This window comes from Benincasa hispida, chromosome 11 (assembly GCF_027475165.1).
Source record: "Benincasa hispida cultivar pf3 chromosome 11, pf3_genome.v1.1, whole genome shotgun sequence".
Taxonomy (NCBI): Eukaryota; Viridiplantae; Streptophyta; class Magnoliopsida; order Cucurbitales; family Cucurbitaceae; genus Benincasa; species Benincasa hispida.
Window position 1 is genome coordinate 24,481,860 of NC_143488.1, and position 131,399 is coordinate 24,613,258.

Consider the following 131,399-nt stretch of genomic DNA (forward strand, 5'->3'; position numbering starts at 1 on the left):
AGCACAAACTGAAAATTAAACTCAACTTTAGAACACTAACTATACTTTACATAACTATACGTTTATGTTGTTATCATAACTGCATGATAACAACATACACAAACTTCTAATTAGTTTACTATGAAAGTCAAAGAGTCCATATCTAGTTCGATTTATCTCTCATGAGCTATAAGAGCATAGCTGTCATATCATCCATCTCAAATTGTCTTTTTACTTTCAATTCGTCCAATCTAGCAAGTTTAGTCTTTAACTCTTCTATCTCTTGTTTTTGCTCCTCTATAACTCTTGATGAGGATGCACTGGAGGATGATTTACTTCTTTTTTTGTTTTTGTTTTTGCTCCTCTATAACTCCCATTTCTGTGCCTAACACCTGCTCGCATATTTCTTCTTCTGGTATTGGTTTAGACCCTTATTGGGTGGAGGCTTCTTTCAGCTCGATCATTTGACTCTACATCAATAATTAGAACTAATTATTGTATGACAATTGTATATAAATAAAGTTACAACGCGAAATAAAAACTTATATATGCATCATTAGCAGCTTGATTAACAAACGTCTGGTCACTCTTATAGTGTGTTTGCTTGAATAAGTCCACTAGGTTCATTGTTTGATCATCGGGTCCTTTCTGTAAAACAATTCACATAGAAGATATTAATAATACTTTCTTAGAAATCAAATATAGAAATACTTCTAATATTGCCATGGATTCTCATATGCGTATGAAAGTCTTAGAACCAGCTGTATGATGGTACTTTTGGGCTGACCAAGAAAATGAGAAATTAAGAGAAAATGAGTAATTGAAATGTAAATAAACATTAAAAAAAAAACACAAAAAGTTCTTACTTTCCAATCGATGGATTCAAACTTGTTGCATAAAAAGTGTCAATCTTCTATGTCGTCTTTAAGTCAATCATGTGGGTGTGCTCGTGCCTCTTTAGAACTTGCATATTTTTCTTTTTTGTAGTGTTTGTGTAGTTCCCCCCTATACTCTTTGAATGTCATCTGCTCATCGATGAAATTATTGACCAATTGGCTGGACAAGTCTAACACAAAATGGTTCTGAATTATGAAAGAAAAGAAAAACTAATTAGTATCTTTGCAGATGCAGACACATATATAAATATCAAATAACCATCTTACCAACAAGCAATTTTTAACTAGCTCTCTAGTTTCTATTGGTACCTCTCTCCATGATCCATAACGAATAGAAAAAGAATCCCGAGCGTTGATACAAATGGAATTGCTAAACCTTGTTGTATTGTTGCAAATTGGTTTCTCCCATACAGGGTCGATCTCGATAGGAATTCTCCAAAATTGTTGCACATATCTATCCAAATCAACATTTCGAGAGTATCCGCGTCTAGCCCTATTAGTCGCACAACCAAACTCTGAAGGAATTATACATCGTTAGTTTAATTAAACATTAGTTTATATACAAATTATCGATTATGGATCTAAAATAAAATGTGGATATAAACTAACTTGAATTATCTTCCACAGAGGATGATCCGCAAACATGCTCGGCCGTTAAATACTCCTAGACTGCCTCTTCATCAGTATGGCCTACCATTGTTCCTGCACAAACAACAATATATATGTTATACAACAATATGTAAGTTATGAAATGAAAAAGAAGATACATATTTACATGGTTATTCCATATTATTAAGATGTTCATCGAAACTCAAACTCCTATTAGAAGATGATTGTACATCCTCTTCCTCGTCATTTATGAAGTCATCATCAACTCGTTGAATTATCTGTTCTTCTACGACTATAGGATCAACATCAACTCTACATAAACTGATATCGTTCATTGATTTATCGATTGTACAAGTAATACTATTCACAACTTCTAATAACTCAGGTTGGTGATTTTCACGTTGGTGATTCTCATGTTCTTCTACTTCTGGCATGTCCCACACACGCTTGTTTTGGACTACTTGCACCACTTATCAATTATTACCATATTTGGGATGGTTGATGTAAAACACTTGTTTGGCTTGACTGGTAAATTCATAAGGCTCATTCACAAACCAATGACAAGTTGTATTAATTGATAAATACCCCAAATCCATGTGTACTCTATTAGTCTTTTTAGGGTCTGTATCGAACCAAGTGCACTTAAACATAATTACACGCCTTCTCTTGGCATACTGGAAGTCTAATAATTTATTGGCAATTTTGTAGAAATTATGGAGATCTCCTCCACCTTCACTTTCTGAAGGCACCATGATCTCGCTATTTTGTGTACTCCGACAATTATCACACTTAACACTATGATAGCGTACTCCATTAGCAATGCATCAACTATATGAGCGTACTTCTGAACTTGACCCCATCGTTAGTGAATATATATCATCAGATATATCTCTATTTTCACCCAATGAAAGAACCAGTTAATTCAGTACAACATAATAGATCTTAAAAACTAATGTCGATAGGAATTAATTCTATTGAAATTTTACTTTTCATTTAAACCCATACTTACATGAGATTTGAACCAACCAGAAAACCTCGTTGGTGCCTTATGCATAAATCATCCCGACTTTGAGCTTCATGTCGATTAGTCTCAAATATTTCCTATAAGTAAGAGACGTATTCTAAATTTTATATTTCACACTTTGTATCAAAATCATCAATTACAATAGAATGTTCAAAACATACATTCGATAAGATTTTATTTCCATGCAATTTTTCAAGATGTACCAATGTGCACTACATTTCTCTTCTCTCAATACTGTCCTTACTCTTGGTGCTCCTAATGATCATGCATTTTGTCTGAACATTGAAAATTCACCACATATCTCATCCTCTGGAAGTCTATCATCATTTCTTTCATCTCTATTGAACCTCGTCTTAATTCCAATTATGTACAAAGAACAAAATACAAATGATTCATCCATTATATGTGCTACTGCTATAGAACCCTCAGAACATGTTTTGTTTCTTACATATTGTTTCAATGTCCGTAAGCTTCTTTCGATAGGGTACATCCAACTAGAACTAACTGGACCTGCAACTTTTGTTTCATAGGGCAAATGGACTGCTAGGTATACCATTACATCAAAAAATGCCGGTGAAAATATTTTTTCTAACTTACAAAGTATGATTATAATATCTCTTTGTAATTGATCCAAATCCCCTATAGATATTGTTTTTGCATATAGATCACAATTTTTTTTTTGCATAACTCAATGACAACAATGGACACGTCTTTTTTTAAGTATGCCCAAACACCAATTGGAAGAAGCCTTTGAAGTAGAACATGCGAGTCGTGAGTTTTTAGCCCCAATAGCTTTCCATCTTTCTCACTCACACATCTAGATATATTTGATACTAACCCATCAGAAAATTTGACTGAATTCATCAACTTACAAAATTCAACCTTGTCATTAGTAGTCAATGTGTATGCAGCGTGTGGCTTGACAACTTTATATCCTACCTTTTGCAGGTGTAGTTCTTTTCGTATATTTAGATCTTCTAAATTCAAACGAGCATTAGTTGTATCCTATTCTTTCCCTCAATATTTAACAACGTGCCTACCAAGTTATTACAAATATTCCTTTCAATATACATAACATCCAACGTATGTCTCAATAAAAGTTTCGACCAATGTGGAAGTTGGAAAAATATACTTTTTTATTCCAATTTAAACTTTGTTTCCATTTTTTATCACGTTTCTCTGGATGTTTGTTAAACACAGAAAGTTTAACAAGTTCACTTCTTGTAAGATATCTTCCCCATCCATGAAATCTGGAGGAGGTCAACGTTCCACTTTTCCATCATATTGTTTGCTCTTGTGCCAACTGTGATTATCTGGAAGATAACGTCAATGCCCAATAAAACATTGTTTTCCTCTTAGCCTTAATGATGATGTAACCTCTTTACAAACAGGGCATGCTTGGTAACCTTTGGTACTCCATCCAGATAGGCCCCCATACGCAGAGAAGTCATTAATAGTCTATATAAGCGCGCACGTAGTTGAAAGTATTCGCTGCTAACACAATCGTAAGTGTACACACCATCATTTCATAACTCCTTTAACTCTTCATTAATGGCTATATGTAAATATCAATTTCTTTTCCAAGAGATTTTGGATCGGATATAAGAAGGAGACAATGAAATTTGACTATTTCATGTATCTTCAAGATGGCAAATTGTAAGGAATGAGCACTACTGGCCACATACTATACGAAGTACTCATAATCCCAAATGGATTGAAGTCATTTGAAGCTAGTCCTATTGAGGGTCTAAAGCAAACTTAGGAAAATCACGATTAAAATGCTTCCACCCTTTAGCATCAGTTGGATGTCGCAATACTCCATTAGTGTGAAACCCAGATTTCCATTTTTCCTACTTATGCAGGTGATAAAAGGAATTAACTAAGTAAATGTTAAATCATATGTTGAAGAGAAGGAAATTTCTAAGTGTTGAATAGATTTTCCTTGAGTATTTTTGAGTTAAGCCTTAATTGGTGAAATTTGGCTAAGTGTAAAGTAAAAAAGAAGTCATGCGTTGAGTGTTAGGAGACCTTAATGCATAAGATAAGAAGAAAGGCAACCATGTGTTTGTAAGGTTGGATGCATGTTGGCCGAAGCGTTGGTAAGAGACGTTGCCAAGAATTGCTCATGTGTTGACTATACGTGAGCAAGAGCAGAGAAAGCGAGATGTTGAGCACAAGTCGCTAAGTAGAAGATCGTGTAGCAAATGAGCAGTGCTACATGATGAGGTACACAATTGTCTAGTAAGTGAGCGGCAATACACGATGAGGTAGGCGATCGTGTAGGCGGGTGCTGGATGATCGTGTAGCAATGTGGAGAGCTACACGATGAGGTAGGCGATCGTATAGGCGAGCGATGGACGATCATGTAACAATGTGAGCAGCTAAACGATGAGGTAGGTGATGGTATAGTAAATGCGCGGAGCCATGCAATGAGTTAAACGATCGTGTACATGTGCACGACGTTAAACGATCGTGTAGAAATGGCGCGCTAGACGATCGAGCTATACGATAGGCAAAGTACTGTACGATCAATGTAAGGCTAGACGATAAGCGTGGAAGCTAGGCTATAGCACTAAACGATAGCACTATATGATAGCGTTAAGTGTTAAGCGATGTGCGAGTGCTAAGTGATGGACTACACGATGGTGCTACGCGATGGGTATGAATGGTAGACGATAGTTGTGCTGCGTTAAACGATCAGCAGACATGCTACACAATAGGCGGAATACTAAGCGATAGGCACTACGCGATATACGCAGATGTAGGGCGATAACGCTAAGCGATGAGTGGATGCGTTGGGTGATAAGGCGTCAATGCTAAACAATGGAGGTAAACGATGGGTGCGATAGCTAAATGATCGGCTATGCGCGAGATCGTTGAGAACGAGATCGTTTACTGAAAAATTGAGCTACACGATAGGCCGTTGGAGCTAAGTGATAGATGCAGGAACTAAATGATGAAGCTGTGCTGAGGATTACGTTAAGCAAGTTTGATGAACTCATCTTGACAAATGGCTATGCTGAGAGAAAGTATGGCTTGAGTTAGTAGGAGCTTGATGAATTAATTTGCATGCAAAGGAAGTCTTATGCATGAGAAAGACAACTCAAGTAGATGTATGGCATAAGAGTAGGTGAATGTCAAGGGAGTATGTGGTGGTAAAACATGGTGCAAACACCCCAAAGGAGGTGTCATGCATTGGAGGCTATGTAAAGATGATAAGGATCGTTTCCTTTGGCCTATAAATTTCTTTACAAGATGTCTCTTCCATTCATAAGCTAAATCCTCTTCAAAGAACGTAAGGAAGAGTGTTAGAAGATGAAGAGACCATGCGTTGGTGAGATCATGCGTTGATCATGAAGTTCTAAGAGGAGGAGATGTCGTCGGACAGTCAAGTCTAGAAGTAGCATCAAATTGGGACGAGGATATCTCCCAGAATACTCGTGCGTTTGGAGTGATTTCAAAGCCATCTGAAAGCTCTAAGAGTCTAGTTTTCAGAATAGAGGTTCTGGAGAAGAATCTCCAAAGAATTGGGCTGGAGAGTTAGGAAAGAACAGAAGGGTTGAGTTCTCGGGTAAGCTTGGGCCAGTCTTAATGATTTGATGATTTCGGCCAAACAACGAAAATTTCTGAGCTAAGATTTTAAGGTAAGCTTCCTAAGATATTTTAGAGCATGTTGGTAGAAGGAAGTATCTCGAGATAAGGCCTAAAACTATGAGTAATCTGATCTTTAAATTGAATCTGGATCTTAGGGTTCAAAAGGGAGCTCGAGGTGATCAAGGAACTTCTAGAGAGAAAGGTTCCTAAAACGATCAAGGTGAGTGACTAAATATGTGACTAAATCTTTACAATGTTATAAAGAAACCAAAAGATCTTTCAGATAAAGACATGTTTTCTATGCTTTTTAAAGAAAGTCGTTGTATGACTAGTTTTGCTTCAAACTCGATACCGAATAACATTTGAGAAGGTATCCGAGCAGCTCGATACTGAAGGACATTTGAGAAGGTATCTGGGCAAAAGTACCTAAGGCATGAGGTACTTCTTTTGCATAAGACTCAGTTTTCTTGTTTTCAAGTCACTCACTGGGCTAGTAAGCTCACCCCGTTTTCAAATGTTTTTCTTCCCAGGTAGCAAAAGGTGAGAAGTTCCAGGGTGCTGCTAAGGTTAAGGTCTACCACAAGTCACAGTCACACTTTTGGGGTTTTAAGAGTTGTTGATTTAAACTTTATAGTTAAGTCTTAGAGTTGTATAAACATTACATTGTTGAAATAAAATGAACCTACTTATTAGTTGTTGTTATCTCCTTGACTTAAAATTTACTGAGTGTAGTAAAAAGGTTCAGTTGGACAGTAGGTATCAAAAAAGGGCGGTATCTACAGTCCCTCACGCCTCTCCTCGGGCTCAGGGCGGGGTGTGACAATTAGTTTCAACACATTTATCTATTTGTCACCTCATTTCAGGTGCAATATGGGTAGATACAAATAATTGTTTCAATCTTGGTATCAAAGGAAAATGTCGTAAAATTTTATGTGGGATCTTTTTACTTTTTCCATATTCAATTTTATACCGAGATTCACCACATATTGGACATTGTTGTAAATTGAAAAATTCTTTCCAATATAGGATGCAATCGTATTTTCAATCATGAATAAACTCATTACCTAGTCCTAAGTCACGTAATTTTCTTTTAGCTTCATAAAATGAACTAGGTATAGATGCTCCAACGGAAAATGCTTCTTTTAACAATTCAAGTAACAAATCAAACGACTTGTTAGTTCAACCGCTAAGAACCTTAACATGCATCAACTTCACCAAGAACAACAATGAAGAGAAATTTGTACAACCAGGGTACAACTGGTTGCATGCTTCATTTATTAAGTCTTTAAATAAGCTTAAATTGTTATCTCTTTCTTGGGCATTGGTGTGCATCTCATCCTCGTTTTCTTCTTCATTTACATTGGCGTTCTGACATTGTAGATCATTTATAATATTCAAAAATTCATTTTCTTCATCTATAACATTCATCCGTGTCGTACTTAATCATCATCATGTGTCGATTGAGATGTGTGACTCTCGTATCCCCTAAACAAGTCGACTAGATCTCCATGATATACCTACTGATGATACGATGGGGAAATTCCATTAATGAATAAATATTGCAACTCCATCTATTCCCTTACACCTTGCATTCATACATTTTTTGCATGGACATCTTGTTTTTCCCGGAGTTATTAACATGAAGTTTTGCAACTTCAAGGAATCAATAAACTCCTTCTGCATACTCAGTTGATAACTTGTTTTTAATCTTAATCCACTCTTCATCTATTCTTAATAATATATACGATAAGTTGAACCTGTATGATTTAGATAATTAGTTATATTAGAACACATAGTTTCAATTTCTAACTTTTAATTTCATTTCATTTATTTCTTGCTCGTGTTTTTTTCGGGTGAATTTCCCAAATCATCCTTGAAAATAAAGTTTTCTTTTAAGGGATTGACAATCCTTTGTAATCCAATCGAACACTCTATTGAATTTAGTGGTGACACAAGCTAGAGATTAGACTCTATCATACATTTTCACCCCTCAATTCCACTTCAAATTCTGTAAAATAATTGACATAAACTATTCAAATTCAAAGTCATTCACATAAACCACCACTCGATTGTGTTAGTCATATAACCAAATTTGAATGTGAATGAATTTGAATGGTTTATGTGAAGTTATGTCGCCGGTTATAACCAAATTTGTACTTTAACCACTTTAGAAACAACACTAAATAAAATAGAAAATGTTACAAAAAATTTATGCATGAGTGATTTAGTGTGAGAGGAAGTTGATGATGAGTGATATCATGAGGCTTTTTTAGCTTCAAAATTCGTCAAAAGTATTAATTTTGTGGGACTTTGTATTTAGTATATGAGAGGTTATATATGAGTCTAATAGATTTGGATTTTGTTTCATTGATTCAACCAGAGGTAAAAATACTAACTACTAAATAATAAGCTTGAACTTGATTAAAATAGAACAACTCTAAAAAAATTTGGGATCAAGATGTAATAAAATGAGATTTGAACTAAATTTATTATTAGTTATCAAAGTATTTTTATTTTGAAAAAAAAATCAATTCATATTCTGATAGTTTTAATTAATTAAATCACTAAACTATCATATTAGTTGATCAATTTAAACCATTTATTAAGATTTTATTTCAAATTATCGATACATAATTTTAAAGTAGATATAAGACTTCTTTAAATGAAGAAATAATTATCATAATACTCGAGAAAAATGTTGCAATTAAATGATTATAATAAATGGCTATGCTGAGAGAAAGTTGTGGCTTGAGTTAGTAGGAGCTGGACGAATTAATTTTCATGCAAAGGAAGTCTTATGCATGAGGAAGACAACTCAAGTAGGTATATGGCATGAGAGTAGGTGAATGTCAAGGGAGCAGGTGGTGGCAAAACATGGTGCAAACACCCCAAAGGAGGTGTCACAAGCAAGAGGCTTGGTAAAGATGATTAGGGTCGTTTCCTTTGGCCTATAAATACCACCACAAGATGTCTCTTCCATTCATAAGCTAAATCCTCTTCAAAGAACGTAAAAGAGACCATGCATTGGGAGTGAGATCATGCGTCGATCATGAAGTTTCAAGAGGAGGAGATGTCGTCGGACAGTCGTCTAGAAGTAACATCAAATTGGGACGAGGATATCTCCCAGAATACTCGTGCGTTTGGAGTGATTTCAAACCCAACAATGAGTCCTCAACAATTTTGCTTATATGATTGAATCCATTGATGTGTCACTTGGTCGATTAGGACATGCTAATACTGCATCGATTAAAAGGGTTAAAAATTTGCATCTTATTAATGTTTCTGATTCACATGAAATAAATAGATGCCCAATATGTGTAGAAGCAAAATTTGCTAAAAAGCCTTTTAAATCAATAACGACACGTAGTACAAAATTACTTGAGTTAATTCACATAGATCTAGTTGATTCTAGAAACACCATGAGATAGAGGTGGTAAAAACTATTATATATCCTTTGTTGATGATTATTCTAGATATACAAAAAAATATTTTCTAAAATCAAAGGATGAAGCTAGTAGTATGTTTGTGAAATTCAAGGTTGAAGTAGAAATCAATTAGATAGGAAAATAAAAAGAATTAGATATGATAGAGGAGGTGAACATAATGACACTTTCCTTAAGGAATTCTATGAATTAAACTATATCATTGGTGAAGTAACTGCTCCCTATCCACTTCAAACAAAGTGGCATAGCAGAACGTAAGAATAGAACTTTAAAAGAAATGATGAATTTTATGTTTTTGAGCTCTGGATTATCTGATAACATGTGGGAGAGAAGTTATGCTTTTTGCTTGTTTTATTCTTAACAAGGTTCCTCACAAAAATCTGGATAAGACCCCCTCCGAGCCGTCAAAGGGCTCCCACCTAGCCTAGATTACTTGAGAGTGTGGGGGGTGCTTAGCCAAGGTAGCATATCTAGAATTCAAGAAATGCATGGTTCGTTCTAAAACTTTTGACTGCATTTTTATCGATTATGCTAATAATAGTGCTACGTATAGGTTTATGTGTTGAGGTAATAATTCATTGTGTGAATATAGAGTTGTGTTTTTTTAGCATGTTTTTGTCATGACTAAAACTATTAATCAATTAGTAGATAATTCACTTCATAATCAAATTGCTAGTACTTCAAGCATCGATCAAATGTCTGAATACCCTTGTCATACATCTGATAGCACGCATGAATTAGAGCATAGAAGAAATAAAAGACAAAGGGTTAGTAAGAATTTTGGACTTGATTTTGTAACTACCTTCCTAGTTGAAAATTCAAATAAAATAGACAATATAAAAAAACTTATAAAAAAATATATATATATATATTATTTTGTGAACTTATTATGTTTTCATTTCTTAAAAAAGAAAGATAAAACAAAAATAGTTATCATAAATATCCATCCTTTAATTCTTAAAAAACAAAAAACGTAAAACATATCAAATAGAAATTACTAAGCGGATATGTTTTCAAAAATGGTATAAGATGTAGAATGAATTAAGTTAATTAAGGGTTAAGAACAAATGGACAACAAGTGGCGGGGATAGCTCAGTTGGGAGAGCGTCAGACTGAAGATCTGAAGGTCGAGTGTTCGATCCACGCTCACCGCATTTTTATTTTTGTTTTTAACCAACAGATTTTATTCATACGACGTCGTAGGGGTAGCCATGGCCCATAAAACTCGAGGACGAATTACGGTTCTGGGCCAGGATAATGGTCGCTTCCAGCCCATGAGCCCCATTTCAATTTCATTATAATTTACACAACATTAAAAACTGTTTTTATAATTAGATCCAATTTTAATTTTATCAGTAAAATTTACATGGAAATTAATTTTTAAAATTAAAGTAGTCAAAAGTATTATGTTATATATTTAATTTTTATAGTATTTATGAAGAATTTTATTAGAAAAAAATTGTAATAAGTTTTTCTTTTTAATTTATGTTTTTTTCTTTCTAAGAATGGATAAATTATTGTTTTAATTTTCTTTACAACATGTGGGATGGGCGAATCGAACCTTTGACTTCATGGTCGATAGTACAAAACTCATGTTTGTTGAGTTATATTTGGTTAACGGATAAATTATTGTTTATTGTTTAAAAATATATTACTAATAACTATATATATATACACACAAAGGTTACTTTTTTTTTTTTTTTTAAACAATAACATAAAATATATACACACAAAGACTATTTTTCTTTTAAAACAATAATATAAATGTAACCTTCCGTTCTTTGAAAGTGTGTTGGGAGCCAAACCACAAAAAGACTGTCAAACCATTTATCTCTTATTATTATTATTTTTTTAAAATAGATGATATTATTATACAAAAACAAGGGGATCCACAGCCCGGGATCAAGACATCAAAGTAATTAAGCACAAGCAAAGACAGGGCAATAATATGCAAATAAAGCCAACAAGATAAAACTAGAACATAACCAAACATAAACGTAAAAAAAAAAAAAAAAACCCTAAAACACTAGAGAGAAAACCAGAGAAGAGAAACCAAAACACCACAACTAAGGGCAACAGAAAAACAGAGAGCAACAACAAGTTTAAAAAAAAAAAAAAAAGTACCCATAAACACGCTAGAGAAGACCAAGAAGATCAACCAATCAGGAAGCAGCTCAAGCAGTCGGGCGGATCGTGGGCAAAGCGGTATCGTAGGGAAAAACAGTTATCTCCACGGATGGAGAATGAGGCTTTTATGCCGACCCTAAATAACACCGTTGGGATAATTTGTAAACCCCGATGGTCGTAATTTATTAAGACCGGATAAAAAAAATTCGCCCGACGATGAGAAACCACCGTTGGGATGAATAATTATATCCCGACGGTGACAAATTAGTGTCACCGTCAGGAGATATTCAATTATCCCGACGGTGACCTTGCGCTGTTGGGATTTTGTATCTTTCTCCGACCATATGAACCATCGGGGGTTTGTTCATTAGCGTCGAGAGAAGATAAAAAAAACACATTAAATTATGGTTTTTTTCGGCTCCCTGTATCGTTAAGATTGTGTATTTAGTCATCGGAATTAGTTCTTTTTCCTTTATTTAAATCTTTTTTTTTTCAAATGTCAGTGTTTGAATTTTACAAATATCATTCAAACTAATATAAAAAAAATTGCCAAAATCAAGTAAATGTCTATATAGTAAATAATATATAGAAAACATGTTTGAATTTCAAGTCTTAAAAATACTATTTGTCTCAAATTAAAACAATACATCCACAATTCTTTAATTCAAAATAATATTACATGACAGCGTCGGGTCCTATCGGGATATGCATCTAAAACCTTAATCCACAGTTCCTAAATCGAAAATAACATTAACATCTACAACCTAAATACGTTGTCGGGAGATGCATCTGCAACATAAACCTTGAGGTACCTACAAAATACAAATTTAAATAAGTTTATGCTCAATACCATATACCAATCTCAAAATGAATATAGAATTTAAAATTCAACTAAGAACATTAATGAATTAAAACAAACTAACTCAAACTTGCATATTTCAATCTCAAACTCAATAGAGAACTTAAAATCAATATAAGAACATTAACAAATAAAACCCACTTTAACTTCAAACCTAATATAAAACTTAAAACCCAACGCACTCATAACTATACATTTCAATCTCAAACTTAATGTAGGACTTAAAACCCAACTTAAACCCAACCAACTCAGAAGAATTGAAACAAACCAAGACGTATCTACATTTACTTAAAGAAACCAACTTACACCCCCTCCCAACTTAGTTTTTCATAAATGAAGTTTATTGAATCCCCACCCCCCAAAATTATTCTCAATCCCAATATACAAAATAACATAATTAATAATTGAAACAAACGAACACATATCTGCATTTTCTTAAACAAACCAACTTAAAATTAAAAAACAATTGATGGAACGAACATATGCGTAGTGGAAGAAAAATGGATCTAAAGAACTCTAATTAGATTAATTAGAAAGATAAGCATGCATGAAATTAAATAAGTAAAACGGGAAAAGAATACAACCTTTGTAGTCTTTGAATCTTCTCCAAATTAATTCCAATCTCCTCACGAACGGTTCATAGACCACCACGAGAGTCTTTCCAACTATTCTCCGACCTTAGAATGGGATGGTGAAATCTGGTGAGTGACTAATTTGGAGAGGAAAAAGCTAAAGCTGTGAGAGAAAAAGGACGAGATTATCACATAATCTCATCTAAGCCCACTATGGCCAAGAAGCCTTCAAAAGCATTAAACACACCTTTTAAAGACTGACATGCAAACATGCAACTTTAAGTTTGATGAGAATTTGACACTCAAAATTCCACTAACTCAAAATGTGGGATTTAGTGGGACAAGTGTCTTCAAATGAAGGCAACACTTAGCCATGCAAAAGTTGACATTTTCCATTCACAAATGTTGGATCTTTCCACTAACTTGGTCAAAGTTTGAATCCCAAAGTCCAAAGTCAACAAATTTGACTTTTTGACTTTCAAAAATCAAAAGTCAACAATTTGACTTTCATTGTATTTTTGTCGTAGTCAACAAATTGACTTATAATGCAATTTTGATTAAATCCATTTAATTTCAAAACTAATTCTAATAATCAATTTTAAAAATTAAATTAATATTAAATAATTAATTAAACAATTTAATTAATTTAATTTAATATTAAATCTAACACTTATCCTAATTTATATGAATCACTATTCATAATCTTGATATTTAAATCTTATTTAAATATCTTATATTTTCTCTCTCTTTATGTTTAATTCACAAATAAACATTAGGTTAAATATATCATATATATTTAATGCTTTGCTCCAAAAATCGAATTTGAACACTTCAAATTCGTTCGTTTGTCACACTATTCTAAGGTTTAGTCTGATATGAGCTAGTAGGGAGACCTACAGATCATGGGCTCCAACAATCCGTGATTAACCGGCTAAACTCTTTAACCTAATTAACCACCATTCGCTAACTACCGGGTCACTCCACTAAAGTCCAGTAGTTGCATTCCCCTCACTGTAGATATATTATGTCCATTTGATATAACCATGATTAGTAAGTCAACCATTCACAGGTTGTTTGTAATAACGGCTGGGTCAAAAGCTATTTTACCCTCGAGATTACATCTTGCTCCTTAAGTCCCACTGATCCTCTAATGAATAATTGGTTTGTGATTCAATCATTAAACTGAGTCTCTCTCGGGCCAATGAGAGGGTGTGGTCCCTTGTTCAAGACCCAGAGTCAGCACTTAAGGGAACAACCTCTCTACTATCCTTAAAAGCGGGTAGGAGTGAATTCCGTCTTACTCCCTATGTCTCCAACTATCTACCCAGTCTTACCCCTGAAATTGGAGGTTTATTGAGCCAGTTTTGTTAAGCCAACCCTCACCCATACAAATCTAAGGGTAATCCTGAATAAACAGAAATCCTGAATAAACAGAAGTTCATAGTTAGCTCAGGATTAAGGTCAAGTTGCCTAGGTCATCGCTTTGAAATAGTCAACAGTAAACAATGTTATAAAGTAAGAGTGACTTAATTTTTGGTCCAATCTTATGCAAACTCTTTGCATAGGACGCCCCCACTCCTCATGTTAATACATGAACGAAACAGGATCACGTCGTTTGTAGCACGTTGCAACAAATTGTAACAACTACAGAGTGGACCACATTCGATAGTGTTACCAGAATAAGATACCCAATCTTATTCGTATACTATAGACCATTTTGGCTATTTATTGAACTTGACCCACTCTTATGTCTCCACATAAAGTTCAAGTATTCATATAATAGCCATGGATCTTTAATTTATTTGGACTTTACAAGTGCAATTCACATATTCAATAATAGTTTTATTGAATAAACATCAATAACATCTTTATTGATAATAGAATATGTTTAACATTACAAACTGCGAGTTTTAGAATCTACAACTCAATAAACTCCCATTTGGACTAAAACTCCAGTAGATGATATACAAGGTTGAATAATGAATGAATAAATACAATAAAATAGTTTTTCTTAAATGAAGTTTATTGAATCCCCACCCCCCAAAATTATTCTCAATCCTAATATACAAACCAACATAATTCAGAATTGAAACAAACCAACACATATCTACATTTACTTAAACTTATATCTACAACACATACCTCCACTTAGTTTTACTTAAATGAAGTTTATTGAATCCCCCTTCCCCCAAAATTATTCTCAATCCTAATATAAAAACTAACATAATTTAGCACAAACTGAAATTCAAAGTCAACTTTAGAACACTAACTATACTTTACATAACTATACGTTTATGTTGTTATCATAACTGCATGATAACAACATACACAAACTTTTAATTAGTTTACTATGAAAGTCAAAGAGTCCATACCTAGTTTGATTTATCTCTCATGAGCTATAAGAGCATAGCTTTCATATCATCCATCTTAGATTATCTTTTTACTTTCAATTCGTCCAATCTAACAAGTTTAGCCTTTAACTCTTCCATCTCTTGTTTTTCCTCCTCTATAACTCTTGATGAGGATGCACTGGACGATGATTTACTTCTTCGTCATTTTTTTTTCATTTTTTTACCCTTTGGTGTCCTACCAAGGCCCATTTCTGTGCCCAACACCTGCTCGCATATTTCTTCTTCTGATATTGGTTTAGACCCTTCTTGAGTGGAGGCTTCTCTTAGCTCGATCATTTGACTCTACATCAATAATTAGAACTAATTATTGTATGACAATTGTATATAAATAAAGTTACAACGCGAAATAAAAACTTATATATACATCATTAGCGGCTTGATTAACAAACGTCTGGTCACTCTTATAGTGTGTTTGCTTGAATAAGTCCACTAGGTCCATTGTTTGATCATCGGGTCCTTTCTGTAAAACAATTCACATAGAAGATATTAATAATACTTTCTTAGAAATCAAATATAGAAATACTTCTAATATTGCCATGGATTCTCATATGCGTATGAAAGTCATAGAACCAGCTGTATAAGGGTACTTTTGGGCTGACCAAGAAAATGAGAAATTAAGAGAAAATGAGTAATTGAAATGTAAGTAAACATAAAAAAAAAAAAAAAAAACACAAAAAGTTCTTACTTTCCAATCGATGGATTCATACTTGTTGCATAAAAAGTGTCAATCTTCTATGTCGTCTTTAAGTCAATCATGTGGGTGTGCTCGTGCCTCTTTAGAACTTGCATATTTTTCTTTTTTGTAGTGTTTGTGTAGTTCCCCCCTATACTCTTTGAATGTCATCTGTTCATCGATGAAATTATTGACCAATTGGCTGGACAAGTCTAACACAAAATGGTTCTGAATTATGAAAGAAAAGAAAAACTAATTAGTATCTTTGCAGATGCAGACACATATATAAATATCAAATAACCATCTTACCAACAAGCAATTTTTAACTAGCTCTCTAGTTTCTATTGGTACCTCTCTCCATGATCCATAACGAGTCGTGAGTTTTTAGCCCCAATAGCTTTCTATCTTTCTCACTCACACATCTAGATATATTTGACACAAACCCATCAGAAAATTTGACTGATTTCATCAACTTACAGAATGCAACCTTGTCATTAGTAGTCAATGTGTATGCAGCGTGTGGCTTGACAACTTTATCTCCTACCTTTTGTAGGTGTAGTTCTTTTCGTATATTTAGATCTTCTAAATTCAAACGAGCATTAGTTGTATCCTATTCTTTCCCTTAATATTTAACAACGCGCCTACCAAGTTATTACAAATATTCTTTTCAATATGCATAACATCCAACTTATATCTCAATAAAAGTTTCGACCAATATGGAAGTTGGAAAAATATACTTTTTTATTCCAATTTAAACTTTGTTTCCGTTTTTTATCAAGTTTCTCTGGATGTTTGTTAAACACAGAAAGTTTAACAAGTTCACTTCTTGTAAGATATCTTCCCCATCCATGAAATCTGGAGGAGGTCAACGTTCCACTTTTCCATCATATTGTTTGCTCTTGTGCCAACTGTGATTATCTGGAAGATAACGTCAATGCCCCATAAAACATTGTTTTCCTCTTAGCCTCAATGATGTTGTAACCTCTTTACAAATAGGGCATGCTTGGTAACCTTTGGTACTCCATCGAGATAGGTCACCATACGTAGAGAAGTCATTAATAGTCCACATAAGCACGCACATAGTTGAAAGTATTCGCTGCTAACACAATCGTAAGTGTGTACACCATCATTTCATAACTCTTTTAACTCTTCAATTAATAACTGTAAGTAAATATCAATTTATTTTCCAAGAGATTTTGGATCGGATATAAGAAGGCGACAATGAAATTTGTCTATTTCATGCATATTCAAGGTGGCAAATTGTAAGGAATGAGCACTACTGACCACATACTATACGAAGTAATCATATTCCCGAATGGATTGAAGTCATTTGAAGCTAGTACTAAACGAACATTTCGAGGGTCTAAAGCAAACTTAGGAAACTCACGATCAAAATGCTTCCTCCTATTAGCATCAAGTGGATGTCGCAATACTCCATTAGTGTGGAACCCGGATTTCCATTTTTCCTACTTAAGCAGGTGATAAAAGGAATTAACTAAGTAAATGTTAAATCATATGTTGAAGAGAAGGAAATTTCTAAGTGTTGAATAGATTTTCCTTGAGTAGTTTTGAGTTAAGCCTTAATTGATGAAATTTGGCTAAGTGTAAAGTCAAAAAGAAGCCATGCGTTGAGTGTTAGGAGACATTAATGCATAATATAAGAAGAAAGGCAACCATGCGTTTGTAAGGTTAGACGCATGTTGGCCGAAGTGTTGGCAAGAGGCATTGCCAAGAATTGCCCATGCGTTGACTATACGTGAGCAAGAGCAGAGAAAGCGAGATGTTGAGCGCAAGTCACTAAGCAGACGATCGTGTAGCAAATGAGCAGTGCTACACGATGAGGTAAACGATTGTCTAGTAAGTGAGTGGCATTACACGATGAGGTAGGCGATCGTGTAGGCGGGCGCTGGACGATCGTTTAGCAATGTGGAGAGCTACACGATGAGGTAGGCGATCGTATAGGCGAGCTATGGATGATCGTGTAGCAATAAGAGGAGCTAAACGATGAAGTAGGTGGTCATATAGTAAATGCGCAGAGCCAAGCAATGCGTTAGACGATCGTGTAGATGTGCGCGACGTTAAATGATCGTGTAGAAATGACGCGCTAGACGATCGAGCTATACGATAGGCAAAGTACTGCACGATCAGTGTAAGGCTAGACGATAAGCGTGGAAGCTAGGCGATAGCGCTAAACGATAGCACTATATGATAGCATTAAGCGTTAAGCGATGCGCGAGCGCTAAGCGATGGACTACACGATGGTGCTACGCGATGGGCGTGGACGCTAGACGATAGTCGTGCTGCGTTAAACGATGAGCAGACATGCTACACGATAGGCGGAATACTAAGCGATAGGCACTACGCGATAGACGCAGACACAAGGCGATAACGCTAAGCGATGAGTAGATGCATTGGGCGATAAGGCTTCAGCACTAAACGATGGGTGCGGTAGCTAAATAATAGGCTATGCGTGAGATCGTTGAGAACGAGATCAGTTACTAAATGATTTAGCTACACGATGGGCCGCTGGAGCTAAGCGATAGATGTAGGAACTAAACGATGGAGTGGTGCTGAGGCTTGCGTTAAGCAAGATTGATGAACTCATCTTGACAAATGGCTATGCGAGAGAAAGTTGTGGCTTGAGTTAATAGGAGCTGGACGAATTAATTTTCATGCAAAGGAAGTCTTATGCATGAGGAAGACAACTCAAGTAGGTGTATGGCATGAGAGTAGGTGAATGTTAAGGGAGAAGGTGGTGGCAAAACATGGATCAAACACACCAAATGAGGTGTCATGCATTGGAGGTTTGGTAAAGATGATAAGGATCGTTTCCTTTGGCCTATAAATACCACCACAAGATGTCTCTTCCATTCATAAGCTAAATCCTCTTCAAAGAATGTAAGGAAAAGTTTTAGAAGATGGATTTGAAAGAGACCATGCGTTGGGAGTGAGATCATGCGTCGATCATGAAGTTCCAAGAGGAGGAGATGTCGTCAGACAGTCAAGTCTAGAAGTAGCATCAAATTGGGACGAGGATATCTCCCATAATACTCGTGCATTTAGAGTGATTTTAAAGTCATCTGAAAGCTCTAAGAGTCTTGTTTTCAGGTTAGGGTTTCCGAAGAAGAAGCTCTAAAGAATTGGGCTGGAGAGTGAGAAAAAGCCAGAAGGGTCGAGCTCTCGGGTAAGCTTGGGTCAGTCTTAATGATTTGATGATTTCGGCCAAACAACAAGAATTTCTGAGCTAAGATTTTAAGGTAAGCTTTCTAAGATATTTTAGAGCATGTTGGTAGAAGGAAGTATCTCGAGACAAGGCCTAGAACTATGAGTAATCCGATCTTTAAATTGAATCTGGATCTTAGGGTTCAAAAGGGAGCCCGAGGTGATCAAAGAACTTCTAGAGAGAAAGGTTCTTAAATGATCAAGGTGAGTGACTAAATATGAGACTAAATCTTTACAATGTTTTAAAGAAACCATGGTCTAAAGAAAGATCATTCAGATAAAGACATGTTTTCTATGCTTTTGAAAGAAAGTCATTATATGACTAGTTTTGTTAGAAACTCGATACCGAAGGATATTTGAGAAGGTATTCCAGCAGCTCGATACTGAAGGACATTTGAGAAGGTATCTGAGCAAAAGTACCTAAGGCATGACGGTACTTCTTTTGCATAAGACTCAGTTTTCTTGTTTTCAAGTCACTCACTAGGCTAGCAAGCTCACCCCGTTTTCAAATATTTTTCTTCCCAGGTAGCGAAAGGTGAGGAGTTCCAGAGTGCTATTAAGATCAAGGTCTGCCATAAGTCACAGTCACACTTCTGGGGTTTTAAGAGTTGTTGATTTAAACTTGTAGTTAAGTCTTGAAGTTGTATAAACATTACATAGTTGAAATAAAATGGGCCTATTTAATCAGTTGTTGTTATCTCCTTGACTTAAAATTTACTGAGTGTAGTAAAGAGGTTCAGTTGGACAGTAGGTATCACAAAAGGGTGGTATCTGTGGTCCCTCACGCCTCTCCTCGAGCTCGGGGCGAGGTGTGACAATTAGTTTCAACACATTTATCTATTTGTCACCTCATTTCAGGTGCAATATGGGTATATGCAAATAATTGCTTCAATCTTCTTATCAAAGGAAAATGTCGTAAAATTTTATGTGGGATCTTTTTACTTTTTCCATATTCAACTTTGTACCGAGATTCACCACATCCTGGACACTGTTGTAAATCGACAAATTCTTTCCAATATAGGACGCAATCGTATTTTCAATCATGAATAAACTCATTATCTAGTCCTACGTCACGTAATTTTCTTTTAGCTTCATAAAATGAACTAGGTATAGATGCTCCAACGGAAAATGCTTCTTTTAACAATTAAAGTAACAAATCAAACGACTTGTTAGTTCAACCGCTAAGAACCTCATCATGCATCAACTTCATTAAGAACAACAATGAAGAGAAATTTGTACAACCAGGGTACAACTCGTTGCATGCTTCATTTATTAAGTCTTCAAATAAGCTTGAATTGTTATCTCTTTCTTGGGCATTGGTGTGCATTTCATCCTCGTTTTCTTCTTCATTTACATTGGCGTTCTGACATTGTAGATCATTTATAATATTCAAAAATTCATTTTCTTCATCTATAACATTCATTCGTGTCGTACTTAATCCATCATCATGTGTCGATTGAGATGTGTGACTCTCGTATCCCCTAAACAAGTCGACTAGGTCTCCATGATATACCCACTGATGATACGATGGGGAAATTCCGTTAATGAATAAATATCGCAACTCCATCTATTCGCTTACACCTTGCATTCATACATTTTTTGCATGGACATCTTGTTTTTCCCAAGTTATTAACGTGAAGTTTTGCAACTTCAAGGAATCAATAAACTCCTTTTGCATACTCAGTTGATAACTTGTTTTTAATCTTAATCCACTCTTTATCCATTCTTAATAATATATACGATAAGTTGAACCTGTATGATTTAGACAATTAGTTATATTAGAACACATAGTTCCAATTTCTAACTTTTAATTTCATTTCATTTATTTCTTGTTCGTGTTTTTTTTTTGGGTGAATTTTCCAAATCATCCTTGAAAATAAAGTTTTCTTTTAAGGGATTGACAATCCCTTGTAATCCAATCGAACACTCTATCGAATTTAGTGGTGACACAAGCTAGAGATTAGACTCTATCGTACATTTCCACCCTTCAATTACACTTCAAATTCTGTAAAATAATTAACATAAACTATTCAAATTCAAATTCATTCACATAAACCACCTCTCGGTTGTGTCAGTCATATAACCAAATTTGAATGTGAATGAATTTGAATGGTTTATGTGAAGTTATGTCGCCGGTTATAACCAAATTTGTACTTTAACCCCTTTAGAAACAACACTAAATAAAATAGAAAATGTTACCAAAAATTTATGCATGAGTGATTTAGTGTGAGAGGAAGTTGATAATGAGTGATATCATGGGGCTTTTTTTAGCTTCAAAATTAGTCAAAAGTATAAATTTTGTGGGACTTTGTATTTAGTATGTGAGAGGTTATATATGAGTCTAATAGATTTGGATTTTGTTTCATTGATTCAACCGAGGTAAAAGTACTAACTACTAAATAATAAGCTTGAACTTGATTAAAATAGAACAAATCTAAAAAAATTTAGGATCAAGATGTAATAAAATGAGATTTGAACTAAATTTATTATTAGTCATCAAAGTATTTTTATTTTGAAAACAATCAATTCATATTCTGGTAGTTTTAATTAATTAAATCACTAAACTATCATATCAGTTAATCAATTTAAACCATTTATTAAGATTTTATTTCAAATTATCCATACATAATTTTCAAGTATATATAAGACTTCTTTAAATGAAGAAATAATTATCATAATACTCGAGAAAAATGTTGCAATTAAATGATTATAATAATGACTCATTTATTGAATATTTTTCTTTCATCTTTCTTCTATCCACTATAATTTCTTAGGAAAGAATCATTTTATTTTTATTATTTTGAGTTGCAATTAAATGAATATAATAATGACTCATTTATGATTCTGCTGAAATATCAACTTAGAAATATACAATTCTTCAAAAAAAAGATAGAAATATATAATTACTTTTGATGATTTTTTTTTCATAATTAGGTTCAATTTTGAATTAATTCTTATCTTTTAAATTGATGTATTTCAGAAGTAAAATTTACATGAAAAATAAAAGTAAAAAATACATTGGTTCCTGAGCTTCAATAATCGGTAAATTTAGAAATGTACTTTTTTGGTTTCTAAATTTTGAGAAATAGGTTTAAAAAGTCCTTGAATTAGTTTGTCGTCCTTATGTGAAAGAAAAAAAGGTTGAAAAAGTGTCGTGAACTACACCTTTTGTCATCTCTCTCTCTTTTGTTATTCATTTATAATTTTTCGCTAACTCTAAACTTTAAATTTATTTCTTAATATGTATTTAAATTTGTTCACATAAGTAACACAAAAGCTTACCCAAATTTTTTCATCCACAAATTTAACAACATAAGTCTTCAAATGTTGTTATGAAAAAACAACATTTCAAACTTTAAGAGTTAATTGAAACTTTCCAAATTTCAAGAGTATAATTGAAACCAACCTAACTTTATTACTAAATTGTTTCATTCTCATATGATAACATTTAACTTTTATTTTAAGTTTGTGAAAATTGATTGATTTATTATCATTTTTAATTTTCAAAAAACATTTTAAACCAAGTTTTTAAAAAAAACAGCATTCATTATATTAATTCAAACGTAACTTTATAATATAATATATCCATATACATTATATTAATTGTATCATATATAATTATATTCCCTAAATAATTTGAACAACTCATATCCATCTAAAACTTTAACAATTCTATTTTTACCCTTAGTGAGTTAGCTGGGAGACCTAATAGACCGGAATATTAGAAGCTTCAATGATATGATATTAATTAATTAAATTCTTTAATTAAATTAATCAACATTCATTAATTGCGAGTTACTCCACTAAAAACTCATAGATATACTCTTCACACAGTAGATTTATTTCTTTGTCCATGGATATAATCGTTATTGGTAAGTCAATTCTTCACGAGTCGTTCATAATTACACCTGGGTCAAATTATCGTTTTACTCCTGTAATTACCTCTAGTTCCTTAAGTGCCACTGATTCTCTAATGAACAACTTGTTTATGGTTCTCCCACAAACAAAATCCTTCTCGAGCCAATGAGAGGGAAGATGCCTCATTGTTCAAGACCCATAGCCAACACTTAAAGGATTGCTTCTTTACTTTCCCTAAAGAAATGAAGGAGTAAATATCATCTCGTATAGTTATGTTTTCAGCTCCCCATTCGATCATGCTTCCAAAATGGTAGGCATATTAAGTCAGCGACTTGGATCACTCTCACCCATACAAATGAAAGAACAGTTCCTCATAGGCAAGAATTAATAACTCACCGAGGATTGAGATTGAGTTACCTACAATCGCCCTATGAAATATTAACCTTTTCAATCAATGGTGTTACAGTGAAAGATTAATTATTTTGTGATCTGGTCTTATATAAACTCTTTGTATAAGATACCCCATTCGCATGTCTATTACATGAACGACTTGAATCAATGTTTGTAACATTTATAGCACTTGTAATATTTACAAAGTGAGTCGTATCCGTAGTGTTACCAGGATGGGGTACCCAAGCTTATCCATATATTATAGACCTTTTAGGTTATTACTTGAACACGATCCAACTGTATGTCTACCACATATTGTTCAAGTTACATTAAATAACCATGGACCTCAGTTTATTAGATTAAGTTATGCAAGACTAATAAATGATTAAAATAATTTATTTTATTAATAAATAATAATGTTTACAAGTTTACAAACTACGAAATTTAGGACAAGAATATTGGAATACAGAAACAAGTAGCGGAAGAAAACAGAATCATTAATCATTCTAATTCCTTAAATTTGACATCAAAATAAACAACGTTCTAAAGTAAGAGTGACTTAATTCTTGGTCCAATCTTATTAAAACTCTTTACATAGGTTGCCTCCACTCCTCATGTCAATACATGAACGAATCAGGATCACTTCGTTTGTACCACTTTTCAACAAATTGTAATAACTACAGAGTGGACCGCATCCAATTGTGTTTCCAGAATAAGATACCCAACCTTATTCGTATACTATAGACCATTTTGGCTATTTATTGAACTTGATCCACTCTTATGTCTCCACATAAAGTTCAACTATTCATATAATAGCCATGGATCTTTAATTTATTTGATTTAGACTTTACAAGTACAATTCACATATTCAATAATAGTTTTATTGAATAAACGTCAATAACATCTTAATTGATAATAGAATACGTTTAATATTACAAACTGCGAGTTTTAGGATCTACAACTCAATAAACTCCCATTTGGACTAAAACTCTAGTAGATGATATACAAGGTTGAATAATGAAAGAATAGATACAATAAACTAGTTTTTCTTAAATGAAGTTTATTGAATCCCCACCCCCCAAAATTATTCTCAATCCTAATATACAAACCAACATAATTCAGAATTGAAACAAACCAACACATATCTACATTTACTTAAACTTATATCTACGATTACTTGAAGAAACCAACTTAAACTTAAACATACTTGTACTTAAGACCCAACTTAAACCCAACCAACTCATAACAATTGAAACAAACCAACACATATCTACATTTACTTAAACTTATATCTACAACACATACCTCCACTTAGTTTTACTTAAATGAAGTTTATTGAATCCCCTCTCCCCCAAAATTATTCTCAATCCCAATATAAAAACTAACATAATTTAGCACAAACTGAAATTCAAACTCAACTTCATAATCCTCCCCCCTCCCCTCCCTACTATTTAGCACAAACTGAAAATCAAACTCAACTTTAGAACACTAACTATACTTTACATAACTACACGTTTATGTTGTTATCATAACTGCATGATAACAACATACACAAACTTCTAATTAGTTTACTATGAAAGTCAAAGAGTTCATACCTAGTTCGATTTATCTCTCATGAGCTATAAGAGAATAGCTTTCATATCATCCATCTCAGATTGTCTTTTTACTTTCAGTTCGTCCAATCTAGCAAGTTTATCCTTTAACTCTTCTATCTCTTGTTTTTGCTCCTCTATAACTCTTGATGAGGATGCACTTCTTTTTGATTTACTTTTTTTTTTTTTTTTTTTTTTTTTTTTTACCCTTTGGTGTCCTACCAAGGCCCATTTCTATGCCTAACACCTGCTCGCATATTTCTTCTTCTGATATTGGTTTAGACCCTTATTGGGTGGAGGCTTCTTTCAGCTCGATCATTTGACTCTACATCAATAATTAGAACTAATTATTGTATCACAATTGTTTGATCATCGGGTCCTTTCTGTAAAACAATTCACATAGAAGATATTAATAATACTTTCTTAGAAATCAAATATAGAAATACTTCTAATATTGCCATGGATTCTCATATGCGTATGAAAGTCTTAGAACCAGCTGTATGATGGTGCTTTTGGGCTGACCAAGAAAATGAGAAATTAAGAGAAAATGAGTAATTGAAATGTAAGTAAACATAAAAAAAAAACACAAAAAGTTCTTACTTTCCAATCGATGGATTCAAACTTGTTGCATAAAAAGTGTCAATCTTCTATGTCGTCTTTAAGTCAATCATGTGGGTGTGCTCGTGCCTCTTTAGAACTTGCATATTTTTCTATTTTATAGTGTTTGTGTAGTTCCCCCCTATACTCTTTGAATGAACTTAGTGTTTGTGTAGTTCCCCCCTATACTCTTTGAATGTCATCTGTTCATCGATGAAATTATTGACCAGATGGCTGGATAAGTCTAACACAAAAGGGTTTTGAATTAAGAAAGAAAAGAAAAACTAATTAGTATCTCTGCAGATGCAGACACATATAAATATCAAATAACCATCTTACCAACAAGCAACTTTTAACTAGCTCTCTAGTTTCTATTGGTACCTCTCTCCATGATCCATAACGAACAGAAAAAGAATCTCGAGCGTTGATACAAATGGCATTGCTAAACCTTGTTGCATTGTTGCAAATTGGTTTCTCCCATACAGGGTTGATCTCGATAGGAACTCCCTCAAATTGTTGCACATATCTATCCAAATCAACGTTTCAAGAGTATCCGCATCTAGCCCTATTAGTCACACAACAAGACTCTGAAGAAATTATACATCGTTAGTTTAATTAAACATTAGTTTATATACAAATTATCGATTATGGATCTAAAATAAAATGTGGATATAAAATAACTTGAATTATCTTCCATAGAGGATGATCTGCCAACATGCTCGATCGCTAAATACTCCAAGACTACTTCCTCATCAGTGTGGCCTACCATTGTTCCTACGCAAACAACAATATATATGTTATACAACAATATGTAAGTTATGAAATAAAAAAGAAGATACATATTTACATGGTTATTCCATATCATTAAGATGTTCATCGAAACTCAAACTCCTATTAGAAGATGATTGTACATCCTCTTCCTCGTCATTTATGAAGTCATCATCAACTCGTTGAATTATCTGTTCTTCTACGACTATAGGATCAACATCAACTCTACATAAACTGATATCGTTCATTGATTCATCGTTTGTACAAGTAATACTATTCACAACTTCTAATAACTCAGGTTGGTGATTCTCACGTTCTTCTTCTTCTGGCATGTCCCACACACGCTTGTTTTGGACTACTTGCACCACTTATCAATTATTACCATATTTGGGATGGTTGATGTAAAACACTTGTTTGGCTTGACTGGTAAATACAAAAGGCTCGTTAACAAACCAATGACAAGTTGTATTAATTGATATATACCCCAAATTCATGTGTACTCTATTAGTCTTTTTAGGGTCTGTATCGAACCAAGTGCACTTAAACATAATTACACACCTTCTCTTGGCATACTGGAAGTCCAATACTTTATTGGCAACGTTGTAGAAATTATGGAGATCTCCTCCACCTTCACTTTCTGAAGGCACCATGATCTCGCTATTTTGTGTACTCCGACAATTATCACACTTAATACTATGATAGCGTACTCCATTAACAATGCATCTACTATATGAGCTCACTTCTGAACTTGGCCTTATCGCTAGTGAATATATATCATAAGATATATCTCTATTTCACGCAATGAAAGAAGTTGTTAATTCAGTACAACATAATAGATCTTAAAAACTAATGTCGATAGGAATTAATTCTATTGAATTTTTACTTTTCTTTTAAACCCATACTTACATGAGATTTGAACCAACCAGAAAACCTCGTTGGTGCCTTATACATAAATCATCCCAACTTTGAGCTTCATGTCGATTAGTCTCAAATATTTCCTATAAGTAAGAGACGTATTCTCAATTTTATATTTCACACTTTGTATCAAAATCATCAATTACAATAGAATGTTCAAAACATACTTTTGATAAGATTTTATTTCCATGCAATTTTTCAAGACGTACTAATGTGTACTGCATTTCTCTTCTCTCAATACTGTCCTTACTCTTGGTGCTCCTAATGATCGTGCATTCTGTCTGAACATTGAAAATTCACCACATATCTCATCCTCTGGAAGTCTATCATCATTTCTTTCATCTCTATTGAACCTCGTCTCAATTCCAGTTATGTACAAAGAATAAAATACAAATGATTCATCCATTATATATGCTACTGCTATAGAACCCTCAGAACATGCTTTGTTTCTTACATAATATTTCAATGTCCGTAAGCTTCTTTCGATAGGGTACATCCAACTAGAACTAATTGGACCTGCAACTTTTGTTTCATAGGGCAAATGGACTGCTAGGTGTACCATTACATCAAAAAATGTCGGTGGAAATATTTTTTCTAACTTACAAAGTATGATTATAATATCTCTTTGTAATTGATCCAAATCGCCTATAGATATTGTTTTTGCATATAGATCTCAAAAAAAATTTGCATAACTTAATGATAACAATGGACACGTCTTTTTTTAAGTATGCCCAAACACCAATTGGAAGAAGCCTTTGAAGTGGAACATGCAAGTCGTGAGTTTTTAGCCCCAATAGCTTTCCATCTTTCTCACTCACACATCTAGATATATTTGATACAAACCCATCAGGAAATTTGACTGATTTCATCAACTTACAGAATGCAACCTTGTCATTAGTAGTCAATGTGTATGCAGCGTGTGGCTTGACAACTTTATCTCCTACCTTTTGCAGGTGTAGTTCTTTTCGTATATTTAGATCTTCTAAATTCAAACGAGCATTAGTTGTATCCTATTCTTTCCCTCAATATTTAACAACGCGCCTACCAAGTTATTACAAATATTCTTTTCAATATGCATAACATCCAACTTATATCTCAATAAAAGTTTCGACCAATATGGAAGTTGGAAAAATATACTTTTTTATTCCAATTTAAACTTTGTTTCCGTTTTTTATCAAGTTTCTCTGGATGTTTGTTAAACACAGAAAGTTTAACAAGTTCACTTCTTGTAAGATATCTTCCCCATCCATGAAATCTGGAGGAGGTTAACGTTCCACTTTTCCATCATATTGTTTGCTCTTGTGCCAACTGTGATTATCTGGAAGATAACATCAATGCCCCATAAAACATTGTTTTCCTCTTAGCCTCAATGATGATGTAACCTCTTTACAAACAGGGCATGCTTGGTAACCTTTGGTACTCCATCCAGATAGGTCACCATACGCAGAGAAGTCATTAATAGTCCACATAAGCACGCACGTAGTTGAAAGTATTCGCTGCTAACACAATCGTAAGTGTGCACACCATCATTTCATAACTCCTTTAACTTTTCAATTAATGGCTGTATGAAAATATCAATTTCTTTTCCAAGAGATTTTGGATCGGATATAAGAAGGAGAATGAAATTTGTCTATTTCATGTATCTTCAAGGTGGAAAATTGTAAGGAATGAGCACTACTGGCCACATACTATACGAAGTACTCATAATCCCGAATGGATTGAAGTCATTTGAAGCTAGTCCTATTGAGGGTCTAAAGCAAACTTAGGAAACTCACGATCAAAATGCTTCCACCTTTTAGCATCAGTTGGATGTCGCAATACTCCATTAGTGTGAAACCCAGATTTCCATTTTTCCTACTTATGCAGGTGATAAAAGGAATTAACTAAGTAAATGTTAAATCATATGTTGAAGAGAAGGAAATTTCTAAGTGTTGAATAGATTTTCCTTGAGTAGTTTTGAGTTAAGCCTTAATTGGTGAAATTTGGCTAAGTGTAAAGTAAAAAAGAAGTCATGCAGTGTTAGGAGACCTTAATGCATAAGATAAGAAGAAAGGCAACCATGTGTTTGTAAGGTTGGACGCATGTTGGCCGAAGCGTTGGCAAGAGGCATTGCCAAGAATTGCTCATGCATTGACTATACGTGAGCAAGAGCAGAGAAAGAGAGATGTTGAGCGCAAGTCGTTAAGCAGACGATCGTGTAGCAAATGAGCAATGTTACACGATGAAGTAGACGATTGTCTAGTAAATGAGCGGCATTACACGATGAGGTAGGCGATTGTGTAAGCGGACACTGGACGATCGTGTAGCAATATGGAGAGCTACACGATGAGGTAGACGATCGTATAGGCGAGTGATGGACGATCGTGTAGCAATGTGAGGAGCTAAACGATGAGGTAGGTGATCGTATAGTAAATGCGGGGAGCCAAGCAATGCATTAGACAATCGTGTAGATGTGCGCGACGTTAAACGATAGTGTAAAAATGTCGCGCTAGACGATCGAGCTATACGATAGGCAAAGTATTGCACGATTAGTGTAAGGCTAGACGATAAGCGTGGAAGCTAGGCGATAGCGCTAAACGATAGCACTATATGATAGCATTAAGCGTTGAGCGATGTGTGAGCGCTAAGCGATGGACTACACGATGGTGCTATTCGATTGGCGTGGATGCTAGATGATAGCCGTGTTGCATTAAACGATGAGCAGACGTGCTACACAATAGGCGGAATACTAAGTGATAGGCACTACGCGATAGACGCAGACACAGGGTGATAACGCTAAGTGATGAGTGGATGCGTTAGGCGATAAGGCGTCAGTGCTAAACGATGGAGGTAAACGATGGGTGTAATAGCTAAATGATAGGCTATGCGCAAGATCGTTTACTAAACAATTGAGCTACACGATGGGCTACTGAAGCTAAGCAATAAATGCAGGAACTAAACGATGGAGTGGTGCTAAGGCTTGCGTTAAGCAAGATTGATGAACTCATCTTGACAAATGGCTATGCTGAGAGAAAGTTGTGGCTTGAGTTAGTAGAAGCTGGACGAATTAATTTTCATGCAAAGGAAGTCTTATGCATGAGGAAGACAACTCAAGTAGGTGTATGGCATGAGAGTAGGTGAATGTCAAGGGAGCAGGTGGTGGCAAAACATGGTGCAAACACCTCAAAAGAGGTGTCACGCGTAGGAGGCTCGGTAAAGATGATAAGGGTCGTTTCCTTTGGCCTATAAATACCACCACAAGATGTCTCTTCCATTCATATGCTAAATCCTCTTCAAACAACGTAAGGAAGAGTGTTAGAAGATGGATTTGAAAGAGACCATGCATTGGGAGTGAGATCATGCGTCGATCATGAAGTTCCAAGAGGAGGAGATGTCATCGAACAGTCGTTTAGAAGTAGCATCAAATTGGGATGAGGATATCTCCCAGAATACTCGTGTGTTTAGAGTGATTTCAAAGCCATCTGAAAGTTCTAAGAGTCTAGTTTTCAAGGTAGGGTTGCATGAGAAGAAGCTCTAAAGAATTGGGCTGGAGAGTGTGGAAAGGACAGAAGGGTCGAGCTGTCGAGTAAGGTTGAACCAGCCTTAATGATTTGATGATTCTGGCCAAACAACGAGGAGTTCTTAGCTAAGAATTTAAGTTAAGCTTCCTAAGATATTTTATAGCATGTTGGTAGAAGGAAGTATCACGAGATAAGACCTATAACTATGAGTAATCTGAGCTTTAAATTGAATCTGGATCTTAGGGTTCAAAAGGGAGCCCGAGGTGATCAAGAAACTTCTAGAAAGAAAGGTTCCTAAACGATCCAGGTGAGTGACTAAATATGTGACAAAATCTTTACAATGTTTTATAGAAACCATGGTCTAAAGAAATATCTTTCAGATAAAGACATGTTTTCTATGCTTTTTAAAGAAAGTCATTGTATGACTAGTTTTGCTTGAAACTCGATACCGAAGGACACTTGAGAAGGTATCCGAGCAGCTCGATACTGAAGGACATTTGAGAAGGTATCTGAGCAAAAGTACTTAAGGCATGACGATACTTCTTTTGTATAAGACTCAGTTTTCTTGTTTCCAAGTCACTCACTGGGCTGGCAAGCTCACCTCGTTTTCAAATGTCTTTCTTCCCAGGTAGCGAAAAGTGAGGAGTTCCAAGGTTCTGCTAAGGTCAAGGTCTGCCACAAGCCACTGTAACACTTCTGGGGTTTTAAGAGTTGTTGATTTAAACTTTGTAGTTAAGTCTTGGAGTTTTATAAACATTACATTGTTGAAATAAAATGGGTCTACTTAATCAGTTGTTGTTATCTGCTTGACTTAAAATTTACTGAGTGTAGTAAAGAGGTTCAGTTGGACAGTAGGTATCACAAAAGGGTGGTATCTGCGGTCCTTCACGCGTCTCCTCAAGCTCGGGACCGAGTGTGACAATTAGTTTCAACACATTTATCTATTTGTCACCTCATTTCAGGTGCAATATGGGTATATGCAAATAATTGCTTCAATCTTGGTATCAAAGGAAAATGTCACAAAATTTTATGTGGGATCTTTTTACTTTTTCCATATTTAACTTTGTACCGAGATTCACCACATACTAGACACTGTTGTAAATCGACAAATTCTTTCCAATATAGGATGCAATCGTATTTTCAATCATGAATAAACTCATTACCTAGTCCTAAGTCACGTAATTTTCTTTTAGCTTCATAAAATGAACTAGGTATAGATGCTCCAACGGAAAATGCTTCTTTCAAACGACTTGTTAGTTCAACCGCTAAGAACCTTAACATGCATCAACTTCACCAAGAACAACAATGAAGAGAAATTTGTACAACCAGGGTACAACTGGTTGCATGCTTCATTTATTAAGTCTTCAAATAAGCTTGAATTGTTATCTTTTTCTTGGGCATTTGTGTGCATCTCAACCTCGTTTTCTTCTTCATTTACATCAGCGTTCTGACATTGTAGATCATTTATAATATTCAGAAATTCATTTTCTTCATCTATAACATTCATTCGTGTCGTATTTAATCCATCATCATGTGTCGATTAAGTTGTGTGACTCTCGTATCCCCTAAACAAGTCGACTACGTCTCCATGATATACCCACTGATGATACGATGGGAAAATTCCATTAATGAATAAATATCGCAACTCCATCTATTCGTTTACACCTTCCATTCATACATTTTTTGCATGGACATCTTGTTTTTCCCGAGTTATTAAAATGAAGTTTTGCAACTTCAAGGAATCAATAAACTCCTTCTGCATACTCAGTTGATAACTTGTTTTTAATATTAATCCACTCTTTATTCCTTCTTAATAATATATACGATAAGTTGAACCTGTATGATTTAGACAATTAGTTATATTAGAACACATAGTTCCAATTTCTAACTTTTAATTTCATTTCATTTATTTCTTGTTCGTGTTTTTTTTTGGGGTGAATTTCCCAAATCATCCTTGAAAATAAAGTTTTCTTTTAAGGGATTGACAATCCCTTGTAATCTAATCGAATACTCTATTGAATTTAGTGGTGGCACAAGCTTGAGATTAGACTCTATCATACATTTTCACCCCTCAATTACACTTCAAATTCTGTAAAATAATTTGTCAAAAGTATAAAGTTTGTGGGACTTTGTATTTAGTATGCGAGAGGTTATATATGAGTCTAATAGATTTGGATTTTGTTTCATTGATTCAACCAGAGGTAAAAATACTAACTACTAAATAATAAGCTTGAACTTAATTAAAATAGAACAAATCTAAAAAAATTTGGGATCAAGATGTAATAAAATGAGATTTGAACTAAATTTATTATTAGTCATCAAAGTATTTTTATTTTGAAAAAAATCAATTCATATTCTGGTAGTTTTAATTAATTAAATCACTAAACTATCATATCAGTTGATCAATTTAAACCATTTATTAAGATTTTATTTCAAATTATCCATACATAATTTTCAAGTATATATAAGACTTCTTTAAATGAAGAAATAATTATCATAATACTCGAGAAAAATGTTGCAATTAAATGATTATAATAATGACTCATTTATTGAATATTTTTCTTTCATCTTTCTTCTACCCACTATAATTTCTTAGGAAAGAATCATTTTATTTTTATGATTTTGAGTTGCAATTAAATGAATATAATAATGACTCATTTATGATTCTTCTGAAATATCAACTTAGAAATATACAATTCTTCAAAAAAAAGATAGAAATATATAATTACTTTTGATGATTTTTTTTTTTCATAATTAGATTCAATTTTGAATTAATTCTTACCTTTTAAATTGATGTATTTCAAAAGTAAAATTTACATGAAAAATAAAAGTAAAAAATACATTGGTTCCTGAGCTTCAATAATCGGTACATTTAGAAATGTACTTTTTTGGTTTCTAAATTTTGAGAAATAGGTTTAAAAAGTCCTTGAATTAGTTTGTCGTCCTTACGTGAAAGAAAAAAAGGTTGAAAAAGCATCGTGAACTACACCTTTTGTCATCTCTCTCTCTTTTGTTATTCATTTATAATTTTTCGCTAACTCTAAACTTTAAATTTATTTCTTAATATGTATTTAAATTTGTTCACATAAGTAACACAAAAGCTTACCCAAATTTTTTCGTCCACAAATTTAACAACATAAGTCTTCAAATGTTGTTATGAAAAAACAACATTTCAAACTTTAAGAGTTAATTGAAACTTTCCAAATTTCAAGAGTATAATTGAAACCAACCTAACTTTATTACTAAATTGCTTCATTCTCATATGATAACATTTAACTTTTATTTTAAGTTTGTGAAAATTGATTGATTTCTTATCATTTTTAATTTTCAAAAAACATTTTAAACCAAGTTTTAAAAAAAAGAACATTCATTATATTAATTCAAAAGTAACTTTATAATATAATATATCCATATACATTATATTAATTGTATCATATATAATTATATTTCCTAAATAATTTGAACAACTCATATTCATCTAAAACTTTAACAATTCTATTTTTACCTTAGTGAGCTAGCTGAGAGACCTAATAGACCTGCATGTTAGAAGCTTCAATGATATGATATTAATTAATTAAACTCTTTAATTAAATTAATCGACATTCATTAATTGCGAGTTACTCAACTAAAAACTCATAGATATACTCTACACACTGTAGATTTATTTCTTTATCCATAGATATAATTGGTATTGGTAAGTCAATTCTTCACGAGTCGTTCATAATTACAGCTGGGTCAAATTATCGTTTTTCTCCTATAATTACTTCTAGTTCCTTAAGTGCCACTAATTTTCTAATGAACAACTTGTTTATGGTTCTCCCACAAACAAAATCCCTCTCGAGCCAATGAGAGGGAAGGTGCCTCATTGTTCAAGACCCAGAACCAACACTTAAGGGATTGCTTCTTTATTTTCCCTAAAGACACGAAGGAGTAAATTTCATCTCGTATAGTTATGTGTTCAGCACCCCATTCGATCATGCTCCCAAAATGGTAGGCATATTAAATTAGCGACTTGGATCACTCTCACCCATACAAATGAAAGAACAGTCCCTCATAGGCAAGAATTCATAACTCACTGAGGATTGAGATTGAGTTACCTACAATTGTTCTATGGAACTATTCAAATTCAAACCCTAAATTCATTTTGAATATTTCAAATTGAAAACTTCAAATTGATATCATTCTAAATTCATTCAATTTACTAATTCAAGATGTTCATGTTTTACGAGCTAGTAGAGGGACCTTATGGACATACAGATCACAAGCTCCAACGATTTGAGATTAATTGGCTAAAACTCTTTAGACCGAATTAATCAATATTCGTTAACTATCGAGTCACACCACTATAGCTCGATAGTTGCACTCTCCTCACTGTAGATATATTTGTGTCCACTTGATTTAACCATAATCAGTAAGTCGATCCTTCATAGGTTGTTCGGAATAACCTCTAGGTCAAATGTTTTTTTACACCCGAAATAACGTCTTGCTCCTTAAGTTCTATTGATTCTCTAATGAACAATTGATTTGTGATCCAATCACTAAACCAGATCCCTCTCGGGGCAATGAGAGGGTGGGGCCCCTTGTTCAAGACCTGAATTTAACACTTAAGAGAATAATCTTCTTCCTATCCTTTAAATTAGGTAGGCGTGAATTCCATCTTGTAGAACTATGTCTCTAGCTATCTATTCGATCTTATCCCCAAAATGGGAGACTTATTAAGCAGTGATATTGTACTACTCTCACCTATGCAGATCAAAGGATAATCCCGAATAAATAGGAGTTCATAGTTAGCTTATGATTAAGATCGAGTTACCTAGGTTATCTAAGCAAAATAGCCAGTCTTAAATAGTAAACAACGTTATAAAGTAAGACTGACTTATTTCTTGGTTCGATCTTATGAAAACTCATTGCATAGGATGCTCCCACTCCTCATGTCAATACATGAATGAACCAGGTTCACTTTGTTTGTAGCACCTTACAAAAAATTGTAACAACTACAGAGTGGGCCACATCTGATAATGTTACCAGAATAAGGCACCCAACCATATTTGTATACTATAGATCATTTGGACTATTTACTCGAACTGATCTACTTTTATAAGTCCACATAAAGTTCAAGTATTCATATAATAGCCATGGATTTTAGTTTATTGGATTTAGTCTTTACAAGTGCAATTTACAAATTCAATAACAACTTTATTGAAGAAATGTTAAATAACGTTTTTATTGATAATAAAAAATGTTTACTCTACAAACTGTGAGTTTTAGGACATACAACCCAACAATGAGTCCTCAACAATTTTTCTTATATGATTGAATCCATTGATGTGTCACTTGGTCGATTAGGACACGCTAATACTGCATCGATTAAAAGGGTTAAAAATTTGCATCTTATTAATGTTTCTGATTCACATGAAATAAATAGATGCCCAATATGTGTAGAAGCAAAATTTGCTAAAAAGCCTTTTAAATCAATAACGACACGTAGTACAAAATTACTTGAGTTAATTCACAAAGATCTAGTTGATTCTAGAAACACCATGAGATAGAGGTGGTAAAAACTATTATATATCCTTTGTTGATGATTATTCTAGATATACAAAAAATTATTTTCTAAAATCAAAGGATGAAGCTAGTAGTATGTTTGTGAAATTCAAGGTTGAAGTAGAAATCAATTAGATAGGAAAATAAAAAGAATTAGATATGATAGAGGAGGTGAACATAATGACACTTTCCTTAAGGAATTCTATGAATTAAACTATATCATTGGTGAAGTAACTGCTCCCTATCCACTTCAAACAAAGTGGCATAGCAGAACGTAAGAATAGAACTTTAAAAGAAATGATGAATTTTATGTTATTGAGCTCTGGATTATCTGATAACATGTGGGAGAGAAGTTATGCTTTTTGCTTGTTTTATTCTTAACAAGGTTCCTCACAAAAATCTGGATAAGACCCCCTCCGAGCCGTCGAAGGGCTCCCACCTAACCTAGATTACTTGAGAGTGTGGGGGGTGCTTAGCCAAGGTAGCATATCTAGAATTCAAGAAATGCATGGTTCGTTCTAAAACTTTTGACTGCATTTTTATCGATTATGCTAATAATAGTGCTACGTATAGGTTTATGTGTTGAGGTAATAATTCATTGTGTGAATATAGAGTTGTGTTTTTTTAGCATGTTTTTGTCATGACTAAAACTATTAATCAATTAGTAGATAATTCACTTCATAATCAAATTGCTAGTACTTCAAGCATCGATCAAATGTCTGAATACCCTTGTCATACATCTGATAGCACGCATGAATTAGAGCATAGAAGAAATAAAAGACAAAGGGTTAGTAAGAATTTTGGACTTGATTTTGTAACTACCTTCCTAGTTGAAAATTCAAATAAAATAGACAATATAAAAAAACTTATAAAAAATATATATATATATATATTATTTTGTGAACTTATTATGTTTTCATTTCTTAAAAAAGAAAGATAAAACAAAAATAGTTATCATAAATATCCATCCTTTAATTCTTAAAAAACAAAAAACGTAAAACATATCAAATAGAAATTACTAAGCGGATATGTTTTCAAAAATGGTATAAGATGTAGAATGAATTAATTAAGGTTTAAGAACAAATGGACAACAAGTGGCGGGGATAGCTCAGTTGGGAGAGCGTCAGACTGAAGATCTGAAGGTCGCGTGTTCGATCCACGCTCACCGCATTTTTATTTTTGTTTTTAACCAACAGATTTTATTCATACGACGTCGTAGGGGTAGCCATGGCCCATAAAACTCGAGGACGAATTACGGTTCTGGGCCAGGATAATGGTCGCTTCCAGCCCATGAGCCCCATTTCAATTTCATTATAATTTACACAACATTAAAAACTGTTTTTATAATTAGATCCAATTTTAATTTTATCAGTAAAATTTACATGGAAATTAATTTTTAAAATTAAAGTAGTCAAAAGTATTATGTTATATATTTAATTTTTATAGTATTTATGAAGAATTTTATTAGAAAAAAATTGTAATAAGTTTTTCTTTTTAATTTATGTTTTTTTCTTTCTAAGAATGGATAAATTATTGTTTTAATTTTCTTTACAACATGTGGGATGGGCGAATCGAACCTTTGACTTCATGGTCGATAGTACAAAACTCATGTTTGTTGAGTTATATTTGGTTAACGGATAAATTATTGTTTATTGTTTAAAAATATATTACTAATAACTATATATACACACACACAAAGGCTACTTTTTTTTTTTTTTTTTTAAACAATAACATAAAATATATACACACCAAGGCTATTTTTCTTTTAAAACAATAACATAAATGTAACCTTCCATTCTTTGAAAGTGTGTTGTGAGCCAAACCACAAAAAGACTGTCAAACCATTTATCTCTTATTATTATTATTTTTTTAGAATAGATGATATTATTATACAACAACAAGGGGATCCCACAGCCCGGGATCAAGACATCAAAGTAATAAAGCACAAGCAAAAACAGGGCAACAATACGCAAATAAAGCCAACAAGATAAAACTAGAACATAGCCAAACGTAAACGTAAAAAAAACCCTAAAACACTAGAGAGAAAGCCAGAGAAGAGAAACCAAAACCCCACAGCTAAGGGCAACAGCAAAACAGAGAGAAACAGTAAGTTAAAAAAAAAAAAAAAGAAAAAGAAAAGCACCCGTAAACACGCTAGAGAAGACCAAGAAGATCAACCCGCCAGGAAGCAGCTCGAGCACGAACCGTAGAAACCATAAGGTGAAACAAAGCAGACTCTGACCTCGTTCGATCTCCATGCAGCCGCTGATTATGCTCCTGCCAGATGTAGTAGATGGAAGCATACCAGAATACACAGAATAGCTTACTATGCAATCCTTTACCCGACCTCTCTCGGCACAACCAACTCAACTCGACATCCCAACCCGCCACTCGAACTGAACTGATGCAACACACCAGACCACACCTCTCTCCCAAACCCACACTTGAAAGTTCAATAATCCCGCGATTTTATACCTCCCCCACACAGAAGACATCCTCCTCCCCCCCTGACAACACACCCAGTTCCTCGACCAATCCCGCTACCCAACCTATCCCTCATAGCTAACGACCCTCAAAAGAAGTGATGCAGGATACCACCCCCTACCCACAAAATACTAGCCAAGACACCCTAGGACGAAGAGGACGCAAACTCTCCCACGCACCACCGATAGAAAACTGACCACTAGCACCCGGATCCCAAACCCAATAATTCTCCTCCCTCACCCTAGGCCCCACTGCCTGAATAAGACCTCTGATCTCAAGCACCACTCAAGTCACTGTAAGCCATTTCCAACCTCCTTCACCATCCAAGAACTCCAACAACCACGCCTCTAAACTACTCCCTGTATCATAAACCACCATAGAGAATCCAAAATTGCACCCCTGACAACCAAGGATCCCACCAAACCAAACAAGACCGTCCATCGCCGACCATCAAACGAACCAGATGCTTGAATATATCTCTACAACGCAAGATAGCCCTCAAGCACCAAGACCTCCCAACCTCACTCTGAACAGCCCACAAAGACCGACCATGAAAAATATACGCCTCCACCCACGCCACCCATAATGAACCCGATTTAATTAAGAGAAGCCAGAGCAGCTTCATAATAGCAGGCTGATTCTATGAAGCCACATGTTTCACACCCAACCCCCTCCTAACGGCAAGCACACCTCATCCCACGCTACCCGCACACCACCCCGACTCACCGCACTTCCCTTCCATAAATAACTACATAACAGACGATCAACCTCATGAGTTACACACGCATGCAACACGAAGATAATACACCAAAATGTTGGGGTTGATGCCCTAAAGTCTCGTGTCCTGTAGTTTGTAAACAGTTTGTACGAACGCTTGTGTTATTAATATATGATATTTACTTCACATCTTGTATTTTACTCAGTTACTTGTTTTATTTTCTTTACCACAAACCAATAAACATAAAATCCCTGGTTATCTGTATGTGACTCAAGCATGTATGTGGTAACATACAAGTAGATCATGTCTTGAGTTATAACCAAAATGGTTTGTAGTATATGGATATAGGAGGGAAACCTTATCCTGGTAACGCTACGGATGTGGCCCGTTTTGTGGAATGGTTACAAGTATTGTGACTTGTCACAGATGATCTGATCCAAATCATTCGTGTTGGGGACATACGAGCGGGGGCATCCTATACAAAGAGTTTGTATAAGACCTGACCACGAAGTGTTAACGTCTCGTTATAGAACACCATTCATGACAGAGACTTCACTTCACTAGGATGATTATAGGTAACATGACCTCAATCCTGAGTGAGTTGGGAACTCTTGCCACTGAGGGCGGTCCTTTGATTTGTATGGGTGCGGGTGGCCAGGTCGTCGATTCAAACCTACCATTTTGGGGATTTGTCTGATTTGGGAGCTGAAAACTCAGCTACACAAGATGGAATTCACTCATTTCCCAAGGCAGAGGTAAGTAGATATATAGCTCCATTAAGGGCTGATTCCATGGCTTGAACAATGTGGTGTCACATACCTTCTCTTGGACCGCGAGGTGTTCACACATAGTTGGACTATGTTGTATTGTTCATTAGAGGAATCAGTGGTACTTAAGGAGTGAGATGTAACTACAGAGGCAAAACGATAATTTGGTCCAACTGTAGTTACGAGCATCTGTGAAGGGTCACCATACTCATGATTGGTTATATCTGATGGACACAAAAATATATCTGTGGTAAGAAGAGTTCAACTGTTGGTCTTTAGTGGAATGCTTGACAGTTAACGGATAGTGGATCTCGTGGCTAAAGAGTTTAGTCAGCTATTCACGGACCGTTGGAGCTTCGAGCCACAGGTCTATTACGTCCTCTGGGTAGCTTTGATAAAGTCGAGAACCAGTATTTGGGTTAATTTGAAATGTTCAAATTCATAAGAGGAAGTTTGATTATATATGATATAACTGAACTAGTTAATTATATATGATATAATTGGCTAAATGTATGAGATACATTATTTTGGAGGAAATTAGATATAAATATGATTTATATCAAGTAAAGGAGAAAATACTATAGTAGATATGTGATATCAAACTATAGGGTAAAAATATAATATGATTATATTAATTAATTAATTAATTGGTTAATTATATGATAATTAAGCCAAAATATCATGTTTGGACATGGGTTAGTGGGAATGAGTCGGTTATTGTAACCGATGAATTAAAATGAAAATAGTTTTCATTTTGATCAATCGCCCGAAGAAAAAGAAGAGAGCGCACATTAGTAGAAAGCAAAACGATCGCTTAGAGAATTGGGAGCCTATACGACAGTCGCCTCGTGCCTAAACGATCGTCCTCCTCGTGCCTAAACGATCGCACACTATTTCCTACACGATCGCATAGCTTCTCTAAACCATCGTATAGTGTGCCGATTTTGCTAAACGATCGTATACCTTTTCCTAAACAATCGTTTAGTAAAGCCTACATGATCGTGTAGCTTCTCCTAAATGATAAGCATTTTGCTATGCGATAGCGTCTTCTTCCCTCCCACTTGGTTATCGTCTACACGATCTGGGTTTCATCCTTCCTCTACAAAATTCACCAAAGACCATCCTTTGGATTTTCACTCCGAGAATACACGGGGTTCTTTACTGGTGGTGTCATCCCTGTTGCAGTCGTGAGTTTGTAGTTGTTCATGCATTGTCGCTGCTATTGGGCGTTGGTAGATCGCTTGGAGGGTTCCGCTGCGTTGAGCTCTAAAGTGTGAAGATTGTCTTCAACTGGTATGGAACTCTCTCCTTTGTTATTTATCTTATTCTTAGCATGCTGCTAATTAATGTTTGTTTGCATAACTGTTCGTATGAATGTATAATGTTGTATTTTGGTCACTGTGAGATTGGAGCGATCTGAACGCGCTCATGGAACTCTTCGATAGGAGATCCTTCACAAAACGCCTGAAAGGACTGTAAAACAGATCTAACAAGCTGCAACCTCCCAGCAAAAGAGAGGGACAATGTCACCCAGCTTCTAATACGAGCTGTAATCCTTTGTATCAGAGGCGCACAATCCACAGCTCTCAACCGACCAGCCAATAACGGTAACCCCAGATACCTAACAGGCAGTGAACCAAGAAAGAATCCCATAAACGCAGCTAGTTCCTTCGTCTCACCAGGCTCCACACCCGCAACAAACATGAAACTCTTCCCAACATTTGCAGCTAACCCAGACAACTCTGCAAAATCTGCCAGAACCTGCCTCACTAACTCCAAAGAATCTTTCTTAGCTGCACAGAAAATCATCAAGTCGCCTACAAAAACCAAATGAGTTAGACCGACACGCTCACACCGATCATGGAACCTAAACCACATAGGAGATTTATTCAACAACTTGGACAAGACCTCCATCACCATCACAAACAAGAAAGGAGACAATAGGTCCCCATGCCTCAACCCCTTCCTACCAGGAAAAACCCCTCAAGGGAACCATTAATCATCATAGAGAATGTAAGTGACGTAACACAAGCTCTCACCCAACTAATAAACTGAAGGGGTGTACCTATAGCTAGCAACACACCAAACAGAAAATCCCAACCCCTTATTAATGTGAACTATTTAAGGCCTCAAATTATATTATTCATATTTATTTAATAATTTTGATGTAATTTTCATATTTTTTTTTAATTTTATCCTTTTTATGACATATTAAGTAAGGGTATTTTTGTCATTTTCACTATGATAAAAAATGTGACATTAGAGTTTTAATTATCCTGACGGTGACCTTGCACTGTCGGGATTTTGTATCTTTTTCGACCCCATGAACCGTCGGGGGTTTGTTCATTAGTGTCGGAAGAAGATAAAAAATGCATTAAATTATGGTTTTTTCCAACCCCTTATATCGTTGGGATTGTAATTTAAACGTCAGAATTAGCTTTTCTTTTTTTATTCTTTATTTAAATTTGTTTTTTTTTCAAATGTCATACTTGTTTGAATTTTACAAATATCATTCAAACTAATATAAAAATTTCCAAAATCAAGTAAATGTCTACAATAGTAAATAATATATAGAAAACATGTTTGAATTTCAAGTCTTAAACATACTATTCGTCTCAAATTAAAACAATACATCCACAATTCCTTATCCAAAATAACATTACATGATAGCGTCGAGTCCTATCAGGAGATGCATCTACAACCTTGATCCACAATTCCTAAATCGAAAATAACATTAACATCTACAACCTAAATATGTTTGTCGGGAGATGCATCTACAACATAAACCTCGAGGTACCTACAAAATACAAATTTAAATAAGTTTAATGCTCAAGATACCATATACCAATCTCAAAATGAATATAGAATTTAAAATTCAACTAAGAGCATTAATGAATTGAAATAAACCAACTCAAATTTGCATATTTCAATCTCAAACTCAATATAGAACTTAAAACCAATATAAGGACATTAACAAATAAAACCCACTTTAACTTCAAACCTAATATAAAACTTAAAACCCAACACACTTATAACTACATATGTCAATCTGAAACCTAATATAGAACCAACTTAAACCCAACCAACTCATAAGAATTGAAACTAACCAAGATGTATCACATTTACTAGAAACAAACTTACACCCCCTCTCCCCCAACTTAGTTTTTCTTCAATGAAGTTTATTGAGTCCCCACCCCCCAAAATCATTCTCAATCCCAATATACAAAACAACATAATTAAGAATTAAAACAAACGAACACATATCTACATTTTCTTAAACAAACCAAATTAAAATTAAATATACTCGTACTTAAAACCCAACTTAAACCCAACCAACTCATAACAATTGAAACAACCCCCTCCCCCCTACTCTCAATCTAATATACAAACTAACATAATTTAGAATTGAAACAAACCAACACATATCTACATTTGTTTAAACAAACCAACTTAAACCTAAACATACTTGTACTTAAAGCCCAACTTAAACCCAACCAACTCATAACAATTGAAACAAACCAACACATATCTACATTTACTTAAACGTATATCTACAACACATACCTCCACTTAGTTTTACGTAAATGAAGTTTATTGAATCTCTCCTCCCTTCTCCCCTCCCCAAAATCACATACGCACACATACTATTTAGCACATATTGAAAATCAAACTCAACTTTAGAACACTAACTATACTTTACATAACTATACATTTATGCTGTTACCATAACTGCATGATAACAACATACACAAACTTCTAATTAGTTTACTATGAAAGTCGAAGAGTTCATGCCTAGTTCGATTTATCTCTCATGAGCTATAAGAGCATAACTTTCATATCATTCATCTCAGATTGTCTTTTTACTTTCAGTTCGTCCAATCTAGCAAGTCTAGCTTTTAACTCTTCTATCTCTTGTTTTTGCTCCTCTATAACTCTTGATGAGGATGCACTAGATGATGATTTACCTTTTTTCATTTTTTTTACCCTTTGATGTCCTACCAAGGCCCACTCTTGTGCCCAACACCTGCTCGCATATTTCTTCTTCCAATATTGGTTTAGACCCTTCTTGAGTGGAGGCTTCTCTCAGCTCGATCATTTAACTCTACATCAATAATTAGGACTAATTATTGTATGACAATTGTATATAAATAAAGTTACATTGCGAAATAAAAACTTATATATGCATCATTAGCGGCTTGATTAACAAACGACTGGTCACTCTTACAGTGTGCTTGCTTGAATAAGTTCACTAGGTCTATTGTTTGACCATCGGGTCCTTTCTGTAAAACAAATCACATAGAAGATATTAATAATACTTTCTTAGAAATCAAATATAGAAATACTTTTAATATTACCATGGATTCTTGTATGCGTATGAAAGTCTTAGAACCAGCTGTATGAGGGTACTTTTGGGCTAACTGATTCCTTTGATTAGTCTCTGCCACTTTCTAAGAAAATGAGAAATTAAGAGGAAATGAGTAATTGAAATGTAAGTAAACAAAACAAGAAAAAAACACGAAAAGTTCTTACTTTCCAGTTAGTGGATTCAAACTTGTTGCATAAAAAGTGTCAATCTTTTGTGTCGTCTTTAAGTCAATCATTTGGGTGTGCTTGTGCCTTTTCAGGACTTTCATATTTTTTTTATAGTGTTTCTGTAGTTCCCCCTATACTCTTTGAACGGACTTTTCATCTGTTCATCGATGAAATTATTGACCAGTTGGCTGGACAAGTCTAACACAAAATGGTTATGAATTAAGAAAGAAAAGAAAAAATAATTAGTATCTTTGCAGATACAGACACATATATTGTAGGAGTATATCAGCAAGTAGCGGAAGCAACAAGGATCAATAAGCACTCTAATTCATTAATTTTGGCAGTAACTAAAGCATGATCATACAATAACAAGTGGATTTCAAGCTATACCTTTGTAAAACTTCTTGAAATCTTGATACTCAGTTGCAATCTTCTCCAAATCTTGCTGTAGACCTCCTCAAGATCTTCTCCCCATTCTCTTAGAGCTTTAGATTGAGTTGTGGGGCTCAAAATAAGCTTGAATGAAAGGAACTTGGAGAAAAACTCATTGCAACAACCCACTTGAAGAACAACTTCTTCAACTCGAGTTTTTTTAGCAAAAACTCTATAGATGCATGCCTCAATTCCATTCCAATCTTCTCTACATATTGCAGGCTTTTCAAAGAAGATGGCTGTATGAGATGCAACTCATGTTTGGAGTTATTGAAGTCAAATTTAAGTGGGTTTTGTGTAAGCTAGTTGAAAGTGTGATTGGAAAAAATCATAATTTCATTTTGTGTTTTTCAATTTTTCCAAATGATTTCAAAAATTGAAAATATTATTAATTTTGCAAAATTAATTTTTCTAATAAAATTAATAAATAATTATTTAAACAATTTAATTAATTCTAATTAATTTAATATCAAATATTAAATTAATTTTACACAAATCCACCTTCATATATTTAAATCATATTTAAATATTAATTCTCCTATTCCGTTTAATTCTTAAAATTAAACGTGTAATTATATCTTATATAATTACTAATTCCTTTAGTTCTAATTTAAATGTTTCAAATTAACTTATCACGCTACTCTAAAGCTAATCTATCTACAAGCTAGTAAGAGGACCTCGTGGACCTACAGATCATGGGCTATAATGATCTGAGATTAATTGGCTAAACTCTTTACACCGAACTAATCCCCATTCGTTAACTAATGAGTCACTCCACTAAAGCCCATAGTTGAACTCCTCTCACTGTAGATATATTATGTCCACTCGATGTAACCATGATTAGTAAATTAACCCTTCACAGGTTGTTCCTAATAACGGTTGAGTCAAATGTCTATTTTACCCCCGAGATTACCTTTTGTTCCTTAAGTCTCACTGTTCCTCTAATGAATAATTGATCTGTGATCCAATCAACAAACCGAGTTCCTTTCGGACCAATGAGAGGTTGGGACCCCTTGTTCAAGACCCAAAATCAACACATAAGGGAACAACCTCTCTACTATCCCTAAAAGCAGGTAGGAGTGAATTTCTTCTTGCACCATATGTACCCATCTATCTACCCAATCTTACCCCTGAAATGGAGCCGGCACTGTTGAGCCAACCGTTACCTATGCAAATCTAAGGATAATCCCGAATAAACAGGAGTTCATAGTTAGCTCAAGATTAAGGTCAAGTTACCCAGGTCATCGCTTTGAAATAGTCAGCCTTAAACAATAAACAATGTTATAAAGTAAGAGTGACTGATTTCATGGTCCAATCTCATACAAACCCATTCGCACAGAGCACCTCCACTTCTCATGTCATAACATGTACGAATTAGGATCACTTCGTTTGTAGCACTTTACAACTCTTTGTAACAACTACAGAGTGAGCCACATCCAATAGTGTTACCAGAATAAGGCACTCAACCTTATTCATATACTATAGATCATTTGGACTATTTACTCGAACCTGATCGAACCCTTATATCTCTACATAAAGTTTAAGTACTCATATAATAGTCATGGGTCTTTTAGGTTTATTGGATTTCTAATAAGCATATATATTCAATAACAACTTATTGAATTTCCAGAATAAGTTTTATTATTTACAAACCACGAGTTTTAGGACATAAAACACAACATATATAAATATCAAATAACCATCTTACCAATAAGCAACTTTTAACTAGCTCTATATTTTCTATCGGTACCTTTCTCCATGATCCATAACGAACAGAAAAAGATTTCCGAGTGTTGATACCAATGGCATTGCTAAACCTTCTTGCATTGTTGCAATTTGGTTTCTCCCATACAGGGTCGACCTTGATAGGAATTCTCCCAAATTGTTGCACATATCTATCCAAATCAACGTTTCGAGAGTATCCGCGTCTAGCCCTATTAGTCGCACAACCAGACTCTGAAGAAATTATACATCATTAGTTTAATTAAACATTAGTTTATATACAAATTATCAATTATGGATCTAAAATAAATTGTGGATATAAAATAACTTGAATTATCTTCCACAGAGGATGATTCGCCAACATGCTCGGCCGCTAAATACTCCAAGACTGCCTCCTCATCAGTGTGGCCTACCATTGTTCCTGCGCAAACAATAGTATATATGTTATACAACAATATGTAAGTTATGAAATGAAAAAGACGATACATATTTACATGGTTATTCCATATCATTAAGATGTTCATCGAAACTCAAACTCCTATTAGAAGATGATTGTACATCATCTTCCTCGTCATTTATGAATCATCATCAACTCGCTGAATTATCTGTTCTTCTACGACTATAGGATCAACATCAACTCTACAAAAACTGATATCGTTCATTGATTCATCGATTGTACAAGTAATACTATTCACAACTTCTAATAACTCAGGTTGGTGATTCTCACGTTCTTCTGCTTCTGGCATGTTCCACACATGCTTGTTTTGGACTACTTGCATCACTTATCAATCATTACCATATTTGGGATCGTTGATGTAAAACACTTATTTGGCTTGACTAATAAATACAAAAGGCTCGTTAACAAACCAATGAAAAGTTGTATTAATTGATATATACCCCAAATCCATGTGTACTCTGTTAGTCTTTTTAGGGTCTATATCGAACCAAGTGCACTTAAACATAATTACACGCTTTCTCTTGGCATACTGGAAGTCCAATACTTTATTGGCAACATTGTAGAAATTATGGAGATCTCCTCCACCTTCACTTTCTGAAGGCACCATGATCCTGCTATTTTGTGTACTCTAAAAATTATCACACTTAATACTATGATAACATACTCCATTAACAATGCATCCACTGTATGAGCGCACTTCTGAACTTCGATCCATCGCTAGTGAATATATATCATCAGATATATCTCCATTTTCACGCAATGAAAGAACTTGTTAATTCTGTACAACATAATAAATCTTAAAAACTAATGTCGATAGGAATTAATTCTATTGAATTTTTACTTTTCTTTTAAACCTATCATTACATGAGATTTGAACCAACTAGGAAAACCTCGTTGGTACCTTATGCATAAATCTTCCTAACTTTGAGCTTCATGTCAAATTAGTCTCAAATATTTCCTATAAGTAAGAGACGTATTCTCAATTTTATATTTCACACTTTGTATCATAATCATCAATTACAATAGAGTCTTCAAAACATACTTTCGATAAGATTTTATTTCCATGTAATTTTTCAAGATGTATCAATGTGCATTGCATTTCTCTTCTCTCGATACTGTTCTTACTCTTGGTGCTCCTAATGATCGTGCATTTTGTCTGAACATTGAAAATTCACCACATATCTCATCCTCTGGAAGTCTATCATCATTTCTTTCATCTCTATTGAACCTCGTCTCAATTCCAGTTATGTACAAAGAATAAAATGCCAATGATTCATTCATTATATATGCTACTACTATAGAACCCTCAAAACGTGCTTTGTTTCTTACATATTGTTTCAATGTCCGTAAGCTTCTTTCGATAGGGTACATCCAATTAGAACTTACTGGACCTGTAACTTTTGTTTCATAGGGCAAATGGACTGCTAAGTGTACCATTACATCAAAAAATGCCAGTGGAAATTTTTTTTCTAACTTACAAAGTATGATTATAATGTCTCTTTGTAATCGATCCAAATCCCCTATAGATATTGGTTTTGCACATAGATCACAGAAAAATTTGCATAACTCAATGACAACAATGGACATGTCTTTTTTTAAGTATGCCCGAACATCAATTGGAAGAAGTCTCTGAAGCAAAACATGCGAGTCGTGAGTTTTTAGCCTCCATAGGTTTCCATTTTTCTCACTCACACATCTTGATATATTTGATACAAACCTATTAGGAAATTTGATTGATTTCATAACTTACAAAATGAAACCTTGTCATTAGTAGTCAATGTGTATGCAACGTGTGGTTTTACAACTTTATCTCCTACCTTTTGCAGGTATAGTTCTTTTCGTATATTTAGATCTTCTAAAACCAAACAAGCATTAGTTGTATCCTTATTCTTTCCCTCAATATTTAACAACGTGCCTACCAAATTATCACAAATATTCTTTTCAATATGAATAACATCCAACTTATGTCTCAATAAAAGTTTCAACCAATACGAAAGTTGGAAAAATATACTTTTTTTATTCCAATTTAAACTTCGTTTCTATTTTTTATCATGTTTCTCTGGATGTTTGCTAAGCACGGGAAAGTTTAACATCACCTCTTGTAAGATATTTTCTCCATCCATGAAAACTAGAGGGGGTCTACGTTCCACTTTTCCATCATATTGTTTGCTCTTGCACCAACTGTGATTATTTGGAAGATAACGTCGATGTTCCATAAAACATTGTTTTCATCTTAGCCTTAATGATGATGTATCCTCTTTACAAATAGAGCATGCTTGGTAACCTTTGGTACTCCATTCAGATAGGTCACCATACGCAGGGAAGTTATTAATAGTCCATAATAAGCACACACATAGTTGAAAGTATTCGTTGTTAATACAATCATAAGTGTGCACACCATCATTCTATATCTTCTTTAACTCTTCAATCAATGGTTGTAAGTAAATATCAATTTCTTTTCCAGGAGATTTTGGATCAGACATAAGAAGGGAGACATTGAAATTTGTCTCTTTCATGCATCTCCAAGGTGGCAAATTGTAAGGAATAAGCACCATTGGCTACATATTATACGAAGTACTCATATTCCCAAATGGATTGAAGCCATTTAAAGCTAGTCCTAAACGAACATTTTTGGGTCTGAAGCAAACTGAGGAAACTGACAATCAAAATGCTTCCACTCTTCAACATCAGCTGAATGTTGCAAGACTCCATTAGTTTCAACACGTTTATCTTTATGTCACCTCATTTTAGGTGCAATATGGGTAGATGCAAATAATCACTTCAATCTTGGTATCAAAGGAAAATGTCGTAAAATTTTATGTGGGATCTTTTTACTTTTTTCAGATTCAACTTTGTACCATGATTCACCACATACTGGACACTGTTGCAAACTGACAAATTCTTTTCAATATAGGATGCAATCGTATTTATAAGCATGAATAGACTCATAACCTAGTCTTAAGTTACATAATTTTATTTTAGCTTCATTGAACTAGGTATAGATGCTCCAACGGGAAAGGATTCTTTTAACAATCCAAGTAACAAATCAAACGATTTGTTAGTCCAACCGCTAAGAACCTTAATATGCATCAACTTCACCAAAAACAACATTGAAGAGAAATTTGTACAACCAGGATACAACTGGTTGCGTGCTTCATTTATTAAGTCTTCAAATAAACTTGAATTATTATATCTTTCTTGGGCATTGGTGTGCATCTCATTCTCGTTTTCTTCTTCATTTACATCGGCGGTCTGACACTATAGATAATTTATAATATTCAAAATTTCATCTTCTCTATCTATAACATTCATCTGTGTTGTACTTATATCCATCATCATGTGTCGATTGAGATGTGTGACACTCGTATCCCCTAAACAAGTTGACTGGCTCTCCATGATATACCCATTGATGATACGATGAGGAAATTCCATTAATGAATAAATGTCGTTCAACTCCATCTATTGGCTCACACCTTGCATTCATACATTTTCTGCATGAACATCTTATTTTTTCCGAGTTATTAACATGAAGTTTTGCAACTTCAAGGAATAGATAAACTCCTTCTGCATACTGAGTTGATAACTTGTTCCTAATCTTAATCCACTCTTTATCCATTCTTAATAATATATGCGATACGTTGAACCTGTATGATTTAGACAATTAGTTATATTAGAACACATAGTTCCAATTTCTAACTTTTAATTTCATTTAATTTATTTCTTGTTCGTGTTTTTTTGGGTGAATTTTCCAAATCATCCTTGAAAATAAAGTTTTCTTTTAAGGAATTGACAATCCCTTATAATCCGATCGAACACTCTATCGAATTTAGTGGTGACACAAGCTAGAGATTAGACTCTATCGCACATTTCCATCTCTCAATTACACTTCAAATTCTGTAAAATAATTGATATAAACCATTCACATTCAAAGTCATTCACATAAACCACCCCTCGGTTGTGTCAGTCATATAATCAAATTTGAATGTGAATGAATTTGAATGGTTTATGTGAAGTTATGTCACCGGTTATAACCAAATTTGCACTTTAATCCACTTTAGAAAAAAAAACATTAAATAAAATAGAAAATATTACAAAAAATTTATGCATGAGTGATTTAGTATATGAGAGGAAGTTGATGATGAGTGATATCATGGCTTTTTTTAGCTTCAAAATTCGTCAAAAGTATAGTTTTTGTGGGACTTTGTATTTAGTATGTGAGAGGTTATATATGAGTATAATACATTTGGATTCCGTTTCATTGATTCAACCAGAGGTAAAAATACTAACTACTAAATAATAAGCTTAAACTTGATTTAAATAGAACAAATCTAAAAAATTTGGGACCAAGATGTAATAAAATGAGATTTGAACTAAATTTATTATTAGTTATCAAAGTATTTTTATTTTTTTAAAAAAATCAATTCATACTCTGGTAGTTTTAATTAATTAAAACACTAAACTATCATATCAGTTGATCAATTTAAACCATTTATTAGATTTTATTTCAAATTATTGATACATAATTTTCAAGTACATATAAGACTTCTTTAAATGAAGAGATAATTATCATAATACTCATGAAAAATGTTGCAATTAAATGAATATAGTAATGACTCATTTTGTGAATATTTTTCTTTCATCTTTCTTCTACCCACTATAGTTTCTTAGGAAAGAATAATTTTATTTTTATGATTTTGAGTTGATTGTAAATGAAATAAGGTGAAGATATAGTTCTAAATTATTAACCAAATCTAGAGTTTTAAGAGATATAATTATTAATTTAGAATTTTAATTTATCCTTTATATCATTTTTGTGTATATAAAAATTATGATTCCTTTTTAAATTATATGTTTATGATCACTTATTTAAATAGGTGATATTAACATCTTAGCTAGATATTCACTAACTATAATTATGACAATTCACTATTAACTTAATTACATATCGATTAACCCAATTCTATAAATCCTTTTGTCAAAAAAAATAAAAATAAAAAAAAATCTATAAAGCCAATTATGGATCATCTATGTGTATCCTATGTATTCAAAAGGGATGAAAATAGATTTATAGTAAAATTAGGATATAATATGTTGACAAACTAACTAAACATAATGAAGTTACAAAACATAAACTCTAGATTAATCTGTATATAACAAAAATCAACTCTTTCACACTTCCATCTAGCAATATGTGGATCATTTTAATTTCTAAATAATTTCTACCTTTTAATTGGAACAATATTATCAATCTTTGCTTTGGCTTGATCCTTTAAATCTAATCTCTTTGTTGATCATTCTTCCTATTGTATCCTATTAAATTGGCAGACTTTCCTATACTACAAATTGATCAAACCTAAAATGCTACAAAAAATTAATGCATCTCAGACGAAAAAAATGTTACAAAAAAACAAAAAAAATCGAAAGGCTGGACATCGATTGCACGGGACTGAACGACGATCGGATGGGACGGTGACCAGATGGTGAGTGTATGAGAAAAATCAAAGGCCTACGTTTCAGAGATCGAAAGGAGAGAAAGAAAAATGGAGGAACAAGGAAAAAAAGAAGCTGCGACGAGGGTTTTAAATGAACTTCTCCCGACGGTCGACCGGTAGACCGTTGGGATAAATGCCAATATCGCAATGGTAAATCAAAAACCGTCGGGGAAATTACAAAATCTCGACAGTCATATGCAAACCGTCAAGCTAACACCAAGTTATGCCGATGGGGTTCTGACACAACCGTCGATATAGCTTCACAACTTCTCAAATAATTACAAAATCCCGACGGGCACATGCAAACCGTCGGGTTAGCATCAAGTTATGCAGACGGGGTTCTGATACAACTGTCGGCATAACTTCACAACTTTCCACGTAATTACAAAATCTCGACGGTCACATGTAAACCGTCGGGCTAACACCAAGTTATGCCGACAGGGTTCTGACACAACCTTCAGCAGAACTTCACAACTTCCCACCTAATTACAAAATCTCGATGGTCCCATACAACTGTCAGGCTAACACCAAGTTATGCCGACGGTCTTCTTACACCATCGTTGGCATAACTTCATAATTTTCCATAACTTTTTTTTATTGTAATAATGATTACCCGACGGTCTCTCCAAAACTGTTGGCCGAAATACAAATTTTCGACGGTCATTCAAATATCGTCGGGTAAACCAAATATTATCCCGGCGGTTGCTTCCATACCGTTGGTCAAAATATGCTCGAGCACCATTGGAAGAATTTAATAATTTCTCATAAATTTTCTCAATTTTCTATTTTGTTATATGCCAACGGTCCAGAATCGTCGGGCAAGGGACTTTACCCCGACGGTGTTGCTTTAACCGTCGAGGGAAAAGAAATATCACCCGACGATCATGATATCATTGAGATAGCTGAATAGCCTGACGGTTGGGTTTCAGACCATTGGGATAGATTCGTTATCTCAATGGTAGTAAACAATCCGTCGGGATTGGGTTTTCCCCTGATGCCGCCATTTCACCATCGGGGGAAGTTAGATACGCCGACAGTTTTTCCTGCATCGGGGAATGTTTCGTCGGGAATAATGAAAGTTCTTATAATGAATTATGTCTATTTCATCCACATTTCTTACAATGATTAGCATATTTCTTAGGTACAATGATTGAATTCTTATCCAAATTCAAAATTCAAAAAACAACTTTTTGAAAGCTATTTTTTTTAGTTCTCAAAATTTGGCTTGGTTTGTTAAACTATTGATGAAAAGTAGACAATAAAGGAAAAAATTTGAAGGTAAAAATAGTATCTATACGCTTAATTTTCAAAAAACAAAAATAAGATAGTTACCAAATGAGGCCTTATTAATCTATTTTGATTTTAATACATTAATATTGGATTAACGATTTTAATGTTTAAATGTAGGGTCTGTTTATTCCATTCTTCACCCATTATTAATTTATGCCTGAATATCATCAACCCTATAGACAAAATTTCATAGAATATCACATCCCATGGCACAATCGAAAGTATGTGCAATTTTTCTCTCACATAGCAGTTGTTTGATTGACCTTATTAAGTTAAGGTTTTTATTTATTTATTTTTATTTATTTTTTATTTTTTTGTTATATGTTTTAGTTTTGTCTTAGCATAAAAAACATCAAGTCTGTATTTTTTTCAATAAATCTTAATTTGCCAAAATGAGTAATGCTCGGGTTAAAGATTTGTAGGGTTAATTTTCATTTTAATTAGGTAAAAGGGGTACTTTTGAACTTATTTAGATATATGAGGTTATTTTTTTTGTCCTTATTCGAATGCGTCTCTTGAAGAGACACATTTTGGAATATTTTATTATTTTTTTCAATTCATTAAAAAAAGGGAATGTCTAAATACGTCGGTTGAACAAATGCATTCAGTGGGTCAGAAAAAGTGCAGTTGTCAAGTCAATTTGAATGCGTCTGTTGAACAAATGCATTCAAACGGGTCAGTTTGACCCTGATCGCCTCGTTGACCATTCCACCCTTTATTTTTTTTTTATCTTCTTCCCCTTCAATTCCAATTTAAAACCCCTAAACAAACCTTCATTTCTTCATCTTCTTGCTTTACAAACAACAAACACCCGATCATCCATCATCTTATCTTCTTCCCTTCATCTCTTCAACTTTTTCCTTTATTTTCAAACACTCGAGATCATCTTCTGCCTTCATTTTCAAACACCTAAGAATCAATCTTCCATCTTCATATTTTCTCCCCATATTAATTTGTTTCAATGCAATATTTTATTTAGTAAATTGATATATTTTTGTTATTTAACAAAAAATTAAGTTTTTGATAATCTTTACTATTTTTTTTAATATTTATTTTGTTTACAGTGGATATTATATTGAAGAAAAGTTCTACAAACTATCGTTCAAAGTTTTTTTTTTGGTAAGGTGTAATATTTTTCTTTTTAATAAGTTGATATATTTTTTATAGTGGGTTAATTTCTTTTGTATTGATTCTCATAATTTTTTTATATTGGTTTAATTTCATAGTTTTTCATAAGGGAGAATTACATGTGATTAACATTGTGTTATATATGTTCAGGTTAATTATTAAAAATAGGTTATTAGACTTCTATATTATTCTAAATTTTTTAAAAAATTCACCAAGTCAATGACCTAATAAATTCAAAACCAAATGTACTAACGGGTTAATTGGAAAAATAAAGTACTTTACAAAGATAATTAGACAAAAAGGAACTTTTAAAACTATTTAGATAAATAGGAAATTAATTTTTCCATATTGAAATGCTTAGCTTTGAAAGACGTATTCAACAAAATTTTACATTTGAAATCATTAATAATTTTTTTCTCTTATTTTTTAGCATCATACGTAAGAGAAAAAGATAATAAAAATCATATTTTCCATATCTTCTAGCATCACATGTAAAATGAGAGATTTTTTACAAGGAAAAAAAATCACATTTTCTCCTTACTTTTAGTAAAAATAATCTAACTCAAAATTTTAAAAATCAAAATTTATCTTTAATCCATGTTCAAAGAAAAAATCTAATGTTATCTAAAAATCTATCTTTCACATCAAATACCTATCTATATCTATCATACATAAAAGAAAAAAGTTTGCAATTAGGAGCATAATCAAACATTTTTTTACATTTTGCCAAAATTTTAAAATTTATTAGTAGTTTTAAATGTAAAATTAAGAATATGTTCTTAATAGAAAAAAAATAGTGATATTACTTTATTTTGTGGAGAAAAGAAAAAAAACTAAAACCAATGATATACCTTTTTTGTAAAAAGAATTAAAGAAAGAAAATGAAATCTAAAAAGAGATATTTAAATAAGAATATAAAGTTAATAGTGGTATTGGTGTATATTTTTATGTTAATTTTTTTTTAATAATGGATATTATTTCTTATTTTATAGTGGATTAATTGAAGAAACATTGACGTTTTTATTTTACAATAGATTAATTGGAGAATTTATTTTATAGTGGATTAATTGAAGAATTTATTTTATAGTCGGTTAATTGGACGTTTTATTTCTCAAAGGAAACAAAAATGTAAAATGTCCATAATTTTGTATTGATTTTTTTTTTTTATTTTGTTTACCGTGACTATTATTTCTGGGAAAAACTCTACAATTAAGTCCTTTAAAGGTTATGTATATAGTTATTTACTATTATTTGGAATGATGTATTGATTATTGAATATTAGATGTTTGAATGTTAATGTTAATGTTATTGTTAGTATTATGGTTGTTGTTGTTGTTATATTTACCGTTTATCTAGTCAATTTATTTTGGATTATTCATTTTAATATTGTAAATTTTATGATGATTAAAAAACAAAGATTCATGTCAATATAAAAGAATATTTATCATTGGTTTATGGTTAAATGATGATGCATGTCTTTAGTAACAATATTTATCATGATTTTATACCTATTTTTTTTATTATTATTTTGTTTGAAGGTGGATATTATTTTTAAAAAACATTCCTTAGTTTTTTTAAAAAAGATTCCTTTATAAAAATAGGAATAACACATACTTATTTATCATGATTTTGTACCCATTTTTTTAATTATTTTGTGTGAAGGTGGATATTATTATTATTTTTTTAAAAAAACATTCCTTTATAAAAATATGAATAACACATACTTATTTATCATGATTTTGTACCTATGTTTATTATATTTTGTACCTATTTTTTATATTATTACTTTCCATTTTCAACCATTGTTTGAAACGAATACAACTAAAAAGTTAAATATATATTTTTTTAATATAGTTGGCCTAATTAAACGAAAAAATGAAAACCTATTAAATGTTTTAAATGGTCAAATTAAAATTTCATTTTGAGTGTAATTTTTTTTTAATATAGTTGGCATAATATATACTTACATATATTATGATAAATATCAAATTGCATTGGCCAAACTACAATGGACGTTGTGGAATTTTTATGTTATATGCATGGAAACATTGTTGATGGGCCGGGATAGAATATGATAGGCAACCATCTCTTCGTATAAACATGCATCATCAAATTGACTTCAACATATTAATCGATTGATTATGTGATGCATTATCCATAAATAGAGATGATGGGGTAGAGGTAATATTTAGATATGGTAGTTATGTAGCGGGATCTACTTTCTATATCCCTATCTCATTATGAAGTGAAGCTGACGTACGGTTCATGATGAGCAACACTTCATACCCTCGAAATAGAGTTGAACTGTATATATCTTAACCCAGTGTCCCAAGTCCAACCTCAACGAGAGAAGAAGTTAAAACTACTATTGAGCTGGAAAGACATAATGTGGAGGATGAGCATTGTGATCCAACTATTACCACAAACGACGAAGAAGTTGAAATAGACGATGATGATATCGATCTAAATCAACTACCTGGTCAATTTCATGGTGTCCATTGAAACTTTTACTGAGATAGACCTGAACGAAATGAATATTGTACCCAATTCGACAATAAAGGAAGACAGTAATATGGGATTTGATTCATTGCTTAAGGGGATGATATTCAATTCCAAATTGGATTTAAAAATGCAGTGAAAAGCTATTCAATCATTCGACATCAAAATTTTGAAGTTATTGAGTCGAAGAAAACAGTATGAGATGTTAGGTGTAAAAGATATGGCAATGGGTGCATGTGGAGACTTCGCATTGTTTGCCGTAAAAAATTCGAAAAATTTGAAAATACCCAATATAATGGCCCTCATTCCTATGTGTATGTAAGACTGAGTCAGGATCACAATAAATTGGACTCAAATCTAATTGCGTCTGAGGTAAGCAACATAGTTAAAAAAAAATCCGTCAGTTGATGTCAAAACATTACAAGATACTATCGTGTGGGACGAAAGAAGAAAAGCAATTGCGAAGATATTCGGAGATTGGATCGGATCGTACAATTTGCTTCCTAGATGGATGAATATCTTACAAATCACGAATCCTAGTACAATTATCCATTGGAGGCTAAATGAGGTGGATTGTGATGAAAGGATTGTCATATTCAATAACGTGTTTTGGTCGTTTGGACATGTTATTGAGGATTTCAAGCATTACAGACCGCTATTTCAAATTGATGGAACCCATTTGTATTGAAAGTATGAAGGAACATTATTAATAGCTACCTCAGTCGATGCAAATGATCAAGTTTATCCAATTGCATACGCTATTGTACCGGAGGAAAGTGTTGATTCATGGAGCTGGTTTTTGAGAAATTTATGGGATCATGTGGTGCATGAAAGGGAGGGAATGTGTTTAATTTCAGATAGACATAAAGGCATTATATCTGTTGTAAAAAACCCTAACAACGGTTGGGTAGGAGTACACCACAGATTCTGCTTGCGACATGTGACGAGTAATTTTAACAAGTATAAAAATAGTCTATTGAAAAGTTTGGTGTATAGGGTAGGATCAAAATTTCAAGTTCGAAAGTTTAATGATTGTATAGCCAAACTTCAAACAGCAAACCATAATTGCTTACGATATTTTGCTTCCATAGATCCTAAGCAGTGGACACAGTCACATGATGGTGATCATTGTTATGGATGGCTAACCACAAATGTGGCCGAAAGTACAAAGGCTGTTCTGAAAGGAGCCATAAAACTACCCATCATTGCACTAGTCCAAGCAACATTCTATCGAACTATTGCTTATTTCGCTGTTCGTCGTGTAGAAATAAAAACTGCTCTTGAATCGGGAGAGTGTTTCACAAGGTAAATTATTCACATCTTAGTTACCCACATTTTTATACTAACTGTAGAGGTATTCTAAGTAATTATCGTATTTGTCATAGGTATACGGTAAAGAAAATAACTCATTGGGAACAACATGCAACTAAACATTCCGTTAACATATTTGACCATGGAATAGGGTTGTGTGACGTCACCATCTCAATCAACCTAATAATACTAAAGGGTGGAACCACACACCGAATAAAATTAAGTGAAAGAATATGCACATGCAATAAGTGGCTGAGCTATGGAATCCCCTGTTCTCATGCTATAGCTGCGTGTAAGACCATTGGGTTAGACTACTTTTACTACATTGAAGACTATTACAAAATTTCCACTTATCTGACATATTATTCACCCCAATTCGAGCCCATCCCCAATAAAAAAATGTTGGCCTAATCCTAAATTTTCCACTATTTATCCGGACGAATCACGAGTTAGAAAAGTTGGCGGACCGTGTACTTCTCGCATGCAAAACGAGATGGATTGGAGGGAACGTTACAAGAACACGTTGCAAAATTTTCAGACAAGAAGGGCATAATAGACGAAATTGTCCCAATCGAGCTCGTGATGCGACTTACTTATTTATTTGTAATTGTCCTTATTGATTGTAACTTCTTTTACTTATTTATTTATTGACTCGTTCTTGTAACTGGTAACAATGAAGGGTGTATTCCTTATTGATTGACATTGTATTTATTGATTGTAATCACATTGATTTTTAGAAGAAAATTTAAGTTAAATTCAATATTGTTTTTATGGGATCAGACGGACGAGGATGTTACCACAGGGCCATACAACGACTTAGTTTTGTACTTATAGCGCAACCATAGATCTGAAGCTATTTAGGAAGATGAGCATATTGATGCTATGCACTGTCGATGACGAGAGGCTGTTATTCGAGGGCAAGAGGACCCAGGCCCTCATATATTGAATTATCTATGAGCTGTAGGATTCTACGGAGTCTCTTGTATCACATTTATACAACTAGATTGGCATCTGATAATGACATTAGTGGAACGATGGCGGCAGGAGACACATACTTTCCACATATTGCATGGAGAGTATACGATTACATTTCAAGATGTAGTTATCCAATTTGGACTCTCGATTAATGGAAGACCATTGATCGGGTCAATAATTATGACTAGGAACAACTTTGTGCCCTTCTTTTAGGTGTAACCACGAATGATGCCGTTCTTAAGGGAGGTCGTCTTAGCCCGCCATGGTTAGCTGATTAATTCAACAACTTTGCACATCTACCAGATAATGTAGATGAAGAGGAACTTCAATGATATGCTCAAGCATACATTATCACGTTGATTAGAGGATTGGTATTTACTGACATAACCAGATGTCATATGAAAGAGTCTAGTGAAAGAAAAGGGTGCCAACAAGGTGTAGTAAATCAAGGTCAGAAAAGAGATTTCACTCAGCACAAGAGCTCATGACCGTGGAAACGATGCATAGTCTACCTTACTCCTTGACTTAGATGCTTGGGATACCCCTCAGTATGACTCAGAGAGATGGGCTCCTTTATCCTACACAAATGAAAGAAGCCGGTCTTTTATTCTGTTTTGGGATCCCTTGTTTATTCCCCACTGGGACTAGGAGGCTCGCTGTCTCAGGTTTTGTTCGTTAGTGAAAAGCGGGATGAAATGGAAATATTTCTGACCCGAGATCGGCCTCTCTTTTCCCGGTGGTAGGAAAAAATTCCAGCATAGAGTACAGTAAGAAGAAAGCTTGTTGAGATTCATATCCCTATACGGTTAGCAAAGCAAGGACGACTCTAAAATAGGCATACCATGCTTCGGTTAAAGACACTGGTCTTATCTTATATATATAAGATATATGATTATATGATACCACCCCTACCTCCCTAAAAGTCAAATCTTCATATTTCTACTTGTACCTAATGTATCTTCTTCTCTTAGTAGATTTTGATGTTGCCGGGACATATAGTTAAGGGGCTGGATGTCTTGCATGGTTATATAGGCAACTATGCAAGGGTGTAGTTATAGATGGCAAAGACATTGCAGTCTCACTTCTATTGCTGTAGGTTTGGGCATGGGATCAATTTCCTCTTTTAGCGCCTCGACGACTCCATCGATATGAAAACAACTTAGGTGACAGACCACTTGCAGTATGGTAAGCATATTTACCTCATTATTATTGTGTTCATTATGAAATACTAATAGCTAAAATTCAACTTGTGATTGTTGTAGATAGAATGAAAACTATTCTGTAATTAGAGCACCGACGCATGTTCCTATAGTATAGGTACATACTGGATACACATATGCCTAACTAAGCAATATTTTATTCATTTATATATCATATATTGATTATGTTTCAATCTTCTGGTTCATTCATATTACATATGCATACAGATTATTTGGGAGTCATACAATCATCTCATCCAACTATTGTCGTCATATTGTCTCAATGGTAATGAGATATGGACATCTAGATGTCCACTCATATGCTTTTTCATTGTGGAGTGGCATCACTCAGATCGTGTGATGCATAAATTTGGGATGTTGCAACAAATTCCTCAACCTTGCAATACAGATGCCCGACTCCATTCACACGATCTAAGGGACAGGCATGAGCAAGATTAGATTGCATATTTGGCTTCTCAAATTTCAATTTGAGAAAATCATCAAAGTTTGGTTGTTAATGGACCTCCTATTAACAATGATGTTGATACTTGGCCTAGACATATTGAATGGTATTCCACTATGAGCAGGCGATACATAACGAAAGCAGGAGCATCCTATCACTTGTTGGTATGAGTTTATTGTTTACTAGGATTGTTTGATTTTATTTCTTCATTGCATACCAAAATAAATTTTAAAGTCATTAACTTGTTATTCAATTCTTTTTCAGGCCAAGCTTCCAAATTTGACATTATCTGCTAAAAGGACCTTGTGTAGACTCACCTCTATATATCGAATGCAATATTTCGATGGTGATGTTCCAATGGAAGAACAAGGTGATCCAGCAAGACATCAGGATGTTCCTATTCAACCTAAAGTTTAGAACGAATATCCAGCAACCACACTTGATCATTTTAAACATACTTCCATGATGCCTTCTCCCTCAACATTTGAATTTTTTCCAACAACCCTCAGTACACTAAGTATGGAAGAAGGACAAACTTCACATGTCCATCCCGATATCCATGACTAGTACGTGACATACCGATATCGTGGTGAGGGTATACACTTTAAAGAGGAAAGCCAACCATCAAGTGTAAGAGGTCGTGGCGATTGTGGATACTATGTGACTCAACATGTTCGATCTAGGCGTAATAGAGGATCTTCTTCTAGTCGTGAATAAAGAAAATTGTACATATAGTTAAATTTATTAATGAAATTCAAACACGAAAATGCACTTGTAGTCTACAATACATCCTACCGAACCTTGTATATTATTTACAATAGTCGAAAGTTAATATCTATATTTTTGCATAAGTTTCTAACAACTTTATACAAAAACAATGATTTGAAATTAAACTAATTGAATACTATTAAAATTAATATTGAGTATATCAAATCAATCAAAGAAATTTTTTAATCTCAAAGTAACATTATTGTTTATACTGTTAAAAAATTATTAATATTATTATTAAAATAAAAAATGAGATTAATGAGATAGTTAATTTTAGGTAACAATGATTTAGAATTAAAAAATGGAATATTATTAACTTAAAAAAACATAAGTAATGAAATGGTTGATCTTAGGGTTGTTAAAAGAATAAAAAAATAAAGATAAAAATATTTTTTTTTTACCCAAACTGTATGCGTCTCTAATTTTTTATTATTATTTACGAAAAGATGCATTCTTAATAATTTTTTTTTTTTTTTTTGTTTTTCTAATGAATGCATCTCTTCAAGAGACGCATTCAAGCCCGAAAAAAAAACAATAAAATATTCCAGAATGCGTCTCTTGAAGAGATACATTCAAATAAGAACAAAAAATAACCCCATTTACCTAGATAAGTTAAAAAGTATCCCTTTTACTTAATTAAAATAAAAACTAACCCTACAAATCTAATTAACCCATAATGCTCTGAGCATCAAAGACATCCAAACTTTGGACAGAGAGAGAGAGAGATAGAGAGACTTCACCCAGACAGGGTAATCGTGGAGATAATCACGTTCCCATTTGCACTTCTCCTCACGAAGCTTAAGCAATAGACGACTTTTAGTAGAGGTTCCAGAGCTCTTAACATCAGTTCTAGTCGGTATAGAAGTACTCTTGGCGGTGACGATTCAACTTGGCCTCCCGCTCTGTTTGTATCTGCATTGGGAAGAAGGGGAATGGAAGCGCCACCGTCGTCGATTGCTACTTTACTAGCCAGATGAAGAAAATGCAAGGAGAGGGGAAGGGCTGAACTTAATGTGAAAGAGAGGGAGGAAGAAAAGAGAAGAAGAGAGGGGCTAGGGTTTTTTTTTTTTTTTTTTTTCCAAATTGTTTTCTAAAACATTTTCCCTTTTCATTCCTTTAAAAATAAAAGCCCACAATAAAAAGATGAAGAATAAAATAAAATAAAATAAAATAAAATAAAATAAAATATAAGATCTTCCTTTGAATTCCAAATACAATTTTTCTAAAATAAAATTAACATTCTAATTATACGAGATAAATCTGGAAAATGAATTTAAGTATAAATTTCAATATCTATTAATTAAAAGTTTTAATTAAAAACTTATTTTATGAAATATTGTGTACTTTTAGTGGCAATGTAGTATGTTGCTAAAAAGTTTTTTAATATTTAACGGGGTTAGTCAATCCATCATAGATTGTTTTAGCGATGCCAATACAGGTTTCATTGCTAATAATGGTATTCTACAATATGGTTTCAAATGCGTTGCTAAAAATAAACTTTTAGGAACAAAAATTGATTGTGTCACTAAATACTTGTCACTAAAAATACCTTTTATTGTAGTGAAATCATATATATTACAAGTTATATTCATAAGCGAACAACGGTATATATAAAATAAAGTGAATCAAGTTATATGAATGGTATATACTTCATATTCAAAACTACAACACCCTTGCTCAATATTGACAATGCTTTGTTCTTGTTCGACCTTAAGACCTTCACATATAATCTTCTAAAATAAATTTAATGGGTAGTTATGAATTAGAATGTATACAACAATATATAGTATGATATATATTATAAATACAAGTCAATATACACAAAGCATAGAATCAGCTTCAAACACAATATGTCATGTATTACAATCTCATATCAATATACACAAAGGATATATTTAATTCCTAATACTATATGACATATGTTATAAACTCTTGTCAATATACAAAAAGCATGGAATTAGTTCCAATATATAGTATTATATATGTCATATACTAATGTTTCGGTATACACATATGATTGACGGTAATTCTATTGGGATAAAACACTATATTATTCGGATCAATTATCCCATTCTTGTGTGAATCTAGTAGAATACTAATTAACTAGCAACAACAATAATACTCAAGTCAGAACACATACAATTTTAACATGGAAACCCCCCTCAATGTGAAGAGTAAAAAACCACGTACGGAAGTCAAAATTGAAGGAAATCGGACTCGAGATTTTCATGAGCAGCGGAATTAAGATTATTCTAGATCACACTCATGAATGAACAACACATTTACAGTCGAACAGAAACAAGCGGTTATACAATTAATAAAGAAATTACAACACGACAACTCAAATGAATAAAGAGAAAACTCTACGCACATTTGACGATGCGTCTCCACGCTCCTTTGTGCACGGTCGCTCGAACAACAACAACCTCGAACACTCAATCTACACGACTGAAACACAGTACGAACATTCGCACTCGTCCTCAACGATCACTTCGGTCACGAACTCTGCGGCAACACAAACGACCTCCACAGAACCTCGACGGTGTCGAGTTGAGTTTGACACCACCAACAAGACTACCTTGGTATTCTTGGTGTGAGAATCCAAAGGTGGGCTCTGTTCGAACTTGGAATGAGGTAGACGATGGAGGAAACAACGATCGTGTACATGACTGGGCAAGTGGGAGATGGCGGAGATCTATCTAGGTCGATGCCCAATCGTTTAGCTAAAGCTATACGATTGTCTAGCAAAAACTGAACAATCGTTTAGCTCATCGTTTAGCTCGGTGTCTGTCGCCTACAAACACTACAAGATCATCTACTTTGGGCAAGCAATCGTCTAGCAAAATCTATACGATCGTCTAGGAAATACTGCATGATCGTTTAGCTCGCCCAAGCTATTGTTTAGTAAATCTATATTTACTTGACAGCTCCGTGAGATCCTTTTTGTCGAGAGAGAAATCTCAAAAAACTTTTTTTTAACAGTTACTAAAATTAGGAAAACCATTTTCCTATTATCTCACGGTTACCATGAAAATCCAATAACCATCCACTCAATTGGCTATTAAAGAAAAAGAATTAATTATCCAATAATTAATATTATTATAAATATAAATGATAACCAACTTATCTTACTATATTTATAACCTATAGTTTTAATATTTCATCTCATGAAACATATAAACCATAGTTCTTTTTCTATTCCATGGTACTTAATGTAAATCTCATTTACATCAATCCTCCACTAAATGTATCTCATACATCATATCGATTATATCATATATAATCAAAATACCTCCTATCAATTTGAATATTTCAAATCAACACCAAGAACAGATCCTCAACTGGATCCATTGAGCTACTAAGGGAACCTTATAGACCTGTAGCTTGAAGCTCTAACAGTACGTGAATAACTGACTAAACTCTTTAGTCACGGGATCCACCATCCGTTAAATGTCAGGCACTCCACTAAAGATTGACAGCTGAACTTTTCTTATCACAGATATATTATGTGACCATCTTAACCAATCAGTAGTGCGACAACCCTTCACAAATCGCTTGTAAGTACAGCTGGGCCAATAACATTATGCACCTATAGTTACATCTGTCTCCTTATGTACCACTGATTCCTCTAATGAACATAAGTCATAGTCCTACTATGACTGAGTCCTTTCTTCTAAAGAGAATTTGTGGCTACTATGTTCAAGCCCCAGAATCAGCCCTTAAGGGAGCAATCTCTCTACTTATCCCTGCTTCGGGAAAGGAGTGAATTCCATCTTGTGAATTGAGTTTCCAGCTCCCAGATCAGACAAGTCCCTAAAAAGGTAGGCATGTTGAGTTGGCAATCTGGCCATTCTCACCCATACTAATCAAAGGACCGCAATCAAAGGCAGGAGTTCCCAAAACACTTAGAATTGAGGTCGTGTCACCTATGGTCGTTTAGGTGATATGTAAGTCTTTAGTATCAACGGCGTTATATACGGAGTCTAGTTATCTCGTGGTGTAGGTCTTATACAAACTTTTTGTATAGGATATCCTTGCTCGCACGTCTCCACATGAATGGTTAGGATCTACCATCTGTAGTAGTTTACAACACTTGCAAACCTCTACAAAGTGGGCCGTATCCATAGTGTCACTAGGATCAGGTATCTCACCTTAATCCTTATACTACAGACCTATTTAGGTTATCACTTAAGGCATGAACCACTTATATATCACATATACATGCTTAAGTTCACATAAGATAACCAAGGAGCTTTGTTTATTGGATATGAGTACATTCCAGAATTAAAAAACACTTATTTTATTCATTAAACAATGTGCATCTTTACAAAACAATGAGACTCCAGGAGAATTAGGACACCAATCCCAACAAAAATCTCTACTATAATCAATAATGAGTTATAATGAGTTCTTTTTAGTTACAACTAGAGGTATACACATTAAATATCTCAAGATAACAATCTTGGCAACAAAACAACAACAAATTGAGAAGAATAAATTTAGCAACGTCTCACATGAAGTAGTAACCAATTACCCATGGTATCTAACTATAGGTAGCTTTAAATGAAATCTCCACCATCCAGATTGAAGACCCTCGTGTCAAGAACACATTGTCAAAATTTCAGCTCGATCGGACTACAGATCGATCCTCAAATGGCTGAAAAACATTGTTGGTCGGATTTACTAAAGAAACTCTAATTTTCTGCCATTTTTGATCTCTTGATTAGCGTTTTTCCCATTGATTGACGGCTGATGTATTATTTTTAAACAATACATAGAAAAAGCTCAATTGAGCCTTTATTGGGCTTTCACTAAAAGTGAAATAACCTAACAAATCTCCCCCTATTTCACTTTGCGGAGGATCTTGTCATTCTCGCAGCGGAACGACAAAACTCAAGCTTCTCTCTTGGTAGAATCTTCGTCAACATATCAGATTTATTATGATCAGTATATATCTTCTCAAGCTTAAACAATTCACCATTCAAAGCATATCTTATCCAGTGATACCTCACATCTATATGCTTTGTTCTAGATAGAAATGTAGCATTCTTATCAAGATGAATAGCACTTTGATTATTGCAGTATATCATATATCTTTGTTGCTTGAACCCAAGCTCCTGTATAAAGCGCTTCATCCATAACATCTCTTTACAAGCCTCTACTGCTGCAATATATTTTGCTTCAGTTGTAGAAAGTGTAACACACTTCTGCAACCTTGACTGCCAAGACATTGCACCACCTGCAAATGTCATTAAGTAGCCAAAAGTAAACTTTCTGTTGTCTAGATCTCCTACCATATCTGAATCAGTGTACCCAACAAGAACTGACTTTCCACCTCCAAATGTGAGCTTCAAACTAGAGGTACCTCTCAAATATCTCATAATGCACTTGATTGCCTCCCGATGCTGTTTTCCTGGATTGGACATAAAACGATTAACACCAACAACATGAGTAATATCAGGTCTAGTGCATACCATGGCATACATCAAGCTCCTAACTACCGAAGCATAAGGGATCTTGCTCATATCTTCATTCTCTTTATCTGTAGAAGGACTCTTTTAGCTACTCAATTTGAAGTGACTAAATAAAAGAGAACTGAGTGGTTTTGCTTTACTCACGTTGAAATTCTCAAGCACCTTCTCCAAGTATTTCTCTTGTGGCATATACAACTTCTTGGAAGCTCTGTCTCGAACTATTCGAATTCCAAGAATTTTCTTTGTTGTCCCCAAATCCTTCATGGCAAAAGATTTGCCCAATTATTTCTTCAACCTGTCAATTCTCAAAACATTCCTGCCAACAATCAAAATGTCATCAACATAAAGTAATAATACAATAAAATCATCATCAGAAAATTTATGGACAAAAACACAATGATCAGAAGAAGTCTTTTTGTAGCCTTGCTCCCCCATAACTGACTTAAACTTCTTATACCACTGCTTCAGTGCCTATTTCAACCCATGAAGACTTTTTTTCAATTTACACACCAGATGCTTTTGCCTTTATGCTCAAAACCCTCTGGTTGTTCCATGTAGATTTCTTTATCTAAGTCCCTATGAAGAAATACAGTCTTAACATCTATCTGTTCAACCTCTAAGTCAAGACTAGCTACCAAACCCAGAACTACACGTATAAAAGACATCTTGACAATTAGAGCAAAAATTTCATCAAAGTCGATACCTTTCTTCTAACTGAACCCTTTGACAACCAATCTTTCTCTGTAACGTGGATTTGAGGTATGTTCTTCCTGTTTCACTATCTAAACCCACTTATTTTTCAGTGCAGTTTTTCCTTTAGGCAATTTCACAAGCTCAAAAGTGTAGTTTTCATGTAAAGACTTCATCTCATCTTTCATAGCATCAATCCAATCTCTTTTATGCTCATCTTCTATGGCTCTTCATAACTCTCAGGCTCTCCCCCATTAGTTAATAACAAATATTCATTAGCTGAATATCTTGTTGACGGACGTCGATCTCTGATAGATCTCCTGAGTGAAACATCTGTAAGAACTTCTGTTTTTGATAATTAATCCTGAATACTATCATCTGCCTCAACCTATTTAGAACTCTCATCTGTTTCAACAAACTGATCATCTTGAACCTCATTTTCTATATGTGTAGAAGTTTGTGTCAAAGAAACTAAACTCAAATCAATTAGATCATCATTTTGTTCAGACCCTATTTTATCTGTCTTCTCAATGTCTAGTATTGTTTGGTCTTCAACAAACAAAACATCTCGACTTCTTATGAGCTTCCTCTGTACGGGATCATATAATCTATAACCAAACTCATCTTGGCCATAGCCATGAAATACACATGGTTTAGTCTTTGCATGAAACTTCGATCTCTCATTTTTAGGAACATGAACAAAATCTTTACAACCAAAGATACACAAGTGATCATAAGATATATCCTTATTTGACCATATTCTATTCGAAACTTCTGATCCTAAAGGAACACATGGTGTGATATTCAAAATATGTACAATTGTATTCAATGCTTCACCCCAGAACGATTGTGATAACTGTGATTCTGAAAGCAAGCATCTCATTCTCTCAACCAGTGTTGGTTCATTCTCTCAGCTATGCCATTTAACTGAGGAGTCTTAGGAGGTGTCTTTTGATGTCGAATACCATGATTTTTTCAATACTTATCAAAAGGTCCACAATACTCACCTCCATTATCAGTCTTAATAAACTTCAACTTTTTACGAGTTTCTCTCTCAACAAGAGCATGAAACTATTTGAAAACCTGTAATACCTGATCTTCAGTTTTCAAGATATAGACCCATGTTTTCCTTGAATGATCATCCATAAACGTCACAAAATATGACACACCTCCAAGTGTTTTATTTTCATAGGACCACACACAACAGAATGTACAAAATCTAGTACATTTGGTTTTTTTGAATGCTGAGATGACTTAAAAGTAACTCTAGCCTGCTTTCTTGCCAAACAATGAGGACACCTTTTTAAGAGTGCACTATTAATATCAAGAAGATGATTTTTCTTGGCTAAAATCTTCAAACCCTTCTCACTCCTGTGACTAAGTCTTTTATGCCAAAGCTCAACACTCGCTTCATCATTCACTGTATTTATATCACAATCAGGATCTTAGCCTTCATATAATACAGTGAGGAATATTTCTCTCCCTTAGCTATCACCATAGAGCCTTTAGTAAGTTTCCATTTACCGTCATAGAAGGCATTGCATAAACCTTCATCATCAAGCCCAAAGCTCAACACTCGCTTCATCATTCACTGTATTTATATCACAATCAGGATCTTAGACTTCATATAATACAGTGAGGAATATTTCTCTCCCTTAGCTATCACCATAGAGCCTTTAGTAAGTTTCCATTTACCGTCATAGAAGGCATTGCAGAAACCTTCATCATCAAGCTTACCTGTAGAAATCTCATTCATGCGAATATCAAGAATGTGCTTCACATTCTTCAAAATCAGCATAGAACCATTCTTGTTCTCCAAGTGTACATCTCCGATGCCAACTACTTTTGCCGATCCATCATTACCCATCCTAACACTGCTGAAATCACCAGGTGTAAAGGATGCAAAGAAATCCCTCTTTGATGTAGCATGAACTGAGGCACCACTGTCAATCACCCAACTGCTTTACTGTGTAGCAAGATTTATAACATCACCGTTAAATAAGATGTAAAAATCTTTGGTGGCTACAGTAATCTCGTAGTGTCCTGTAGTTTGTAATTGTATTGTACAAACATTTTATTTATTTAATAAAATATGAGATGTTTTATTTGACATTTAGTAACATTAAACCCACAAACTAATAAACTAACATCCAAGGTTATCTTCTGTAGCTTAAATATGTATGTAGAGACATACAGGTGGATCATGTTTAAGTGATAACCTAAATGGTCTGTAGTAGTTGGATAAGGTTGGATACCTTATCCTGGTGACACTATGAGTATGACCCGCTTTATAAATGTTATAATTGTCGTAAAGTACAACAAATGATCTGATCTTGATCATTCATGTGGAAATATGTTAACGAGGATATTCTATACAAAGAAGTTTATATAAGATCATACTACGAAATGACTAGTCTCATTATGTAGTGTTGTTCATAACAGAGACTTACATTTCACCAAGATGACCATAGGTGACATGACCTAAATCCTGAGTGAGTTATGAAATTCTACCTATAAAGGCGATTCTTTGATTTGTATGGGTGAGAGTGGCTAGATCGCCAACTTAACAAGCCTACCATTTTGGGGATTTGTCTGATTAGAGAGTTGGAAACATAGCTACACAAGACGAATTTACTCCTTCCCCGAGGTAGGGGAAAGTAGATAAACTGCTTTCTTAAGGGCTGATTCCGAGGTTTGAACAATGTGGCGCCACAACCTCTCCTGGCTCGAGAGGGGTTTAGTCATATTTGGACTATGATTTATTGTTCATTAGTGGGATTAGTGGTACTTAAGGAGTTATATGTAACTATAGTGGAAAAACGGTAATTTTGGCCTAACTGTACTTACGAGCAATTTGTGAAGGGTCATGACACTGTTGATTGGTTATATCCAACGGACATAGAAATATATCTGTAGTGCGAATAGTGCAACTATTAGTCTTTAGTGGAGTGCTCGACAGTTAATGGATTTGAGTAAATTAATTAAATAGTTTAATTAATTATTCAAGCACCGTTGGAGCTTCAAGCTATAGGTTCATAAGGTCTCCTCTGTAGCTCAACAGGAATTTATGAGAATCAATTTTGGATTAATTTGAATTGTTCAAATTAATTTAATTTATATTTTTAATTTAACCTATAGATCATCAACAGAACTTATTTATATTTTTAGCATGACTAGCTCATTAGTTCAACTACTCGCTTCTGAAAATTTAAACGGAGACAACTATGCAACATGGAAATCAAATTTAAACACGATACTAGTGATTGATGATCTTAGGTTTGTCTTAAAAGAAGAATTTCCTCCGAATCCTGGCTCATCAACAAACCAAATGTTCGAGAATCCTATGACAGATGGATTAGGGCAAATGATAAGGTTAAAGTCTATATCTTAGCAAGCATATCTGATGTTCCAGCTAAGAAACACAAGAACATGGTCATCGCTAAGGCGATCATGGATTTGTTGCAGGCAATGTTTGGACAACCATCCTTATCTATTAAGCACGATTCTCTCAAATACGTTTACAACTCCCACATGAAGGAAGGAACCTCTGTTAGAGAACATGTTTTGGATATGATGGTTCATTTCAACATAGCGGAGGCAAACGGTGTTGTCATAGATGAGAAAATTCAGGTTAGTTTCATCATGGAACCTTTTCCAAAGAGTTTCCTATAGTTCCACACAAATGTGATGATGAACAAGATAGAGTACAATCTGACTACTCTTTTAAATGAGCTCCAGACATACCAGTCTCTTATTAAGACTAAGGGACAAGAAGGGGAAGCAAATGTTGCTACCTTAAAGAAGTTCCAAAAGGGATCATCCTCAGGAACTAAGTCTAGACCTTCCAATTCAAAGAATAAAGGTATTCAAATAAAAAAGAAGGGAAAAGAGAAAAGCAGGGCTTCTGTAACCCGCAGAAGCATGAGAAAAGCTGTAAATAAGGAAAATGTTTCCATTGCAACGAAGATGGGCATTGAAAACGAAATTGCCCAAAATTCCTTGTAGAAAGAAAGCTGAGAAAACAAAACAATGTAAATATGATTTACTCGTTGTTGAAACATGTTTAGTGGAAAATGATAATTTCATGTGGATACTAGATTCGGGAGCCACTAACCATGCTTGTATTTCTTAATAGCAACTAGTTTGTGGTGGTAGCTTGAAGAAGGTGAGACAACTCTTAAAGTTGGAATGGGAGAGGTCATCTCAGCTTAAGTAGTGGGAGACTTAAAGTTGTTTTTGGGAGATAGATTCATGTTACTAGAAAATGTACTTTTAGTTCCTAATATGAAAAGGAATCTAATATCCATCTCTTGTTTATTAGAAAAAATGTACAGAATATATTTAAAGTTAATAAAATGTTTGTTAGCTTAAGAGGTGTATAAATTTGTTCCGCAAAACTTGAAGAAAATTTATATGTGTTAAGACTAACCAAGGAAAAAGCTATTTTGAATACGGAGATGTTTAAAACAGCTGAAACTCAAAATAAAAGGCAAAAGGTTTCTTCTAATATCTATATAGAGCACTTGAGACTTGACCACATTAATCTCAATAGGATTGAGAGATTGGTCAAGAGTGGGCTCCTAAATCAATTAGAAGACAACTTTTTACCTCTGTATGAGTCTTGTCTTAAGGGTAAGATGACTAAAGGATCTTTTAAAGGAAAAGGTCTTAGAACGAAAGAAGGTTTAAAACTTGTGCATTCAGATTTATGTGGTCTGATGAATGTCAAAACACGAGAAGGGTATGAATATTTCATCAGTTTTATAGATGATTATTCAAGGTTTGACTATATTTACCTAATGCATCACAAGTTTGAAGCCCTTGAAAAGTTCAAGGAGTATAAGGCAGAGGTTGAGAACCTATTAGGTAAAACAATTAAAGAACTTTGATCAAATCGAGGTGGGGAGTATATGGACTTGAGATTTTAGGACTATTTGATAGATCACGGAATCTAGTCTTAGCTCAGTACACCTCAGCAAAATGGTGTATCGGAAAGAAGAAATGGAATTATGTTAGACATGGTTCGTTCAATGATGAGCTATGCTCAATTGCCTGATTAATTTTGGGGATATGTAGTAGAGACTATTGTATACATTTTGAAGATAGTTCCTTCCAAAAGTGTTTCTGAAACACCATATGAGTTATGGAAAGGGCGTAAAAGTAGTTTACATCACTTTAGAATTTGGGGATGTCTTGCACACATGTTGCTGTAGAACCCAAAGAAGTTGGAAGGTCGTTTAAAATTATGCCTTTTCGTAAGATACCCCAAAGAAATGAAATATGGTATGTTTTGTGATTCTTGAGATAACAAAGTGTTTGTATCGACAAATACTGTATTCTTGGAGAAAGACCACATGAGAGATCATCAAACTCACAGTAAACTAATATTAAGTGACAATGAAGCTATAGATAAACCAATAAGAGCTGTTGATCAGGTCAATCCTTCAATAAAAGTTGTTGATGGAACCGACACTTCTGGTTAATCACATTATTCTCAAGAGTTGAGATTGCCTCAATGTAGTGGGAGGATTGTTCACCAGTCCGACTGTTACATGGGTTTAACAGAAAATCAAGTCGTCATACCCGATGGTGGCATTGAGGATCCATTGACCTTTGAACAAGCAATGAATGATGTAGACCGAGACTAGTGGATCAAAGCCATGGACCTTGAAATAGAGTAAATATACTTCAATTTAGTTTGAAAACTTGTAGATCAACCGGATAGGGTAAAACCTATTGGTTGTAAATGGATCTACAAGAGAAAATGAGACCAAGTCGGTAAGGTACAAACTTTTAAGGCTCAACTAGTGGTAAAAGGTTATACCTAGAGAAAAGGGGTGGACTATGAAGAAACCTTCTTCGTTGTTGCTATGCTAAAATCGATTAGAATACTCTTGTCCATTGCCACATTTTATGATTATGAAATTTGGCAAATGGATGTTAAGACAGTCCTTCTAAATGACAATCTTGAAGAGAGTATTATATGGCTCAACCAGAGAGGTTCATTGAGCAAGGTCAAGAGCAAAAAGTTTGCAAGCTTAAATGATCCATTTATGGGTTAAAATAGGCAACTAAATCCTGGAATATAAGATTTGACCCTATGATAAAATCTTATGGCTTTGAACAAAATGTTGATGAACCTTGTGTCTACAAGAAAATTATCAAACCTTGTGTCTACAAGAAAATTGTCAAAACCACTGTAGCCTTGTGTTTTATGTTGATGACATTCTACTTATTAGGAATGATGTAGGATTCCTGACTGATATTTAACAATGGCTAGCAACCCAATTCCAAATGAAAGAATTGGGAGAAGCTCAGTATGTTCTTGGAATCTAAATCATTCGGGACCACAAGAATAAAACATTAGCTCTATCTTAAGCATCATATAGAAATAAGTTGTTGTCTAAATATAAGATGAGAATTCCAAGATGGATTTATTACCTCAGACATGGAATTCATCTATTAAAGCAATAGTGTCCCAAGACACCTCAAAAGTTGAGAATATGAGATGTTTCCCTATGCATCAACAGTAGATAGTTTGATGTATGCTATGTTATGTACACAACCTGACATATGCAATGCAGTGGGAATAGTCAGCAGGTATCAGTCTAATCCAGGATATGATCATTGGACTGTCGTTAAATATATCATCATGTATCTTAGAAGAACGAGGGACTATATGCTCGTGTATGACACTAAGGATATGATCCTTACATGATACATTGACTCTAATTTTTAGACCGATAAAGATTCAAGGGTATATACATTAGGGTTAATGTTCACTCTAAATAGAGGGGCGGTAGTTTGGAAGAGTATAAAGTAAGGTTGTATTGCTGACTCCACCATGGAAGCTGAGTACGTAGTTGCATGTGAAGCGAAAAAGGAAGCTGTATGCCTTAAGAAGTTCTTGACAGATTTGGAAGTAGTTCCAAATATGCATCTGTCCATCACCCTCAATTGTGATAACGGTGGCGCAGTTGCAAATTCTAAAGAATTCAGAAGGCATAAGTGCGAGAAGCACATTGAGCACAAATATCATATCATCAGGGAGATTGTGCAAAGAGATGATCGTTAAACAGATAGCCTCGGAGCATAACATTAATGATTCGTTTACAAAGGCCTTCACGACTAAAGTGTTTGAGGGTTTCTAGTGAGTCTAAGACTATGAGTTATATAAATCTAGGGCAAGTGGAAGAGACATGGGTATATGATGCCTTGGTTTATTGTATTTATGTTTTTCTTTCACATTCAACATGATATGTAAATGACCCTACTAGAGTTTTAGTCTAAGTGGGAGCTTGTTGGGTTTTATGTCCTAAAACTCGTGGTTTGTAAACAATGAACATATTCTGTTTTGCAATAAAGTTGTTATTGAGGTTTATTTAGTAAAGATGTTATTGAATATGTGAATTGCACTTAAAATCCCTAAATCCAATAAACTAAGAACCTGTGGCTATTACATGAATACTTGACTATATGTGGTGACATAAAAGTGGATCAAGTTCGAGTAAATAGCTAAAACGGTCTATAGTATAAGGCTTAAGCTGAGTACCTCATCCTGGGGACACTATAGATGCGGCCCACTTTGTATTTGATACAAATGATGTGATCCCAAATCGTTCATGTGGAGACATGCGAGTGAAGGCATCCTATGCAATGAGTTTGCATAAGACAAGACTGCAAAATAGTCATTTTTACTTTATAACGTCGTTTACTAGTTAAAACTGACTATTTAAATACGATGATCTAGGCAACTCGATGTTAATCTTGAGCTAACTATGAATTTCTGTTTATTTGGGATTATACTTTAATTTACATGGGTAGAGTGGCCTAAGTTCGTCGACTTAATAAGTCCCCCATTTTAGGGATAAGACCGGGTAGATAGCTGGGCACATAGTCCTGTAAGATGGAACTCACACTTATCTGATTCTAGGGATAGTAGATAGGTTGTTCTCTTAAGTGTTTACTTCGGATCTTGAACAAGGGGCCCTGCCCTCTCATTGGCCTGAGAAGGATTCAGTTTGGTGGTTGGACCATAAAGCAATTGTTCAATAGAGGATCAGTGAGACTTAAGAACAAGATGTAATTACAAGGGTAAAATGATAATTTTGACCCAGTTGTAATTACGGACAACCTGTGAAGGATCGACTTACTAATCATGGTTATATCGAGTGGATAGAAATATATCTATAGTGAGAAGAGTGTAACTACTAGGTTATTGTGGAGTGTCTCGGTAGTTATCGAATGTTGGTTAACTAAGTTAAAGAGTTTAGCCGGATAATTTCGGAGTTTGTAGGTCCATTAGGTCCCTCTGTTAGCTCATTTCGGACTAAACTTTAGAACAGTGTGATGAGAGAATTTGATTTGTTCAAATTCGGCTTAGGAAATAAATGTTATTTATATTCGATATACTTAACATATTATTGTTTAATTATGAATTAAATAATTTTGAGAGTTGAAAAATATTTAAATATGATTTAAATATTTTACACATGAATAGAGGTTCATGATCGAGATTGGTGTTTATTATTAACTTAATATTTGATATTAAATTATTTAATTAATTATATAAAATTAATTTTATAATTTTAATTATTTAAAAATTAATTTTAAACTAATATGATTCAAATTAATTATTTTGAATTACTTTAAATATTGAATTTTTGGAAAATTCAAAAAGATTGAGAAAGTGGATTTTTCTCACTTTTAACACCTCAAATTTCCACTTAACTAGTGCTTATTTGGGTGTCAAATTGAGATGAATTCAATTTGCATGATTCTCTTCTTTAAATAGGAGAGGGAATGTCGAGATTGGGTTCTCGGTCTCGTTCAAAATCCACTTTAGTTGATGTGTCCCAATCAATGTGCTTGGTGATGATTTTGTCATCGCTCATACCCAAGTTGCTGAAGTTGATTTTCGAAATTATGAGTTCAAATTGAAACTCATAAATCTCTTCTTTCTGACACTGGTGCATTTGAGTTTGCTAAGCGCTTTTGTGTCAAGGGTGGATGCATGGATTTTTATACCATGTCTGCTCGTTGTTAGCTATTTTTTGCAGGAGCTCTTTCGTTTACATAGAAAGGGACACAATTTCACATGAGTACAACACCCCTAGACCGAGGTGGTTAACCGGTGCTTAGAGAACTACTTGGGATGCTTTACAAGTGATAGACCAAGGGAATGGGTACACGTTGGTTACCATGGGCAGAATAGTGGTACAATACCACAACTAAGGCTAATGAAGCTGAAATTCTACTCAAAAAGAAAAAAAATATCCAAACTCTCTCATACTCGACTTTTCTTTAAGATTCATCACAAATTCGAATCCCACAACTCGTTCTAAGACCGAAGAATAGTGGGGAAGGCTCTAGCGGTGGTCCATAAAGTGGCCGTAATAAAAAAATAACCAAAGGATATATTCAAGTTTGAGCTGCACCAAGGTTTGCTTCACTAACTCTATTCTTACAACTTGGTACTTGTATGCTTGAACCTTAAGTTAACGAAATTGGAGTGCTTAGGATTCTAATTGCTTCCGTTTGCATGTTTCTAACTCCTGCAATCATATAAACCCAAAGAGCATCATCAAGCTTCAATGCTTAATCTCTCATATTGACATAGACTGTCTTCTCCAAAATCTGCTTATTTTCCCTATTTAACACCTCAGCTAAACTGTTATTCTATAGGTGATAAGCTAAGGAAACATTATGCTTAACCCTTTATTTAGAAAGCATATTTTTTAACAATTTATTAAAAAAATATGATCCCTCATCACTAAACAGTGTTTGTAGGGTGCCAAATTGTGTAAAAATGTTTTTATGCAGAAACTTAAGAACAACATGAGCATCATTCATCCTAGTGGCTATCACCTCTACCCATTTAGAGACATAATCAACAACAAGCAAAATATAAGGATACCTCTCAGATGGTGGAATTGGACCTATAGATCTATACTTCCCACATCAAATAACTCAACGTCTAATATTGGGGTAAGGGGAAACTCACTTGTCCTAGAGATATTGCTAGTACGTTGGTACCTATCGTAAGTCCAAATATAAGTATAACAATCTTTAAACAATGAAGGCCAATAAAAATCATATTGCAATACCTTTGCTGCTGGTTTGGGCCCAAAATGTCCACTGTCCAGAGACGAATGGCATTCAAACAATATTTTTACGTGCTTCTTTAGTAGCACACATCTTCCGATCACATTGTCAGAACAAATCTTAGAAAGAAAGGGATCATCCCAAAGGTAGGACTTTACCTGATGTAGGATCCATTTCTTTTGTTGGGAGTTCAAGTTAGGAGGCATCATTCCACCTGACAGGTAATTCACATAGTCAACAAACCATGGAAGATTCCCCTCTATCTTGTAAGGACGTTCATCAGGGAAGTCTTCCACCATAGGGGAGATTTACTGACTGCTTCCATTCTCAATCTTGGACAGGTGGTCTGCCACTGCATTCTCACAACCCTTCCTGTCCTTGACTACGAAGTCAGACTCCTACAACAAAAGAACCCATATAATTAGTCTAGGTTTAACATCTTTTTTCTCAAATAAAAATTTAAGAGCAACATGATCTGTATGGATAACGACTATCTTAGAACTAAGTAAATAAGGCTTGAACTTATCAAATGTAAACACAACTGCAAGTAACTCTTTTTCAGTAGTAGTATAATTTACCTGAGTAGAGTCAATTTTCCTACTTGCATAGTAAATAGCCCTAAACAATTTCTCCCTATATTGCCCTAAAGCAACCCCTATAGCAAAGTCACTAGAATCATACATTGTTTCAAATAGCTGACCCCAATCAGGCATAACGATAATGGGTGTAGAAATCAAATTTTTTTTTATTGTTTTAAAAGCTAGTAAACATATCTTATCAAACACAAATGGTGAATCCTTTTCCAACAAAATGCATAAGTAGAAGAATCTCCTAGTAAAGCGTATCTTAAATGTACAGGTAATTCTTTTTAATTTTAAAGTAGGTGGTGTGGTGGACTGAATTTCATTAACAGGCATAAGAGATGCAGAGACATGCTTAACATAACACACAGGAAGATAATCCAAACATTCAGTATAGAAAGCAACATCTTCATTGAAACAGTCTATCTTATCCATTCCATAATTTAACATGCTCTAACTCAACTAATCAACAGATAAGACTAACTCCCTAAACTCAGCCACATTCTTATCCACAACATCCATTCTTTAACAAGTAACATCAGAATTCACATACTTTAGAGATCGAAAAATGCTAAATTTTACCTCTTTGTCTTTCACTCAAAGTGTAAGCTTACCTTCCTAGACATCGATCAAAATCCTACTTGTGGCAAAAAATGGTCGTCACAGGATAATTGGAACTCTACATCTTCCTCAATGTACAACTCAATGAAATCCGCCGGGAAGATGAACTTATCAACTTTAACTAACATATCCTCTACTACACCATGAGGATAAGTAAGAGAATAATCTGCTAGTTGCAGTGATATAGTCATCAGTTGTTCTTCCCCTATATCTAGCTTCCTGTACAAAGATAATGGCATTGGATTTATCAAGGTTCCCAAATTACACAGAGTTTTACTTATCGTCAAGTTCCCTATAGTGTAGAGAATTGTGATACTCCTAGGGTCCTTCAATTTTTTAGGCAACTTCTTCTACAGAATGACACTGCATTCCTCTGTTAAGCTCACTGTCTCATATTTTCCAAACTTCTTCTTTGACAACACGTCCTTCATAAACTTTGCATAGTTCGACATTTGTTCCAAGGCATCTGCAAAAGGAATATTTATGTCAAGCTTCTTAAAAATTTCTAAAAACTTTGAGAATTGGTCATTAACTTTCTTTTTCCTAAAACGCTGAGGATAAGGAATATTATTAGGAATAGTAGGCACAGGGTCAGAAATACTCGCTAGAACTGATGGTACAGGCACATCCATCACTTTCTTCTCAACATTCTCCTTAGACTCTTTTTTGTTGTTGTCCGCTACAGGCTCTCCAGCATCGTGTCCATATTCATTAACCACTATTGGGCCAGCTCTACTCCTCCCACTCTTCAGAGTTATTGCTTTGTATTCTTCCTTGGGGTTTTTCTTAGTACAACTGAGGAGCTTTCCTGTTTGCATGAGATTCATTGCAGTTGCCATATGACTGATCTAAACTTCAATGTTCTGAATAGCGTTCCCATGGCTCGTCATGGTACTTTCCAAGTAGGTAGTCCTACTCCTCGATTTCTTGATGAATACCCTAACCATATCTTCCATAGATAGCTTCTTCTTAGCACATGGTTGAGAAGCTAGAAAACCTGGAGGAGCCTGCAAAGTATTCTTAGTGTTAGTATAAGAAAAAATTTCATGGTTATGCAAACCTGGATGGTAGTAGGTGGGTTACTGCGCTTAATATGATGGAAATCGAGAAAATTGTTGTGGCCCTTAGAATGGATTAGCTCTATGCATAAAATTAGCCTACTCAGGGTCAAATTTCTCCCATGATGGATTCGTACTGCACGCTGCAATCACCGCAAGCGATGGTTGATTTCCTGTAGACAATTGATTAATGGGGTTAGTTAAAGAAACCATTCGTGCCTTTAGTGCATTTACCTCATCAAGCTTGTAGAGCCCTGCCACTCTAGATGTGGAATGCTTCAATGGCCAGTTGTAACTCGTGGCAGCCATATCCTCCAATAGTGATCGAGCAACATTGACAATCTTAGGAAAAATGGATCCACCTGCCGTAGCATCCAAGATGGATTTCATCGCATTGACCAATCCGTTGTAAAACAACTAGATTTGAAGCCAGTCAGGATATCCATGCTAAGAGCTCTTTCACAACAGCTTCTTATAGCGCTCTCATGCCTTAAACGACTGCTCATCCTCTCTTTGTCTGAATGTTCCAATTTGCGTCCTCAATCTACTGATCTTTGACGATGGAAATAATTTGTTGAGGAAAGCCTATGTCAATTCATCCCACGTTGTTATGCTTCCAGCTGCAAGAGCTCTAGCCAATCCTTCACTTTATCCTACACCAAAAAAGGGAATATTCTTAAACGAATAACATCAGCAGGAATTTCATGTATTTTTACCGTTCCACATATTTCCAAGAAAGAACATATATTCTTGTGCGGATCTTCATTTGGAGTTCCACTAAATGCACTATCTCTCGCCATTTGAATTAGATCGGGCTTGAGCTCAAAATTTTTGGCATTTATTGGAGCCTCTGCAATGCACTGAGATGTAGGAACAGTTGGCTGGAAGTAGACTCGAATAGTCCTAATAGCTTCCAATTGATCTCCCATGGCGTTGAATTTGGCTCTAAAGTCCTTCCTTATTCTTCTCAAGGTTTGTTCAATTTCTGGATCAAAAGGAACAAGGTCAGATCGTTGACTTCGTCGCATACACAGAATTCTCAACAATTAAATAGAAAAAATAGAATAAAATAAATATTTTAAAAAACCTAAATTAAAATCAATTTAGTTCTTAGTAATATTAAGCTTAGAAAAATTATCATTGTTAGTCCCTATCAATGGTGCAAAAAACTTGATACCATCACAATTGTACATATCGAAGTAATAAATTTCTAGTTAAATTCGGGTATCATCCACCGAGACTAGCATGAGTGAATTTTTCTTAACTTAACTATTGTAGTTCTTCACCAATTTTATTTAGGCAACCAAAAATTTAGTTAAGAATAAATGTTAAATTCAAGCAATAAAAAGGCAAAAGACAATTCAAAGGAGTTTGATTCCAAGGTGTTGTTTCATTAAGAGATTCCAAATGGTTATTAACATGCAATTGATTAATAGAGATTGGACGAGGCTAGAAGTTTTAAATTTTGGAAATCCTTTTCTAAGCTCAATCCATTCTAACTCTAGGTTATCAAGTTTGAATTCCTTCCTTGCTTAAACTAGCGTTGCATTAAGACCCTTCAATTGCATCCCTTATTATTCTTGAGTCATTATCATGCATCAATGAGTAATAATCTAAACCACCATGTCCAAAAAATTAATCCCTTTTCCAAGCAGAGAATTAGATCAAGATCAAATGATTAATGGCTAGTCAATTAAATGCATTTAAAACAAATAATTTAGAATCCAATAAATAATCAATCAATCTCAATGTCAAAAATTCATTCAAGAATACTCAAATCTAATAACACCCTAGAATTTAGAGTTTAGCTACATATGATTTCAACAATAACAAATCCTAAGTAGAAAGAAAACATCATGAAAGATAGAGGAATTAAAAAAATGAAGGGAACAAAGAATCAATTCCCTTCACCGTGAACAGATTTGAATCTCGATCTTCTTGACCTTCACCAACGAATTTTAGGTTGATCTCCAATTGGGACTCTCTTTTCCAAACGGTTTCTTTCTGCCCTAGGTCGAATTCTCTCCAAATCGGCTCCCCCTTCATCAGATGGTGCTGCCTCTTTTATAAGCAACGATCGCAACATTGCAATGCTGCGGACATCGTTGATGCTAGCGTACGTAATAGAAGAACTTCAATTCATAGCATTGTGATGCTATCAGTAGCGTTGCAATGCTGTCCTGTTTTCTTTAGCTCTTGAGTCTTCAACGTAGCAGGGCAGCGTTGCAATGCTAGGCGTTATGCTACCCGGATTTTGTCCCTTCGAAATTTTTTTGCTTTTCTCCAATTTTGACCTCTATCTTCCTTCATAATTTCATAATTGCCCTTAGATTCCCATATTTGGAAATTTGCACCAAATTTAGTTCATTTATGCCGCTCTTAATACTCAGTTTCTTGAAATTAACTCAATAAACCACATTAAATCATACCAACTAGCAATAATAGCTCTAAATTTGAAGTCAATTAAAGTACTTTTCAGGTGGTTTTCAATACAACGAGCAGCTTTGTGTTCGGATTCCAACTTTCAATCTTCTTCTTCTCTCTTAGAGATCTAAAAAACAGAGAGAATTAAAAGGTTATAAGGAAAATTTAATTTATTGCTATCATTTCCTCCCTTTTTACATTTTATTTTGTTATCACATGTTTTATATAATTCTATAATCGTTTCTTTTAGATCTACTATTACCGATTCTTCGTTTATTTTTATTTCATCATTATCAACTTTTTCTTTTATTTGGTGTTCATCTTCTTCCTCTTCTATGTTTGTTTTCTTTATTGTTTTCTTTTTAGAAGTGAAATGTGAAGTAAGAAAATAGAGATGAAAAAAAAAAAGTTAAGAGTAACACATACCCTTGAGTGAATACTTGTTGTATTGAAACACAAAATAGTATTCTTGTTGAAAATGGCGCTAAAGAAAAAAAAAAGAAAAAAAAAAAAGGTTAAAGAAGAAGAGAAAATGGGAGAGAGAAAGAAGAACGCATCACTTAAAAAATTTACTTATTTATTTATTGTTATTATTTTTACTCTAATTAAATATAAAAATGTGTCATTTATTTATTGTTTTTTTTTTTGGTAAAATTTAAAATTGCTGTTTCCTTGTTTGTTTATCTATTTCTTTTATAATACCATTCCTTCCTTAATTTTTATATGTTCATTATTATGTATTAAATCTTCATTCATTTTCTTTGCCTTATTTAATTTTATTATTTCATTATTATTTTTTAGTTTTTTTCTGTTAGGTTAATATTGAAGTATTAATCGTGTTAATTTAATATATGCACTCTACTCGGTTAATTACCTTGTTATTAATCTTTTCATTTCATATTCATCTTTTAAAAATTACTAACGATAAAATCGAAAAAAATTGAGAGTTCGATTTTTTTAGAATTCTTGAGGTGATGAGTCGATTCTTTGAGAGTCCAAAATCGATCATCAATATGTTTTTTTTATTAAAATATTAATATGCTCTTTAATTTATTATGATTTTTTTTAATTATGTTTTTCTTATATAATGTTCATATTAACTCTTATTTGATTTCTAATTAAAATTTCTCAAAATTTTAAAATCTTTATAATTTAAATTTCTCTCAGTTTTAAGAATTTCATAAAACTCTTTTTAAATTATTAAAAAAAAATTCTTTAAAATTATACTTTTTGTGTTTTCAAATGCTTAAAAATTAAGCTATTATTTCAAAAGGTTTCCTAATCAATGTTTTCTAATAACTTGTATTCAATGTCATTTTCCTTAAAAGAAATTCATATAATGGGATCTAGGAAATTTGAGAGTCCAATTTACTAGAATTCTTGAAGTGAGGGATCAGATCTTTGGGAGTCCGAGATTTGATCCTAAGAAAAAATGAATTTAATTAATATTTAAAAAAAAATCATTTTGTTAAAAGGCTATTCCTTTGACGAAATTTGAGAAATTGTAATAATTTCTCATATTTTTGAGGTGAGATTTTTTCTTCATTTTTAATATAGTCAAATTGATGGAAATTCTTTCACTTATTCCATGGGATCATTACTTCAAATATTGGAGTATTGAGGGGTAAAATAAGACATTTATTTGAAAACTCTTTTTTTAAAAGAATAATTTTGAAGAATATTTTCAACTCAAGATTTGAATTTTGCCCACCATTTTTTAAACGGGTGTTGTGGGATGCTAATACCTTCTCCATGCACAAATGACTCCTGAAATCAACTTCAGTTTTGGCTGATCATTTTTGTTTTTTAAATTAAAATATGTATGTTTTACTTTGGTGTCCAATCACACAGTAAAAAAGATTGGTGGTGACATCTACTTGTTTTATATTAAAATCAACCATTTTTTAGGACGTTGACAGCACCGCAACGTCTCGTGCATGTGGTGACAACTTGAATTAGTTGCTTGATATTATTTTCTTAAATTAAAATTCAAATTTAGATGTCACATTTAGATTAACTGGAGTTTCAAAGTTAAAATTGGTATACATCCGTATTCATCCTCCCTTTAATGTTGTCATTAGATCCTAAAATTTCTTTACTTAGGTTTGAAGAATTCAATGTGAATATCTTGCACATAGTGCTTTTCATCCCCAAAGATGGTGATTGTTGATGTCAAAATCAAGTGAGAAAAAAGAGTTTGACTTTCACATGCTAACAAATATAAACTTTTTTTTAGAGAGGAGAAGAAAGTGACATGCAAGCAGGAAAATATAGAAATTTATGTGGTACTTGCCACACATACTTTGATACTTAAGTCAAAGAGTGAAAGAGTATGAAAGCTTAGAATTTTAGGATGGAGGATGCTTTAGAGTGATAATGATGCATTTAGAGATTATTAACCTATGTTGTCCCAAATAGGGTTCCCGAGTCAAACCAAGAACATTCAACCTAACTTGGTTAGGCATGCCCCAATGGTCATTTTTATAGGTTCGGCCTCAACCTTGGCTGAAGTCAAATGTATTTACTTGGGCCAATTCCGGGGCCATCATAGTCTCAGGGTGCCATTTTTAGCTTAAGTCTTGTTATTTTGAGTCTTGTTGCATTTATTCAAGTTTGATATTGATTATCTCCTTTGGTCCAAGATCACCCACATAATGATTATTGCTATTTTTTTGTATCTTAAAAGTATAATCATGAGCCAAAGTGACCATTTTAGTGTGTTAGCATTTATGCCCTAAAGCCTCATAGTTAATGTATTATTTAATTATTTTATTTGTAATAATAAAGTATTTATTACAATAAAAATTCAAGGTTATTTAGTATAAATTTTAATAATATATGGTTGTTTGAACCGGGACTTACGTCGTTAATAAATCCAGACCCAATCAAAAGAAATTTATAAATCACCGAACCACTACTTATACTACTTGGTAGCACAAATGGCAAGCATGGGGTCGAACCATAGAGAGACCAAGAATTAAATATCTCTAAGCAAAATTTGACTATGGAAAATAGTGAAAATGAGGTTTTGATTTTGAATAAAATGAAAACATGCAAGAAATTAAATTGCAGGGGACAAATATAAAATGGATTGGTTTATCTAGTTCTCAGATCAAGATAGACATTCACTGCAATTTCTATCATTGTTTTCTACCAATTAATTATGCAATCAGATTATATATACACAAATTATTGCTTGATTTAATCTAACTAGCCTCTGTAGTGGCGGATAACTAGCAAGAATCTAACCAAGAAAGCGTCCTAACTATTGAATAAGGTCGAGAAGGTCATACCCTAACTTATCTACATGCTTATAAATTCTATTGGGTTCGATAGCGGCCATATAGAACTGAAAATAGATGCATTATGATTTAGGATTAAATTGTGTCGATCAATTGTCAAGAAAACTATATTCAATTAATCAATTTTATCTTTGAACCTAGTAATTAGTACATTCTAGGAATCGCGCCATCAAGTGCATAATTAGTTAATGCTACTTAGGTGACCTTAGCTAGACATTCTATGCAAAAATACATTAAACAACATATTGATGCAAGATTGTGACAAAACTAAGAATTATAGTGTAACAACCCAACATCCTAGGACTTATACTAGGCCGTTCCTACATGCTAGCATAAACCTCAAACAACTCTCTCATAAATTTTAACTAAAATCAAAAGAATTTTTTCAAATAAATAGTTTTTGTAAAATATAAATAACTGAAAATCTTTGATCGGGGTCTCCTTGAAATATAAGTTCAAAATAAATTTCATGAAGCTATATAAATAAAAATTTCAAACAATAGAACTCTAAGTTCAAACATAAAGAATGGAATTTAGAACATTAAAGCATGAAAACATGAGCAGAAGCATCTCTTTGGTTCTAATGGCACGATCACAGATTCCTTCTTTCTTTCGCCTGATGTGTCCTTACCTACCTGAAAACATAACATAGTAAAGAAGAGTATAAAAAATACTCAGTAAGTAACCCCACTATTGGGATCGGGCTATACATTTATGTCTAATAAATGCAACTTTCTAGTGAGACATGCAAAAACTTCTACTAAACTGGATGACCATTTAGTGAATAGTTTAACCCAACCTACTGTAGATGTGATGTATCAACAAGCCTCTGGTGAAATCTCGAAAGATATCACTAACCTCTAGTGAAATCTCGAAAAATATCATTAACCTCTAGTGAAATCCCGAAGAAGATCACCAACCCTCTGGTAAATCTTGAAGGAAACACAAACCTCTGGTGAAATCCTGAAGGAGATCACTAACACATTGTGAATCCCGAATGAGACAATAACCTCTGGTGAATCCTGTAGGAAACACAAACCTCTGGTGAAATCCGTAAGGAGATCACTAATCTCTAGTGAATCCCGAAGGAAACACAAACCTCTGGTTGGTACATATCTACGAGTATGGGGTAACTATCACTAACATAAATATCATGCATCATAAAATAAAGTCTCACACATAAATCATAACATAAAGCTCATTCATTCTCATACTACATGTCAAATAAGATCTAGATCATGCTCATACATTCTTGTAAAATATCTTATAAAATAAAATCATGCCCATTCTTGTAGATAGATTAGTTTTCCTTTTTTAATATGACACTTTATATAATTAGGAAATATGTTTTCTTAACAAAAATTAATAATTAAAGTAGTAGATCGATTAGATTTTTTTTTTTTGAATAAGACATTGTCTCTAATTAGAAAATCCATACTTTAATTAATTAAAAAGTCCATAATCTAATTAATTTGGGAATCCATATTCTAATTGAATTAAAAATTTCATAATCTAACTAAATTAGAAATTCCATAACCTAATTAACTTAAATTAAACCCAAATTTATTTTATCCACTCAATTTAATTTATTTAGATCCAAACTCTAAAATTAAAGAAGATAAAATTTAAAACCACAATTTTCCCTTTTACTTCTTAAATTTCAAATTTCTTTTAATTTCCAAAATCCTAATTCTTTTTCTTTTCTTTATTTTCAAATCTTTATGCAAAATAATCTAAAAGTTTCAAATCTCTTATCAAATTAACTCAAACCAATTAGCATCTCCAATTAACTTAATTTTGGCTCCAAAATCAAAATTAAAGGGAACATATAGTCCAATAGTTTAGATAATTTACATCGTTCCAAATATTTAATCAATTTAAAAACACACTTTCCCCAAGTAAATTAATCAAATTTCCCCTTAAATTGAATTAAAATTCTAATTTTTTACAAATATCTTTTAAATTAATTATCTTGCCTTCTAAATTAAATTTTTAGTCCCAATATACGAAAATAACGTCCAAATATTTCAAGATAATTTAATGCAAATTATTTGAAAAATTCGGGATGTTATACATAACTTGTCACGCTTATGAGTGAAAAGTTATCAACACAAACATGATTTTAGAAATTAAAGATGATTCAAAGAACATATAAATTCATATTACAAAACACTAATTAAATCAGAAAACTCAAGAAATAAGCAAAGAATCATTAATCCAAGAATTAGATAGAAATTATCTCAAGAATTCATAGACAATTCAATCAAAGCTTATAATCCAAAATAAAATGAATAAAACCTACCTAAAGATGCTGAAAAGATAAGGAGGAAGAAGAAAACCAGGCCTCTCATTGGCCTCCATAAAATCCAATATTCTTTTGACCTAAAGTGAAAAGAGCTATATATAGGAAGTAGTTGTAGCAATGCAACACTAGGGATAGCGTTGCAACGCTATTACACAGCTAGCCCTCGAGCGTTGGATGGGTGGTTCGACGTTGGCTTGAAGCTGGCTTGCGCATGAGGCGTGCGTGCGAAAGGCTGTAATCGTGTCAAGAGTTCGTAGCGTTGCGTAAGATGGGCATTGCAACGCTGCCCTGTAGGTTCAGCTATTGCCTTTCCACATTGAGCTAGTGTTAGGCTTAGGCATGATGAGCATTGCGACGTTCGTGTCAGGGACAGTTTGGTCATTTTTACTCCTTTGAAGCTCTGATACTCAAATTACCTCCAAATTTCTTCAAATTAACCTAGTTTGACTCCAAATGCTTAGTTCTACTTTTTGGTTGCTTGCTACCTACTAAATAGGATAATTAACATTAAAAATCAACTAACGAACTTGAGTTAAGCTAGAAATTATAGCTCTTTTTGAGAGCTATCAATGATTGATATATAGGTGATCATGTTCAAGAAATAACTTAAAGGGTTAATAGTATATAGATAAGGTGGTGCCTGATCTTCAAAGAAAAAAAAATGCTGTGATAATAAGCCAGCAATTGTAATGACCAAAGTCCTATCTTTCATGCTTCGTCAAAGCATATTGAGTTGCATCATCATTATATCGGTAAATAAAAAAGAAACTGACATAGAATTCAACAACACCAATGATCAACCAGCTGATATATGTTCACAAAAACTGTTACATCAAAAAAGTTCAAGAAGCTTTTTTGAAATTTTCAATTAGTATACGTGAATTTATGGGATATGTAAAGGTTATTTTCTACAGAGATCTAATCTAAGAATATGTAAAAGTTATGTCATTGTTTAGAGAGACTATTTTCTAGGTCATTAACGAAGAATCTCTAGAGCCTTCTATTGATTATCAATAGAGGTGTTCTTTACCCCTTGTAAGCAAGTAACCAAGTAACTAAGAAGAAAACTTCAATTGAGTCAAAGTGTCAAAGAACCCAATAAAAGAAGTTTTCTCTATAATTCTCTCTTCATTCTAAGCTCTAGCCTAAAATTCCTTCATTGCCTCCAACAAATATGGTATTTAAGTCATCCTAAATTAAACACCAATTGTGTACCAAACTTGTTGAGATCGTGTGTTCCAAACTTCTTTTCAATGTCAAAAAATCAAGTTACAGTCTTCGATGGAGAGCATTATAAATATCAGCAAAGTCAGACGATGGAGACCATTTTTACTTTTCAAGATCTTTGGAAAATCATTGACGAAAATTATGAAGTTTCTGATGTAGAAGAAGATGAAATATTAAAACACAACTGTAATCACAGACCAGATGCAGTCCAAAAAATCTTTATCGAAGCCCCAAGTGCCATATACATATACTTGAAGCACCCTTTAGGCTCCAACTTGAAAGGACTGAATCCCACGGAAGCGTTTTAACGTTTTTTGTTTTTAAATTGGGATGTAGAAAATATAGAATTCATTTTACAGTAAAGTAAAGGCTAAGCATTCAATTAAGGAAATTTAGGAAAAGTACCTTTGAAGATCAATTTCTTCACGAATCTCCGTGAACATGAAATCCCAAGAATTTGAACGGTAAGACACTACCAATAAGGCTTTCCCTATGCCTCTGGAATGATACAGATCGTGGAATCTTAAATGGCAGGGAACTAAAGAAACTCTTGAGAAGATTTTCTCTAAAAGATTGAGAGAGAGCAGATAGATGATAACCACAAAAGAGTTATTTTTCTGTGTTTCTACATTTCTATATTTCACATAAACTAACGTGAGGGTAAATAACCCTGTCACACCCTATTACTCCCCTGCAATAACTGTTGGGGAGTAATTTTATTTAAAATTAATTAATTTATTTCATTAATAAATATATATTAAATCATATTTAATATATAATATATAATTAAATAAATATTAATTAACAAATCAATTGATTAACTATTAATTAATCAACATGACTATAACATATTTATTTAATCCAACATTTAGATCATATAAAAATGCATCTTTTTCTTAACCTATAGTTTTAATATGAATCCAATTCATATTAAATTTTACTATATAGTTTTAATATGAATCTAATTCATATTAATTTAATATTAGAATCTTATTCAAATATTATTTTCTCATATTATATAGTTTTAATTATAAATCAAATCTACAACTAACTAACATTCTATAATGTATCATTATACATTATACTTTATATTAATCCTTATTAATATAAAATTTCCTAAAACAATTCAAGCAATTCAAATTATTCCAAAACTAATTGATCCTTGTTTTACCCTTAGTGACCTAGTAAGGGTGACCCAATGGACATACATATTAGAAGCTCCAATGATTCGGGATTAAATTAATCAAACACTTTAATTAATATAATCAACATTCATTAATTGTGTATCATTCCACTAAAGATTCACAATTGTACTATCCGCACTGTAAATATATTTTTGTGTCCATGGATATAACCAGTCATCAATAAGTCGATCCTTCATGGATTGCTCTTAATTAGAACTGGGTCAAAATTATCGTTTTATCCTTGTAATTACATCTTTCTCCTTAAGTCTCATTGATTCTCTAATGAACAATCTATTTATGGTTCTAGCATAAACAAATCCCTCATGGACCAATGAGAGGGAGAGACCAATTGTTCAAGACACGAAGTTAGCACTTGAGAGCAATTCATCAAGTTTTCCTGAAAGCGGGAAGGAGTGAATTCCATCTTGTGGAGTTATGTTCTCAGCTCTTTACTTAGATAAATCCCCAAAATGGTAGGCTTATTGAGTCGGTGACTCGAGCCACTCTTACTCATACAAATCAAAAGATTGTCCTCATAGACAGGAGTCCATAACTCACTTGGAATTGAGATTGGTTACCTATGGTCATCTTATAAAATGTTAGTCTCTTCAATTAACAGTGTTATAAAGAGAGATCAATCATTTCATGGTCCAGTCTTATACAAATTCTTTGTACAGGATACCTTCGCTCATATGTCTCTACATGAACGGTTTGATCAAATCATTTATAACACTTACAACTCTTATAACACTTATAAAGTGGGTTGTATCCACAGTGTCACAAGGATAAGACACTCAACCTTATCCATATACTGCAGACCTTTTAGGTTATTCTTAAACATGATCCACTTATATGTCTACCATATACTGTTCAAGCTACATAAAATAAACTTAGATCTTAGTTTATTGGATTGAATTAATATGTTCTAAATGTTGAATAAAATACTGCTTATTTTATTAAATGAATAATTTGTATTTACAAATTACAAACTAGAAGATCCATGAGATTTAGGACACTAAATCCAACATAACTCTAACTTATATTGCGGATCGAGGTTGGCAATCTTTAACGCGTCTCCAAACCATTGTAACAAATGGAACGACTCTCTAGGGGATACCCTGGCTAATGTTAGCGCAACTTTCCTTGGCCGCCATGCCCTATCGTAACTAATGTTCATATAGTACTACTGAATATCTTGAATGATGTCCTTAGGTTTATAACTACGACTAACATCCTGATACTTTGACATTATCAGATCAACAATAACCCTAGTTCTTGTTTGATTATGATTGTGTTTCCTTAGGGTTTGCGAGCATGTGTGAACATTAAGATATTTGTTAATTTTAAACCTATTCGAGTCTTTAATTTTCATTGTCCTAACTTTCCATTTGCATGAATCGTGTACAAATTTTAGAACATACAATTTTTTTTTTTTTTTTTTTTTTTTTTTTTTTTTTTGTAGATCAACTGACATGAAATTCAATTTTTTTCCTAATAGCAATGACAAATAGTTTCTTACACAACTTTTTCTTGCATTGAAACATGCTACCAAATTAGACATCCTCTATAGTGGAATCTAACGTGATGACGATGGGGTTGGATCGTTCCTTGTGAGGTACACTTCATCTTCCTATGATTGACATTCGATTCATTGTTTGTTATCGAATCGGTAGAATGTTCACCATTACTTGTCGGGTTACGCTTACCCAACGGTTCTTTGTCAATCTATGATTCTACTTTCAATGTCGACTCTACCTCTATAGTCATTGGATGTTGGTCCTTGAGTGAGTCATCATGAACAACATTACCATCTATCTTAGATATGTCCACATCCTCCATACTAACATTGACATAAGAATTCATTGACTTATCTACATATTATTTATCTTGATGATAACAAACTCAAAAATATTATTCTAATGCATCTTGAATTATTCGAATTAGAGTTCAAATGAAAAAAAAATATATAAGTAAAAGAATATTTGAAACAAATTGCAATATGGTCGATGACATGACATTGACTTGGCAAACGTGAACCAACCATAAGATGACATGTGGTGGGTTATTGAAAAGAGATGAAAAGAAAAAGAAAAAGAAAAAGAAAAGAAGAAAGTGGGATCACATGAGATTGTGACATGTGGCACTCAAAATCTATGAATTATTTTAAAGAAATAAAAAAAATACATGAATCCCCTGTTAGAGTATATTAACACGCAATCAGTGTTTAAGCTTGTTCCCTGGAGTTTGATCCCCAAGAAAGAGGGAAATGGCTGTGATTCAATATGAAAAGGCCAACACTCACTCTTCAGAAAATATCGAGATGCATGTAATAAGGAGAAAAAATAGAATCAATAAGCACTCTAATCATACTTAATTTGAGTTTAAAAGATGCTTCAAAATAACTTTTACAGAAGAGGGTTTGTTGAATACAGAACATTTGAAGTATCCTCGTTAAGTTCAGTTAAGTTCCATGTGAAAGAGCTTCAATGTTCAAATAGACAACCGCCAAGATCTTCTCTACTATTCTCTTGCAAGGATTGTGTGGTGGAAAGACTAAACTGAGCTGGAAGTATATAAGATATGAAGAGGATTTAGTCATTTCTGCAGAGTTTCTTTTGAAGTTTTTGTAACCATGAATCATTATTCATTTTAGCACTTCAATTTATAGCGCTTTCACCATGCAAATTCATGGCTTGCATGAAGGGTAGCTCCTACTTCATGGAGAAAATGAAGTTGTGAATAAGGAAGTTCAATACATAGTGGAGATTTCCAACATTTTGGAAATCTTCACTTTGAATTCTTTTGATTTTTAAAAAGTTTCCAAAAGATGATTTCCAAAATCATTTTTTGTAGATTAAAATTATTTAATTTTATTTATTAGTTTTATAAAATTAATTCAATTAATTAATTTTTAAATAAAACTAATTAATTAAACCTTTTAATTAATTTTGTTAATTTAATATCTAAGTATTAAATTAATAATGAAATTACTATTATTCAATTAATATATAAATCATATTTTAAACATTAATCGTTTCTCAAATTTTATTTAATTTCGATAAAATTAAACATTTTAATTGTATCGAATACAATAAATAGAAACCCTAATTGAATTTGAACATTTCAATTCTAAATCCTAATTTCAAATCTTACCAAGATTACTCAGTTTATTAATCTAAATTATGAGCTAGTAGAGGAACTTTATGGACCTACAGATCATGAGCTTCAACGACTTGTAATTAATTGGTTAAACTCTTTAAACCGAATTAATCACTATTTGTTAACTACCAAGACATTCCACTATAGCTCGATAGTTTCATTCTCCTCACTGTAGATATATTTCTATCTATTTTAACCATAATTGATAAGTCAATTGTAACACCTCGCTCCAGATTATCCTCATAACCTGGATGGAATGGTGACTGCAGCAGTTACCAATCCTTTTGTTGGCACTTACTGCCTATCTAACTTGTTAAATTTTGCTCAAACTCCGAATACATACATATCATCAATATACGAACATATTAACTCAGAACTTAACACATTTAGATTACAGGGTTTCGCAACATTGTTCATACATGAATTTTACAACTTAGTGAGTATCATCAAGAATACTAGTCACTAGATAGACACATGTGTACTAACTAATACAGGTCTTCAATTACGCTTCCTTCAACCTATTTCTTTGAGTGGCAGAGCAGCAGCAGAAAAGTCTTTTGGGAACTGACTACTACCTGAAAGGAAAACATTTGAAAACATGAGCTAGACGCCCAGTGAGTGACTTAATTAAAACATAAATCTTATGCTTAAACTGAAAGCTTGAAAACATAATACTGGAAATAAAATATGCCAAGCAAATGTGTACATAAAACCTTTAAAACCATTGTATCTGAAACTTGAATCTTAGTTGAGAACATTCATCGCTCTAATTCCCAACGCCAAGCCATGGCCAGATGAGACCCCTACTCCGATCTCTTCATACCGAACTATGGCTAGGAGAGACCCCTACGTCGATCTATTTAGATATACCGATGAGCATCTCAAGAAACTTTCTCTATACATAAACATTGATAACTACTCTTAAATACCATTAAACATCATTATTTCTAGTTGAGAATGAGCATATATCGCTCTAGCTCCCAACGTCTGTTATCGGCCAAGAGACCCATACTTTGGTCTTCCTTTGCTCGTATATGGCCTATGAAACCCATACTTCGGCCTCTCATTCAAAACTACCTACGTGCACGTGGAGTTTTCTATGTACCGTCAACACCTTAGGTACATTTATTCAGATACCTTTCTTACCTTCAGTATCCGGCTCACTTAAGCTACCAAGTTCTCGAAGAGCATTAAAAGAATAGTTCTCAAATATAACATAGAAAACTCTTTAGGATACCTTCTTTACCTTCAGTATTCCTTTTCATTATGTTTAGAAATACCAACGCATGTACTTTGACAACCTTGGGTATTTAAAACATAGTACATCAAGCTTCATTCAACCTTAGCTTTAACTCTAATGCATGCTTCATACTTTGTAAAATAAGTTGGCTTAAATCATGTTGAACTAGCTTGTAAAAACCACTAGCATACGTTAGACATGGAAAACATATTTGGAAAACTCATACATTAGTAAACATCATGCGTTGATCATACTTTCAATCATAGAAATAAGTTGCTTGGAATCACATAAAATTTAGTATGAGAATAACTTTGCTCAATCCCTCGACATCGTATTACTTACGTACACGTGGTTATAACGGAGTACTGTCATACCTTAGGTACTTAACTAGGATACCTTCTCATTGTCCTTCAGTATCCTTAGGATACCTTCTCATTGTCCTTCAGTATCCGTCGTATAACTAGTCATAAACATTTAGTTGAAAACTAAGGCTTAGTGCTCAAATCATCATACTAGTTCATCATGAAAATGGAGTTACTAAAACATGCTGAAAGTATTTGAACAAGATAACATACTTAAATCATGTCAATTTCCATGGAAAACATGCTTTACTTAGCAGGAGAAATAGCTTCAAACATATGTTGCTTGGCACTTAGCATGAGAAATAACTTCAAAGAAGTCATGGGTTCTAAATCATTAAAACATTAAATCACCACATAGTCACTCACAGCTCGTCGGGGTTCTTAACGGTTTATATGCCTCTCCTAGCTCTTCTTGGCCTGAAAGGACATAATTCCCAGTTAAACTACTTAGAATTCTTAGCAAAATACCTCAAATAGTTCATTTACTAATGGAACTTTCATCAACAAAGACAACATTACTAGCGAGATAATCATCATGAGTGAATTCATCCTCATGAGCGAGATCCTCATCATGAGCGAGATCAAGCATATCATTAGCAAAACTTCAACCTAGCGATACTCATCACACCAACGAGATTCAACCCAAATTTCCTGCGAGATTTCCTTCTTGAGCGAGATCTTTAGCACAAAATTAGTGAGATTATCATCCTGAGTGAGATCCTCATGTTTCTTATCTCGCTCTCGCTCACTACGGTGAGTTGTTTGCTTGTTCTTCCCAAGCAGATGTCTGCTTATACATAGATTCTCTGTTTCAAATTCAAAAATTTATAACTCAAAATCTAGAACTCTTTTCAAGAAACTTCATTCTATAAACTTGTTTAAAATTTAGTTAGCAACATTACATTAAATTTCAACTCGAAATTCCTTGTCGTTTTATCTAGAGATTTAAAACTTCATCATTGGCTCCAGTTCAAGCAGTTGCCTCCTTGTTCAATAGTTTCCAGTTCAAAATTCAAAAATATATAACTCGATTTCCAGACCTTATCTTAAAAAGTTTCATTCTACAAAGTTGTTTATAACTTACTTAAAAATATTACCTCAAATTTTTAGCTCAAAACACTTCATAATTCGTCCTGAAGCTTCAATTCTTCACTGATGGCCGAGATTCAGCCGAGAAATGAACCCTTCATCTTTATTTTGCCCTTTCAGCCTTATTCCGGTGAGTTTTCCCTCAAACAGTACAGCCACAAAAAATAGACACATAGAGCTTTCGAATGCCACTAGAATTATACAAATAGCCTAAGTAGTTTGTTCAAACCGACCCAATGAATTCGACCTTCTTGATTATATCACTGCCCAACATCCAGCATGAACCCTCCTTGTGCCACCTTGTCCACTATTGATGATGAAGGGCAAGGATTTAGTAAATGTTCTTTTGCTACTTTCACTCACAATATTACTTCAGCACTACACCTCATTAGATGGCATGGTCTTATCCATATGCTTATTATGCATTCCATCATCAAGCATGACCTTCTTTAGCTTAACCGAGTTTTGTCCTACTTTTACACTTAGCTACCCAAGAGCTTATTTCTTCTTGCTTCCATCTTTTATCCTTTCTAAGACATGGCTTCATTAAGCTCATTAGAAGACATCACATTACTTACTCTTACTTAAAGTAATTAGGGTTTGAGTTTTACAAATTCCTCCCCCTAGAAGAAATTTCGTCCTCGAAATTTGCTTGAACTTACTTATAACTAGAGTTTCACAACATCCTTTGGTCGTAAACTTTACGACCTTCTTCTTTTCTTTCTTCTTCCTTTCTTTTTTTATTACGCTTTTGCTGTTCTACTCTGATATTAATTTTTTTTCATATTAAATAATACTAGTACGTATGAACAACTTGGTCATCATAGTTCACTGTATTTATCACATCCTTTGGTGACTCTTCCATTCTCCACTAAGTCATAGTATTCGTTTATTACTAGGGTGGTCCTTTTCCATTTCCCAGCAATACCATTGGAACATTCTTTTCCAGTTGTCATACCTTTGAATTAATTGCTAGCTATGAAATCAATATTTGTGTCAACTAGACTTCTCGACCTAACCGAGGGCACTCTTCTTAGGATGTCCTTTCTATCCATACTCGAGAGAAGACATTCTTCCTACTATAACATTTCCCAGCTATGGCTTACCATACTGTATACATAAGGTTTTCTTAACTATACTAGTCCCTAGCTCAGTTTCAATTCAAACTTCGAGCTATTACTTGGAACATCAGCAGATCTAGACCTTTTCCTTTTTGTCTTCTGCTAACCATTTTGTTCCTTATTTTTATACTCAACATACCCCTGGTACATTTCGAGCTCACTGTTGCTCCTTTTTTCCCTCCTCTTAGGATTAATCTGACTAGGACTTCCTCTAGATTATACCCTTTCCTCTGAATTCACTAGAATAGACTTTACGTTTGCCACCAACCTCTAAGCCAACCTGCTATACATTCTATTTCTAGTGAAAATTCTATGTTTACCTGTGTGACTCCCGACTTCCACTTAGGTACCGGTAGTGGATTGAGTAATCCTGCCGGCCTCTGCCTTCCAGGTTTCATTTGTTGACAAATCAAACATTTGTCTACATACTCAGCTATGCCTTTCTTCGTTGTAAGCCACCACTACGATCTCTTCAAAGTTCTATATATCTTGGTGTTTCTTGAATGCATGGAGTAAGTAGAACTGTGCACCTATTCTAGAATAGCTTGCTTAAGCTGCAACACGTTAGGCACACACATTCCTCCTTCTTTTACCAACATTTCATCTACTCATAACTAAAAATCAGTTCTTATTCCCTTACTCACTTCTTCTACAAGCTTCTGGAGATCAGGATCCTTCAACTGTTCATGCTTAAAATCTTCCATCAAAATAGGTCTTACCTGAAATATAGTAATCAATCCTTCTGACTGACCTACTGATAGAGTGACCCTAGAACTCCTGAACTCCTAGAGTAACATTCCTGATACCGATCTAAGGACTACTTTGGATCCTAAGGGTTTCCTGCTCAATGCGTCAGCTACAACATTTGCCTTACCAAGGTGGTACACAATCGAGCAGTTATAGTCTTTGATCAGTTCAACCATCTTCTTTACTGCAGGTTCAGTTCCTTTCGATCAAAGATGCAGTTCAAATACATCGGTGGGTCTTTCTTAATCAAATTAAGTTTCATTGCTTGTCAATGGTATATGGTCTCAACCTGGTCTCAACTGAACTTTCAACTCCTTAAGTTCTTTTGGCACCATCCTTAATGGTACTTGAAAAAATAGGTGTTATATCTAGAATTAAATCGATAGTAAACTCACCTTCCCTGTCAGGTTGTGAATCTAATAACTTTTCAGGGAAAACATCAAGAAACTCTTGTACAATTGGTACATTCTCAAGTTTCAGCTTCTCATCCTACGAAACCGTCAATGGGATAAATAGACTTCACATCTTTTACTTAGCAGCTTCCTAGCCTTCACTTCTGATATTGAGCTTCCTGAAAGTATTCATTTGCTTCCTACAAATACTGTCTTTTACGTACCAAATCTCTCGAACATTATTTATTCTTAAAATAATTCATACGATCATAGTATTTATTCGGGAAATCCATGCTCTAGAGTGACATCAATTCCAGGAAATCTAACGGAATCACATCATAACTATAATTATCAATAACTACCCCAGAGTCTGTAAAATTCTTATACGATTACAACCTCTCCACAGCATAATAATAACTACTTAGGGACATGCTCTCTACAATCTTTCCTACAAGTAGTGTAACATGCTAGATAACAATAAAGGTATAACACCATAAGCAACTAGTTCATAAATATACTGGTACATAAAGTTACTTTACCATTCACAACATTAGGTGACTCCTCTGCCTTCTAGTAGGTCACTTCGTAAAACCTGCCCTACCGTTGAGGTCGTCCTGCTTCCTTTCTTGTTTTTCTTCTCTTGAATCACTTCCTCGGCTCCTGAGCCACTAGGCTTATCTATCGCCTGTAAAGTCATTTTGTGTTCTATCTGAACTCCTCGACCTAGTTGGGGCATTCCTTCTTGAAATGTCCTGCCTGTCCGCACTGGAAACATACGTTTTTCCCTTTGTAACATGTCCCTCGATGATGCTTACCACAATTGGTACATAAGGGTTTCTTACCCGTACTAGCTATTAGCTCGGTAAGATGCCAAAACCTTGATCTATCACCCATACTAACCACAAGTCTTGGCTTTTTCCTTCTTACACTATTATGACTTGTAGTTCTCTATCCTTTATCAATACCTATTAGGTCATTCTCAATACCGTACTTCCTTTCTGAATCCGCCTAAATGGATTTGACACTTTCCGTCATCTTTTTGGAAATCCTGTTAAATATTCTGTCCTCTAACTGAGGATCTGTTTCTGTCTGTAGAATCCTCGACCCCCGTCTAAAATCATTTCCTGATTTACCGGGTCTTTACCTTTCTGTTCACTAAAATCTGGATTCCCTCAAATATCAGAACTTCTAAGGTAAGGTCAGGGTTCCCGTTGTCTATCTGCCTACTCTGCTTGCCACTTTTACTTGGCATCTTCCTTTTACTTAGGTAATACATATGCTAAGGATTCAGGACTCAGACTTTTATATATAAACTTTTCCCCGTTCTTCCCAAATTCTTTTGCTCTGATACCAACTTCTCACACCCCACTCCAGATTACCCTCATAACCTGGATGGAATGGAGACTGCAGCAGTTAATTTGTAAAACCCGAACCTTAATTACTTTAAGTAAGAGTAAGTAATGTGATGTCTTCTAATGAGCTTAATGAAGCCATGTCTTAGGAAGGATAGAAGATGGAAGCAAGAAGGGTATCTGAATAAGTATGTTAATGAAGCCATGTCTTAGAAGGGTATCTAAGTAAAGTATGTTTTCCATGGAAATTGACATGATTTAAGTATGTTATCTTGTCCAAATACTTTCAGCATGTTTTAGTAACTCCATTTTCATGATGAACTAGTATGATGATTTGAGAACTAAGCCTTAGTTTTCAACTAAATGTTTATGACTAGTCATACGATGGATACTGAAGGACAATGAGAAGGTATCCATGTTAAGTACCTAAGGTATGACAATACTCCATTATAACCACGTGCACGTAAGTAATACAACGTCAAGGGATTGAGCAAAGTTATTCTCATACTAAATTTTATGTGATTCGAAGCAACTTAATTCTATGATTGAAATCATGATTAAAGCTACTAATGTATGAGTTTTCCAAGTATGTTTTTCCATGTCTAACGTATGCTAGTGGTTTTTACAAGCTAGTTCAACATGATTTAAGCCAACTTATTTTAGAAAGTATGAAGCATGCATTAGGGTTAAAGCTAAGGTTGAATGAAGCTTGATGTACTATGTTTTAAATACCTAAGGTTGTCAAAGTACTGAAGGTAGGGAAGGAATCCTAAAGAGTTTTCTATGCTATATTTGAGAACTATTCTTTTAATGCTCTTCGAGAACTTGGTAGCTTAAGTGAGCCGAATACTGAAGTAAGAAAGGTATCTGAATAAATGCACCTAAGGTGTTGACCGTACATAGAAAACTCCACGTGCACGTAGGTAGTTTTGAATGAGAGGCCGATGTATGGGTCTCCTAGGCCTTATACTAGCAAAGGGAGACCAAAGTATGGGTCTCTTGGCCGATAACAGACGTTGGGAACTAGAGCGATGTATGCTCGTTCTCAACTAAGGAATAATCATGTTTAATGGTGTTTAAGAGTAGTTATCAATGTTTATGTTTAGAGGAAGTTGCTTGAGATGCCCATCAGTATATCTAAGAGATCGACGTAGGGGTCTCTCCTAGCCATTGTTCGGTATGAGGAGATCGGAGTAGGGGTCTAATCTGGCCATGGCTTGGCATTGGGAATTAGAGTAATGAATGTTCATTCTCAACTAAGATTCAAGTTTCAGATTCAATGGTTTTAAAGGTTTTATGTACACGTTTGCTTGACATATTTTAGTTCCAGTATTATGTCTTCAAGCTTTCAATTTAAGCATAAGATTTATGTTTTTACTAAGTCACTCATTGGGTTTCTGGCTCATATTTTCAAATGTTTTCCTTTCAAGTAGCGGTCAGTTCCCAAAAGATTTTTCTGCTGCTACTCTACCACTCAAAGAAACAGGTTGAAGGAAGCGTAATTGAAGACCTGTATTAGTGAGTACACATGTGTCTATCTAGTGACTAGTATTCTTGATGGGGCTCACTAAGTTGTAATATTCATGTATGAACAATGCTGCGAAACCCTGTAATATAAATGTGTTAAGTTCTGAGTTAATATATTCGTAGATTGATGATATGTACGTATTCAGGGTTTGAGCAAAATTTAATAGGTTAGATAGGCAGTAAGTGCCAGCAAAAGGGTTGATAATTGTTGCAGTCACCATTCCATCCAGGTTATGAGGGTAATCTGGAGCGGGGTGTGACCTCAATCCTTCATAGGTCGCTCATATTTACAGCTGGGTCAAAGATTACCGTTTTACCCTATAAATACATCTTGCTCCTTAAGCTCTCACTAATCCTCCATTGAACAATTGATTTATAGTCCAACTAATAAATCATAACCCTCTCTTCCATGAGAGGGCGGGGTCTCATTGTTCAAGACAAGAAATCATGGCTTAAGAGAACAACCCATCTGCTGACTCTAAATTGGGTAGGAGGGAATTCCATATTGCAAGGCTATGTCCCCAGCTATCTATCCGGTCTTATCCCCAAAATAGGAGAAGCTTATTGAGCAATGTTGTTGGACTACTCTCACCTAGGTAGATCAAAGGATAATCCCGAATAAATATGAGTTCATAATTAGCTCATGATTAAGATCGAGTTACCCTAGGTCATTTAGTTTGAGATCGTCAATTTTAACAGTAAACGGTTGTTATAAAGAAAAGTGACTATTTCGAGGTCCAGTCTTATACAAACTCATTGCACAAGATGCTCCCACTCACATGTCTCTACATGATTGATTTTTGGATCATATTATTTGTATCAGTTTACAAAATAGGCTGCATCCAATACTGTCACCAGGATGAGGTACCCAATCTCATCCGTATACTTATAAGCTATTTTGGCTACATACTAAAACTTGATCCATTTTTATGTCACCACATAAAGTTAAAATATTCATGTTATAGCCATGGATTCGTTTATTGGATTTTCATAGAATGATGCAATATCTATAGTAATTTACTGAATACAAAACTCAACAACATTTTATTGATAAAAAGGATATGTTAACAACATTTATGAACTGCGAGTTTAGGCCATTCCCAACATCTCCTCCAAATTCCATCCCAATTTTTTTCCTTCTTAAATTTAATCTATTTCATTTTCTCTCCCCATTTAATCTCAACGATCCATTCTTTTTTCCCTTAGAACCAATGGTCAATTTTAATCCCTTCGACTTTTATAATTAATCATATTCATCCTTCTAACTACTTTCTTGAAAAAAAAAAACAAGAGAAAAATTTCCACAAAACACACTCCTCCATAGTTCATCCTCCAAGTGTTAAAAAGTTCATCTTTCTCTCATTTTCTATAATTTTTACAAGATTGATATGTGAGGAAAAAATTCGTTGGAGTGTAATAGAGTTAAACTTATGAATTTTACTTATTTAGAGGTGATTTTTTAATTTTACTTTTTTTTCATTGGGTTTTGTTTTAAAGGGGGTATACCTTTGGGTTGTAAGATAAGGAAATTGGTTAGATCTGACTCAGTTAAAAGGATTCAGATTTCTCTTTATCTAGGTGAAAAAAAGGGTCGTGTAGGTTTCATTCTCACCAACAAGAGAAATTTTCTCAATAAAACACCCAAGAAAGAATTTTGGAGAGTGGATGTAAGCAAATTATCGAATTACTATAAATATCGGTGTCTTCTTTTCCCTAAACGCACTCCTTTTATTTTTCCACTTAGTTTCTTTTCTAATTTTTAGATTGCATGCTACGATTGATTTGTTGCTTTGCATAATTTTGGTATTAACTATTAACTTGAATTGGTTGCTTGATGCTATTTTTTAAAATTAAAATTCAAGTTTAGTTGTCACATTTAGATTAACTAGAGTTTCAAAATTAAAATTGACAGACAACCCTATTCACCCTCCCTCTAGTGTTGCTATTAGATCATACAATTTCTTTGCTCATACATTGAAGAATTCAATGTGAATATCTCACACATAATCCTTTTCGTCCCCAAATACGATGACCGTTGATATCAGAATCTAGAGAGAAAAAATAGTTTGACCTTCACATGATAACAAATATAAACTTTCTTCAGAGAGGAGAAGAACACGACATACAAGCAACGAAAAATATGTATATTGGTGTGATACTTATTGCACATGATTTGATGCTTATGTCAAAGAGTGAAAGAGTGTGGAAGCTTAAAGTTTTGGGATGGAGATTGGACTTACTTCATTTGGCGTGATAATGGCGCATTTACATGGATTATTAATCTAGGTCATCCAATATAGGGTTTCCAAGTCAAACTAAGATAACATTCAACCTAACTGGATTAGGCATGCCTCAATGGACATTTTTATAGATTCGGCCTCGACAATGGTTGAAGCCAAATGTATTGGCTTGGCCAATTCCTATGCCCATCTTAGTCTTAGGGTGCTATTTTTGGCCCGAGTCTTGTTATTTGGAGTCTTATTGCCTTTGATCAAGTTTGATGTTGGTTATGCCTTTTTGTCTAAAATCACCCGCATAATAATTATTACAGTTATTTTGTATCTTAAAAGTATATCATGAGCCAAAGTGAACATAGTTTAGTATGTTAGGATTTATGCCCTAAAACTTCATAAATAATACATTGTCTAATTATTTTATTTGCAATAATAAATTATTCATTACAATAAAAATTAAAAGTTATTAAGTACAATCTTTAACAATATGTGGTTGATAAACCTGTGATCATGTTCATGAAATACCTTAAAGGATTAATAATATATGAATATGGTTGGGAGCTTATCTTCAAATAGAGCAGGTGATGAAATTTGTTGTGATAATAAGTCAACAATTGCAATGACCAAACTCCTATCTTTCATGCTCTGTCAAAGTACATTGAATTATATCATTAGAGATTTTATAAATTAGGAAGAAATTTACTTAGAATTCATCAACACTAATGATCAACCGACTGATATATGTTCACCAAAACAATTACATCAAAGAAGCTCAAGAAGCTTTTTTGAAATTTCCAATTAGTTTTTGAGTTCAATGTGACTTATGAACTATATATAAAGGTTATTTTCTACAGAGATCTAATTTAAGAATATGTAAAAGTTATGTAATTTTGTAGAGGAACTATTTCCTAGATCATTAACTAAGAATCTCTAGAGTCTTCTTCTATTGATACCTATACATAAAGGTACTCCCTACCCCTTGTAAGCAAGTAACCAAGTAACTAATAAGAGAACCTCAATTTAGCCAAAGTGCCAAAGCACTCAATAAAAGAAAGTTTTCTCATTTCCTTCATTGACTCCAACAAATATGGTATTAGAGTCATCCTAAATTGAACACCAATTGTGTTCCAAACTTGTTTTTAATCTCAACAAATTAAGTCATATTATTTGTTGGAGAGTACTATTTTTATTGTTCAAGATCTTTGGAAAACCATTGAAGAAGATTATGAAGTTCCTGATGTAGAAGAAGATGAAGTATTAATCCACATGAGCATCTGAGTTGGCATTGACGAGTCAATAAAGAATAGTTTATAGCCTTCCAGCTCATTATACATTTCATGCATGCATGGTCAAATATCGCAAATATGGCAAGACCCTTAAGTCTCATCATTTTCCAAAGCCTCGAGCACAGAAACGGAAGCAAAATAACAAAGCCAGTGCATGAAAGCCATTTGTCAATCTTACCCCTAACATGTCTTATCCTTTATAAATATTAAACAACTCTTTGAAATTTTCACAGGCAAAATAAAGGCTAAAGAAGCCATGGTTAAGGAGGTTAAAGCTCAAGCAAAAGTTGGGGTTGGAATTGAAACTCTTTGGAATGCTTTGGTTAAAGACTTGAGATTTATCATCCCAAAGCTCATGCCCAACACTGTTGAAAAAGTTGACCTTATTCATGGAAATGGTGGCCTTGGCTCTGTTTTGCTCTTTCATCTTGTTCATGGTGAGTTCATGTTTAATTTTTACCTAATTTCCTTACTACTTTCACCTAATTAGTATTTGTCAATTCTAACTAAATTCGATTTTGGTTGTAAATTATCCCCAAATCATAAAATACAAAAAGTTGAGGTTAATTAGTATACATTTAATATACTCAAATAGAAATTTAGGAAAATTCTTATAAATAGTTTATAGAAAAAAGTTTAAAAATATTTTATTTTTAGAATTTTTTTGCTAAGAGTAAATATTTTTAAATAACTGTGAAAGGGTTTGTATAATAGAAAGACAATTTAAAAAAATAGATCAAATATTTCAATTTTAGTTCCGCCACTTCTCCAATGAATTTAAAATTTAGTCAATCAAAGTTAGTTAAACAAAAACAATAACTTTAATAATTTTAATTTTAAAGAAAAATCAACAATAAATTAAACGTAGTAGTAAATCTAAAATTTATTGAAAGTAGGATAACTAAAATTGGACAACGGAAAGTAAATACACTAAAAAAAATTAAACAAACTTTAAAGTATAAAGATTAAAATGGTATTTAACTCTAAAAAAATATAAATAAAAGAAACACTTGTTGAATTAATAATCTGAAAAAGAAAGAATATGATTTTTGCAGATGAGATGATGATGAGAAGTCAGAAGGAAAGGATTGTGGAAGTTGATGAAACAAAGCATGAATTTGGGATAGAAGTGATAGAAGGGAATATATGGAAAAGAGGGTTTTGTTCTTTCAAGACAATATTCAAACTTTCTTCCATGAGTGAAAAGGAAACCCTTGTGGATTTCAAAGTTGTTTATGAGACTGAATTAAGATGTGATGGAGATGAACAAACTCACATGGAGGAAATTGCAACTAGCACAACTCTTTCCTTTTTTCAACTCTTGGAAAAGTTTCTTCTTGATTCATCAAATAATAACTAAACCCTTTTTTTTAAAAAAATAAAAAATAAAAAAAATCCTGTTTTCTCTAATGTAATCTCATCTTAATCTCTCACATGGTCAATTTGGAATGGATATTATTATTGCACTATTGGAGAATATTATAGATATTAAATTTCAAGTGTTGTTCAATTTATTTCTAAGGTGTATACATTTATGAATCATTTTAGGTTTAATTAATCCTATTTCTAAGGTGTATTCAAAATGTTAAGGACATGTTTGGTTGGCAATCTAAAATTTGTTTTATGTTTTTAGATTCGTTTTGTTCAACCAATATGTAATTAGCCGACAACTCGAATTCTTTTTCTGAAAGCTTTTTTCAAATTCTAACAAATTTTGAAAACAACATTTTTATGTTTTAATTGCATCTAGATTTTGAATATTAAATTTTAAAATGCACAATTATATTACATAAAGTTTTAAAAAAATTAGAAAATATATCAGGTTATAAACTCAATTATTTGTTTAAAATTAAAATATATATTAGTTAATGTATTATAAATTATATAATACTACATGATAATAATTATAGACTTCTATTAACATGAAGTATGTTCATTTATAAATCAATAAAATTTATTGTCAAATAATATTTAATGGATAACTACTAATAGTTTTATGTTTTATTAATAAGTATGAAAGAGAATGGCTTAAATTGAAATCCAATTTCTAAATCTACTACCAAATATAAATATGAAAACATGAAATACAAGTCTCATTGAATCATTTAATTTCAAATTTCTATTTTCAAATCTCAAACTTGTGCATTGTAACACATCTTCAATATCTCTATGCTCTTTGGTGTGAAGTTTTTATTATCATTTTTTCTCTTCAAGGAGCAAATGCATGGTCAAGCCAAAAAAAAGCAAATCAAAGTTCATTCATGAACCATTCTTCTCTAAATTAAATCAAAACAAAAATCTAATTAAACATTTACCAAAGAAATGAAAAAAAAAAAAAAAAAGCCTACATGCAGGTAACTAAAAGAAAACTTTAAGGGTGTGTTTGGTATGTGATAAAAGTAGAGAGTTGAGTTGAGTTGAGTTGGTAATTATTATTTGGAGAGTTAAATTATCTGGGGAGTTAAATTGTCTGTGTTTGTTGTGCAGAGTTGAGTTGAGTTGGTAATTATTGACTGTGTTTGTTATGCAGAGTTGAGTTGAGTTGGAGGATCTGATGCAGTTTTTTTGTGAATGAGATTAGTTCTATTTTTTTCTGTTTGTTTTTTATTTCATTCTTTTATTTTTTTTAGTTTTATGCTTTTCTATTTTTGATTAATTTTCAAATATACACGTATTTTCTTAAATCATTTATGATATAAACTGGACGATATCAATTTTTTTTTCTCAATTTGTAGAACATAATAGATTATTTTTCATATATTCTTTTCAAAAACTGTAATAATTCTAATTCTCTTCAATCGGTAAAACATACCAATAAAATATATTTCATATTGCTGCTCAATTAATTGGTATATTGTATATTGTATGTATATATATTGAAGGTATATATATTTCATATTGAATGTTTGTATATATATATATCCAAAAAAAATTCACAAAATATATGTTCTTTTCGATACTTATAATATTAGTTATATTTACAAACACAAAAATTACATATTTTCAAGTATGCAAAAGTTATCATTCTTTTCGACATGATAGTCCATTGTCCATTTGCTGTTATCCAAAAGAACTATAAACAAAATATAGGGGTGTGGTCAGTCTACATGTTTCTTCCTAGTAGACGGAGGCAATACCTCTTCCGTGCGTGTTCTGGTACTGCAAGGAAGCAATCTGTCTTCTGAATGTCTGTGATAACGAGGTCAATAAGGGTGACTTGATCATCCTCATCCAGGCCATCAATGTTGTATATGGCATTTACTACTTCCTTCCGACGCCCGAACTCCAGCTCATCTTCTCCTTTTACCATGATGCAAGTCTACCCATGTGTGTGCTCTGCATTTCAACAGTCGATCTCATGATGTCGATCATTTCAGCTTGGAATGATGACCTCTTCCTCTTACTGCCTCGAGATGACTCGGTAGGTACACTCGCTCTACCTGTAGATTGCTCTGCTCGCTCTTCATCTATTTCATCTTGATTTAATGGTGATTCTGTCTGGCGAACCTCAGGGGTGTGACAGTCCTGTGATCCAAGTCGAATCTCATCTTCAAACTCTCTGAATGCATTCGTCACCATCACGTATGGGTCCTCACTTGATTGCCCTACTGCTCTGTCTTCCCCAAATACGGTAGAGAGGTCATCGTAATATGGGAATGGCTTGTTCCACATCCCCTTCGCATTGGAATGACTCTGCATTGATACACATACACATTATTAATATTTATATTATAACACGTATCCGTACATTTTTTTTCTAGAATCTTACCCGAACCCAAAGATCGAAAATCTCCCTCTCGACCTGGACACATTTGAACTCCTCGTTCCAACCGAACCCCGACTGACTTAACATCTCTGATACTGCGTTGTATTGTTTCTTCAGACTTCTTACCTTGCACTCAATGGTGTTCTGATTCAGTGCGCACCCAGGCACTTTCTCATGTAGAATTCGCTCTAAGTTTTGTAGGTATCCTAGTCGAAACGTCCCATTATTGAACCTCTAACCGGTCTCCACCAAATGCAATAGAGCTTCCACCAACTTAGCATCCTCCACCTTCAACCATATGTGTTTAGACCTCTTACCATTACCTGCCATTATGCTGCATGCATACGTTTGTTGAATGAAAAGATGCTATAAATTAAACACATGCACAAACAAAGGATAAACTACTGAAATTATATGTTCCAATTTAACTTGTTCACACAGAGTCTTGGCACAAAATATTTTCACGACATACTTGGAATGTTCCATAATTAAATTCCATTCAGTAGTAAAAGAAAAGTAAGTAATGAACATTGAATAATCAGGCTCTTTGCCATTGAGTAAACATTTCGACTGCTAAGTCATCCCTAAACTTGGTCCATTCCTCTGATGATTCAACAAATTCAATATGATCCCTATCAAGACCAACTGATGCAGAATTCTCCTCATCGGGCACGTCAAGCATTGCACCGATTTCCATCTCCCTTAAGATCAAGTTGTGAATAAGGCAACATGCAGTTATTGTTCGACATTGGACTTGTATTGGGTAGACTGATTTTCCCCTAAGAATAGCCTACCACCCCTTTAGCAACCTAAACGCTCGCTCGATAACGTTCCTTGCTGAAGAATGTTTCATGTTGAAAAATTCTCTTGCAGTTGTCGGTGCGTTTCCTGCTCCACGCCAATCAGAGAGATGGTATTGTTCCCCTCTGTACGACGCCAAGAATCCTTCAGCGTTGGGTATCCAGCATCACATAGGTAATAGTATCTTGTACACGTTTCAAAATGTCATGCACATGTGTTGTGGCAGGTACGCATGTTTAAATAACATATACGATTATTATAATACCCTTTGGAACCCTCAATCCGTACGATAATTAGCGAGATTCAAGAGCGAGATCCTCATTTCTAGCGAGATTTTCTTCTAGAGCGAGATCCTCATCACAAAATTAGCGAGATTCGCTCATGAGGCTGCTCTCGCTCTCTCCCACTTTCTCGCTCAAAATCTCGCTCTCTCCACTCTCGCTCTCTCCAGCTTTCTCGCTGGTCTTGCTCTCTCCAATCTCGCTCTCTCCCACTTTTTCGCTCAAAATCTTACTCTCAATGATCTCGTTGGTCTCGATCTCAATGATCTCGCTCTCAACGATCTCGCTGATCTCACTCTCATTGATCTCGCTCTTAGCTCATACTTCTCATTTTGCCATGATGCAAGTCTACCCATGTGTGTGCTCTGCATTTCAACAGTCGACATTTCTAGCGAGATTTCCTTCTAGAGCGAGATCTTCATCACAAAATTAGCAAGATTCAGCCCACATTTCTAGCGAGATTTCCTTCTAGAACGAGATCCTCACCACAAAATTAGCGAGATTTCACTTGTATAGGGTTGAAGTTTCGACTTATGTACAACCCTTTATACATATTGTTTCCAAGTTTTTTTTTTTGTTTCAGAGTTATTTATGTCGAAACTTCAACCAACGACAACCCTAATATACATTGTTTCCAAGTTTTTCTTTGTTTATCGAGTTCTCAACGTTCGACCTCTACATTAATCCAATCCTCAACCCTCAACTTCTAGCAAAACAACAATATTTCTCTAATATAAAAGGTCTAATATTTCTCTAATATAATAAGTTTTGAAAACAATCATATTAATATAAAAGGTCCTAATTTTCAGGGGATAAAAAAGGAGAGTTTTGAGTGGGTAAAAAAGGGGATTTTAATAACCCATAGGTTTTCTTTATGGGCTTAACAAACATGGGTAATAAATACCCACCCAACTTAACTCAACTCATACCCATTTATCAAACACCCCCTAAAAGTTCTTACCTGGGGATATGCACCCTATTATTTGCTCCATTCTAAGAGTTTATTCTCAACCTCTTCCATATTTTTTTAAATAAAAAACATTCTAATTTATACTAGCAGATTGGTTGAATGTTTAATAGTTTTGATTTCAACTTGATGGGTCGTATTAAAGGATATTTATTTAGAATTGAAAGTGAAATTTTGGAAAATGGTTGTAAGCACTCAATATATGTCTCACACAACGTCCTGGCACATTCATAGACAACAAAAAAAAAAATGTAAAGCAAATTAAAAAAAAATACACCAAGTTTGTTACCCCAGTTCAGTGATAAACCACCTATGTCTAGGAGTAGTATGTCTAGGAAAGATAATTTACTAATGTAAGAAAGTCAAACGATTAACGTTGTACTTATTTATAAGGTAATAAAATTATAGTGACACTCGTTTAGCCCGAGTTTGTTGAACATCTATGCAACACAGAGAACTTCGTCTTCACCACAAAGAGAATGCTCTTACTGAATAAAGATGACACACAATATGCTCAAAAAATGAGTGTAGTGACAACCCTAGCAAATGATCTTCTTGAGCATAAATAGCATAGCAGAAACAAGGAAAATAATCCCATAGAAAATCGTCAACCCATCAGAAAGGAAAATATTTCATAAGAAATATTTTATAGAATATGATAAATAAGGAAAGAAAGATTCTACAGAATTAACAACTGAAAAGGCAACTTCTGAGACAAAATCCATCTGGGACAAGAGAAGAGACAACTCTAGAAAGCTTAAGAAAGTGAAGCCAATGTACTTAAACAAATATATTTAGCCAATATAATATTTCTAACAAACTCCCCCTTTGGCTAAGATATATTTTGTTAAAGACAGAGCAAAGTTAACACCACCATCCTATAACATCGATTCACAAGTGAAGGCATAAAAAAACCAAAACTGATAATCTTGTAAAGAAAATAAAGTTCAAAAGAACAAGTCAGATGTCTAGCAAAACGATAGATCAGTCCAACAACAACAAAACAAAACAAATCAACAACCCAACCAAGATCAATAGCACAAACAAGAAAACCAATAGCCCAAAACACAAACCAACTCCCCCTTTGTCTTAAAGAAAAGATATCAAGTAGAAGGCCTAACCTGATTCAGATCAATAGCGACCCGTCTCATAGACAACAAAAGTAGTAAGCTCGCGCTTGAGATCTGAAGCACAATCATCATTAAGCATAGTAGGCTCTGTTGAAAGGGGATGCATGAGACGGAGACCAAAGGAAGACTTGACAAAGTCAACATCGGGAGCTTCTTTTATGGTACCAGGAGAAGTCAGAGCAATATTTGAAACATGATGACCTTGAAACAGTTTATAGTTGAAATTCAACAGACTAGGATTGACACTGAGAGGCTCATCAACAGAAATGAGATCTAGCTTTTGGGATAGAAAAATTCCACAAACTAGTCGAGGATATAGGATTGGAAAATGCAGGGCTTGAGAACCAATGTGTTTTCAAAGCTGACCAATGACAAACACCACATAATCAAAGATAGCTCATTTGCCAATCTCATAAAGTAATGTAGCCAACGCAATAGACATACTAGAATAATGAGAAGTCAGACACCAATTAGCAATACCAATACGGAACAACACAATATATTTTTGTAGTTAGTTCAGCTGAAGCAAGTTGCCCATCGTTGGGCCACACATTCTTCATCCCACCAGTCAATTCACAAACCAAATCTTTCAAGGAAGGATGCAGTTCACTCATATTAGGAGGAACAATACGATCAAAAAACTTATTTGTAACCTCTATAGTAAACACAAAACTATGGCTCTTGACATGAACTCTACGAAAATCAAGTGAGTTGACATCATCAAACGAAGGTGAAAGATTTACAATAAATTTTCACACAAGCTTCAAATAGACAGGTCCAAGATTCCACATTGTTTCATAATATCAGCCTTGACTAGAATTTCCATGATATTAAGTCACTTTTGGGCTCTCTCAGACAACTCTTTTGCAACAAAAATTATCCTTCTTGAAGGGAACCGATGAAGGTCCCTATGCGGAAGCAAGGATCGTTTTCATTTCTCGTTTTCACATAATTGTAGAACTAAAGAATAGAAACAACAAAATTATGCATTAAACAATTTAAAATACAACATGCTGAATTTGGAGAAATTGGGGAAGAAAAAAGCTTACCCTTGAAGAACACCTTCTCCGCGTAATTCCCTCGATCCACGATCACGAATGCTTCAATCTGGATCTTGAATTCGAAATCCCAAAAGCGATACCACTACTTGAGAATCCTCTATATTCACTTGGAATTGAGAATTCGAGCAAGTGTTGTTGGTTTTGCTTGAATTTTAGAGAGGGAAAAGAGGAGGAAGAAGATGAGAGGAAGAACAAGAAGATTTTTCTTCTCTATATTTTTCTGGAAGAGGGAAAAAACAGAATGTGAGAATAGCTCTCACGTAACCCCCCCAATCCCATCACGTGAAGGAGAGGAAAGGAGTTATTATAGTAACTCCCTCATTTAATTTAATTCAAAACTTAAATTAAATAATTTATAAATATATATAAATATAATGACAAACTTATTATATATATATATATATATATATAGCATTATATCAAATATAACATATCACCTATAGTTTTTATATTGTATCAAATACAATATAATCTATAGTTTGTATTTTCTCTCAACATTACATGATATTTAATATAAATCATATTTATACTAAATTTTAATTATATGAATCTCATCCATATAATTAATATTTGAATCATATTCAAATATTTAATTCCTCTCAAAATGAACTTAACATTATATTATACTGTATCAAATACATTACATTAATTATATCACATAGAATTAATTTAAATTAATTATCCTCAATTAATTTGAACAATTCAAACCAATCCAAAATTTAATTCTCAATAATCCCTGTCGAGTTAGAGGGGACCTTATAGACCTGTAGATTGAAACTCCAATGGTACTTGGATAATTAATTGAACTCTTTAATTAAATTACCCAACATCTATTAAGTACCGGTCACTTCACTAAAGACCGACAACTGTACTCTTTGCACTACAGATACATTTCTGTGTCCATTGGATATAACCAATTAACAATGCGGTGATTTTTCACAAATTGCTCGTAAGTATAGCTGGGCCAAAATTACCATTTTGCCCCTATAGTTATATCTAACTCCTTAAGTATCTTTGATTTCTCTAATGAACAATAAGTCATAGTCCTGAAGGTTCTCATACCAAGAGTTCCATGAGCGGGTTTAGATCGTTCCGATTTCATAGTGGTCGAAACACAAACGACATACATTCAACACATACAATTATGCATCTAAAACTCATTATCGACATGCGCAGAATAAAATAATTAACAAGGAAAAAGGTTCATACCAGATGAAGACTCTCTTCGTATGTCTGAACCTTAAGTAGCGGAAAACCTCCCAACAATCTACCAGCACCTAGCGAGTATGTCGACTGCAATAGCACGATTCGAACGTACACGAACAATGCAGCGGGGAGGCACCACCACAAGAGAAACCCGGGTATCCTCGCCATAAAAAATCCAAAGAGTAGGCTCTGGTGAGTTTGGTAGAGGACGGAGGAGAACACATTGTGTAGACGTAAGCAAGTGGGAGATAAAACTCTGCTGTAGTATAGCGGAAATACTTATTGTATAGTAAAGCTACACGATCGTGTAGGAAAGACTAAACGATCGTTTAGGAAAAATGTATACGATCGTTTAGAGAACACGTGAGGTAGACGATCGTTTATACGGACGAGCTTCTATTGTATAGGCTATCGCGATCGCTTTCATAGATTCTTTTGGGCGCAATAATACGAATGAACGATTGAATAATAAAATGAAAACAATTTTCATTGTTTTAATCCCCCAGTTACCATAACCATCGCAGCCCCACTTCCCACGTCCGAATGTGGATAAATCCGTTAATCATCAAATAATTAATCAATTAATTTAATTAATAAATACAATCATATTATATTTATATCCTATAGTTTGATATCATATATCTACTATAGTATTTTCTCCTCTACTTGATATAAATCATATTTATATCTAATTTCCTCCAAAATAATGTATCTCATACATTTAGCCAAATGTATCATATATAATTAACTAATTCAATTATATCATATATAATTGAACATCCTCTTGTCAATTTGAACATTTCAAATTAACCCAAACAATGGTTCTCGACTTTATCCAAACTACCCAGGTGACCAATGGACGTGTGGCTCGAAACTCCAACGGTACATGAATAGCTGACTAAACTCTTTAGCCACGAGATCCACCATCCGTTAACTGTCAGTGATTTCACTAAAGACCAACAGCTGAACTCTTCTTACCACAGATATATTTCTGTGTCCATCGGATATAACCAATCATGAGTACGATGATCCTTCACAGATGCTCGTAAGTACAGTTGGGCCAATTTACCGTTTTGCCCCTGTAGTTACATCTCACTCTTTAAGTACCACTGATTTCTCGAATGAACAATACAACATAGTCCAACTATGTGTGAACACCTCTCGGGCTAAGATAAGGTGTGTGGCGCCACATCGTTCAAGCCCTAGAATCAACCCTGAAGGGAGTTATCTATCTATTTACCCTTGCCTCGGGGAAGGAGTGAATTCCATCTTGTGTAGCTGAGTCCCAATTCCCAAATCAGACGAATTCCCAAAATGATAGGTTTGAATCGGCAACCTGGCCACTCATAACCATACAAATAAAAGGACCGCCCTCAATGGCAGGAGTTCCCAACTCACTCAGGATTGAGGTCATGTTACCTATGGTCATCCTAGTGAAGTGAAGTCTCTGTCATGAACGGTATTATATAACGAGATGTTAACACTTCGTGGTTAGGTCTTATACAAACTCTTTGTAGAGGACGCCCCCGCTCGCATGTCCCTAACATGAATGATCAGGATCAGACCATCTGTGACAAATCACAACACTTGTGACCATTCCACAAAGCGGGTCGCATTCGTAGCGTTACCAAGATAAAGTTTCCCTCCTTTTTCCATCTACTTGTATGTTACCACATACATGCTTGAGTCACATATAGATAACCAGGGATTTTATGTTTATTGGTTTGTGATCAAGCAAATAAAACAAATAACCGAGTAAAACAACAAGATGTGAAGTAAATATCATATATTAACAATCACAGGTGTTCGTATATACTGTTTACAAACTACAGAACGTGAGACTTTAGGGCTCAACCCTAACAATCTCCCACTTGTCCTAAAGCAAAGTGGGGTGTACAAAAAACTTAGTACTGAATAATAAACTAGAGCATAAAAGCCCAGTACAATAAAATCTCCCACTTGCCCTAGTTCAGCCGTGGGCGATCCTGTAGACCCATGCTCCGTAGATGACCCTCAAATACTGTAGCCGTGAGAGCCTTCGTAAATGGGTCAGTAACATTGTGCTCTGAAGCGATCTGCATGACGATCACGTCCCCTCGATGCGCTATCTCGCTGATCAGATGGTACTTCCGCTTTATGTGTTTTCCGCGTCGGTGACTCCTTGGCTCCTTGGAGTTCGCCACTGCCCCATTATTATCACAATAGAGGGTAATGGGCCTAGACATATCTGGAACAATTTCCAGGTCTATCAGGAACTTCCTGATCCAGACGACCTCCTTAGCAGCTTCGCAAGCCGCTACGTACTTCGCCTCCATAGTGGAGTTGGCAATGCACCCCTGCTTAGTGCTTCCTCACATTACAGCTCCTCCGTTAAAAGTAAAGACTGGCCCTGATGTGGACTTGCGAGAGTCCTTATCAGTCTAAAAGTCAGAATTCGTGTATCTTGTATGGATCAAATTCCTCGAACCATACACGAGCATGTAGTCCCTCGTTCTCCAAAGATACTTGAGAATGTTCTTCACTACGGTCTAGTGACCCTGGGCTGGGTTAGACTGATACCTAGTGACAATGCCCACAGCATAGTCGATGTCTGGACGAGTACAGAGCATCGCGTACATCAAACTGCAAACGACAAACACATATGGGACCCGTCTCATCTCCTCAACCTCTTGAGGCATCTTAGGACACATTTCCTTAGACAAAGTGACTCCATGCCTGAACGGCAGTAGGCCCCTCCTGGAGTCCTACATCAAGTACTTGAGCAACATCTTGTCAATGTACGATGCCTAAGACAATGCTAGCACTTTCTTCTTCTGATCCGGAAAGATCTATATAACTAGAACTTACTGAGCCTCTCCCAAATCTTTTATTTGGAATTGAGTTGCTAGCCAGTTCTTAACTATAGTCAATAGACCAACATCATTTCCAATGAGTAGGATATCGTCTACATACAATACTAAGAAGACTATTGAAGCGTTGATGATCTTCTTATAGACACAAGGTTCATCATCGTTTTGGTCAAAGCCATACGACTTGATCGCAGCATCAAACCGTATGTTCCAAGATCGAGATGCCTGTTTCAGTCCATAAATGGACCGATTCAGTTTGCAAACCTTTTTCTCTTGACCTTGGGCTATGAATCCCTCGGGGTGCACCATATAAATGGTCTCCTCAAGATTTCCATTCAGAAAGGCCGTCTTGACGTCCATTTGTCAGATCTCATAATTATAATAAGCTGCAATATATAGGAGGATTCGGATCGACTTTAACATGGCAACAAGCGAGAAAATCTTCTCATAGTCGACTCCCTCTACCTGGGTATAACCCTTTGCCATAAGTCGAGCCTTAAAGGTCTGTACCTTCCCATCAACACCCCGTTTGCGCTTGTATATCCATTTACAACCTATAGGGCGAACCCCATCAGGTGGATCTACAAGATCCTATACTGAGTTGAAGTACATCGACTTCATCTCGAGATCCATGGCCTTGACCCATTCATCCTGGTCAACATCCTCCATTTCCTTCTTATAAAACAACGGATCTTCAACATCGCGATTTGCTACCATATGAATGATTTTCGTGAAATCCAGATAGCGAATGGGTGGGTTCGCAACCCTCCCACTATGTCGAGGTTCCCTCAACTCTTGAGGTGGAACCGGCCGACTGGATGAATTCCCATCAATAAATCTTGTTGATGCAGCAGGATCTTCAACAACTCTTGTTGAAGTTTCAGTAGTTTCATTGGAAAGCTCATGCAACACGACTTTGCTTTGTGGACTATGCTCCCTTATATGATCCTCCTCCAGAAAAGTAGTGTTTGTTGAAACAAACACCCTATTTTCGATTGGATCATAAAAATAACCCCCTCGTGTACCTTTGGGTAGCCTACAAAGAGGCATAACCTCGACCGTGGTTCAAACTTCTTGGGATTAGCCTCAAGCACATGTGCAGGGCAACCTCAAATGTGGAAGTGACGTAAACTAGGTTTACGCCCGTTCCACAACTTCAGAGGTGTTCTTGCAACACTCTTGGAGGGAACACAGTTGAGTATGTATACCGCAGTCTCTACTGCAAAACCCCAAAACGAGTCCGGTAAGGAAGCGTAACTTATCATCGAGCGAACCATGTCTAACAAGGTCCTATTTCTCCTCTCCGCTACACCATTCTGTTGAGGTGTACCCGGCATTGAGAATTGGGAAACGATTCCATGTTGTATCAAATAGTCCTGGAATGCGGAGTCCAAAAACTCTCCACCTCAATCTGATCGAAGTGTTTTAATCCGTCTATCTAATGCGTTTTCAACATCAGCCTTGAACTCTTTGAACTTTTCAAATGATTCAGACTTCCATTACAAAAGATAAACATACCCGTACCTGGAGTAATCATCAGTAAAACTGATAAAATACTCATAGCCACCTCGGGCTCGCACATTCATAGGACCACAAAGGTCAAAATGTACTAATTCAAGAGGCTCTTGGGCTCTAGAACCTTTTCCAGTAAAAGGTCGTTTAATTATCTTACCCTGAAGGCAAGATTCACACACAGGTAAAGAATTTTCTTCTAACTCATTTAGAATTCCATTCTTCACCAATCTCTCAATCCTATTGAGATTGTTGTTCCCTAAACGTAGATGCCAAAGTTGGGCATTTTCTTTTAGAGAAATTTGTTGACATTTAGATTGAATTACAACAGTTTTGAACATTTCAGTATTATGGAGGGAATTAATGGCTAACGACCTTATCACATATAAATTCAATTCCAGATTTGCTGTGCAAATAAAAACACCATCTTTATGAATAAACGCTTTACTCAAATTAAAAGAAACAGTGTATTTACATTGCAATAAGCATTTTACAGAAATAAGGTTCCTTTTTAATTCAAGAACAATATATACATCATTTAAAATTAGAAATCTATTATGTAAAGTTAACTAGAGTCCTCCCACTGCCACAGCTGAGACGACGTGCCCGGTGCCTACTCGCATCGTCATCTCACTAGCCTCTAGCTGTCGCCAAGATCTAATCCCCTGAAAAGAAGAACAAACATGGTTAGTGGTGCCTGAATCAATTATCCAGGCAAAATCATCATTCTCCACTAAACAAGTTTTGAGCATAAGTAAATCATATTTACCTTTATCTGCCTTGGCTGCTTTCTTTTCTTTCAAATATCGAGGACAGTTCCTCTTCCAATGTCTATCTTTGTTGCAATGGAAACACTTTCCTTTAGCAATTGGTGGACGCCTCCTCGAGGCGACAGGTAGGGGGTTAACAGGTGCCTTCCCTTTTCCCTTACCACCCTTTTTCTTCTTCCCCTTTGCAAATTTAGAAGTAGAAGGTGTAGACTTCATTCCTAAGGTCAAACCTTTATGGAACGTCTTTGAGGATGAAACAACATTTGCCTCACCCTTTTGCCTCTCCTTACTTTTCAGTAAAGATTGGTATGTCTGCAACTTGTTGAGGAGAGTTGTAAGGTTATATTTCACTTAGTTAAGAATCACATTGCTAACAAAGTGCAGGAAGCTCTTCGGCAAAGAATGTAGGATTATGCTAACCTGGCTGCCCTCTTTGATGGTACACCGATTCAACTCCGCCACATTGAACTGGACCATCATGTTTAGCACATGTTCACGAACAGAGGTGCCTTCTTGCATTTTGGAGTTGAATATGTATTTAAGATCCTCATGCATAAGCTGTTCAGACGGTTGTCCAAACATCCCTCGTAGGGACTCCATGATCTCACGGGCTGAGACCATAGGCTCATGCTTATTGACCAAGACAACAGAAAGACTTGCCAAGATATAGGCTCGGGCCTTCTCATTCGCCCTTGTCCATCGCTCATTTTGCTCCTGAACATTTCGAGCGACATTTTGAGCTGGCATAGAAGGACAAGTCTTTATAAAAGCGAACATGAGATCCTCGATGATTAGTATCGTTGTGATCATGTGTTTCCATGTTGAAAAATTATCGCCAGTTAATTTTTTGGTACTTAACAACGATAAGGTGGCTGTAGCCATTTGAAAAAGTTGCTGAAAAATACGAACAAGTCTTTATTAGATTTTTCTAAACCACTTTTAAACTAATTTGTTTTGTAAAACAGTTTCAAGTACCCTAAGTTATAGACTTCTATTTTGCAATGATGTCCTAGTGAGTTAGGACAAATGCTACCCGTGGGGTGATCAGTTGTCCCTTCACTGGGATGAGACACTCTCAACCATTAGGCAGAACCAACTCTTGGAACTAAACCTAACAACCACCATTTTTCGGTCTAGAATCGTTAACCTTTAACTATTCCGTGTAAGTGTAACCCCTTATTTTCGGTACCAGAGTCCTGCCCTAATGCGCTCACTGTAGGGAAAAGACAAATTAGGGCAAGAAATTAAGTTATCTTATCCTCTTACAGGAGATCAAATAAACAAACGCGCAAAACTGCCATCCTTTAGGGGGGACACTCCCAGGGTGTCTCGAGGCGATGCGCAGTAACTTTATTCAACCTAACAAGGGAGACAGAGAGATATGTTGTCGTACTTCCCGCTCCCACTTACTATGAACATTCTCTCCATCCACCTTGATATTGACCTACCTAAAAACCATCCGTTTGGGAGACATGCCAAAGGTGCCGCGAGGCCGAGGATAGATTTCACGGTGTGAACTTTAGGAGAAAAGTGAAAGGTTTAAGTGAAACATCTTATACCCTAAGTACGTCCCACTGAATGTTCTACCTAGGGATTCATTAACCTAGACAATCCAGCTACTCATTTTAGTCTAAGTGGTCTTTTAAAGTCTGCTCATAAACAACGTTTGTTTATGAAATATAAACAAGTTCAAGTAATCACATTTAAACACTTTAATGGACTGTCCTTAACTTGCATGCATGCATCAAATCTATCTAATTCACCTTTCTAGGTAAGTTCCTAGGTAGGGGTGTTACGTTTCCGTCAACTTAAATACCCCAGCCTAGACAGAACCCGCCTTAGACAAAAGGTCCTTTATAGATAGATTTGCTACACTTTAACCTTTTAGTAGCCAATTTAATCCTATTAAACTGATTAAAAGATTAAAGCCTTAGGGTTGCTAATCATATTAGAATCGTGATCTTAGGTCTATGTGATCCAAGTTTTAAACATTTTAAAACCATGAATTAAACCTAAGTGAGCATGCATGTCTTTCTTGTTTCTTTTAGTTCTAATTTCTCTTTAACTCTTAAAAAGAAACAACTAAAAAATATTGCGCATAACAAGGCATTTATAACATTTATAAAGTAACCTATGTGTCATGGTTCATGCAATGTCCGGTCATTACTATATAACTTTTATATAACGCGTAATAACCAAGCAAACATGCTATCATTCACCCTTATACTATAACAATTATAATATAAAGATGATGCATGTCAATGCTTTTTATGCATGCATAAATATAACTCTTATATTATATGATGCATAAGCATGCACTTACATAATTAAAAATCATGCTTCTCTAAATTATAACAATTACAATAAAGAGATGATGCATGATCATTGCATAACCTAAGGTGGGATTTACTATATGTGCATACCATATGACATATAAAACATACATCGCATGTATTAAACAAAGAGATTAATGGACCGGGATGAGCATTTAAACCAAAAAACCGAAATGAAAACTCTATCTATTACATTTTTCATCGAGCAAACTAGTTCACAAGCGAACCGAGTCTTGAACCGCCAGGAGGTCTTCATCGTGTAGCAAACTCTAGCAGGTAGATGATCGTTCAGTGCACACTAGAAGATAGGAACATTAGCAAACGATCGCGTAGACGATGTCGAGGCTGCGAAGCTTGATCGTCCAAACGATCGTGTAGCGTGACGGCAGGTAAACGATTTACCTTAAGTTACTAAGCGATCGTTTAGTCAGTTACTAAGCAATGAAGCTTGCTGACCTAAATGATCGTCTAGCGCTCTTTAAACGATACGTGAGCGTCTCATCATCTACACGATGCGTGCAACTTGGTAAACAATTTACTTTCCGATGCTAGGCGATCGTTTAGTCAGTTACTTAGCGATGAAGCTTGCTGACCTAAACGATCGTCTAGCTCGCACGCGCATTAAACGATACTCAGGGATCGCGTGCCTGATTGTCAACTTGATACAACCAACTCTTGATCGCATACCCCATCGTTCAACCTATGTATTCAACCCCGATCGCATAGTCCTTCATCTTTACGATGCGATGGACAGCGATCACATAAAGCGTCTTCTGCACGATACGATTAACCCTAGATCATCTCCTTCCTCGAAGAGCCGCAACCTTTGCCCAGAACTTCGACGAACAACTCAAAACTTCAAACATTTTGAATGCAGACTCGATTACGATTATTTATGCCCAAAAACACAGAGGCCTTTACAAACAACCGCAAATGTAAAAGGAATTAAACAAACCGAGGCAATTCATCCCGAAAACATCCATTAATCTGGCACATCCACAGCAGAATTAACAATTAAACCAGCGTAGAAATGCACCCACCATGAATGTAAACATTATTTCATTGCAACAGATGAAATCGGAATATCAGAAACCTGGCTCTGATACCAATTCACAGTGACCGAAACACAAACGAAATACATTCAACACATACAATTATGCATCTAAAACTCATTATCGGCACGCTCAGAATACAATAATTAACAAGGAAAAAGGTTCATACCAGATGAAGACTCTCTTCGTATGTCTGAACCTTAAGCAGCAGAAAACCTCCCACCGATCTACCAGCACCCGGTGATATGTCGACTGTAACAGCACGATCCGAACGTACACGAACAATGCAGTGGGGACGACACCACCAAAAGAGAAACTCGGGTATCCTCGGTGTCAAAAACCCAATGAGTGGGCTTTGGTGAGTTTGGTAGAGGACAGAGGAGAACACGTCATGTAGAAGATAAGCAAGTGGGAGATGAAACTCTGCTATCGTATAGCAAAAATGCTTATCATATAGTAAAGCTACACGATCGTGTAGGAAAGACTGAACGATCGTTTAGGAAAAACGTATACGATCGTTTAGAGAACACGTGAGGTAGACGATCGTTTAGACGGACGAGCTTCTATCGTATAGGCTCTCACGATAGTACGAATGCATGATTGAATAATAAAATGAAAACAATTTTCATTGTTTTAATCTGCCAGTTACCATAACCATCGCAGCCCCATTTCCTACGTCCGTACGTGGATCAATCCGTTAATTATCAAATAATTAATCAATTAATTTAATTAATAAATATAATCATATTATATTTATATCCTATAGTTTGATATCATATATCTACTATAGTATTTTCTCCTCTAATTGATATAAATCATATTTATATCTAATTTCCTCCAAAATAATGTATCTCATACATATAGCCAAATGTATCACATATAATTAACCAGTTCAATTATATTATATATAATTGAACATCCTCTTGTCAATTTGAACATTTCATATTAACTCAAACACTGGTTCTCGACTTTATCCAAGCTACCTAGGTGACCTAATGGACTTGTGGCTCGAAGCTCCAACTGTACGTGAATAGCTGACTAAACTCTTTAACCACGAGATCCACCATCCGTTAACTGTCAGTGATTCCACTAAAGACCAACAGCTGAACTCTTCTTACCACATATATATTTCTGTGTCCATCAGATATAACCAATCATGAGTATGATGACCCTTCACAGATGCTCGTAAGTATAGCTGGACCAATTTACCATTTTGCCCCTATAGTTACATCTCACTCTTTAAGTACCACTGATCCCTCTAATGAACAATACAACATAGTTCAACTATGTATGAACACCTCTTGGGCCAAGAAAAGGTGTGTGGCGCCACATCGTTCAAGCCCCCCAATCAGCCCTTAAGGGAACCATCTATCTACTTAACCCTTCCTCGGGGAAGGAATAAATTCCATCTTGTGTAGTTGAGTTCCCAGCTCCCAAATCAGACGAATCCCCAAAACGATAGGTTTTAATCGATGACCTGGCCACTCGCACCTATACAAATCAAAGGACCGCTCTCAATGGCAGAAGTTCCCAACTCACTCAGGATTGAGGTCATGTTACCTATGGTCATCCTAGTGAAGTGAAGTCTCTGTCATGAACGGTGTTATATAACGAGATGTTAACACTTCATTGTCAGGTCTTATACAAACTCTTTGTATAGGACGCCCCCGCTCGCATGTCCCCAACATGAATGATCAGGATCAGAGCATCTGTAACAAGTCACAACACTTGTAACCATTCCACAAAATGGGCTGTGTTTGTAGCGTTACCAGGATAAGGTTTCCCTTCTTTATCCATTTACTACAGACCATTTGGTTATCACTCAAGACATGATCCACTTATATGTCACCACATACATGCTTGAGTCACATATTGATAGCCAGGGATTTTATGTTTATTGGTTTCTAGTAAAGCAAATAAAACAAATAACCGAGCAAAACAACAAGATGTGAAGTAAATATCATATATCAACAATCACAGGTGTTCGTATATACTGTTTACAAACTACAAGACACGAGACTTTAGGGCGTCAACCCCAACAGTCCAACTATGATCAAGTCCCCCTTGGGCCAACAGACGGTGTGGCCACATTGTTCAAGCCCCTGATTTAGTTCTTAAGATAGCAATTTATTTTCTTGCCCTAACATCAGGGAAGGAGTGAATTCCGTCTTGTGTAGCTATGTTTCTAACTCCCCAATAAGACGAATCCGCAAAATGGTAGGCATATTGAGCTGGCAATCTGGCCACTCTCACCCATACAAATCAAAGGACCGCCTTCATAGGATGGAGTTCACAACTCACTCAAGATTCAGGTCATATCACCTATGGTCATCATGGTGAAATGTAAGTCTCTACTATTAACGACGTTACATAATGAAACTAGCCATTTCGTGGTCCGGTCCTATACAAACTCTTTGTATAGGATACCCCCGCTCTTATGTCTTTACATGAATGATCAGGATCAGATCATTTGTAACACTTTACAATACTTGTAATATCTATAAAGCGGGTCGTATCTGTAGTTCACTAGGATAAGGTACCCAGTCTTATCCATCTACTATAGACCTTTAAGTTATTATTTAAACAAGATTCACTTGTATGTCTCTACATACTTGTTTAAATTACATAAAATAACCTAGAATCTTAGTTTATTGGATTGAGTGTATACTCATAAAATAACAATGATTTTATTAACAAAAATTTGTTTATACAATGTTTACAAATTTCAAGAATACAAGATATTTAAGACACCAATTCCATCACTTCTGACCACATACTTCCAAAATATCGTACTTTCCTTTGAACGAAAGGAAACACCATCTAGAGGAACAGTAGAAACAACAGTAGAAGAGTCCTTCTTCTTTTGACCTCTAGAGGCACGGGTGATAGGCCTACGAACCTTTTCAGTGACATCATCTGAACTATTGATTAACCCTCACTTTCTAGAGAGTTCAGAAACAACTTCAATATCCTCTTCATAAAAAATTCTCTTGAGATGACTCATAACTTGTCTTTGTGTTTTAAGCAACATCTTTCATCTTGGACAAAATTTGACTAAAAGGGATATCATCCTCACTGGAGGAATTGGACACATGAGATTTACTAGAAGGCTTGGTAGAACACTCACCATTTTTAACTTAATCATGCTCAACAGTAGTGGTTTCTGAATTTTCACCTTCAACTTTTAGTTGACGTGCCAACTAAGAGAAAGATGCAAATAGTCAAGAGTCGCTACTATTGAATAGAATTCCTCACTAGTAGGCAGCAAAATATCAGATTCTATAGCCATTTGAATCTAATGTAGCATTATTAATGGACACAACAACATTTTCAGAAGCAACTACAACACCTTCTTCAATCACATTTTGAATTTCATAAACAGGCAACAACAAACCAGTAGTATTAGGCACAACAGTAGAAACATTCTCTTCACTAATAATATAAAAACTAACCATAAACTCATGAACAAAGCGATCAATATCTCCAGAGGGACTAGTATCATCCAAAGGAATATCAGAGCTAGACTTAGTGACAACTATATTCATAGTAACAAGACTAGATACAATAGCAACATCAACATTCATTTTCTCAACAATAGAAGATACAAAAACTCTAATCTCTTTTGCTGAAGCATGATCAGGTGACATATTTTAATCAGAAGTACGACTTACAACACAAAATCTTAATTAGACTCAAAAGAACTATTTGAAGAAGAACTTTGAGAGGCAAAAGAAATTGTCTTACTAGATCCCACAAGATCAGTCATAGTCAAGGTGGTGATGGAAAACAAATTAATCTTCCATTTAGTAGATGCTGGTGAACCCACATTATACCTCTTTTGCTTTACAGAACGAGAAGCAGTAAGGTTTTCATTCGATCGCGAATGAAAGCCTTACATGCAAACATGTTCGGTTGTAAAGTAGGTGTCGTTAGTTCTACCTAACCTGAAATAAATAATATTTATAAAGCTCGAACAACAACCTAATTAACTCGTAGTTAAAGTAGAAGTAAGAGATAGATCCACAGGGAAGGTTTTAATTCTTATCCTTTCTTAACTAACCTTGACTATTAAAGCAATAAAATCGGGGGTTGATAAAATTGAACAAAAAGTACTAGAAATCAAAAGATAGAGGATGAATGTAAAAAAGTAAGCAATGATTTTGCTTCTAATTCAAGTTAGACGTTCAATGCAATTTCTATCATCAAATTTAAAAAGTTTATTGACAATAAGATTATGCTCGCAATTAATCGCTCAACTCGATCAAGTTAGCCTCTACAAAGGCCAACAACTAATAATAACCTAGTCAAGAGAGCATCCTAATCATTGATTAAGGTTGGATAGGCCAAACCTTAATCAACCTACATACTCCTACTTCTATTGGGTTTGATAGCGGCCATATAGAATAGAAAACATGCGCATTAGGTTCTAGGATTCAATTGCGTTAATTAATTGTTAAGATTGCTTACTCAATTAACCAAAAATTCTCCAAATCTAGTAATTAGTGCGTCCTAGGATAACTATTAAACACACAACTACTATTGCCTCTTGTAGATCTTGGCTAGAGATTCCATCAAACACATTGAAAGCAACGTATTCAACAACGATTGTGATAAAACCAAGCATCTAGGCTATACATGTTCAAGATTTAGATCATTCAACATGATTCTAGAATTAAAATCAAGATTCAAGAAGGCACAATTCAGATTGCAATTGATAAAGAAAGTAGAAAACTCAAAGGAATTTACAAGAACCCTTGAAATCAAAACAAGATTCAATCAACTTCACAATTCATTGACAAATTGTATGAAGAATTACAAGAGTTTGTTAACAATTCAAGAAAAATATAAAATCTAACAAAAATTGGAGCAAGAATTACCAAAGAAGTGAAACAACTCGGAGAGAGATTCCAACCTCCATGATTTTTCTTCCTCCTCCTTGCAAAAATGAAAGAAAAGCCTTTATAGTATGCAGGTTAGTGTCACAACACCGAAGTAGCGATGCAACGCTAAATCGATGAAAAGCCTCGAAGCGCTAGGCTTACGTTGCAATGCTAACCCCATCAACACTTGTCAATGCAAGGCGCGCGCGCACGAGGGGTTTCGCGTCAAAGTCCGAAATGTTGCAACGTTGTGGGGAGCGTTGCAACATTGCGTTGTTTTGCAGCGAGATTGATCATTCTGCCTTCAAACATTGTGCAACGCCTCTCCTAAGGTCGTGACGTGCATTCTTGATGGCATTTTGGTAATTTACTTGATTCTCTTCAAATTGTTGAATTTCTTGACTATTTTGGATCCTTTTTGGCCCGATCTTCTCTTAATGACTCTTAAATGCCTCGGGGACCGTTTTACCTACACAATAAGCATTTAAAACAAATCATCAACTCAATTTTGGGGAATGTTAATGCATCCTTTAAGAACCTAACAGAACGCCATTAACTTTCTCCTTAAATCACACCATCTTTTTCTCTGGAACATAAGATTTCTTCTTAGTATTCACCATCATGCAAGAGCAATACATAAAGCAAAGCACACGGGCAGTTGGAACAACGTGGGGAAGAAGATGAGCAACCACGTTGGAAGGATTTAGTGCCTCAATTAATAACAACCACCTACATAAATTCAAATTTATATTAATCTCATCATTAAACTAACCATGCGCCACCACAATAGAACAATAAATGGGCTTAATGAGAACACTGACCCTCACCTACCAAATAAAACAATTAATAGCTAATTGCCACAAATTATGTTTACAAAGACCCAAACTTGTCCTCAAGACTTTGAACTGAACAACATCCAAGACCTTAATAAATATATCTGCCAACTGATTGTTTGTACGAACATGTTCTAGAATAATTTGTTTATTTTCAACAAGCTCACAAATGAAATGATGTCATATATCTATGTGCTTGGTTAGATTGTGCTGAACATAATTCTTTGAAATGTTAATAGCACTAAGATTGTCAATGTAAAGTATTATGGCTTCTTGTGGAACATCATATTTCTTTAACATCTACTTCATCCACATCAATTGTGTATAGCTACTGCCTGTTGCAATGTATTCTGCTTCTACAGTAGATAAAGAAACACAATTTTGTTTCTTACTAAAACATGATTGAGATTGTTTTCAAGAAAGAAACATCCCCTTGAATTGTTTTATCTATCCTTAGAACTCCCTGCACAATCAACATCACAATAACCAACAAGAGAGCTACTTGAATCAAAGGTGTAGAGTAAACGATGGTCGCAAGTTCTATTGATGTACTTGATTATTCTCTTTGCACCAAGAAAATGATTGGACTTGGGACGATATTTATAACGAGCATAGACTCCAACAACAAAGGCTATATCAGGTCTACTGGTAGTGAGATACAACAGACTACCAATGATGCTTCTATATAAGCTTTCATCAACACAATCACCATTTGCATCTTTCGACAACTTGTGGGAGTAGGGGTTCATTGGATATTTTTCTTTTCAAGCCCAAACTTCTTCACAATACTTCTAGCATACTTTCTTTGAGAAATAAATATGCCATCATCGAATTTTTTAATTTAGAATTCCAGAAAGTAGGTCAATTCACCTATCATACTCATTTTAAACTATTCCTTCATCTGTTTAATAAAAAGATCAACCATCTTCTAAGGCATTCAACAAAAAACAATGCCATCGACATATATCTGAACAATAACAAAGTCTTTATTAGACATTTTCATTAAAAGAGTTTTTTCTACTTCTCCTCTATAATAACCATTCTTAATAAGAAAATGAGTCAACTGCTTGTGCCTAGCCCTAGGAACCTCTTTAAGACCATAAAGGGCATTTTTAGCTTGTAACATGATCAGGGTGGGAAGAATCAAGTAATCCTTTAGGTTGTTCAACATACACTTCTTAAGACAAATACCTATTTAAAAAGGCATTTTTCACATCCATCTGAAACAATTTAAATTTTAACAAGCACGAAACACCCAAAAGTAACATAATAGCTTCAAACCGTGCCACGTGAGCAAAGGTTTCATTAAAGTCAACTCCTTCTATTTGTGAATATCCTTGAGCAACTAAACGAGCTTTGTTTCTGGTCACATTTCCACTTTCATCGAACTTATTTTGAAGATCCACTTTGTCCCTATAATATTCACATCAACAGGACAAGGGACGAGACCAAACATCATTTCTCATCAATTGGTCGAGCTCCTCTTACATAGCATTCACCCAACATTCATCAACAAGAACTTCCTTGATATTCTTTGGTTCAATCGGGGTTGTAAAGCAAATGTTGCTAATCATCTCAAGGTAGTTAATTTTGTCTTCTCTTTTGGTTATCACACATTCTTCTAGGTTACCAATAATGTTAGAGACAAATTAATTTTTATGAACTCTA

The 131,399-nt window shown here is 34.4% G+C and overlaps 3 protein-coding genes and 2 non-coding genes across 5 annotated transcripts; 3 read left to right on the forward strand and 2 right to left on the reverse strand.

Moving 5' to 3' along the window:
- The first annotated feature begins 10,626 nt into the window (after window positions 1-10,626).
- TRNAF-GAA (transfer RNA phenylalanine (anticodon GAA)) lies at window positions 10,627-10,699 on the forward strand. Its single transcript has one exon. It is a non-coding gene; the product is annotated as a tRNA-Phe (tRNA).
- Window positions 10,700-37,670: 26,971 nt separating this feature from the next.
- On the forward strand, window positions 37,671-37,743 carry TRNAF-GAA (transfer RNA phenylalanine (anticodon GAA)). The gene has a single exon. It is a non-coding gene; the product is annotated as a tRNA-Phe (tRNA).
- Window positions 37,744-50,659: 12,916 nt separating this feature from the next.
- Window positions 50,660-51,302, reverse strand: LOC150032531 (uncharacterized). Its single transcript, XM_090306931.1, has 2 exons — window positions 51,072-51,302; window positions 50,660-50,944 (listed from the first exon to the last, which is right to left on the reverse strand). The coding sequence occupies exons 1-2, from the start codon at window positions 51,300-51,302 to the stop codon at window positions 50,660-50,662; spliced, it is 516 nt and encodes a 171-aa protein (XP_090163057.1).
- Window positions 51,303-78,490: 27,188 nt separating this feature from the next.
- Window positions 78,491-81,120, reverse strand: LOC150032532 (uncharacterized). The gene is made up of 6 exons (XM_090306932.1): window positions 80,636-81,120; window positions 80,302-80,500; window positions 79,658-79,774; window positions 79,396-79,477; window positions 79,082-79,293; window positions 78,491-78,529 (listed from the first exon to the last, which is right to left on the reverse strand). Exons 1-6 carry the CDS (start codon window positions 81,118-81,120, stop codon window positions 78,491-78,493), a joined length of 1,134 nt encoding a protein of 377 aa, XP_090163058.1.
- A 25,407-nt stretch (window positions 81,121-106,527) lies between these two features.
- LOC120090605 (phytohormone-binding protein CSBP-like) lies at window positions 106,528-107,742 on the forward strand. Its single transcript, XM_039048325.2, has 2 exons — window positions 106,528-106,727; window positions 107,346-107,742. Exons 1-2 carry the CDS (start codon window positions 106,547-106,549, stop codon window positions 107,648-107,650), a joined length of 486 nt encoding a protein of 161 aa, XP_038904253.1. The 5' UTR covers window positions 106,528-106,546; the 3' UTR covers window positions 107,651-107,742.
- The last annotated feature ends 23,657 nt before the right edge of the window (window positions 107,743-131,399 follow it).

Coding starts and splice junctions, on each gene's coding strand:
- LOC150032532 (XM_090306932.1), bottom strand. CDS start 81,120: ATGGCAACTGCAATGAATCTCATGCAAACAGGAAAGCTCCTCAGTTGT. Junction 80,501..80,635: donor GAGGAATGCAGTGTCATTCT/GTAGAAGAAGTT, acceptor ATCTTTGTACAG/GAAGCTAGATATAGGGGAAG. Junction 79,478..79,657: donor GGAAAATTGACTCTACTCAG/GTAAATTATACT, acceptor CTTTTGTTGTAG/GAGTCTGACTTCGTAGTCAA.
- LOC150032531 (XM_090306931.1), bottom strand. CDS start 51,302: ATGGATAAAGAGTGGATTAAGATTAGGAACAAGTTATCAACTCAGTAT. Junction 50,945..51,071: donor GGGTATATCATGGAGAGCCA/GTCAACTTGTTT, acceptor AATTATCTATAG/TGTCAGACCGCCGATGTAAA.
- LOC120090605 (XM_039048325.2), top strand. CDS start 106,547: ATGGTTAAGGAGGTTAAAGCTCAAGCAAAAGTTGGGGTTGGAATTGAA. Junction 106,728..107,345: donor GCTCTTTCATCTTGTTCATG/GTGAGTTCATGT, acceptor TGATTTTTGCAG/ATGAGATGATGATGAGAAGT.